Below are 144,179 nucleotides of genomic sequence, written 5' to 3' on the forward strand. Positions count from 1 at the left end.
TTTTGCATCTGGAAGACGACATTCCTGCCTGCTAGAGTCTATGACAAGAACCAGAAACTCCTGTACTTTAGATGGTTGTAAACGAGATTTTTTAGGATTAATGATCCACCCCACTTTCTGCAAAACTGATGTCACCTTCCCCAATTGGTCGGTGCAATGTGATTCAGAATGTCCCACAATTAATAAGTCATCTAAGTAGGGAATTATTAAAATGTCCTGTTCATGAAGGTGTGCCATGACCTCCACCATTATCTTAGTGAATACACGGGGTGCGACCGCGACTCCAAAGGGAAGAGCTCGGTATTGAAAATGCTCTACCGTATCATTAATTGAAACTGCCACTCTAAGAAATTGTTGGTGTTCTGCATGTATTGGGACATGATAATAGGCGTCTTTCAAATCTAAGACAACCATGAAGCAATTGTTAAACATAAGTTTTATTGCTGTCTTTACAGATTCCATTTTGAAGGAGGGAACCAGTAGAAACTTATTTAGGCTCTTTAAATTATTGATAGTACGGAAGGATCCATCAGGTTTTTTAATCAGAAAGAGGGGGGAATAAAACCCCTTACCTCTCTGCACTGTGGGCACTTTAGTCAGCACTCCTTTTTGTTGAAGTTCCTTAACGGCCAAGAAAGCTCCCAATTTGGGCGATATTCTGACCAGGAGTCACTTTTTACGTCCCTCTAGCAGTCTGAATCGCAGCATACGATTAAGGGGGTCGTTCCCTTGTGGGGAATGCAGTGTTTGTCAACACATTCTAGTTACTAGGGATTTTTTCATTAATCCGCTTGACTCAAAGTCATATCGGTTGACATCCTATATTAACTGCAAGACTGTTAATGTGATCTATGCCATCGTCTGCCCCTGCAATAAGGTGTATGTGGGCCAGACTTCTCAGGAGCTCAGAAAGAGGGCACAGAAACATCTGTCCATAATACACCTGGCAGCTTCAGACATTAAAAAGGTCAGGACGGTGTCCCCAATTGCCGCGCATTTTCTGACTGACCATGGTGGCTCCTCTGCTCACATTTCCTTTTTTGGCCTACAGAAAATTCAGCTCAACGCTAGAGGTGGAAACTACAGGAAGTGATTGCTCCAAATCGAATCTCGGTGGATTTTCGATCTAAGGAGTCTCTCACCTACTGGACTTAATGAAGAACTTCTATTTACAAGTTTTCTAGGATGATTCCATTTGATGCAAAAGACAAAAGAGGGGGGGGGGAATCTTCAGATAGAGGGGAGAAGAAAGAAGAAAGTAATGGAACGTTAATCCTCTTGGACATTTATAGTTTTGGTCTCTCGCCTTAATGGACAATTTTTGTTCTACATATTTGAATATGCATTTGTGGCCTGTCTTTATTGTGCCGGCATCTTTGTGAGCCTAAGTGTGGGCCATGGTCATGGTTTCCACAGTTTCTTACATCTGCTGGTATTTTCCTTGAATTAATTTCTCTTTATTATATGTCTGCAATACAAGTAAATCATTGAGCAATATTCTACACGGTTCCCCCTTTTTGCATACTATGCATACTTTGCATATTTTAATCTGTTCCCTTTGGATTAGCAAATATAGTTGGGGCTTTGGCATGTTGGCACCTATATTGAGCGTCTATTTTGTTGCTTTTCACGCTTGTGCCAAATTGTATTATAGGGTACTGCACTCTGTGTACGCACGATGCCAAAAGGTGGCGCTTGTGTTTCTTGTATCTGCGCCTTATTGTGGAGCCGAACACTCTGCTCTGCTTCTTTTTTTTTTTCCCCCACCTGTCATTAATCTGGACCAACCTGACCGCTACTTAAGACGTCCTGACCCCCTCCCCCATCACTTCCCCTGACGAAGCTGCATCCTGCAGCAATACGCGTGGGGCTTTCCCCACACTACTTGGGTCCTGGGACCATTCCCTTCTGACTGTATGATGGCTGACGCCACACTCTGGACTGCCTGATACGGTGATGTTCCTTCATATTTAGCCTTTTGGCTTATTTCTCTGACATTGGTCTGCCCTTTTTCCTTCCACTGTGATGGTTTGAGTTGGAGAGTTTATCTTATACGCTCCCTATATCACTTTAACAGGCTAGTCCCTCTGTGATACTGGTGGCCTTGCCTTTTTATAGGGACTATTTTTGGTATTTAAACTCCATTTTTTTTTTTTTAGGGGATTTATACTTATCTCCTTTTGCTGCAATTTAGTAGGCTTATTGAGGCTCCCTTGCTAGCATTAGCCTTTTCATTTATATAGGGGCACTCCTGCACTATATGGTACTCTGGGGACGCCCAGAGCTTACCTGCTACCTTGCTCTGTGCACATAAGCCATTGTGCACATAAGTCACCGGTTGTTCACATGTGTTGTGCTATTTATGCTACATCTTTGTATCTTAGATTTACCAAAGTACCAGCAGTGTGTTGGTGGCATGACTCACCATATATTATTGTATCTTTAGCTGTCTCCATATATTGACTCTGAATAGGACCATTGGTGTGTTGGTTGTATTTTAATATATGTTTTTATTGGTGTTTTATGTCTTCTTCATTAATAAATCAATTTTTGTATTTTTGCAACTTAATTGTATTCTGGGTGTGCGCCCTATATGCATAGTCTCTTTTCTTGTTTGTTTGGAAGTTCCTGGACTTCTGACTCTAATGCCAACTGTTCTGTAGAAGAAGAGCGGATGGGTGTTAGACAAAATCTGTTTTGAGGAATCTTTTGGAACGCGAACTTTAGACCAGTTGCAATAATACTGAGGAATTTTGGGAATTACAGTGCTTCAAGACTGCATGCGGACTGGACAAACCCACAAGCGTGCTTTACCGACGCCTGGTGCCAAGAGCCCAAGAAACCTCGACAGAGTGGAGTGGAGTTAGGCTGACGTCTAACCTGGAAGGACTCTTGTATGGTGTAACGAATCCACCAGGCTAACATGGCCAATGAAATGGCTAAACCCTTCCTGTAACCATCAGGAAGCCTTCCTCTGACCGTTAGGAAGCCCAAATAAGGTGTCCAACCTTCGGATGGACGCCATGCACGAAACGTACCTGCTCAGAGCACTCACTTCTTCCAGAATATGGAGACCCCATCCCTCCCGTTTTATGGACTGGTGCCGAAAGAGATGAGGGAAGAACGATGCCCTCGTAACATTGGGAATACAATACCACCATGGTAACAACCTTGCCTTGATGGCAATCAGGAAAAAAGTCTGAAAGAACAGAGCGTCTAGCTCAGAAGACTTGGCAGGATGACGAGATCGCAGAGAAAAAAGGGGCAACCTTCCCTGATAGTAAAGTCTGTCCGGATAAAAAAAAAGAGTCTACTGTAATACTCACAGGACCCTTTTTTTTTCTTCTTCTTTCTTTTTTGGGGCATGCGCAGTTTGCGCTGCCCTTCGAACTTACAGCGCAGGCGCCGGGGATGTTCATGAAGGAAATGGAGGCAGCGCCTGGAGGCCCTGAGTGATGGCTGGGAGGAGTTTGTGTCAGGGGGAGAAGACATGCCCCCTGACAAAATAGAGGTATGAGGGACAAAATATAAAAATGATTATTTCAGCGTTGGCAGGGACACCAACTAAAAGAGCCACCTTGACAGAATGCAGCACAAAATGGCTCCTTCAGTTAAAAACCCCTGGGGGGAGGGGTGAGAGGTTCCGTTTAAGGTCCCAAAGATCTTGTGGTATGTGAAAGGGAAGGACCACATGTGAAAACTCCCTGTGAGAAAGTCCCTACTTGCAGTTTTGTTGCAATTAGTCGGAAAAAGTACTAGCTCCGCAAACAAAAACCTAAGGTGGTCCGTGCGGATATCCCAGGACCACTGGGGGCCTTCTTGCTTCCAAACAACTCTCGGAAGTAGGGGAAGGGGGGGTTATGGAAAATGGTACCACGGAAGAACCAGAGCATTCACTGCAATGGCTTTTGGATCTTGAGGCCGAACCATGAACACGAGTACATTGGCGTTCAGTCTGGACGCCATCTGATCTACATCTGGAGTGCCCCAGTGAAGACAGATCTGATGGAAGACTTCTGGGAGAAGTTCCCACTCACTTGAGGCGGGACCCTGATGGCTGAGGAATTCTTCCGCCCAGAGATCTACTCCTCGGATGTGTACTGCCGAGATCACCGAATGATAGATCTTGGCCCATCAGAGAATGTGAGGTACCTCGTCCATGCTGCCTGACCGAGGGTACCTGCTAAATGATTGACGTATGGCACAGCTGTGGCATTATCCAATTGAATTTGGATGGGGTGACCCGCCAGAAGGCAGAGGACCTGCTGTAGGAATGTGCAGGTAAGTATCCTGAATGTTGGTGGATGCCAGAAAATCCACCCTTTTTCCGTTGAAGTAATGGCTGAGCGGAGGAACTCCATCCGAAGAAGGAGGACCATGTCCAGCTTGGTTAAAGTTTGAGGTCCAGGATCAGTCTTATTTTTCGGTCCCCCTTTTTGGAACCACAATCCCTTAGATCTAGACAGTCCTGGACAATTCTTCCACTGCTGGTTGGGTCTATAGGAAACATGCGATCCTAGGGAGTGATGTCAGAGGCTTTTTGCACGCAGAGTACGCTTCCATAATCAGAGCTATAATGCCCTTCTGGGTGTAATGGCATTTGCTGCTGACAGTACCGTGCAACTAGCTGCATTTGAGAGGCGTAAACAAGCTAGTCTCCCGCTTGGAAATTTTGATTGACCAGCTGTACTGTCTTCAGGAAAAGGTTACTGATGTGAATCAAAATAGTTAAGGTCTCCGACCAGGAGACTACTGCTCGAGCAACCCATGCGGTGGCTAAGGAAGGGTAGAGCACTCAACCCGAGGCTGCAAGAAGGACCGAACCAGATTTGCTATCTGACAGTCCGTTGTAATTTTAATTGATGACCCATCGGGCAGGAATACTGGTAGACAAACCACAGGAGGCTCTACCCGGATAATCTGCAAAGTGGCAGAATGCGCGACTGCATCCAGAAGGTCAGGAAAAGCTGTTTCTTGCTACCTCCGCTCTCTTTTGACAGTGCAGAGTTAAAATGATGAATCCTTGATTCACCACACTCTTAACAGGGAAGTGGAGAGGGATCGTCCGCTTTCTTGCATCATCTGCATCATCTACTAAATAGTGGAGATGCAGAGGGGGGTGCTTGGATTCCAAAAAAGCGTGCCACTGTACATCCACAGAGTTCAGGTCACCGGGTGGACAGGACTGGTTCCGGTGTTAGGCCTGGCTGCAGAAGAGTATACATGGAGGTGACACTCCATGTGCTTGTCTATTGATGGTGTGGGGAGATCGGTGCCCTTTAAAAGGACCCGTTGCCCCTAAGAATTAGACCAGGCATGGCATCCGACGTCGTAGGGGGTATACGTGGAGGGGACACCCCACGTGTTTGCATATTGGCTGAAAAAGGATATCGCGCTTGCAGAGGCTTCTGTCCAGTGGATCGCTTATCCGGACGCTCCCTGTCCGAGTGAATGACAAATGCTCTGCGAGGAAGTTTAGTCTCCTTATGAGGGACACTGCGTGATCTAGAGTAGAACCGTAGCCCTCATCAATCAACAGAGATTGGTTGATTATATAAATAGGCAAATCCATCCTTTTCTGAAGCTCTGGTGAATGAAGTTTCCATTTTCTAGATGCCTTTATGTTTCTCGAATACTTGCGGCCCCTGCTAGCCGACGGCTCCCATGTAGGAGAGGAACCATATATGTCGGTTCTGTGAGCACTCCGAGCCACAGAGTGTTCACGGAGGGCTTCAATCTTTTGATCAGAGAAGCCATGGGATGTGGCAGTGATGAAGCTCACTCAGGGGAACTATGGTACTGTGGTATAAGCTGGGATCGGCGGCGGAGGGTTCCTGAGTTCATTTAGGGTGACCAGCTTCGGACTGGTCATGTGCCTTTAAGACAAGGGAATGCTAGTCAAATACCTTTAAGACCAGGAAATGCTGGTCATGTGCATTTCGGACTGGTCATGTGCCTTTAAGACAAGGAAATTCTAGTCAAATACCTTTAAGACCAGGAAATGCTGGTCATGTGCCTTTTAGACCAGGGAATCTTTATCATGTGCCTTTAAAACCAGGGAATACTGGTCATGTGCCTCTAAGACCAGGGAATACTGGTTATGTGCCTTTAAGACCAGGGAATACTGGTCATGTGCCTCTATTAAGACCGGGAATAATACGGGTCATTCATGTAAGTACAGGAGGGAAGAGAGCAGTACTTCCTTACCCGGCTGCAGAGTCGTTGTGCTCCTTTAATGCAAAAAAACATTGCCCCTGCCGGCCAGGTGGACCAAGATGGCCACCGGTAGATGCAAAGGTGATAAAGTCTCGCAGAGAGCGAGAGGAGCCATTTCGGGAGCGGAGCCACATATGCAATGTGGGCGGAGCCACGTGACTTCTATGAATAGGCCCAAGCTGGGGTCTAAATTTCTGCAGCCGGCGGGAGCAATACCAGGGGTAGAATAGAGGGGCAGTGGGCCAAGAAAAGCGATCGCTCCCGTGCCAGACAGAAAACTCCAGAAAAGATGGGCAGAGCCACCTTAGCGTGCCATAGTGCGGGCGCGACTTCCGGGATGCGGCCTACACATCTGCCAAAGCCGGGGGCTAAATTTTTGCAGCCGGCCGGAGCATTTCTTTAGGGAGGTGGGTCACAGGGAAGCTGCGGCTGCCTGTCAGCATGTTAATATCCCACTGCAGGGGCCCATCGCTGACTGGATCCACTCACAATTGGTGCGTGTCCCGGCATGGAGCCGCCGCAGATGACTGTGCTGTTCTGCTGCAGGTCAGGTATCGCAGCGTGGACGGTGCAGGGATAAAGCGATAACCCTCAATCCATCATCCCTTTGTTAGGGAGGTGGAGAGGAACCGTCTGCCTCCGTGTGCCATCCGCTTTAACAGTGGTGGGACAGTGGGGGCTGCTCGGACGCCGAAGAGAAGGAGCCTCTGTACAGCCACGGAGTTCAGCCCCCGGGTGGACAGGGCCAGTTGTCCAGCATTAGGCCTGGCTCCAGGAGAGGATACATAGAGGCGACACTCCATGTGCTCGCTCGTTGCTGGTGTGGGGAGATCGGGACCCGAAGGAACCGTTGCCCCTGAAGTGAGCTCAGGCATGGCTTCCCACGTCGCAGGAGAGGGTACGGGGAGGTATACTCCGCATTCTCGCCTGTTGATGGTTCGGGGGAGATCGGAACCTTGAAAGGATCCGTCGCCCCCTTCACTCCGTTAATTAGAAAATAAAAATTTACAGAAAAGTAAAAAAATTAAATAAAAATGATGGGCTTTAAACCAGACCCATGTGCCTCCTACAGACACTAAGCAAGAACTGGTTAGCTGAGAGCCAGCAGGAGGGTGTATACTGCAGGGGAGGAGAGAACTTTCTTTGTATCACTTAGTGTCAGTGCCGGTCATCTCCTTTTCTTCTTTATGACTAAGTGATCACTTAGTGTCAGCCTCCTAGTGGCAGCAGCATACACCCAAGGTCTGTGTCCCCCAATGAGGCGAAGGAGAAAAATCTAAAGCTTGCTGAGACACTGGTATTGGCACCCTTTATATTAAATTAGTATGGAAACACATTTTACTCGCCTTCTTAAATCACAATTGAGAATCACCTGTGATTAATTGTTGGTGCCCATGTGACATGAATTAGCCAATGAATGATGTGTTTTAAAAAGCCACATGGTAGGCCAAGTTCCTTTGTCACAATAGTGAAGACTACCAGACTGACTCTCATGCCTAGGTATTTATTTAACAACCCATGTGATGATCACATAATCTTGACATCACACAGGTCCTGTCAGGACTCTGCAAGTGGAGATACGGTGGACCTCCTCCCACCCACTCTATGAAAGTCCACTAAAACCAGCCCATAGTATAACTGAACCCTCTCAGTACATAGCGTGCTGGAGGAAAAAGATTCTGGTTTCACATCACCGAAGCTAATATGCGCAGTGACACATATCTCCCTTCATACACTGTGCCAGTGACCCTGTCATAATAGCTACAGGAAACATTTGGAGGCTGTAATCATTGCCGAAGGGTGTGCAGCCAAGTATTAATTAGGGGTGCCTATTTTGCTGCACATGCTATTTATTCTGTTTCTTTTTGGAAATTGCAACATGTAAGTTGAAAAACAATGTTTTATTGTTGTATTACTTTGGACCACCCATTCAAAAATCCTGAGGATATAACTTTTCTACATTTCCAGATATTGTACAGTCTATGAAAAAAATGAAGTGGTACTGACTTACTGAGACCTATGAAGACTTTGTTTTCTGGGCAAATACTACACATGAATCTGTCAAGGACAAAGCTGTAACTGTGTAAACGAGATAAAAGGACTACTACTGTATATCTACTAAAGTACAACATAGGTTAAACCACTGATGCTATGTCAGCTTCCATTAATAAAGTAAAAGCCATTAAATGAAGCCCAGAAACCATATATAAATCACATTTTATACCTTGAAATGGATAGCTGGGTTTTGAGAAGCTGGTCTTTGTGCATTCCTCCATCCCAGGCAAACAGAAATGAATGACACAGTCTGTAACTGCAATGCAAAAAGAGACCATGAACATTAATTATTTCAGTAATATTATATATTACAAAGGCTTGTCACTGCTACCTTACAGTAAGGGTATGTGCAGACGATCCGGAAGTGGCAGCTCTTTGGACACAGCACATGTTCGCTTTCTGGGCTTTTCGCTGTAATTTTGATTAAACAAATTTTATTTGCTGCAGTTCTGCTAGTTCTCTCAATGATGAGTTCCTGCTTTATATTCATGTATATTTTATAAGCTTTGGGTAGATCCACCCCTCACTATTGAATGACAAACTGTCAATTAATGCTTGGGGTGGTGTAAGACGAAGCTCATCATTGAGAATACAAGCAGAGCTGCAGCAGATAAAAGGGGTTTAATCAAAACCACAACAAAAATCCCAGATGTCATCACACTGCTGGAATCTGGATATCTGATCCTGTATTTTGGGAAAGTTTTGGGGAAATAAAAATAAATTGGAAAGAACTGTATTTTTCGTATTGCTAACCATTTCTTGACTTATCTGGAAAAATGCAGTTACTTTGCAATAAAAATGTCACACATAAATCCAGTTTAAGGACTTTAATCAGAATCCAATACAGACGCACAAGTTTGCTACTGTACCTCTATGTGCCTATCGGTCAGAATATCTCTATTGAGAATATCTCTACTAATGCATATTTATCCATACAGTCTGTTGGGTGCATTCTTAGACTGTCTAGTCTAAGTTTACTCTACCTATTAGTTTAGACTAAATTTGTGCCAGAAATTTGCAACAAAGTTTGCACGTTATGTCACAACCCCTTTCTGCTAAACTATACCTTTCCAGTGAAGCCATGACCTTTTGTTGGACAAGATGCAGAAAAATTCAAGAGCACATAACAAATATGATGCATGTCATGAAAGATAATATTTTGGTGCAAACAGCACCAGAATTCTGGCACATTTAGCTTAATAAATCTCCCCCACCGAAACCAAGGTAGGCTGTACAGGTTGATAAAATTAAGGTTGAGAGAAACATCTAGCCAAGTGACATTCAAAACATTTATTGTTCATGGTATATTTAAAAAAAAAAGTCTGCAAAATTGTGAACAAAGACTTTGAAGAGGTCTATAAACACAGGCACATTGTTTAGAAGGGAAAGTTGTCAAAATTAGGGGAGTCCAATGAAGTGGCTCCTATAGAGATAACATTTCCTGTGTGAGCTGTTGGTAAGCTATCAAGGAATTCAGAGGGTCACCTCTAGAATATTTTCTGCACATTCCCCCATTCACTGAAACTTAATAACCCCAGATATCAGGATTTTATAGAGAATCTGTCAGCAGGTTTTTGCTACCTCATCTGAGAGCAGCCTGATAGGTAGAGAGAAGCTGAATCCAACGATGTATCATTTAGATTACTGGGTGCAGCCATTCTCACACAATCAGAGCTTTTAGATTTAGAATGAAGCAGAGCTGAGAAAGCTAACCCTGCCCTCACCAGGCTCTTTATGTACAAAAGCAACACAGCCCAAGATATGCAGTCCCAGGACAAGAAGGCACATATGTTAACGATTGAAACATTACTGATCTTTATTATGAAAATATATAGATAAAATAAAATTAAAAATACAAGCAAGGATATCTAAATGTAGCAAACTGATAACAGGCAAACCCTAGTATCCTGTTGATTGCACTTAAACCCTAGTATCAGTGTAAAAGCACTGATAATGTAGGTGGAAAAATGCACCACCCTATATATTCAACAGATATATACCAACTGTAGTAAGTACTAAGAGAAGAAAATCAATGCAGAAACATGGGTAAATCAAGAAAAAGTGGAGGGGCATGTCCGGGATCCTGTGCTGAGAGTACGTGTAGCAGGAGAGCTCCCTCCAGATTAGAAGGCTACGCAGCCTCATTTCCGGCCAAGTTACGTTCAGCGATGGGCCCCAGGAGAGCCAGGATCCCGGCACATGCAGGGACAGCATCAGCTGCTCATGCGACAGCACTGGATATACTCCTCTTCAGAGAGCCGCAAGGCTCTGTGGTTCCATCGCCATCTTGCCGCCATGCTGATGTGGCTGCTTCAAAGATGGAGGAAGGTGAAGCTGGAGGCTCAGACACAGGGGAGCTGCTGATCATAATAGGAGACGTTGAGTGTGCGAGGGGTGAGGTGGATGGACACATGGAGGTTTCCCAGCAGCAGGGATTACAGGAAGGTCTGAAAGAGCAGGGTCCTTTTACAGTGTCCACCTCACAAAATGGCCACTCGACTTCAAGAGACTCTGTTCTACAGCCTCCCCACCCCTCAGGAAGCATCAAACCCCTAAGCCCTCATTGCAAACAGGAAGGAAGTCTCCATACAAAGGGCCAGGGGAGACTGGAATATAAGAGGCACTTTACTAATACAGAAGGGGACTGGACTGGCACACAAGATGATTCCTCTGGGGATGATGATAAGGGACTGGCATTTGATCCCCCCTCTTCAGCTGCTTGGAAGAGGATCTTGTTACATTTTCCCTCAAAAGATGGCCGCTCCATCGGCCTCAAGGACACCGTTCTCTCTTGGTTCTCCTCCTATCTCTCTGACCGATCCTTCACTGTATGTTTTGCTGGTTCCTCCTCCTCTCACCTTCCCCTCACTGTTGGGGTTCCTCAAGGATCAGTCTTAGGCCCCCTCCTCTTCTCGTTGTATACTGCCCCTATTGGACAAACAATCAGTAGATTTGGTTTCCAGTACCATCTCTATGCTGACGAGACCCAATTATACACCTCTTCTCCTGTTATCATGCCGACCTTTTTAGAAAACACCAGTGATTGTCTTATCGCTGTCTCTAACATCATGTCCTCCCTCTATCTGAAACTAAACCTGTCAAAAACTGAACTCCTTGTGTTCTCTCCCTCTACTAACCTACCGTTGCCTGACATTGCTATCTCCGTGTGTGGTTCCACCATTACTCCAAAGCAACATGCCCGCTGCCTTGGGGTCATCCTTGATTTCGACCTTTCATTCACCCCCCACATCCGATCACTGGCTCACTCTTCTTATCTGCATCTCAAAAACATTTCTAGAATTCGCCCTTTTCTTACTTTCGACTCTGCAAAAACTCTCACTGTCTCACTTATTCATTCTCGTCTGGACTATTGTAACTCTCTACTAATCGGCCTCCCTCTTACCAAACTCTCCCCGCTCCAATCTGTCCTGAATGCTGCTGCCAGGATCATATTCCTCACCAACCGTTACACCGATGCCTCTACCTTGTGCCAGTCATTACACTGGTTACCCATCCACTCAAGAATCCAATACAAAACTACTACCCTCATCCACAAAGCACTCCATGGCTCAGCACCACCCTACATCTCCTCTCTGGTCTCAGTCTACCACCCTACCCGTGCCCTCCGCTCCGCTAATGATCTCAGGTTAGCATCCTCAATAATCAGAACCTCCCACTCCCGTCTCCAAGACTTTACACGTGCTGCGCCGATTCTTTGGAATGCACTACCTAGGTTAATACGATTAATCCCCACAGTTTTAAGTGTGCCCTAAAAACTCATTTGTTCAGACTGGCCTACCGCCTCAATGCCTTAACCTAACGATCCCTGTGTGGCCTATTTAAAAAAAAAACACAACATAATCAGGTTCCTCGCATTATGTTCTCATTCACTTTATGCAGTTAATAGCCCTCTGTGTCTGTACTGCTACATACTTAGGCAGTTAACTGGTTCATGCAGCTTTACATGAACACCCGAGCCTTAAACTATGGCTGGTCCGAATAACTATAGCAATTGTTACCATCCACCTCTCGTGTCTCCCCTTTTCCCCATAGTTTGTAAGCTTGCGAGCAGGGCCCTCACTCCTCCTGGTATCTGTTTTGAACTGTATTTCTGTTATGCTGTAATGTCTATTGTCTGTACAAGTCCCCTCCATAATTTGTAAAGCGCTGCGGAATATGTTGGCGCTATATAAATAAAAATTATTATTATTATTTAACTAACGAGGTTAAAGATACTTGCAGATCTGAGATAGCATGTATAAGACAAGATTTGCAGCAACTGACAGGTCACATAGACACTCTGGAAGGGGATCATGATGTTACTAGATCCCATGTGTCAGTAGTGCATCAACTAACGATCCTTCGACAAAAGACTGTAAAAGACAATCAAGTTAAGTTGAAGGATGTAGATAACAGGGGCACAAGATGTAATATTAGAGTATGGGGTGTTCCAGAGTCAAATGAACAGGAGAATCCTAAACTAATACTTCAAACTCTCTTTAACTCTATCCTTGAAGATCCACCCTCAACACAAATCAAAATGGACAGAGCACACCAAGCTACACAGGCAAAAATGTCTACTCCATTTCCTCGCGACGTCATATGCTGCCTCCATGACTATGAGATTAAAGAAAAAATTATGACAAAGGCCAGGTCTCAGAGGGAACTATTCTACATATACTCCATAATCCAGATTTTTCTGGATCTGTTTTGTATTACCATGCAAGAGAATAATTCTTAAACCTTTATTAATTATTCTGAAGGATTTCCATATCCCCTACAAGTGGGGTTTCCTTTTTGCACTAACAGCCCGTCGTAAAGGAATTTTGGCGACTCAGCATTCTTTGGTGGGCTTGCCTGCTTTTTGTGAAGCCTTTAATCTACAACCTCCTAAAATAGTGGACTAGAATGCTCCTCTGCCTAGGGGGCACCACAGCCGATTTGGAACCAAAAAGAAAAGATCATAGAAGACCTAACGTGAAAGGCAATTGGGGAAGAGGTTCCCCTTGATAGAACTCACTGAGCTGACTTTTACTGTAGTAATGCATTATTGTAGGGGCTTCTCTCCTGTTGCCTCTGGTAGAAACTATATGCCGTTTCCTTTTAAGGTCCTGCCAGTACTTGTTTGCTCTTATGCTGATTATTGCTATTTGTGGAGGTATATTTATGGCATGTGTAAATGAGAAGAAAAAGGAAGGCACTCACCGATCTGTTAAAAATTCCTTGCTATATTTGATCTTCATTAAAAATCCGTTACTCACTCTCCCGGCCATGGATTTTTAATGAAGATCAAATAAAGCAAGGAATTTTTAACAGATCGGTGAGTGCCTTCCTTTTTCTTCTCATTTACACAAGTGGACTACAATGTTATTTTCCTAAGAGCACTCGAGATCATGAAGCACAGCATGTAACCTTAAAAGACACTCCTGATAATTAATAGCTTAGCAGCCTAACGGTGTTGGCAGTGCCGTCTTCTATCTCCTTTTCTATATTGATGTTTGTGGCATGCGGAGTTTCCATGTGTTATAAACAATATAGTTCTGGGGGGGCTCCAGCCTGATGCACTGTAGAGGGGTTTGTTATTTGTTATCCTCTTTGCATCTCTCTTCTCCCTGCTCCGGTTAAATTTCAGGCCCTACCACCACAGTATTTTATATTGAGGTTAAATTAATTTGCATCAAATTCCTGATGGACTCATTTTGTTCCACAGAAATAACCCTGTTACAGAACCCCCAAGCACCAAGAATGTTATGCAGTACATGTATGTATAATAGTTTCCATGTGAAATGCATCAGTCCACAGGCTGCGCCCCTGGACAAGATATTCTCTTTCTGACCTCCCCCACCTTTGTAATTCCCACAGTAAATATCGGCAGGCTCCGGCCCCCTGCGGCTATTGTAATGTATGTCTGGCCTGCTGTTTTCCTATTGGCCTGCCCTGTGTATCTGTGTTATATATTCTGTGTGCTGTAAATAAAGGGTGTTCTCAGACTGGAAATACGTGGAGAAGCAGTCAGCTTTTATATGCTCTCATGTAATCAAGAAATTCCTGCCAGCGTCCTTCATTCAGAATCTAGCAAAAGCAGAGTGGACCTCCTGAAACACAGGGTGGTACTGAAAGGGGTACCCCAGCTTGGTAGACCCCGTTACAAACCCCTTGCCAGGAGCTTTTCCTGGGAAATATAATTTTCTGTTCACTGAAAGTTGCACTTTTTCTTAAAAATTGTTTGTGTCTTTGTGTATTCCCTAACCTCGTGTGTTTACCATCCCCATTCGTTACAGCTCAGATTTTTGAGATGGCGTGGAAGAAGTCCTGTGAAAGTAAGGTTACCTGGCATATTTTAGGAGGTCCTGGATGGGAGATAGGCCCAGGTTCTTCCCCAAATGTGAGTAGTGCATTCGACACTTGCAGACACTGGTCCTTAGACTTACATGTGTCCGCAGGTAGGAATTGGTTGGCTGTGTAAATTTAGAAACTAATCCGCAGCATTGCACGCTTGGCGGTTCCAAGCGCTGTGGATTAGACAGGGGTGGAAAGAGATGATTTGCATAGCTCCGCCTACTGCAAAGGATTCTGGGTAAACCTGCTATTCTTTGTATTATGCTGCTTGCAAGTACTTTCCGTTTCTGGAAAGCATCCACTATGTATTTCCTTTAAGTAGAGGGCTTTTCGGTCTCTTTCGTCCCGCTACATTTAGCCCAACTTGGGTCTCTCCCTAAGGTGGCTAGCATATATGTATAACTATGACTCATATTATTTCACTCAATGTAAGGGGTCTTAATTCCCGTAGAAACAGAAGGTTTGCCTTGCAGAAGATGAAGTCTCTTGGTCTAATCATGCCCCAAGTCTTCTCAGCCGTTAACTCGGTCCTGCCACTGGCGCCTGAATGAGTTTTTTGTCAAGGACCTCAACATTAGGAAACTCTACTTGAGCATGTGTCTGACTTTTTCCACCTAAATGAGGGCTCGGTTTCTTTACCTTCAATGCTCTGAGAGGCTCATAAGGCACTAATGAGGGGTCATTGTATTAAAGACGGTTTCAAATTGAAAAAATGCCAAACTTGAATATAATAATCTATTTTTCCAAATTGTGATTGTTTTGTCTTACTTCTGATTGTAAAATTGTATAAAAAATAGTTATTAAAAAAAAAAGATATAGTGAAGTGCAAGTGTTTCATTAGTGGAGGAATTCTGCTTTAGAATTAAGGTTGGATCACAGTACTACATGTAAAAAGTAGTCCAGACCAAGGGTATAAAGATACTAGTCACATAGTCACTTTAACATGCCTTTGGACAGTCTAGCCTTATTGAAAGTGCATAATCATTTTAAGGTGCTAGGAAATTTTTACTTACAAATAGTAGGATGTAGAGTCTGTGTGTCTCAGGGCTACCACTCCATGCATATCACAGGAGGGGGCATGTTGGACCAGAGTTCAAGGGACCAGCTAGTCACAGCAATGATAAACTACTGGTGATAAAACAATCATTATAAGCAACAAAACCTGGAAGCTTGATAAGAGAGGCATCACTGAAATCTGTGTTTTAACCCATACTTTCCTGCTGCTTTCAGATTACAGAGCAAAAACCTGCTGACAGATTCCAATTAAGGCCATACATTTCTTTTGGAGGGTTTCAAACACAGTATTTTTTAAAAATAAACACAACTGCAAATCTTTCCCTGTTCATTTTATATCAACTTCTAGATTTGGCTCAAAATACTATGCATGTGGAACTCCCAGTTAGACAGACAAATACTTACTATATTTAGTGCTTTCTTCATAAACTGGAAGAAATGATCTCTTGGAGAAGAATGCTAATAACAAAAAATGAAGAACCTTTCAATAACAATAATGCTGTTCATTTCACAAATAGGAATTATATGTAATTGTAGAAAACATTAAAAAGGAATTTAATCATTATAGAATTTGCCAGGGATAACACAGGAAAGATCACGTAGATCCCACCCCTGTCACTAGTTAGTCAGGGGGTGCAACTACACTGCCACCAATCATCAGAGCAATTATGCAATTGACTGATGAGTGATGGATGAGGCCGCAGGGTGCTTCCACTACTAGTCTGGTGCATTCGTGAGGGTCACATCCTCCCATTTGCTGCAGAATGAGTGGCCAGTGAGAGTCTGTTCCACTCTGGGAGCTGTGGCTCCTGCTGAGTTGGACAGTTCTGGAATCGGATGCACAACTGAGCATCATGGTGATCCACTGGTTTCGGGCCAGACCCATCGAGACCTCGCAACTCACACAAACAGATCAGCACAGCTTTCTAGTGCTTCATTTAAACAGTGCCATCTTAGCAGTCACTCACCAAATAAAAGAACAGAAGTACAAGAGAGGAGGAGGAATGTAATTGATACATGTACAGTATTATCTAAATAAACATATAAATAAACACTGAGTCCAATCCTCAAAACTCAGTTGCAAGTTTTAGTGACAGGGATTATTGCTCAATCCAAATTACTAGTATTCTGTGAAATCCCACCGACTGCCACCAATTTGTCATGGATAACACAGGAGAGATCACGCAGATCCCACCTGTTGAGACATGGGAGTCAGTGGGTGCTCTAGTTCACTAGCCGAAACCCCATGGACCAGGACAAATCCCACCGAACGCCTGCTCTCTTTTTACCATGGATGTAATACTACTCAGACAACACAGGGTGAGGGTAAAGCAATGTGGCAATACTTTTTTGAACCACAAAACAGGCAAATAACACATCGAACAGTCCCAGCAAAATGCCCAAAATTCTGCAAAATTACGGTCTTAACCTTTTGCATACTCGCCGGGATAAGAGCAGCTGTGACTTCTGAACTTCCAGAGTCAACTACCCCCACCTGTGACACGCATAGGAAGGAGGTAATGACTAGCTTAGGAAGCCGACAGCTCATTGAGGCACAAGGCCAGGTGACCAGAGAGTCACATCCTGGCTTATCAAAACATCTCCATGGAGCCAGGTGACCAATGGGTTCCATTCCTGACTTTCCCAAATGTATCCACAAGGCTTAGGTGACCGGTGGGTCCAAATCCTGACTAACCCAAATGTATCCATGGTTCAGGGATGGTCAATGGAGCAGATCAGTATTCTTTCAGCTGGGGCGTGGTCCCCTAAGCTGGCATCCTGTAGAATGTCAAATCTGTGTCCCTCGTGATGGAGCCATGATCTGGCAGTTGTACTGTAGATTGTTCCTGTCTGGGGTTTTGCAAAGAGTCTCTGGATCTCTTGGATGTCTGGTGGCATCATGTTACAGAGGCGTATATCCTCTTTTTATAGTTAACAACTGTCCTTCAAGCCAGAATCCAGAGGTCAAGAAAAAGATGTGATGAGGTTAATTTTCATTGTTTGATTATTTATAGTTTATCCTTCAATGTTTGCAAGTCAACAAGCCACAGGACACACACAATGGTCATTCAACATATTAAGCAAACAGCGATTGCTCAAGGACCCTGTCTCACTGTCTTGCAAAGATAGCATACAATAAGTTACAGGAGTTAATAGAGGCAAACATTGGCCATTTATCCATTTACAAATATCAATTTAACCTATAAGTCAACATTTCAGACTTTTGATCAACTGAAGAAAAAAAGCATAAATTCATAAGTCAACATATAGATAAACTAAGAAGAAAATAGCTGCACTCAAACACTGATATAGTTTGCAAAAAGTTATTTCTTGTTTATTACATGTGCAGAAAAAACCACCCCAGCAAGGTGAAACAGTGATGGAAAGGTAACGTTTCGAACCCTCCAGAGTCTCTGTCAAACCTCGCTGAATAATTAGAAAGACTTGTATGGGGACATTAAGGATAGAGTCCCCATAGGGGCATCTGTATCAGCGTAAAAGTGGCGGGAATTGCGTTTCTTGTGGTGCCATATATATGGCTCCAGAAAATTACAACGAACGATAGAAAACACATTTGGAAAAATTTGCGTTTTTGTGTGGAATTCATACATGGCTGAAATGAAGCTCCATGGGAAATAATTAGTACAGTACAATGTTACATGACAAATGTCAACAAGCAGCCCTAGTCAAATTCCTTGGCTTAAAATCTCCTTCAATCTGGAGATTTAAGTCAATCTGGAGTCAAGCCAATCAACTGTAAATTAAGCAGCTTGGGTAAAATGAGACTTTGTGAATCATGTAAAGCAAATAATCTAATAAACAATGTCATTATTACTATCATAGGGTAAAATATAGTATCTTAATATAGTATCCTAATAGATATTGTCACTTTAATGCATACCTCTTCGCGACTTGGACTTTTTGATGGAATTGAATCCTTCACTTGCATCTGAAGTAAGGCCATATAAAATAAAAAGAGAACACTTTTGATTATAAGTGTTATAAAGCAACAGAACAGAATTAAGGAATAAGGAATGCTTCTTGAACAGATGTATTTCAGATGTGTTTCTTCGCCATCAGGCTCCGTCTGAGTCTGACATCTCAGTGCACGGGCGCAATACTTCACTATTTTCAACCAGCTGTGTCGAGTAGTGAAGAGTTGCAGAGTGCTAGCTGCCGAGATAGGAGGAGCATGGGAATGAGGGGAGGTTTTTTTTTATGTGGGGCCAATTATACTGTATGGAGGACTATGTAGGGCCCATTATACTGGATGAAAGATGATGAGTGAGGAGCACATTATACTGTGCTTAGGGCTGTGTGCAGATCACAGTTGGGATATCATACTGTGTTGGGGGTCACCGAACTTTGGTGGGGGGGCTCAGTCGGGTTATTATACCATACATGTGGGGAATATAGTGGAGGAATTCACTGTGGGGTATCATGAGGTGTTTGGAGGGCACTTTTACTGGCATAATACTTTATTATCTGTAATATTTAAAGTAGGCGAGTGGTCCATATACATTTTACTGCTCTTACATAACACTATTTTATTATTCCAGTATCTATAAGATCGATTAATTCAAATGTGCTTTGTTCGTGGGGCAATCCCTTTAATTTGTTTCCATATAGAAAGGATCATCATTATATTTGATGGTAAGGAAAAACTTCCTAAGTTGTAGACATTTCTTTAATAAATATCAATGTTGGCCCGTGAATTTATCCAAGTTTTTAGTTTTGGCCCTTTTTGTATGAGTTTGACATCCCTGCAATACAGGAAGGAATTTATCTACAACCAAAACCGTCCCCGTGATTCATTTCTTTCCTTTTGCCTCTTCCCCTGGCACAATCTATCAGGCAAATATTTATATCAGACCTGGATGACTTTATTACACCCTGAGCAACAATGGTAACACATCTGTGTGTTGCAGGATGCCAGTAAGGTCACAGAAGGAGCCCCCCTTTCTCTGTTAAATGCTTTTAGAGTAATTTTACACTGACAGTTTTCTTTTCACTTTGGTGTAGTAAAAAAAAATATATATTTTTTGCAGCAAAATGCACGCAACAAAAAAACTGCTTTCAATAGAAAAACCACATTGCTGCAAAAACAAACAAAAAACATGGTAAAAAAAGAAGAAATCTGCATCTGAAAATCGCATTGAGAGGTTATCTCCTATCACTTTTAAAACATTTTCATATTACGAAAGTTTAGTTATGTTTCTATACAGTTTTGGAAATATAGAGGAACACTCTTAGTTGTGGTGCTGTTGGTGATCAAGTCAGGTATCCAACTCGTCAATATATAATAACAATCTTGGCACTCAGTATATGAAAAAATATAAGTTCCTTTTATTGTGCATCCAGACATAATATATTTTGTCTGGATGCACAATAAAAGGAAGTTCTATTTTTTCATATACTGAGTGCCAAGTTTGTTATTATATATCTATACAGTTTTGATCATAGACTCCCCCTAAATATTTGAGAAAATAAAAACTATTTAATGTACAGTTGAAACCAGAAGTTTACATACACTATATAAAAATACACATCTGCATGTTTTTCTCAATATCTGCCATGAAATCAGAATAAACCTTTCCCGCTTTAGGTTAATTAGGATTACCATAATTATTAATATTTGCCAACTGCCAGAATAATGAGAGAGATACAATGTTTTAAGGCATTTTTATTACTTACTGCAAAGTTAAGTTTACATACATTCAATTTGTATTTAGTACCATTTCCCTTAAACTGAATGACTTGGGTCAAACGTTTGGAATATCCTTCCACAAGCTTCTCACAATAGTTGGTAAGAATTTGGGCCCATTCCTCCTGACAAAACTGGTGTAAGTGATCCAGGTTTGTAGGTCGCTTTACTCGCACCTGCCTTTTCAGCTTTGCCCATAAATTTTTAATAGGATTGAGATCAGGGCTTTGTTATGGCCATGCCAAAACATTGACTTTGTTATCCTTAACCCCTTAATGACCACCGAAAAGGCTTTTTAATGGCGGCAGGTAAGGGTACATAATTCTCAGTGACGCTTTTTAACTGCGCTGAAAAATAAGTGCATACGCCCCTCAGGGTCGGAAAATCTCTGGGGTCTTGGCTATCAGGTGTAGCGCGATCCCATAGAACATGATTCAGGTTGGTTTTTACTGATCCCAGTGTTGCGATCACCGTTATTCACGGGATAACGGTGACCGCAAAAAAAGTCAGATTTCCTATTAATTTCTCTCTCCTCTGATATGATCTAGCACATGAGCGGAGAGAAAAATGGGGTCCCCCGAGCCTCCCCGGTACTTGCGATGTCCCATTGTCCCTCCAGCTCTGTACCCCTCGGCGTCTTCTTCAGCAGTGTGCTCGCCGAGATCTCCCACCGGCACCTGGTAAGAATAGGAGGTTTTTCCTATTGGTTCATTTTGATCACTGTGATAGACCCTATCACAGTGATCAAAATAAAAAAAAGTAAATAAAACCCCCTTTATCACTTCTTTAGTTAGGTAAAAATAATAATTAAAAAATTTATTTATTTCCATTTTGATTTAGGGTTAGGGTTGGGGCTAGTTAGAATTGGGGTTAGAGTTAGGGTTGGGCTCGGTTTATGCTAGGGTTGGGGTTAGAAATAGGGTTAGTGTTGGGCTAGGGTTAGATTTGGGGCTAGGGTTAGGGTTGGGCTAGGGTTAGGTTTGGTGCTAGGGTTAGGTTTGGGGCTAGGGATAGAGCTACTGTTAGGGTTGGGCTAGGGTTAGGGTTGTGTTGGGGTTAGGATTGTGGTGTTGGGGATAGGGTTGGGGTTAGGGCTGTGTTAGGGTTTGAGTTAAAATTGGGGGATTTCTACTGTTTAGGTAGATTAGATGGTCTCCAAATACGACACAGCACCTGCCATTGATTCCAGCCAATTTTGTGTTCAAAAAGTCAACAGGTGCTCCCTCTCTTCTGAGCCCTGTCATGCGTCCAAACAGTGGCTTTCCCCCATATACTTGGAATCCGCATACTCAGAAGAAATTGCACAACAAATTTTGTGGTCCATTTTCTCCTGATACACTTGAGAAAATAAAAATTTTGGTTCAAGTAATTTTTTTGTGAAAAAGTAAAATGTTCATTCTTCCTTTACACATTGCTTTAGTTCTCGTGAAGCACGTGAAGGGTTAAAAAACTTCATCAACGTGGTTTAGCACACTTTGAGGGGTGCAGTTTTTAGAATGGTGTCAATGTGGGGTATATTCTGTTAAATTGACCACCCCAAACTCTCTTCAAATGTGAAGTGGTCCCTAAAAAAATGGTTTTGAAAATTTTGTTGGAAAAATGAGAAATCGCTGGAAAACTTTTAACACTTATAACGTCCTAACAAAAAAAAAATATGTTTCCAAAATTGTGATGATGTAAAGTAGACATGTGGAAAATGTTAGCAATTATCTCTTTGTGCAATATGACTCTCTAATTTAATGGCACAAAAATTATTCAAACTTTTTGCCAAATTTCTGTTTTTTTTTCATAAACGCAAGTCATATCGAAGAAATTTTACCACTAACATGAAGTACAATATGTCACGAAAAAATAGTCTCAGAATTAGTGGGATCTGTTGAAGCGTTCCAGAGCTATAACCTCATAAACTGACAGTGGTCAGAATTGTAAAAATTGGCTCTGTCACTTTGTTCCCATTTTGGCAGTATGCTTTAGGGTCACTGTTGATTTGGAAGACCCATTTCCGCCCAAGCTTTAACTTTCTCGTTGATGTCTTGAGATGTTGTTTCAGTATTGCCACATAATCTTCTCATGATGCCATCTACAGTGGGTACGGAAAATATTTATTCCCTTTTAAATTTTTCACTCTGTTTCATTGCAGCCATTTCGTAAATTTAAATAAGTTAATTTTTTTTCTTATTAATGTACACTCTGCACCCCATCTTGACTGAAAAAAAAAACAGAAATATAGTAATTTTTGCAAATTTATTAAAAAAGAAAAACTGAAATATCACATGGTCATAAGTATTCAGACCCTTTGGTCACTATTGAGTAGAAGCACCCTTTTGAGCTAGTAACACCATGAGTCTTGTTGGGAATGACGTATTTCAGTTTTTATTTTTTATTACATTTGTTTTTTTTCAGTCAAGGTGGGGTGCAGGGTGTACATTAATGTGAAAAAAATGAACTTTTTTTTTTATTTACCAGTTGGCTGAAATGAAACAAAGAGTGAGAAATTTAAAAGGGTCTGAATACTTTCCATACCCACTGTATTTTGTGAGGCGCACCAGCCCTTCCTGCAGCAAAACAACCCCACAACATGATTCTGCCACCCCGTGTTTCACAGTTGGGATGGTGTTCTTAGGCTTCCAAGCTTCTCCTCTTTTGCTCCAAATGTAACAATGGTCATTATGCCCAAAAAGTTAAATTTTAGTTTTATCAGACAACAGGACATCACCAAAAATTGACGTATTTGTTCCTGTGTGCATTTGCAAACATTAATCTGGATTTTTTATGTTTCTTTTGGTGTAATGGCTTCTTCCTGGCAAAGTAGCCTTTCAGACCATGTTGATACAGCATTCAATTTCACTGTAGATATTGATACAATCTTACCAGCTTGGGCCATAATCTTCACAAGGTCTTTTGCTTTTGTCCTTGGGTTGATATGCACATGTCTGTCCAAAGGACGTTCATCTCTGGGACACAGAACCCATCTCCTTCCTGAGCGCTATGATGGCTGGATATTCCCATCTTCTTTGTACTTGCGTATAATTGTTTGTATAGATGAACGAGGCACCTTCAGGTATTTTTTAATTGTACTCAAGGATGAGCCAGACTTGTGCATGTCCTCAATTCTGCTCCTGATATCTTGGCTGATTTCTTTAGATTTTCCCATGATGCTACAGTGTGTTTCAGGTGTGCATTAAAATACATCCACAGGTGTGTCATAATTAACTCAGATGTTGCCAAAAAAGAAGCTTCCAAACAATGACATCATCATATGAGCAGTCCAGAATTGTTTAAAGGCATAGTAATCTTAGTGTATGTAAACTTTTGACTTTGTAGTAAATAATAAAAATAAAATGGTAAAGGTTTATTCTGATTTCAGGTCATGTAATGAAAAAACCATGCATATGTGTCTTTTTATATCGTGTGTGTAAACTTCTGGTTTCAACTGTGTATGGGACCATTGACATTCAACTCTAGCAGCTAATCATTTTGTTCTTGTTCCATGTTTATAGAGAACAGTATCATCATAGATTTATGATTTTACATAAAATTTGGGTACCTGTGATGGGCAGGTATTGTGCACTTGTCCTGTTTATTAGAATAGGACACGTGCAAGATACCTGCTGACCGTGCACTCATCTTAGCAGGTGTGTGGGGTCCTAACGTTATTTATCAGCATCGGAGAACACTTTTAATGCTCTCCCACACTTGCTAAGACAGTGCCTTTTCCTAATGAATTCATGATAAGCACCACATGTTCTATCAAACTCTATTCATAGACTTAGAAAATGGCAGTCTCCGTGCAGTCTCTAACCAGTGATGCCATCAATGAAAAACTTGTAAAAGATAGTATAACACAAACAGGATCTCTGCCCTCTTTGATGTGATAACTGATTATTCAGCATGATTTAAAACTCCAAGTACTTTTATGTGTCACAGGTATAATATTCCGTGAGAGCGGAGATTCTGAACAACCGCAGACAGTATACAGTTATATTTAGTACTTATAAAATGCTTCTGCATTGCTAGAACAGATCTGAGTAATTTGGCTTCTTATTGTGATATAACAATGGATTACATATTCTTTTCTTACAGCCCTATGTGAAAACATGAGATATGCTAATACTCAGATATATACCATATGGCCTTAACAGGATGTTCCAGACACTTGTGCACTTCATGTGAAATAACTTACCTAATTATAAAGCCAAGTCAATGCTGCAGATCAGTCAGAGGTCAACATTGCTTAGACGTTAAACAGTGTAACTTCTGAATATTTTCTGTTATGATTTTTTAATAATGTTATATTGTGAACTACTAAGTAATAGACCTGACTTTACACAAGCGGTACCTATCAGAGTGGTTTATATCAGGTCTACACTATATGGATGCACATTTATAGCTCAGGCTTTTACATACAATTAGATTATACTGATAAGCATGGGTCCAAATAATAGGCTCTGTTAAATTGTAAAGTGGAAATAGGCAAATTGGATGGACAAGACGGACGTCTAAATAATTATCATCACAATCTAAATTATGTATATATATATATATATATATATATATATATATATACACACACTGTATATGTATAGATATACTGTATATAAAAAAATTAGATTGTTATAATTATACATAATAGATTTAATTAAGATAATATATAAACACACATATATAGTACATATTCTAACTATACATAGCCTCATCAAATTGAAACAATCTAAAGAAAAAATATGATTTAAAATATATAAGCTTACCTGTAAGCCAAACTAAAATGAGAAAGACTGCCAAAATGATCAGTGTTTTCATCTTGGTATATACGATATCTTCTTTGTATCAGACTCGGGAGAGCTTTCTGGCTCTTAGAGGGATGATGCTATTTATAAGGTACGGGTCTCCTGCGTTATCGTTCCTGGCTTTAATGGTACTTAACCACTTAGAAATGTACAAGATAGCCACATTGGCAGAGGAATGATGCTAACGTGATGTGAAGAGTCTCAGAAGAGGGTGGCCTTTTAATTAAGGTATCTTGTGCATAAGACATTAGAGAGCAAATTCAGATCTGCTCGCTTCGGAGAAATGTATAAATAAGTAGCCCTGTGCATCATTGTACTTTGTGCTAATTATAATTTAATGTGTGATGTAAAACTGTTATGATATTTTTTATACCTGGCCTATTTATTACTTTGTGACAATACCCAGGGCAGTAAACCTGCCAATTTCATTGGGATAAGCCAATGATATTAAGCACTTGGAGTGTGCTCACTCTCCCTCAAAAGGTCAATTTCAACAGTTGATCATTTTATTCTTGGGTAAACAAATCGCTACCAGGGGTGTTTACAAAGAGACTTTAGGTACCGTCACACATAACGATATCGTTAACAATATCGTTGCTTTTTGTGACGTAGCAACGATATCGTTAACTAAATCGTTATGTGTGACAGCGACCAACGATCAGGCCCCTGCTGGGAGATCGTTGGTCGCTGAGGAAAGTCCAGAACTTTATTTCGTAGCTGGATCTCCCACTGACATCGCTGGATCGGCGTGTGTGACGCCGATTCAGCGATGTTATCACTGGTAACCAGGGTAAACATCGGGTTACTAAGCGCAGGGCCGCGCTTAGTAACCCGATGTTTACCCTGGTTACCGTTGTAAATGTAAAAAAACAAACACTGCATACTTCCATTCCCGGTGTCTGGTTAGGTTCCTCGCCTTCAGCTTCCCGCACTGACTGGTGAGCGCCGGCCAGCAGTAAAGCAGAGCACAGCGGTGACGTCACCGCTGTACTTTACGGCCGGCGCTCAGTCAGTGCTGGAAGCTGAAGGCGAGGGACCTGACCAGACATCGGGAATGTAAGTATGTAGTGTTTGTTTTTTTACATTTACAACGGTAACCAGGGTAAACATCGGGTTACTAAGCGCGGCCCTGCGCTTAGTAACCCGATGGTTACCCGGGGACTTCAGGATTGTTGGTCGCTGGAGAGCTGTCTGTGTGACATCTCTCCAGCGACCAAACAGCGATGCTGCAGCGATCGACATCATTGTCGGTATCGCTGCAGCGTCGCTTAGTGTGATGGTACCTTTAAGCCACCAATACACATTAGACTAGTCAGTCAAACATGTCGATTTTGGTGGGATCAGTCGACAGTCTAATGAATGGTGGACTCTCTCCTAACATAATCTTGGAATTTCTAAGGATGATCCTTTTGCTCAGCGGGAAGATAAGCTGCTGCCAGAGCAATCTGGTAATGACTTTCTCAGAGACCGCAGAAACATTTGGCTGGGCTGACAGCTATTTAATGTGTATGGGGGCTGTTTTTTCCCCCGATCCATACTGAAACACACACATTCTCAAGAAAAAGGAAAAGATTAGCAGTTGTCCAGTTGATTGACAAGGCCTTCCAAACCAAACCCGTGGAAGGTGGGAGACCAGTGACAAAGTCCATAGACAGATGAGTCTATGGCCTATCAGGAACCAGCAAAAGCACCAATTCCCCAGCCGGCCTGCCATGGGAGCTTTTGAAACGGGCACAAACACCATGCAGATATGAATTTTTTGACATCAGAACCGAGTGAGGGCCACAAATAATTAACTCCTGGCACGTCAGTCTGAAAACTACCATAGGATCATGACAATGATCAGCTCCAGAATGATCAAAGACAGTCTCAAGTTACTTGTGAGTACTGTGACAGTTAGAAGACGCCTGTGTGAAGCTAACCTCTTAATAAGAAATCCCGCAAAGTTCCACTGTTAAACCCCCCCCCCAAAAAAAAGTCATGTACTGAAGTGGATACAATTTGCCAAAGAACACATCAACTGACCTAAAGAGAAATGGAGAAACGTTTTGTGGACTGATAAAAGTAAGATAGTTCTTTTTGGGTCCAGTCAGTTTGTCGAGCGACCCTCAAACTCTGCATTCAAGCCACAGTACACGCTGAAGACAGCGAAGCATGGTGGTGCAAGCATCATGATTTGGGCATGTTTCTCTTACTATGGTGTCGGACCTATTTACCACATACCAGGTATCATGGACCAGTTTCCATATATTAAAATAATTGAAGAGGTCATGTTGCCTTACGCTGAAGAAGATATACCCTTGAAATGGGTGTTTCAAGACAACGACCCTAAACGCACCAGTAAACGAGCAAAATCTTAATTCCAGTCCAACAAAATTGAGGTTATGGAGTGGCCAGCCCAATCCCCAGACCTTAATCCTATAGATCACTTGTGAGGTGACATAAAAAATGCCGTTTCTGAGGCAAAGCCAAACATTTGTGGGATGTAGTCCAAGCATCCTTGGATGGAATACCAGTTGACAGGTGCCAGAAGTTGGTTGACTCTATGCAGCATAGATGTGAAGCAGTTCTAAAAAACTGTGGAAATACAACTAAATATTAAGTTAGTGATTCACAGGAATGCTAAATTGTCATAAAACAATAGTACATATTGTGAATTTGTAAAGACAAATACAGGCACTGCAATTTTTTAAGAACAACCCAATGTTAATTTTTTCTTATTTTCTGTAAAGTAGTTAAAAATTCTATACATTTCTTTTCATGTTTTGAATTAGAAAACAGTGTGCAATGTTCCCAATGCATGGAAATAAAAACTAATATAAAGATTTTGTGAATAACATGTTTTTGAACACACTGCTATTATTTTGAACACTAATGTAGATAGATAATATACAGTTGATATACAGTTAAGTCCATATATATTTAGACAGACATTTTTCTAATTTTGGTTATAGACATTAGCACAATGAATTTTAAACAAAACAATTCAGATGCAGTTGAAGTTCAGACTTTCAGCTTTCATTTGAGGGTATCCACATTAAAATTGGATGAAGGGTTTAGGAGTTTCAGCTCCTTAACATGTGCCACCCTGTTTTTAAAGGGACCAAAAGTAATTGGACAATTGACTCCAAGGCTATTTCATGTTCATGGACAGGTGTGGGCAATCCCTTCGTTCTGTCATTCTCAATTAAGCAGATAAAAGGCCTGGAGTTGATTAGAGGTGTGGTGCTTGCATTTGGAAGGTTTTGCTGTGAAATAAACGTGCGGTCAAAGGAGCTCTCCGTGCAGGTGAAACAAGCCATCCTTAAGCTGCGAAAACAGAAAAAACCCATCCGAGAAATTGCTACAATATTAGGTGTGGCAAAATCTACAGTTTGGTACATCTTGAGAAAGAAAGAAAGCACTGGTGAACTCATCAATGCAAAAAGACCTGGGCGTCCACGGAAAACAACAGTGCTGGATGATAGCATAATAATCTCCATGGTGAAGAGAAACCACTTCACAACAGCCAACCAAGTGAACAACACTCTCCAGGAGGTCGGCGTATCAATATCCAAATCTACCATAAAGAGAAGACTGCATGAAAGTAAATACAGAGGGTTCACTGCACATTGCAGATTGTAAGCTCTCACGAGCAGGGTCGTCTTATTTTGCTTTAATTATTGTATTGTTAACGTTGTTACTTATGACTTTTGTGTTTGAAACTGTTAAACTGTAAAGCGCTGCGGAATATGTTGGCGCTATATAAATAAAGATTATTATTATTAAGATTATTATTATTGCAAGTGCAGCACCCCAGAGATCTGGTCGTTGCAGTATGACACTCTGCCACTAAGGGGAGTGATGGTACGTCTGATGGCACTGAAGGAATTCTACTGACCAGGTATCACCAGCACACATTACACTTCACACTCCGGCCACTAGGGGGAGAAAAAGGCTTTATTTATTGGGCCACTCCTCACACTGGTAAAACTAGGGGTTGGATAGGAAGTTAGTCAGAAGCTGACTGGGTTGGATTCAGGCAACATCCCGTGGCAGGGGGTGTTGCAGGGAGAAGACACAGGGGGGTCCCTGTCAGGCGTGGGAACCTGGCAGGTGCCTAGCGAACAGAGCAGAACGTTACGGAACCGCGCCTGCACACCCCGCGGCGGTATCCTAAGAAAGTGACATGAAGGGAAGGATATTGTGGAACAGTGAGAAACGAGATCAAGCACAAAGGAGAACCAGTAGGAGTCGTGCCGTGAGACCAAGGCAACATCCTACTGAGGCGCGTAGCCGGTGGCCGGAACACCGCGGGAGTAACTGACTCTAGGCCTTACTTCGAACTCCGCAGGACAGTTAATTATAGGTTGGCTGTCTACCTTAAATTTCCTACGAAGACATAGGGGGCAACGCGTGGAGAGGGGCGTCTCTAGGGTCCCGGAAGAGCTCCGAGCCTTCCCGTCATACGGGTGCGTCCTAGCCATAACATACCTGGGGGACGAGAAACTAGTAACATCTGGAACAAGCGAGAGAGAATTAGAAAGAATGAACGAACGACAACAGCAGGGAACTCTGGATGTGCCATCGGACCGTCCGGTCGCAGAAAGCCCTGTTAAATGTGCTCTGGATTGAGGATCCTGAAGTCTTCAGTAAAGAGGTAAAGAGACTGCAACCTTGTATCCTTGTTATTGACTGCACCTCACACCATCACCATCCACCTTACTGGGAAGCCCTGGGGACATACTTCACCTGTGGGAAGGTATACCATCCAGCTGCCATTCCATCACCCCAGCGGATCCCACAGCAGCGTCGGTCACCCTGACCGAACACCACAGGTGGCGTCACGAAACCTTGACAGACTCCTATCACCTTTTATTGGACGCCCCTTAGCAGGGTCACAGACCGGGTCTAGCCACCGTGACAGCCTCAGAACCAAATCAGAGAGGCCCGGTACCGAGAACTCGTGGCCCTGTGTCTGGGGGCGCTCCAACTTGGCGTCACAAACAGGATCGTACTTAAGCCTGAGAAGCAGGTCATGTGTGCCTTGGAACTGTGATTGAAACGTGTTTGGACTGTGATTTATTGCAAGGACTGTGTATTGCTGATTGTCGCATGATTCCCGCCAAAACTGCCGCCATTGCTGTGCCACGAGGAGCGCAGGAGAAGGAGGGCGTGACATGGGAGGAGATCGCGAAAGCGGCGCGAAAAGTAGTGACCGCCCCCTCCGACTACGGCTGCTGGATGACTAGCTCAGGAATGGAGTAGCTCAAACCCCAGAAAATGGCGGAGCCTCGTGTGTGTGCCGCTGCAGACCAAGGAGCAGAGCTGACGACCAGCGGGTACCTGAACGACGACGAAGTGACCCGGGATCACCGCAGCTCAGCAGAGCCGAACCAGGGCTTGCTGCCACAGGGGAACCCGGATCCCCTGGAATTGCCGGAGGAGGCATCGGACCACCCGACTCCAGACGGGGGGTCGGCGACGGCGAGGAAATGGAAGTCGGAGCTGTGCTGGAAGATAGCCCAGGGGGAGCCGTGGTCAGGGCCACAGCGGACTCCAGCGTCCTCGTCAGCGGAGCCGACCGACATCGGTGGAACCACATCAGACACAGGTACCAAAAGCAACCCTGCCCCACCGACCGATCCGGCTCCGGTGACCGCTCCCCAGTCCATTGATGACTGGTCTCCCGCTACTGAGATTGTGGTGGCGGCCCTTTACGCCATGAAGTGGATACTGCCCCCGCTGCCGACACCTCTGGGTAAACCGATAGACGTGAGTCCCAAGGGGGTGGTCTTTGAATGGGAGGCTCCCCGGTTCCAACCAGACGGGTCCCGACAGGAGGGCTCCTACGTCATCAGGCTCACCTGGGATCAGTATAGACGAAGCTTGATTTCACAATGGGAAGACCGGGAACGAATGGAACAGACTGTCCGACCAGAGCAACGGGTGCCCCTTGTCAATTGCTGCCCTGAGAGTTTGGTGAAACAGGGGATTGTGCTGGCCTTCCACCGGGGGAGGGGTTGCGGCTTCATATTAGAACCAGGGCTGCTGACTGAAGTCTTTGTGACCAGATGTAATGTGGAACCCCAGTCCCACAGTGTACCTCCACTCCGAAACTTGTACAGAGGGGACCATGTGACCTACACCCGCCACTGGAGGTGGTATGCCAAGAGTCAAATGCTGCGCGCTCGTGGTCGCGCCATCTACGGTCACGACCGAAACTGGTGGCGGAACTCCATTGACCTCTGACCCCACAGGACCCAGCACTACCACCCCGGCGTGTGGTGTCCTGCTTGCGGAGTCTGCCACCGGCATCACCGCTCGCGCTCAGACCGCTGCTGATCCGATGAAGACGGTGCTGGACGGCGACACAGAGCCAGACCTTCCCCGGCTGGGACGTGGTCACCACCGGCTGATGTCGTGTCACTAGTGTTGAGCATTCCGATACCGCAAGTATCGGCCGATATTTGCGGTATCGGAATTCCGATACCGAGTTCCGATATTTTTGTGATATCGGGAATCGGTATCGGGAGTAAGATTTATGTGTAAAATAAAGAATAAAAATAAAAAATATTGAAATACTTACCCTCTGACCCACCCTGGTTGTCACCGCTGCAACCGCCATGCTTTTCTTGGTAGAATGAGCGCTTGAAGAACCTTTCGATGACGTCGCGGCTTGTGATTGGTCGCGGTAGCGTCATGTGACCGTTCACGCGACCAATCACCAGCCGCGACGTCATCGAAAGTCATTAACGCGTTCATTCCTAAGATGAGTAATGTAAAATTGATTGTCAAACGGTGTTGCTTTCTGTGGACTGTTTGATTTCACAGAAGTTTGATTTACTTGGAGTTATCTTCTGCTGTTTAAGTGTTCCCTTTATGTTTTTGAGCAGTGTATATTATATATATATATATATATATATATATATATATATATATATATATATATATACAGTGGGGCAAAAAAGTATTTAGTCAGTCAGCAATAGTGCAAGTTCCACCACTTAAAAAGATGAGAGGCGTCTGTAATTTACATCATAGGTAGACCTCAACTATGGGAGACAAACTGAGAAAAAAAAATCCAGAAAATCACATTGTCTGTTTTTTTTATCATTTTTTTTGCATATTATGGTGGAAAATAAGTATTTGGTCAGAAACAAACAATCAAGATTTCTGGCTCTCACATACCTGTAACTTCTTCTTTAAGAGTCTCCTCTTTCCTCCACTCATTACCTGTAGTAATGGCACCTGTTTAAACTTGTTATCAGTATAAAAAGACACCTGTGCACACCCTCAAACAGTCTGACTCCAAACTCCACTATGGTGAAGACCAAAGAGCTGTCAAAGGACACCAGAAACAAAATTGTAGCCCTGCACCAGGCTGGGAAGACTGAATCTGCAATAGCCAACCAGCTTGGAGTGAAGAAATCAACAGTGGGAGCAATAATTAGAAAATGGAAGACATACAAGACCACTGATAATCTCCCTCGATCTGGGGCTCCACGCAAAATCCCACCCCATGGGGTCAGAATGATCGCAAGAACGGTGAGCAAAAATCCCAGAACCACGCGGGGGGACCTAGTGAATGAACTGCAGAGAGCTGGGACCAATGTAACAAGGCCTACCATAAGTAACACACTACGCCACCATGGACTCAGATCCTGCAGTGCCAGACGTGTCCCACTGCTTAAGCCAGTACATGTCCGGGCCCGTCTGAAGTTTGCTAGAGAGCATTTGGATGATCCAGAGGAGTTTTGGGAGAATGTCCTATGGTCTGATGAAACCAAACTGCAACTGTTTGGTAGAAACACAACTTGTCGTGTTTGGAGGAAAAAGAATACTGAGTTGCATCCATCAAACACCATACCTACTGTAAAGCATGGTGGTGGAAACATCATGCTTTGGGGCTGTTTCTCTGCAAAGGGGCCAGGACGACTGATCCGGGTACATGAAAGAATGAATGGGGCCATGTATCGTGAGATTTTGAGTGCAAACCTCCTTCCATCAGCAAGGGCATTGAAGATGAAACGTGGCTGGGTCTTTCAACATGACAATGATCCAAAGCACACCGCCAGGGCAACGAAGGAGTGGCTTCGTAAGAAGCATTTCAAGGTCCTGGAGTGGCCTAGCCAGTCTCCAGATCTCAACCCTATAGAAAACCTTTGGAGGGAGTTAAAAGTCCGTGTTGCCAAGCGAAAAGCCAAAAACATCACTGCTCTAGAGGAGATCTGCATGGAGGAATGGGCCAACATACCAACAACAGTGTGTGGCAACCTTGTGAAGACTTACAGAAAACGTTTGACCTCTGTCATTGCCAACAAAGGATATATTACAAAGTATTGAGATGAAATTTTGTTTCTGACCAAATACTTATTTTCCACCATAATATGCAAATAAAATGTTAAAAAAACAGACAATGTGATTTTCTGGATTTTTTTTTCTCAGTTTGTCTCCCATAGTTGAGGTCTACCTATGATGTAAATTACAGACGCCTCTCATCTTTTAAAGTGGTGGAACTTGCACTATTGCTGACTGACTAAATACTTTTTTGCCCCACTGTATATACATACACACACTGTATATATATAGTACAGTTTTATGAGAAAAACAGTATGAAGCAGAAAACAGAACTCTACTGCACGGAATACTAAAGCAATTGTATGTTAAGCTAAAAAAAGGGATGAAAAGACAAAGCCTGTCTTGAAATAGAGAGCAGAAAATTAACAGTGAGGCAACGTAGTTGGTATTCTCATCCTTTGGTGGATATAGAAACAAACCCAAACACCAGTATTATGGATGCACCAGGGAGACCAAACTGGATTATAAAATAATATCTTTATTAACTAATAGTAGCAATACAGAAAAAAATAATTTTTAAAATAAAACAGACTGTTGTGGGAATCAGGACAATATGTATAATAAAAGTAAACCCATAAACACAATTCATATAAGTGCCACCAATGGGCATGTGCAAGGTAATGATTCCCCTTTAAGGAATATAGGCAATTCCCTGAAATTCTTGTGTCATTGTGCCAGAAAAAAGTTTAAAAAATATATAACAAATGTAAAAAATATACAAAAACAATATATAAACAATGTATATAGCAATGAGTGGAGGTCACACAAAAAAGCCCTGCAAAATTGCAGCAAGTAATATAAAGTGCTTAAAGGGAACCTGTCACTCCCAAAATCGATGGTGAGGTAAGCTCACCGTCATCAGGGGCTTATCTACAGCATTCTGTAATGCTGTAGATAAGCCGCCGATGTTACCTGAAAGAGGAGATAAAGAGGATAGATTATACTCACCCAGGGGCGGTCCTGCTCCGATGTGTGACTCAGGTCTGGAACAGCTCCTCCCATCTTCATTCCATGATGTCCTCTTCTGGTCTTCACGCCGCGGCTCCGGAGCAGGCGTTCTTTCTTTGCCCTGTTGAGGAAAGAGCAAAGTACTGCAGTGCGCAGGCGCCGGAAAGGTCAGAGAGGCCTGGCGCCTGCGCACTGCAGTACTTTGCTCTGCCCTCAACAGGGCAGACAAAGTACGCCTGTGCCGGAGCCGCGGTGTGAAGACAAGAAGAGGACGTCATGGAATGAAGATGGGAGGCGCCAGAGCGGACCTGAGACACCCATTTGACCAGACCGCAGCGGGACCGCCCCTGGGTGAGTATAATCTAACCTCTTTTTATCCTCTTTCAGGTTACACCGGGGGCTTATCTACAGCATTACAGAATGCTGTAGATAAGCCCCTGATGCTGGTGGGCTTACCTCACCATCGATTTTGGGGGGTGACAGGTTCCCTTTAAATGTGGAAATAGATTCAGGGAGGAATCCTCACATGTGCATAGGGAAATCCCTGAGAGCTGTGCAAAGCTGCAGAATCATAAAGTGCAATATGCTGAAAAAGTGACTCAGGAAAAAAAATATATCAGGGGAAGATACTATTAGAGCATTACCCTTAGGGTGCCTCACTGTCCTGTAAACGCACACACACACCCGACGCGCGTTTCGGAAATCACTTCCTTCATCAGGGTAATGCTCTAATAGTATTTTCCCCTGATATATTTTTTTCCTGAGTCACTTTTTTAGCACATTGCACTTTGTGATTCTGCAGCCTTGCACAGCTCTCAGGGATTTCCCTATGCACATGTGAGGATTCCTCCCTGAAACTATTTCCACATTTAAAGGGAACCTTTTAATGCAGGACAATGCCAGACCTCATGTCGCAGGAGTGCGTCAGAAGTTCCTGCAAGATGAAAGCATTGAAAGTATGGACTGGCCTGCCAGTTCCCCAGACCTGAATCCGATTCAGCACATCTGGGACATCAGGTCTCGCACCATCCAACATCACGTTGCACCAGACTGTCCAGGAGTTGGCGGATGCTTTAGTCCAGGTCTGGGAGGAGATCCCTTAGGAGACCATCCACCGCCTCATCAGGAGCATGCCCAGGCACAGTAGGGAGATTATACAGGCACGTGGAGGTCACACACGCTACTGAGCATCATTTCCTTGTCTTTAGGCATTTCCACTGAAGTTGGATCAGCCTGTAACTTCATTTTCCACTTTGATTTTGAGCATCATTCCAACTCCAGACCTCTTTGGGATATTAGTTGTGATTTACGTTGATCATTTTTAGGTTTTATTGTTCTCAACACATTCCACTATGTAATGAATAAAGATTTACAACTGGAATATGTCATTCAGTGATATCTAGGATGTGGGATTTTGGTGTTCTGTTTATTTTTTTGAGCAAAGTATCTATGTAAGTATCTATCTATCTTTCTATGTATCTATATACAGTGGGGCAAAAAAGTATTTAGTCAGTCAGCAATAGTGCAAGTTCCACCACTTAAAAAGATGAGAGGCGTCTGTAATTTACATCATAGGTAGACCTCAACTATGGGAGACAAACTGAGAAAAAAAAAATCCAGAAAATCACATTGTCTGTTTTTTAACATTTTATTTGCATATTATGGTGGAAAATAAGTATTTGGTCAGAAACAAAATTTCATCTCAATACTTTGTAATATATCCTTTGTTGGCAATGACAGAGGTCAAACATTTTCTGTAAGTCTTCACAAGGTTGCCACACACTGTTGTTGGTATGTTGGCCCATTCCTCCATGCAGATCTCCTCTAGAGCAGTGATGTTTTTGGATTTTCGCTTGGCAACACGGACTTTCAACTCCCTCCAAAGGTTTTCTATAGGGTTGAGATCTGGAGACTGGCTAGGCCACTCCAGGACCTTGAAATGCTTCTTACGAAGCCACTCCTTCGTTGCCCTGGCGGTGTGCTTTGGATCATTGTCATGTTGAAAGACCCAGCCACGTTTCATCTTCAATGACCTTGCTGATGGAAGGAGGTTTGCACTCAAAATCTCACGATACATGGCCCCATTCATTCTTTCATGTACCCGGATCAGTCGTCCTGGCCCCTTTGCAGAGAAACAGCCCCAAAGCATGATGTTTCCACCACCATGCTTTACAGTAGGTATGGTGTTTGATGGATGCAACTCAGTATTCTTTTTTCTCCAAACACGACAAGTTGTGTTTCTACCAAACAGTTCCAGTTTGGTTTCATCAGACCATAGGACATTCTCCCAAAACTCCTCTGGATCATCCAAATGCTCTCTAGCAAACTTCAGACGGGCCCGGACATGTACTGGATTAAGCAGTGGGACACGTCTGGCACTGCAGGATCTGAGTCCATGGTGGCGTAGTGTGTTACTTATGGTAGGCCTTGTTACATTGGTGCCAGCTCTCTGCAGTTCATTCACTAGGTCCCCCCGCGTGGTTCTGGGATTTTTGCTCACCGTTCTTGTGATCATTCTGACCCCACAGGGTGGGATTTTGCGTGGAGCCCCAGATCGAGGGAGATTATCAGTGGTCTTGTATGTCTTCCATTTTCTAATTATTGCTCCCACTGTTGATTTCTTACCTCCAAGCTGGTTGGCTATTGCAGATTCAGTCTTCCCAGCCTGGTGCAGGGTTACAATTTTGTTTCTGGTGTCCTTTGACAGCTCTTTGGTCTTCACCATAGTGGAGTTTGGAGTCAGACTGTTTGAGGGTGTGCACAGGTGTCTTTTTATACTGATAACAAGTTTAAACAGGTGCCATTACTACAGGTAATGAGTGGAGGAAAGAGGAGACTCTTAAAGAAGAAGTTACAGGTCTGTGAGAGCCAGAAATCTTGATTGTTTGTTTCTGACCAAATACTTATTTTCCACCATAATATGCAAATAAAATGTTAAAAAACAGACAATGTGATTTCCTGGATTTTGTTTTCTCAGTTTGTCTCCCATAGTTGAGGTCTACCTATGATGTAAATTACAGACGCCTCTCATCTTTTTAAGTGGTGGAACTTGCACTATTGCTGACTGACTAAATACTTTTTTGCCCCACTGTATATCTATTTATACCCCCAATACAGAGTTTATTCATGGTTTGGGTATTGGCTATATATTTACAAACTAGATGGTGGCCCGATTCTAACGCATCGGGTATTCTACAATATGCATGTCCACGTAATATATTGCCCAGCGACGTAGTATATTGCCCAGGCTATGTAATATATTGCCCAGCCACGTAGTATATTGCCCAGTGACGTAGTATATTGCCCAGCCCATGTAATATATTGCCCAGCCACGAAGTATATTGCCCAGCGACGTAGTATATAGCCCAGTCACGTAGTATATTGCCCAGCCACGTAGTATATTGCCCAGTGACGTAGTATACAGCACAGAGCCATGTAGTATATTGCACAGTGTAGTATACAGCAGAGCCACGTAGTATATTGCACAGCGACGTAGTATACAGCACAGAGCCACGTAGTATATTGCCCAGTGATGTAGTATATTGCCCAGCGACTTAGTATATTGCCCAGTGACGTAGTATATTGCCCAGCCACGTAGTATATTGCCCAGTTACGTAGTATACAGCACAGAGCCACGTAGTATATTGCCCAGCCACGTAGTATATTGCCCAGTTACGTAGTATACAGCACAGAGCCACGTAGATTGTCCAGTGACGTAGTATACAGCACAGAGCCATGTAGTATATTGCACAGTGAAGTAGTATACAGCAGAGCCACGTAGTATATTGCACAGCGACGTAGTATACAGCACAGAGCCACGTAGTATATTGCCCAGTGACGTAGTATATTGCCCAGCGACTTAGTATATTGCCCAGTGACGTAGTATATTGCCCAGCCACGTAGTATATTGCCCAGTTACGTAGTATACAGCACAGAGCCACGTAGTATATTGCCCAGCCACGTAGTATATTGCCCAGCCACGTAGTATATTGCCCAGTTACGTAGTATACAGCACAGAGCCACGTAGATTGTCCAGTGACGTAGTATACAGCACAGAGCCATGTAGTATATTGCACAGTGAAGTAGTATACAGCAGAGCCACGTAGTATATTGCACAGCGACGTAGTATACAGCACAGAGCCACGTAGTATATTGCCCAGTGACGTAGTATATTGCCCAGCGACTTAGTATATTGCCCAGTGATGTAGTATATTGCCCAGCCACGTAGTATATTGCCCAGTTACGTAGTATACAGCACAGAGCCACGTAGTATATTGCCCAGCCACGTAGTATATTGCCCAGCCACGTAGTATATTGCCCAGTTACGTAGTATACAGCACAGAGCCACGTAGATTGTCCAGTGACGTAGTATATTTCCCAGCCATGTAGTATATTGCCCAGTGACGTAGTATATTGCCCAGTGACGTAGTATACAGCACAGAGCCACGTAGTATATTGCCCAGTGACGTAGTATACAGCACAGAGCCACGTAGTATATTGCCCAGTGACGTAGTATATTGCCCAGTCACGTATGTCACAGGTTAAAAAATAAACATACTCGCCTAACGATCTGAGGGCCCCTTGTAGTTTAACATACTCACCATTCTTGTCGCTGCTCCTCAGCGTCCCGTCTCTCCGCCTCCTGGGATCCAACGGCGCTGTGTCGATGGGCGCGCGGCTGCCCTCATCTTCCGTTCCCAGGATGCATTGCGAAATTACCCAGATGAATTAGCGGTCTCTCGAGACCGCTAGGTATTCTGGGTAATTTCGCAATGCATCGCTGGGAAAGGAAGATGGCGGCAGGCGCGAGCGGACAACGGAGGGTGAGTATAGCAGGTTTTTTTTTTTACTATTGATGCCGCATAGGCAGCATCAATAGTAAAAGGTTTGGGACCCACAGGGTTAATAGCGGCGGTACCGGAGTGCATTACCCGTGGCATAACGCAGTCTGTTACCGCCGGCATTAACCCTGTGTTAGCGGTGACCGGAGGGGAGTATGGAGCGGGCGCCGGGGACAGTGACTGCGGGAAGCATGGAGCGGAGTGCCTGGGACACTGGAGGGAGTATGAACCGGAGCGCCGGGGGCACTGACTGCGGGGAGCATGGAACGGAGTGTCGGGGACACTGCGGGGAGTATGGAGCGGAGCGCCGGGGACACTGACTGCGGGGAGTATGGAGCGGAGCGCCGGGGACACTGACTGCAGGGAGCAGGGCGTATGGAGCGGCCATTTTCTTCCGGACTGTGCCCGTCGCTGATTGGTGGAGGCAGCCATGACAGGCAGCTGGCGAGACCAATCAGTGAATGAATAACCGTGACCGAAGGACAGACAGACGGAAGTGACCCTTAGACAATTATACAGTAGATATTGTTATCTATACCTGCGGAGGTGCAGGTGTCGGACCTGCCAGACGTTTTTTCATGAAAAACTTCTGAAACCTGCACCTCCGCATGTATTAATGCCTTCTATATAATGGATTAAACCCCATTTTGAAAGAAGGTACCGGTTGAGTGCTGCTTTTCTTTTTACCTTCGCTAATATATTATATGCACGGTTATGTTTGCACCACCCAGAAGAGATCTGACAAGGTCATTTCAGAGGATTTAGGCTGCAATTACACACATAATATTGTATCTTGGTGCCTGGAATATCCTTTCTCCTTTGAATCTTGTATTAAATTTATGGTCTGTATATATCCCCGCTTAACTGTAAAGTACTGCAGAATATGGTGGCTTTATATAAAAAAATTATTATTATTACAGAATTATTATGGGTGACATTATAGGTGAAAAAAGATCTGAAATGATTTTTCTTGACATGATTTTTTCTTTTATAGGACAATACCTGGTATTTATTTAGCAGAGTGTGGTCCCACTTACTTGTTCTCTGCTGCAGTGCGGGTGGTCCCTGGTCATCTGCGTGCCCCTGCAGCCTCTGAGTGTTCCGGTGACTGCTGACAGGGCCAGCGGTTGGCGTTAGCAAAGGGGCAAGTGCCGGGGTTCTGAGCAGGCGGGGAGACCGGCGCACTATGGGGGCCAGATACCTGTGCCACCGCTTGCTCAGGCCCCCAGTACCTGCGATATTCACCTTTCCCCGTTCCACCGCTGCTATGTCTTTGGGGTCCTCTAACTGATTTTCAGGTCAGAGGATGCGATGACGTGATTAGTGTGTGCCCTCTGCCTGAACAGTCAGTGCAGAGACGGCGATGCTAAGGAGCAGCGGTCAGCAACGAGAGGTATGCCATTTTTTTTTTCATGCAGCAGCAATATACGGTGTATGGGGATCGGTCATAAACTGTATGGAGCATCTTATGGGGCCCATCATCAACTTTATGGAGCATTATATAGGGCCTATTTTGTATGGAGTATCTTATGGGGCCCATCATCAACTTTATGGAGCATTATATAGGGCTTATTTTGTATGGAGTATCTTATGGGGCACATAATCAACTTTATGGAGCATTTACCAGTAGCTGCTGCATTTTCCACCCTAGGCTTATACTCGATTCAATACGTTTTCCCAGTTTTCTGTGGTAAAATCAGGGGCGTCGGCTTATACTCGGGTCGGCTTATACTCGAGTATATCCAGTAAGCTCCCTGATACAGACAGGCCATGACCAAGGTCTGGAGCTTTATTCTCACTGTAGGATAATGGCAAATTTGATATATTGCATTTCTTGGAGTGCCGTGGCTCTTTTTTTCTATTTTTAAGTGAATTTCTACTACCACTGTGGCACCTCACTGAACCAATAGTGTCCAACCATTATATTTAGTGAAGTTTACTAAAGCTTCGCCTGACAGTTGGTAAACTTCGTTGATCTTTAGATATAACACTTCTAAAATTGATATACAACTTTTAATGCCACTTCTTCCTCTACTAGAGTAAGTCTGCAGCTTTTTAAAAGGTCTCTGGCTTGAACCTTACTTGCATTGCTAACCATTCCCAGACTAAACCAACTTTTTGAAAATTGAAAGAGCAGCTTAAAAAGAGCAAAAAAAAGTCACTTTTTTTCAAAAACCGTGGGACTATTTTTTCAACTTTATGCATAAAAAATGTAATAAGATCCTTGATAATTGATCCAGCCATTTTGTTTTAATTCTTCACGCTTTTCCAGGATATTTGTTTGCAGTCACATTCATAGTGAGCAAATCATTGACAAGCTAGTCAGCTGACAAATGGAAACAATCGTCTTCATTACAAGTTGTTAAATCACAGGTTGGGGACAAACCAGAGAAATTACAGCAATTTAGATAAAATAAAGAAAAAAGTGGAATATGACAGCAACATGTGAATAAAACTCAAATTTCACTGATCATTTGCAACTGCTCCAGGATTTTTGAGGAAATCAGCATTGCCTTGACAGATCTGTATCCAAATATCAGTTGGCCAAGGAGTAGGTATGTACAAAACATATTACAAAGCTGTATAATTATTTACTTCTATAGTTATTATGTGATATTTTTTTCTAGAATATGAAAGCCCTCTTTAAAAAGTAAATGTCATTGTTATTTGACCCAATGAATCTAAAATAGATGCTCTTTATTAAAAATCTACTGATTTGACCTGTGCTGCACATTTGTGCTAATGTTGTATTATAATATTTTCAATAAAAACGAATTTAAAAAACAACAATAAAAATCTACTGATTTGAGTCTACAGCTTGGAAGCAAATCTTCTTTCTACAGGCTACAAACAAAACCTATTGTAGTCTGATCACAAAGTTGTGTTTTGTTAGCAGAACAAATAAGGCTACTTTCACACTAGCGTCGTACAACGCACGTCACAATGCGTCGTTTTGCAGAAAAAACGCATCCTGCAAAGTTGTCTGCAGGATGCGTTTTTCCTCCATAGGCTATTAGCGACACATTGCCACACGTCGCAACCGTCGTGCGATGGTTGCGTCGTGTTGTGGCGGACCGTCGGCACCAAAAAATGTTGCATGTAACGTTTTTTGGTGCATTGTGTCCGCCATTTCCGAACATGCATGCGCGGCCGGAACTCCGCCCCCTCCTCCCCGGAGCTCACAATGAGGCAGCGGAAGCGTTATAAAACTGCATCCCCTGCCCCCGTTTTGCTGCGCTTTCACAGCATGCGTCGGTACGTCGCCACGACGCATTGCATTGTGCGTCAGTGTGAAAGTAGCCTAAGGTGCACTTTGAGGCTCCATACACACATTTCCATTTCTGTAACCCTACTGCGTCGGGCAATGTATGGGATACACCTTACCTTACACATTTATATAACTCACTAACTAAATCTTTATGGTCACAATTACGTTTTTACCACTTTGAGACAGTCGGGGACGGCATGTATAGATGTCCATTAGGCTATGAAATAAATAAAATTCACATTACTAACTAAAAAGGTTTAGAAAGTTTATTTTATTGATATGAGCAGACAAATGTGTTACATTAGTCTTATGTCTACTGTTATGCTTATTCTATGTCAAATCCTTAAACTTTGACTTGCAAGTGAACACTTGTATGTATAAACATACCATGAAAGTAAAAAAAATATAAAAAATCATAATATATATACAAAAGTTATACAGAGCTTGTGGACAGTTCAAAGAAGAGCAGTTTCAGATAAAAGAAAAGATAATGTGCGATGTTACTCTGCCTCCAGACGTGGGATAACGGGAAGAATCAGGTTTCCAAAAGCAGAGTCTTGGGTAATGAAGTATCCCGTGGAGTGAGCATGTGCATGCTGTGGAGAGAACACACATTATTAGCTGCAACGATTGTTCAAAATTTCAATAATAAAGAACTGAGCATACATAAAGTCTACAGTATCTACAGATACAAATAATAAGCAATTGGTCAAAAAAGTTTTCAGACAATGAAAAAAAAACAAAACAATATACAGTGAAGGAAATAATTATTTGCATTGCACATGTGGCATAATTCCAGGCAAATAAATGGATATAATTTATACAATATGATTTTCTGGATATTTATTTTTGATATTCTCTCAATGTTAAAATGAACCTACCCTTAAAATTATAGACTGTTCATGTCTTTGTCAGTGGGCAAACTTACAAAATCAGTAAGGGATCAAATACTTATTTCCTTCACTGTTTCTCCTGAAGGCTTTTATTACAAACTTGTAGCATGTAAATAATAACGGGCAAAACAGGTAATGTAATTGTAAGGCTTGGGATGATTCCACATATGGAATGGTAATCAGCTGATAGCAGGCAAAACATCTATTGCAGTGTAAGGCTGAGCATGATTTTTTTTTTTTTACTTGCTTTATTGAAGGATTCCACAAAATAAGATAACAAACATATGATATCACGGCATATCATCAAAATAATCCACATCTTAGAATTAAACTGACATAGATATGACAGAATACCTTCAATAATAAAATATACAAACAGACAAAACATAACATTCAGTATGATACATTTTACCAAGCACTGCACTTCCTAATCAATGGGACTTCAATGAATGTTATATAACTTGTATCAAATCAGATTATAATAGCATTTGTTATTAATCCTACATACTGTAGATCATCACATTCTCAATCTCGAACAGATATACACATCAGGGGGGACTATATCGCGAGATTGAAGAGGCCATAGCGCCAGGAGCCAGGTGCGTCAGCGGCGAGTCACACCACTTTTCCCAAATCTTCTGAAATTTCTGGGGACATCCTCTGTTTCTGTATAGTATATTTTCATAAGGAATTACATCATTCACAAGCTTCTTCCATTGATTAATCAAAGGAGTTTCCCCTCCCATCCACCTCAGTACTATCGCTTTCCTAGCCATAAATAGAGCCTCCCTAAGAAATATTCTATCATGGTGGGCCCACATCTCCTCATCCACGGCCCCTAGAACACACTATTCTGGTCTACATTCAATCGGTATCCCCATTATCCGCTCCAGTGTATCTACGACCTCACACCAATATCTCCGTATAATTCTGCAGCTCCAAATAAGGTGCCAGAAGTCAGCCCCCCAATTCCCCACATCTGTGACAGTCATCAGTCGCCTCTCTACCAAATTTATGTAGTCTACTTGGGGTCAGATAGGATTGGAGGAGAATATACAACTGTATTAATTTATTATTTGCAGCAGGTGACACCATCACATGTGCTTCTAAGATATTGCTCCACTGATCATCGGTGACAAGTGGCGGCACCTAATCCCCTCTAAGTCCACAGCGAGCTGAAGGGATGCAATTTTAGAGTTTAGCAAAAAGGTATACAGGGAGGATATTACTCCTGTGGGTCCTTGGGTCGATAGTATTCCCATGAGTGGGATATTTAGATATTCTCATTCAAGGATACTGGAACTGGTAACTTATGGCATGTATTAGTTGCAAATATCTATAAAAATCTTTGCGGGGAATTCCGAACCTGACATTGATTTGTTCAAACGATAATAAAATTTCCTTTTTAAAAAACTGAGCAAGTGATGTCATTCCATTTTGTTTCCAGAAAACCGGATCCTGTAAATCTAGAAGATGCGGGAATTCGGGATTATCTCATATCTGAACTTCCCCAATTTGATCAATGAATTTCAAAATGCGTTTACTTTCTTGCCAAACCAGTATTGCTAAGTTATACGCAAATAACGAACCCTGGGGTGGTCTGTAAAAACCGTCCAATATTGCCCATGGAGTATTCCCACCCAAGAAATGTACGAGATGGGCTTCTGCATTGTTAAATTCACCTTGAGTTACCCAATATTGTAAGTAGAGAAGCTGACCAGACAGATAATACAAGTATAAGTCAGGGACTGCATATCCCCCTTGGTTTTTAGGTCTCTGTAGGGATCCAATACTTAATTTAGGTCTTAACGGGCCCCATATAAATGCTGCCATCATGCTATGTATTTTCCTGAAGAATCTTTTAGGAATCTTTAATGATGTGTGTTCCAGCATATATAAGCATTTAGGAAGAATTATCATTTTAATTAATCCAACTGCTGAGAATGATTTTTCATGTGAAAGATTATACTATGTAGAGAAATTTAACCACGGATACCTAAGGACCTGCAATGCCTGCACATAAGGAAAGACATAGCGAATCAGAAAAACGATACTACATTTTTAATTGGAGGTATTTGCTAATATTACTATTATTACACCTGCTACATATTGGGAGAGGATCTTGGAGATGAGAATACCCCTTTAAGCATATGTGCACACATTACTTGCAGCAGAAATTTAAGCACCATTTCTGAATCTTTTGGCAGGAAAAATGATGTGTAAAATAGGAGAGTGAGTGAAATCTGCAGCAAAAATACAGAAAGAATTGACAAGCTGCAGATTTAATCTGCACCAAAACTGCAAAAAAAACAAAAACGCAACGTGTCCATGAGACTTCAGAAATCTCATTCACTTTATTGGCACTAGGAAATTCTTCAGGTTTTGTGACAAATCTACAACGTGAGCCCTGACCCTAAAGGGAACCAGTCAAATCACGGACCTCAGGAATCATAGCCTGGATTGATGACTGCAGCCAGGTATGTTTCAGATAAAACGGTTTGAAAATCCAGCCACAGGACTCATCCTATGCGAGCTTTGGCTGGATTCTCCCAGCACTACTCTAGTTGATTGACAGGTCTCTCCCAATAAAACCACATGGAAGAGACCTGTCAATTACCTGGAGCGGGGTGAAGAGAAGTTGGCTGAGGAACACATCGAACATATATTGCCTCTTTTGTCCCCAACCAGTTTCCCAAACTATGTTTTCTCTAAAACAATCCGGCTGTTACAGTTGGAAGGGACCTCCATGGTCATCGTGTCCAACCACCTGCTCAATGCAGGATTCACTAAATCATCTGAGACAGATGTCTGTCCAGCCTCTATTTGAAGACTTCCATTGAGGGATAACTCACCACTTCTCGTGGCAGCCTGTTCCACTCATTGATCACCCTTCACTGTCAAAAAGTTTTTTCTAATATCTGATCTGTATCTTTTCCCTTTCAGTTTCACTCCATTGCATCTCGTGTTTCCATGTGCAAAAGAGAATAAAGATGATCCCTCTACAATGTGACATCCCTTCAGATATTTATAGACAGCTATTAAGTCTTAGCCTTCTGGTTTGCAAGCTATACATTCCCAGATCTTTTAATCGTTCTTTGCAGTCCGCTTAACCTCCTGGTAACTCTTCTCTGAACTTGCTCCAGTTTTTCAATGTCTTTTTTCAAAATGTGGAGTCCAGAACAGAACACAGTATTCCAGATGAGAACTGACCAAAGAGGAGTAGAGGGGGATAATTACCTCATGTGATCTAGACTCTATGCTTCTCTTAATACATCCTAGAACTGTGTTTGCCTTTTTTGCTGCTGCATCACACTGTTGACTCATGTGCAGCCTGTGATCTATTAGTATACCCCAGTCTGTGTCACACATGCTGTTGCTTAGTTCTATTCCACCCATTCTGTAGATGTAATGTTAGTTTTTCTTGCCTGGATGTAGAATCTTGCATTTCTCCCTGTTAAATACCGTTATATTAGTCGCTGCCCATTGTTCAAGCTTATCTAGATGCTTCTGGATCATTTCTCTGATACCTGTAGTGTTACCTATCCCTCTTAGCTTTTCATCGTCTGCAAATTTGATTAGTTTACCTTGAGTTCCCTTATCTAAATAATTTATAAAAATTTTCGGGGCCCGGACAGAGCCTTGTGGTACCCCGCTTGAAACATTCTTCCAACTGAAATGTGCAACTATTTATTACCACCCTTTGAGTACGATTACTAAGTCAGTTATGAATCCACCTAACCACAGCCTTGTCAGTCCCATACTTGGTCATTTTTTCAATAAGGATTGTATTAGATACTTTATAAAATGCTGATCCACCCAGTCAGTGATTCCATAGTAGAAATAATAGATTAGTCTGGCATGACTTGTTTGCTACAAACCCATGCTGGCTCTGGTTAATTACTGTATTCTTATCCAAGTACTTACATACATGCTGTTTAATAATTTGTTAAAAGATCTCTCCTGGAATAGAAGTGAGGCTCACTGGCCTGTAATTTCCTGGCTCCATCTTCATTCATTTTTTGAAGATAGGAACATTTATCCTTCTCCAATCTTCTGGAACGTCTCCTGTTCTCCAGGAATTTTCAATGAATCTGGCTAGTGGTTCTGCAACTTCCTCTGCTAACTCTTTCAGTACCATAAGATGCAATTCATCTGGACCAGGAGATTTAAATTACCGTATATACTCGAGTATAAGCCGACCCCACTAATTTTGCCACAAAAAAACTGGGAAAACTTATTGACTCAAGTATAAGCCTAGGGTAGAAAATGCAGCAGCTACCGGTAAATGTCAAAAATAAACATAGATACCAATAAAAGTAAAATTAATTGAGACATCAGTAGGTTAAGTGTTTTTGAATATCCATATTGAATCAGGAACCCCATATAATGCTCCATACAATTCATGATGGGCCCCATAAGATGCTCCATACAGAATACGCCCCATATAATGCTCCATATTAAAATATGCCCCATATAATGCTGCACAAAGGTTAATAATGGCCCCATAAGTGCTCCATAGAAACATTTGCCCCATACAATGCTGCATAAAGAGGGATTTTTGGTTCTTACCGTAAAATCTATTTCTTGGCGCCTTCAATGGGGGACACAGGTAACCATAGGGTGTATGCTGCTGTCGCTAGGAGGCTGACACTATGCAAATAAAGAAGAAATAACTCCTCCCCTCAGACAGGCACTAGGCAACTCAGATGGTGCAAAAGCAGTAGTAGGAACAAGTAACAATTAAACTCAACCTATGTACCAACCCACAACAACGGCACGTTGGCCAACATGGTACAATTTAAAGGGAGGGTGCTGTGTCCCCCAATGAAGGCTCCAAGAAAGAGATTTTACGGTAAGAACCAAAAATCCCTATTTCTTTCTCGCTTCATTGGGGGACACAGGTAACCATGGGACGTCCAAAAGCAGTCCCTAGGGCGGGATATTCTGCAGAAAAAGAGGAGCTAGGTCGGCCGGTGAGAAACTGACGCCTGCAGTATCTTCCTACCCAGGCTCGCGTCCGCAGAAACCGGAGTATGCACCTTGTAGAATTTTACAAAGGTGTGAATGGATGACCATGTTGCGGCCTTGCAAACCTGTGAGGCCGAAGCTTGGTGACGAACTGCCCAGGAAGCTCCCACAGCCTGGGTAGAGTGAGCCTTCACCCCCGAAGGAGGCTGTTTGTTTTGGACACGGTATGCCTCCAGAACCGCCGAACGGATCAAACGAGCAATTGTGGACTTAGAGGCGGGGAGCCCCTTTCGATGCCCTTCCGAGACGACAAACAGAGGATCGGCCTGACGAAAAGAAGCAGTTCTGGAAAGATAAATCTGGATAGTCCTGACCACATCCAACTTGTGAGGAGATTTCTCCAAAGGATAAACCGGGGAAGGGCACAAGGAAGGGAGGCAATGTCCTCATTGATGTGAAAAGCCGAAACTACCTTTGGTAGAAAGGAAGGAACCGGTCGAAGAACCACCTTGTCCTGGTGCAGGATTAGAAAGGGAGAACGACAGGACAATGTTGCCAGCTCAGACACTCTCCTAATCGAGGTGATGGCAACCAAGAAGGCCACCTTCCAAGATAGAAGCGAGAAGGAGATGTCCCGAATCGGTTCAAAAGGCGCACACTGGAGGGCGTCTAACACGAGGTTGAGGTCCCAAGGCTCGATAGGAGGATGATAAGGGGGAACTATATGAGCGACCCCTTGGATAAAGGTCCTCACCTGTGGAAGAGAGGCCAGGTCTCTTTGAAAAAGGATGGACAGAGCGGAAATCTGACCCTTCAAGGTGCTCAGGGAAAGTCCTGAATCAAGACCCGCTTGAAGGAAACCGAGAAGGGATGGAAGGAAACCGAGAAGGGATGGAAGGGAAAAAACCATAGGAAAAAGACTGTTGTCCTCATACCATCGGAAAAAGGCCTTCCAACATCTATGGTAGATACGCGAGGAAGCCAGTTTTCTCGCCTTTATCATAGTCTGGATGACGCTGTGAGAAAAACCCGCGTCCCTCAAGACTACGGCCTCAACGGCCATACCATTAAATTCAGAGACCGAGAATTCGGGTGGAAGAGGGGCCCCTGCGAAAGAAGATCCGGACGATCCGGAAGTCTTCATGGAACGTCCGATAGCATGTTCACTAGTTCCACATACCAGGCCCTGCGAGGCCAATCTGGAGCTACCAAGAGTACAGGGACCCCTTCTGTCTTGATCTTTTTTACGACCCTTGGGATCAAGGGGAGGGGTGGAAACAGATAAGGCATCTGGAACTGGGGCAACGAGATCACGAGAGCATCGCATCCGACGGCCATCGGATCCCGAGATCTGGAAACGTAACGGGGAACCTTGTGGTTTGCCCGGGAGGCCATTAAGTCGACGTTTGGAACGCCCCACCTCTGACAAATCTGGCTGAAGATTGAGGGGAGGAGAGACCACTCGCCCGCCATAAGGCCTTGGTGACTGAGGAAGTCAGCTTCCCAATTGTCTACCCCTGGGATGCGGACGGCTGATATAGAGGGAACGTGGCTCTCCGCCCAACGTAGAATTTTTGCCACTTCCGTCATGACCTGTCTGCTGCGAGTCCCTCCCTGATGGTTTATGTAAGCCACGGCGGTGGCGTTGTCTGACTGAATGCGGACCGGCTTTCCCGAGAGGAGGGACTGCCAGCGGATGAGGGCTAGGAAGATGACTCTGATTTCCAAGAGGTTGATAGGAAGACGCGCCTCTTGAGCAGTCCAGCGGCTCTGGGCCGTGAGGTGGAGAAAGACCACTCCCCAACTCTGGAGGCTGGCGTCGGTGGTGATGACCTGCCAGCGGGGGGGAAGAAATGACCTCCCGCGCAGAATGGAGGTGGATAGCGTCCACCAAGAGAGAGACTGCTTTACCTTGGAAGGGAGGCGAAGTGGGCGGTCCAGGGAAAGTGGGTTCCTGTCCCAGGCAGCCAGAAGGGCCAGCTGGAGGGGGCGAGAGTGGAACTGAGCATAGGGAACCACTTCCATGGAAGCGATCATTTTCCCCAGAACCCTCATGGCGATGCAGATAGGCAGAGGGTTCAGGCCCTTTAGTGAACTGACACCCCGACGAAGAGAAAAGAACTTCTCCTTGGGGAGGAAGACCTAAGCCTGAGAGGTGTCGAATTCCATGCCCTGGAACTCCAGCCATTGGGTTGGAATCAAGGAGGACTTCTGATACTTGATTATCCAGCCGAGGCGAATAAGCGTGTCCAGGCTCTGGCTGCAATCCCGACGAGACGAACCCTTGATCAGGAGATAGTCGAGGTATGGGATTACGAGAATCCCCTTTGAACGCAGAATGGCCATGACCGCTGCCATGACCTTCGTTAAGACCCTGGGAGCAGACGCCAGACCGAAAGGGAGAGCCGTGAACTGGTAATGATGTTCTTGGATCGCGAACTGAAGGAACCTCTGATGCTGTACGTAAATCAGGATCTGTAGGTACAACCCCGAATGTCCACGGAACACAGAAATTCTTTCGGTTCCATGGACGCGATCACTGAGTGTAGTGATTCCATTTTGAAGTGTCGAATTCGGAGATGGCGGTTTAACCGCTTGAGATCCAAAATTGGACGGAGAGAGCCGTCCTTTTTTTGAACCACGAACAGGTTTGAGAAAAAACCCGAAAACCGCTCGCGAACCGGAACTATAACTCCTGAGGCGAGGAGAGAATCGACGGCCTGGAGAAGCCCTGGGAGATGGGAGGACTGTTTGGGAGGACGAGAGAGAGAAACGTCTTCCTGGGGGCGAAGAAAATTCTATCTTGTAGCCTGAGGTGACGATCTCCCTGACCCAACTTGTATATAGTTAAATAAATAAGGCAGCACCCTGCAGCGCTAGAACATACAAACTTGAAATACGAAATTTGAAGTGCATTACTGCACTAGAAATATGAGAAAAATGAGAGCGTTTAGCGCATAAAAATGGCCAATTTTATGTGTACCTGGTAGCCACTTTACGGCATCTCTCTTATACCAGGTCCTACGCTTGCCTTACCTCGCTGAGAATAAACGTCTACATCTGAATGGGTACATGTGAAACCTCTTCCTAGACTAAAATTCTCTCTCTCTATGGAGGGGTATTGGACCTGCTGTAATTAAAACACCTGTGGCTAGAAGGCGGAGTGCATAATCAGAAGGCTAGAGAATACATTTCAAAAACCTGATCTGCACATCCAAACATAGACTAAGTGTGAACAGGTGCTGAACCTAGAGTCGCCAACTCGTATATAGTTAAATAAATAAGGCAGCACACTGCAGGTCCGCCTCCTACAGACACTAAGCAAAAACTGAGTTGCCTAGTGCCTGTGGGAGGGTGTATACTGCCGGGGAGGAGTTATTTCTTCTTTATTTGCATAGTGTCAGCCTCCTAGCGACAGCAGCATACACCCTATGGTTACCTGTGTCCCCCAATGAAGCGAGAAAGAAAGATTGATGGTCCCATAAGATGCTCCATACATTATGGCCCAATAAGATGCTCCACACATTATGCCCCATGAGATGCTCCACACATTATGCCCCATAAGATGCTCCATACATTATGCCCCATAAGATGCTCCACACCTTATGCCCCATAAGATGCTCCACACCTTATGCCCCATAAGATGCTCCACACCTTATGCCCCATAAGATGCTCCACACCTTATGCCCCATAAGATGCTCCACACATTATGCCCCATAAGATGCTCCTCACATTATGCCCCATAAGATGCTCCACACATTATGCCCCATAGGATGCTCCACACATTATGCCCCATAAGATGCTCCACACATTATGCCCCATAAGATGCTCCACACATTATGCCCCATAAGATGCTCCATACATTGTGGCCCCATACATTGTGGCCCCATACATTGTGGCCCCATAAGATGCTCTATACATTGTGGCCCCATACGATGCTCCATACATTGTGGTCCCATAAGATGCTCCATACATTGTGGCCCCATAAGATGCTCCACACATTATGGCCCTATACGATGCTCCATACATTGTGGTCCCATAAGATGCTCCATACATTGTGGCCCTATAAGATGCTCCATACATTGTGGCCCTATAAGATGCTCCATACATTGTGGCCCCATAAGATGCTCTATACATTGTGGCCCCATACGATGCTCCATATATTGTGGTCCCATAAGATGCTCCATACATTGTGGCCCCATAAGATGCTCCACACATTGTGGCCCCATACGATGCTCCATACATTGTGGCCCCATACGATGCTCCATACATTGTGGCCCCATAAGATGCTCCATACATTGTGGCCCCATACGATGCTCCATACATTGTGGCACTATAAGATGCTCCACACATTTGCACCATATGCTGTTGCTGTGATTAACCCCTTCGCGACATGCGCCGTACTAGTACTGCGCTGCCGGCACTGCGTTAGTGCCAGCAGCATTACTAGTACGGCGCACCGATCACCGCGGTCTCGCGCTGAGCGCCGCGGTGATCGGGTGCGGGTGTCAGCTGTATACGACAGCTGACACCCCGCAGCAATGCCCACGATCGGCGCTATCGCCGATCGCGGGCATTTAACCCCTCTGATGCCGCTGTCAGTAGTAACAGCGGCATAGAGGGGGATCGCGCAGGGACGGGGGCTCCCTGCGCTCTCCCACCGGAGCAACGCAATGAGATCGCGTTGCTCCGGTGACCCGGAAGGAGTCCCCGGATCCAAGATGGCCGCCGGACTCCTTCCGGGTCATGAAGTGACCTGGCTAGCCGGCGCCTGCTGAGAGCAGGCGCTGGAGAGCCAGCTAAGCTGCCTGTCAGATCGTTGATCTGACAGTGTGCTATGCAGTGTCAGATCAACGATCTGATCTAATACAGAGATGTCCCACCCTGGGACAATGTTAGAAAGTAAAAAAAAAAAAAATAGAATGTGTAAAAAAAAAAAAAAAAAAAATCCCCAAATAAAAAAAAAAAACATTTCCCAATAAATCCATTTATTTATGTAAAAAAAAAAAAACAATAAATGTACACATATTTGGTATCGCCGCGTCCGTAACGACCCGCTCTATAAAACTATCCCACTAGTTAACCCCTTCAGTGAACACCGCAAAAAAACAAAACAAGGCAATAAACAACGCTTTATTATCATACAGGCGAACAAAAAGTGGAATAACACGCGATCAAAACGACGGATATTAATAACCATGGTACCGCTGAAAACGTCATCTTGTCCCGCAAAAAAAAAGCCGCCATACAGCATCATCAGCAGAAAAATAAAAAAGTTATAGCTCTCAGAATAATGCGATGCAAAAACAATTATTTTTTTATATAAAAGTTTTTATTGTGTAAAAGCGCCAAAACATAAAAAAAATTACATAAATGAGGTATCGCTGTAATCGTACTGACCCGAAGAATAAAACTGCTTTATCCATTTTACCACACGTGGAACGGTATAAACGCCCCCCCTAAAAGAAATTCAGGAATTGCTGGGTTTTGCTCATTCCGCCTCCCAAAAATCGGAATAAAAAGCGATCAAAAAATGTCATCTGCCCGAAAATGTTACCAATAAAAACGTCAACTCGTCCCGCAAAAAACAAGACATCATATGACTCTGTGGGCCAAAATATGGATAAATTATAGCTCTCAAAATGTGGTGATGCAAGAACTATTTTTTGCAATAAAAAGCGTCTTTTAGTGTGTGACAGCTGCCAATCATAAAAATCCGCCAAAAAAACGCTATAAAAGTAAATCAAACCCCCCTTCATCACCCCCTTAGTTAGGGAAAAATAATAAAATGTAAAAAAATGTATTTATTTCCATTTTCCCATTAGTGCTAGGGTTAGGGCTAGGGTTAGGGCTAGGGTTAGGGCTAGGGTTAGGGATAGGGTTAGGGATAGGGTTAGGGTTGGGGTTAGGGTTTCAGTTATAATTGGGGGTTTCCACTGTTTAGGCACATCAGGGGGCGTCCGATCTCAATTCCAGCCAATTCTGCTTTGAAAAAGTAAAACAGTGCTCCTTCCCTTCCGAGTTCTCCTGTGTGCCCAAACAGTGGTTCCCCCCAACATATGGGGTATCAGCGTTCTCAGGACAAGTTGGACAACAACTTTTGGGGTCCAATTTGTCCTGTTACCCTTGGGAAAATAAAAACATAGGGGATAAAATATCATTTTCGTGGAAAAAAAAATATTTTTTATTTTCACGGCTCTGCGTTATAAACTGTAGTGAAACACTTGTTGGTTCAAAGCTCTCACAACACATCTAGATAAGTTCCTTGGGGGGTCTAGTTTCCAATATGGGGTCACTTGTGGGGGGTTTCTACTGTTTAGGTACATCAGGGGCTCTGCAAATGCAACATGACGCCTGCAGACCAATCCATCTAAGTCTGCATTTCAAATGGCGCTCCTTCCCTTCCGAGCTCTGCCGTGCACCGAAACAGTGGTTCCCCCCAACATATGGGGTATCAGCGTTCTTAGGACAAGTTGGACAACAACTTTTGGGGTCCAATTTGTCCTGTTACCCTTGGGAAAATAAAAACATAGGGGATAAAATATCATTTTCGTGGAAAAAAAAATATTTTTTATTTTCACGGCTCTGCGTTATAAACTGTAGTGAAACACTTGTTGGTTCAAAGCTCTCACAACACATCTAGATAAGTTCCTTGGGGGGTCTAGTTTCCAATATGGGGTCACTTGTGGTGGGTTTCTACTGTTTAGGTACATCAGGGGCTCTGCAAATGCAACATGACACCTGCAGTCCATTCCATCTAAGTCTGCATTTCAAACGGTGCTCCTTCCCTTCCGAGCTCTGCCATGCACTCAAACGGTGGTTCCCCCCCACATGTGGGGTATCAGCGTACTCAGGACAAATTGGACAATAACGTTTGTGGTTCAATTTCTCCTGTTACCCTTGCGGGCTAAAACATCATTTTGTGGAAAGAAAAAATGATTTTTTAATTTTCACAATGCTACATTCTAAACTTTAGTGAAACAATTGGGGGTTAAAAGTGCTCACCACACATCTAGATAAGTTCCTTAGGGGGTCTTCTTTCCAAAATGGGGTCACTTGTGGGGGGTTTCCACTGTTAAGGCACGTCAGGGGCTCTCCAAATGTGACATGGCGTCCGATCTCAATTCCAGCCAATTTTGCATTGAAAAGTCAAATGGCACTCCTTCCCTTCCGAGCTCTGCCATGCGCTCAAACAGTGGTTTATCCCCATATATGAAGTATCGACGTACTCAGGACAAATTGCACAACAACTTTTGGGGTCCAATTTATCCTTTTACCCTTGGGAAAATAAAAAATTTGGGGCAAAAAGATAATTTTTTGTGAAAATTAATTAAAAAATTTTTTTTACGGCTCTACATTATAAACTTCTGTGAAGCACTTGGAGGTTCAAAGTGCTCACCACACATCTAGATTAGTTCCTTAGGGGGTCTACTTTCCAAAATGGTGTCACTTGTGGGGGTTTCCACTGTTTAGGCACATCAGGGGCTCTCCAATCGTGACATGGGCTCCGATCTCAATTCCAGCAAATCTTGCATTGAAAAGTCAAATGGCGCTCCTTCCCTTCCGAGCTCTGCCATGTGCCCAAACAGTGGTTTACCCCCACATATGGGGTATCGACGTACTCAGGACAAATTGTACAACGACTTTTGTGGTCCAATTTCTCCTGTTACCCTTGGTAAAATGAAACAAATTGGACCTGAAGTAAAAATTTTGTGAAAAAAAAGTTAAATGTTCAATTTTTTTAAACATTCAAAAAATTCCTGTGAAGCACCTGAAGGGTTAATAAACTTTTTGAATGTGGTTTTGAGTACCTTGAGGGGTGCAGTTTTTAGAATGGTGTCACTTTTGGGCATTTTCTGTCATATAGACCCCAAAAAGTCACTTCAAGTGTGAGGTGGTCCGTAAAAAAACGGTTTTGCAAATTTTGTTGCAAAAATGAGAAATCGCTGGTCAACTTTTAACCCTTATAACGTCCTAACAAAAAAAAATTATGTTTCCAAAATTGTGCTGATGTAAAGCAGACATGTGGGAAATGTTGTTTATTAACTATATTATGTGATATAACTCTAATTTAAGGGCATAAAAACTAGTTTGAAAATTGCTAAATTTTCATAATTTCCGACAAATTTTTGTTTTTTTCACAAATAAATGCAAGTCATATCGAAGAAGTTTTACCACTATCATGAAGTACAATATGTCACGAGAAAACAGTGTCAGAATCACCAGGATCCGTTGAAGCGTTTTATGACCTCATAAAGTGACAGTGGTCAGAATTGTAAAAATTGGCCCTGTCACTTAGGTGAAAACAGGCTTTGGGGTGAAGGGGTTAAAATAAAAAAAAAAATCTCATACTCACCTCTCTTCGCTCAGGCCCCGGCACTTGCGATAGTAACATAGTAACATAGTTAGTAAGGCCGAAAAAAGACATTTGTCCATCCAGTTCAGCCTATATTCCATCATAATAAATCCCCAGATCTACGTCCTTCTACAGAACCTAATAATTGTATGATACAATATTGTTCTGCTCCAGGAAGACATCCAGGCCTCTCTTGAACCCCTCGACTGAGTTCGCCATCACCACCTCCTCAGGCAAGCAATTCCAGATTCTCACTGCCCTAACAGTAAAGAATCCTCTTCTATGTTGGTGGAAAAACCTTCTCTCCTCCAGACGCAAAGAATGCCCCCTTGTGCCCGTCACCTTCCTTGGTATAAACAGATCCTCAGCGAGATATTTGTATTGTCCCCTTATATACTTATACATGGTTATTAGATCGCCCCTCAGTCGTCTTTTTTCTAGACTAAATAATCCTAATTTCGCTAATCTATCTGGGTATTGTAGTTCTCCCATCCCCTTTATTAATTTTGTTGCCCTCCTTTGTACTCTCTCTAGTTCCATTATATCCTTCCTGATGGAATATATCCTAGTCACCTTTCTCGTTCCACGCGCCGCTCTGTCTTCCATCCTCTGCATTGACTGTTTAGGCAGAGGGTGGTGCGCACACTAATCGCGTCCTCTGACATGAACAGTAAGTGAAGGGGATGGAAGACAGAGCAGCGCGCAGCAGTGGAACGAGGAAGGTGACTATCGCGCAATGCTCTCCTCCCCCGATATACTCACCTGCTCCCGGCGCGGTCCCTGGCAGCGTCTCACTGTCAGATGGTCTCCGGGAGCTGGCGGCATCTTCCTGTGTTCAGCGGTCACGTACCGCTCATTACAGTAATGAATATGCGTCCATATTCAATACTTTAATGAGCGGTACCACGTGACCGCTGTACACAGGAAGATGCCGCCGGCTCCCAGAGACCATGGGACATGCAGGGACAGCGCCAGAGCAGGTGAGTATGTCACCGCGCCACTCTCCCTCCCATGCCGACCCCCCCGCTGACAATGACTTGAGTATAAGCCGAGAGGGTCACTTTCAGCACAAAAAAGAGGGCTGAAAATCTCAGCTTATACTCGAGTATATACGGTAATTTAAATTAGCTAAGTGTTCCCTCACCATCTCTCTGTTTATAGATAGTGTGGAGTCTTTTATTCCATCGATGGCACCGTGAAGATCAGTTGATGTTACAATTAAGTTTCTTTGAGAACACAAGTGCAAAGTAGGAATTCAAATCTCCCATCCAACTCGGACATTTCTGTCCTTTAGAACATCCAGCCATTGGACCTTTCCTACCCTTTTTCTGAGTCCACTAAAATCTGCCTTCCTGAAGTCCAACCTTAAAGATTAAGTCCTCGCTGGTTTTCATCCTCTTGTAATCCAAAATTTGAGGATAATAGACTCAAACTCACAGATGAAATATGGGTTTCATATAGTGCGTAATATCCTTGTGGTTTATTATATTTACCCATAAAGTGCTGGCAAGGTAAGTGTATACTCCCAATATACATGTATACCAAGAAAAATGGAGTTCCATACACCAAGTAAAAAATAATATAAACTTTATATTATTTTTTACTTGGTGTATGGAACTCCATTTTTCTTGGTATACAAAAATTTGAGGATAGCTTGATTGCTGCCTACTAAATTCCCAGCCACCTTTACTTCCTCTACCATTTTCTCCCTGTTGATAAAGTTATCAGCAAGAGAAGATAAGAATTTTCCCCAAGAAATAACTGAATAGTTAAACTTTCCCATAATCACTTACTTAAAGTTGTACTTTTTTGAGGAGACATCTTATGTATAAAAAAAAAAAAAGTTCATCTATATCTTCAGTCTGTCCTTCAGTCTGTAGTAACCACCTACAATAGAGTACTTTCTGTTCTTCTCTCCTTGCATTCTTACTCAGTTTCTACAGAGCTACCATTCTCTGAAGCTTAGATCTCTGTGGAGATATGTTTTCCTAAAAATACAATGCAACACTTCCTCCCCTCTTGCTAATCCTGTTTCTAATAAATAAGTTGTAGCCTTCAAGGCTTGTAATCCAATCGTGTGCATCATCCAACAAGTTTCAGTGATGCCTATGACAGATCTCTCTTACTGTGTAAGCAGCTCCGATTCTCCTTATTTGTTTTCCATTGTTTGAGTCCTGCTGCCTCTGGTTTTGGCAGCATGAATCGAGTGACAGGTTCCCTTTAAATTTTGTGGGCTGTAAGATAGTTTAGAACATTATTACAATGGAGTACTAAAAGTAACTGCATTCCCAATTTCTCCCTTTACAACTTGCAGGTAGTTCATAAAAAGATCTATAAGCAGACTACAATAAGACAATAAAATAACAATAAAACAGCTACAGTCAAGGCCATCTATACACATGTCTCACTTCATGTGATGTAGATATTTCCATCTAATTTCATTTTTTTAGTGCTGAACATACCTGAAGTGCAGCTTTTTGTTGGGCTGCTATATGTTGCTGCTCTGCATGGTCGCGGAAATCCTTGTTGACATTTGGTCGAGCAAGGGCTATACTGTAAGATATACAAATATCAAAATCTTAAATAATTTAATATTTTGTAATGAAGCACAGGCAGCACCATGCCCTCCCCTGCCCGTCACCACTCTCTGAATCCGATGCAGACGACGGTGAATAAATTGGTGGAGGTGGGGCCGTCGTTTTGAGACGGTGTGAGACAGCGGACATGATTATGTTATATTACTGCGTCAGCTGTGCACAGCAGAGAGTTAGTACATCGGAGACAGGAGCAGAGTGTCGGGGAAATGGGCGCAAGGTGAGTATGTAGTGCTTTTTTCATCTGTATGGAATGTTTGTGTGTACATAGGAAGCTACACGGTGGCTTAAGCTGTACAGAGGAGGCTATGGGGGGCTTATACTGCATATAGGAGGCTACGTGGGGCTAATACTGTATATAGGAAGATATGTGGGGCTCTCACTATATAAAGAAGCTATGTGGGGCTTATACTCTATATAGGGGGTTCAAGCTGTATATAGGAAGCTATGTAGGGCTCATACTGCATAAAGGAGGCTATGTGGGTACATAAGGTACATAGGGGGCTGGGTGCATGCTAACAGTGTGTATGGGGCGGTGTGGGGGCTCATACGGTATATAGGGCGATTATTCTGCTCAATATTAAGTGATACAATTATTAATATAAAATAATTATAATTAATATACTAATTGTAATGTTGAGCAGAATTAATTTCAGCCTACTGGTTCGACCCTCCACAACAGTGCCAGTCTCTCATGTGGCCCCTTGGGAAAATCAACTGAACACCCCTGGAGTAGAGTAGTCGCCAACAATTTGCCAAAAGATGGGCATAGGCACCTCCTTGGATACCAATGTTTATATTGAATGAAGAAGCTCAACAGTGCAAAAAGTGGAGTTGTTTGAGTTGTCTGACAGCTGCAGCAGCAACCAGCCCATCCTGCCTCTACAGTACTGTATGTACCTCAAATATCAAATCCAAATTGGAAGAGCTTGTGGCCTGTTAAGCCCTCATATAAGAAGCATCTAACAGGCCTCCTGTTCATGAAACCTTGACCAGGCTAATACCTTGCAATACACAGGTATTGCAGAGTATTAAAACACTGATCAGACTAGAGAAAATTAAAAGGTCCATTGTGGGACTAAATAAAAAGGGGAAAAAAAATCAAATAACATTTATAAAAAATATATATAAAACAAGTACAAAAAAGTTTTGCTACTAAAAACAGTGCTGCAGATTCTTCAAGACCGGCGTTGTTCACACCAGTCGTGATGAGGGGGCATGCTGAAGTCAGATGCTCCCGATTTCTTAAGAGGTACATGCCTCTGTGTGAGCCTTGCCACAAATCTTACTCTAGTCATAGATTTGACAAGCAGGGGTTGCATGCCCTCGTCACGCCCCAGCTCTGCCTGCTTTGTCAGAATGGAGTGAGATAGCCTTATGCCAGAATTCTTTTGGCTATGTGCACACGATGCGAATTTGCTGCGGATTCGCAGCGGATTTTTCCGTGCAGAAACACTGCAGATCCGCACTGTGACGTACAGTACAATGTTATTCAATGGGATAAAAAAGCTGTCCACATGGTGCGGAAAAATCAGTGCGGAATTGCTGCGGATTTCAAAGATGTGCATGTCATTTCTTTTGTGCGATTCTGCAGCGTTTCTGCACCCCTCCATGATAAAAATCCGCAGTGGCAAAAACCGCAGAAAATCCGCACAAAAACTGCACAAAATAAGCATAAAAACCACGGCAAATCCGCAGCTGCGGATTCTGCCAGGAGATGCGGATTTTGTGCAGAAAATTCTGCACCTCTTTTCCAACGTGTGCACATAGCCTGAAAGCTTCGATGAATCGGGCCCACTGTTTTAGCCATTTTTTTCATAAATAAATGCAAACCTTACCAAAGTACAAAGTGTCATGAAAAAATAAAAATCTCAAAATCACTGAGATTAGATAAAGAATTGGAAAGCTGTTATCACATCAAGTGAGGCATCAAACTTGAAAAATTGGTTGTTTCAGGCAGGTCAAAACTAGCATCAGCACTAATGGGTTAAATAAAATGCTGGATTTTAAAGAAAATGGATTCAGGGAGTTGGAAAGAAACCTACTATTTGAGTCTAGCCATAGCCTGGGCATCTAGACTATGCAAGTGCATTAAAAGATAGCACATCAGAATAAAGGCCTTCTTAGCAGCAGCAATTACAGGGAATCTGTCACCAGATGTTTCTCCTAAATCTAAGAGAAGCATGATACAGGGGCACAGACTCTGATTCCAGCTATGTCACTTACAGGACTACTTCTTGCAATTTTTTGACAATCAATGGAGGAGCATGGTTTGTATTACATGGCTGCAGATATGCAAGTCCTCGAACGATAAACTCCAGCTGAGAAAAAAAATATTCAATCAAAACTACAGAAGGCAGCCAAGTAAGTGACACATTGCTGGAATCAGGGTTGTCCCGCAAAGAACAAGCCCTCCTTTGGCTATATTGATGGGGAAAAAAATAAGTTATGACTCTTGGAAGAAGGGGAGGAAAAAACAAAAACAAAAAAGGAAAATGGCCATGACGTGAAGGGGATAAACTTAAGGGGTTCAACATTTCGTAACTGCTCTGTGCTTTACACTTGGATGACTTAGTCATGTTAACATCAGAAATTGCCTGTATATTTATGGCTATGGACAACAACAAATAATTTCCAACTATGTCTGGAACGATGTTCTAAATTCTGTCTGGAAACATGTTCACCTTGCCCCTGGATTGTTTGTTGAAGATTGGTTTTGCAAAATCAATTTTCTCTTCTCTTTGTCTAGTTCGGCCAAAATAGCAACTCTGTTCTTGCTTGCAAATCCTACGAAACACAAAAGAAGGGATGGACAATAATATAAAATATCTTAAATGTAAACGGACGAAATGCAATTTCATTACAATTCTTGATTAGATAAAGAAACAATGTAATACTTGCAGCTTTCTGGTACGAATGAATGTGACTAAACTCAGATTGAAAGGATAGAGGAACGCAGAATTACTGAGTGCTCCTAAATATTTGGGAGACAGAGCACCCAGTAACCGGTAGAGCTGGAGAGGCAGATTGGAAAGGACCCAGCGGGTGCAAGGAGTACGGTGTAACGCTGCTCTTGTTAGCGGCCACTTCCCATGACAAACTCGGCCCAGGATAATGGAGAGGGAAAAAATAAATTAAGCCATACTCACCTACTGGCCATCTGGATCCAGAGCAGGCCGCTCGGTGCTGTGCTCAGAGACTGGATATGGGGAGGTCAAGAAATGGTTTTTCAAGCAGCAAACATATTTGTTTGGTTATTTCCTCAGCACTTTATGGCCTTTTTTCTGCCAATGTTCTTTGTCGGAATATTTTAGCATCTTTTTATTGGAGTTTTCTATGTGAGTTTTGTGTTTTTAACAAAGTACAACAGATCAAAAAGACAAAAAAAAAATCAAATGATTTCCACTGCAATTTTTTGGGGCACAGCCCACATCAAAATGCTATGGTAATTGTAAATATATCCCAAGAGTGAGTGAACACAATTTTTTTTTTTTCGTGGCTTGGTGTGTCACCAGGGCAAAACTGGCCAGTTTTTTTATCTTATGTTATTCCCTCTAAAGGTACTGTCACACTAGACGATATCGCTAGCGATCCGTGACGTTGCAGCGTCCTCGCTAGCGATATCGTCCAGTGTGACAGGCAGCAGCGATCAGGCCCCTGCTGGGAGATCGCTGGTCGGGGAAGAAAGTCCAGAACTTTATTTCGTCGCTGGACTCCCCGTAGACATCGCTGAATCGGCGTGTGTGACACCGATTCAGCGATGTCTTCACTGGTAACCAGGGTAAACATCGGGTAACTAAGCGCAGGGCCGCGCTTAGTAACCCGATGTTTACCCTGGTTACCAGCGTAAAAAAACAAACAGTACATACTTACATTCAGCTGTCTGTCCCTTGCCGTCTGGTTCCTGCACTGACTGCTGGCCGTAAAGTGAAAGCAGAGCACAGCCACAGCGGTGAGTCACCGCTGTGTGACTCACCGCTGTGCTGTGCTTTCACTTTCACTTTCCGGCCAGCAGTCAGTGCAGGAACCAGACGGCAAGGGACAGACAGCTGAATGTAAGTATGTACTGTTTGTTTTTTTACGCTGGTAACCAGGGTAAACATCGGGTTACTAAGCGCGGCCCTGCGCTTAGTTACCCGATGTTTACCCTGGTTACCGAGGACCTCGGGATCGTTGGTCGCTGGAGAGCTGTCTGTGTGACAGCTCTCCAGCGACCAAACAGCGACGCTGCAGCGATCCGGATCGTTGTCGGTATCGCTGCAGCGTCGCTAAGTGTGACGGTACCTTAATGTCCTGAGTAATCTTTTTATTTAAATCTGCCATTTGGTTGCAGAATTATTAGCTTTTTTATTCATGCAAACATTTATGATCTTTTTACTAGAGATGAGCGAATATGTTCAGTTCTTACCGAATAGCTGCCTCGGGAACCCGGCTTCCTGGATCGCTCCTGCTGATCAGCTGCATGTGTCGCGGCTGTTTCACTGTTACAGCACATGCACGGAGAGCCTGTGTGTTGGGACAGTGAAACAGCCGCGACACATGCAGCTGATCAGCGGGAGCGATCCAGGAAGCCGGGTTCCCGAGGCAGCTATTCGGTAAAGCCGAATAAGGAGGGAACCGAACATTCGCTCATCTCTACTCTTTACCACTTATCAGGAGAAAAATAATAGAGCAGGCTCACGAGCCGAGTTGGCCTCATTCCCAGGAGATAACCGCTGTGTCCACCTGCAGCTGTTAATCTGTTAGATACCACTGTTATCTACCTGTTATCTAAACTGCCCATCAACGCCCCCATGACACAATCGTGGGGCACCAATGAGTTGCCATGACAGCCGGGGATTTGTGGAAGACCCCTGTGCCTGTCATAACATTGTTCTTAGGAGACCATGATTTGTCCTATATACGGCAATACTGCAGTATTCACACAATCTGAAGTTCAAGTACCCTAAGGACACTACAAAATACAACAAAAAGTTAAAAAAAAAAAAAAAGTTTAACCCCTTTACCCTCCAAGCTTGGTATTCACTCTTGTGACCAAATTTTACACTTTATGTGGTAAGTAGTGATGAGCGAGTGTACTCGTTGCTCGGGTGACCTCCGAGTATTTGTTTAGTTTTCATCGTCTCTGCCGAATGATTTACATGTGTTAGCCAGCTTGATTACATGTGGGGATTCCCTAGCAACCCCCATGTACTCAGCCTGGCTAGTAGCTGTAAATCATTCAGCTGAGGCGATGAAAACTAAATCTCTGAGCACTCACAAATACTCGGAGGTCACCCGAGCAACGAGTACACTTGCTCATCACTAGTGGTAAGGGTTCTGGAATGCTTCAATGGATCCGACCAATTCTGAGTGTTTCTTGTGACATATTGTAATTCACGATAGTGGCTTGCATTTATTTGTAAAAAAAAAAATTAAATAAAAAAAAAATTTAAAAAAAATCGGAAATTTGGCGACATTTTAAAAAATTTAGCAATTTTCAAACTTTTAATTTTTGTGCCCTTAAATCAGTCATATCGCACAAAATAGTTCCTAATTAACATTTCTCACATGTCTACTTTACATCAGCACAATTTTTGAAACAGTTTATTTTGGTTAGGAAGGGTTGACCAGCGATTTCTCATTTTTACATTTTTTTAGGGACCACCTCACATTTCAAGTGACTTTGAGGGGCCTATATGATAGAAAATACCCAAGTGTGACACCATTCTAAGAACTGCACCCCTCAAGGTTCTCAAAACCACATTCAAGAAGTTTATTAACCCTTCAGGTGCTTCACAGGAATTGACGGAACGTGGAAGGAAAAAATAAACATTTACCGTATATACTCGTGTATAAGCCGAGATTTTCAGCACTTTTTTGTGTGCTGAAAACGCCATGAGTCCATAGATAGATCTATCCATCTATAAATCTATCTATAGATGGTCTATCCATCTATCTATAGACAGATCTATCCATCTATCTATAGATAGATAATACCAAGCCTGATGTTTAGTAATAACATTCTAAACAAATTTTCTGTGCCTGTTCAGTGACTAGCGGCCAAAGTTTTTAGCCTGGGAAGGGGTTAAAACCCATGGATCTTCCCAGAATATGAATATCAGCCCACAGCTGTATGTTAAGCCTTTACTTAACAAATTAAAATAGGGACGACGTGGGGTCCCCCTATAATAGCCAGAAAAGGCTAGGCAGACAGTTGCGGGCTGATATTCATAGCCTAGAAAGGGAGCATGGATATTGCCCCCCCACCCCGGATACAAACACCAGCTCACAACCGCCCCAGAAATGGCACATCTGAGCCAATTTCGGCACTTATCCTCTCTCCTCCCACTGCCCTCTAGTGGCGGCATGTGGGGTAATAGAGGGTTAATGTCACCTTTGAATTGTAAGGTGACATCAAACCGGCTTAGTAATGAGGAGGCGTCAATAAGACACTTATCCATTACTAATCCTATAGTTGTGTAAGGGTTAAATAAAGACACAGCCAGAATAAAGCATTTTAATGAAATAAAACACAACACAGTTTTGCCACCTTTATTTTTCTACCAATCAATGTGACGCCCTCGATCTCCTGGAAAAAAAATATAAATAATAAACCAACACAAATACTCCCTGGTCCAATGCAGTCCATTAATAACGAGTGTCCCACGACGATCTCCCCTACAGAACTGTCACATCGGGTGATGTCACTGCTCTACAGGCCTCCAGTGACACACTGACAGGAGACAATGGCTCCTGCAGTGCATCACTGAAGAGGTTACCTGAGTTCAGGCTCTCACTTTACGGCAACGCTGCGTGAGAATTTTCCCACGCAGTGGTGCCGCAAGTGACAGTATGAACTATACTGTACTCACGGCGGAGGGATACAGTGCGGATGATTACTGTTATGATCTGGTGGCTTTGGAGCAGCATGTGACGTACTCTGGAGAAGGTGGTACCTGTACTGACCGCAAACCCTGAACTTAGCAGCGCAACTAGAAATAGCCGTGGGATGTACCTAACACTCCCTAGACACCTCGACACAGCCTAAGGACTAACTACCCCTAAAGATAGAAACGGGAAAACTATCTTGCCTCAGAGAAAATCCCCAAAGGATAGACAGCCCCCACAAATATTGACTGTGAGAGGAGAGGAAAATGACAAACGCAGACTGAAACCAGGATTAGCAAAGGAGGCCTTACTAGCTAAAAAGAAAGAATAGGACAGAGAACTATGCGGTCAGTATTAAAAAACTAGAAAATATCCACCACAGAAAATACAAAACTCCACATCTGACTAAAGACATGGAGGGTATATCTGCATCTCCATAGATACCGCTTGGCTGCAAAAAATCTTTACACAGACAAGCTGGATAAGACAAAACATGAAAATGCACTGAACTATAAGGCCCACAGCATGTGGACAGCAAAAACAAAGCCAGGACTTATCTTTGTTGAAAAGCACAGCAAACAGGAGAGACCAGAAAGGGATGTGAATCCTCCAAAAAAACAATGGACAACTGGCACTGACTAAAGGATCAAGCAGGACTAAATAGCTGAGTCCAAATTGCAAAAAGTGAACACAACTGACAAATGCTGCGATCCAGAGACAGCAGCACTACCACTCATAACCACCGGAGGGAGCCCAAGAGCAGAATTCACAACAGATTACCTGCCATCACTGTATCACCAGAGTCCCTGGAGAGCTATCGCATCTGCTGATGTGACAGCTCTCCACGGGAGACCGTCGTGGGACATTCATTATTACATGGATTACATCGGATCAGGGAGAATGCTGTTGTTGTTTTTTTTTTACAGGTGATCGAGGGCTTTGGGGAATAGGTGATTGGTGAGTATGTACTGTATGTCTATATGTATGTACTGTATGTGTTTTTTTTTTTTTACACTTGAACACAGTAGCCGGATGATGGGACTACTACTGTCACATCATCCGGCTACCTGTCACTGTAGCAGGCATGGTCGGATGGGACTAGTAGTCCCATAGGACGATGCCTGCCTACACACAGCAGCACACACACACACAGCCCCGCAGACCCCTCCCCACACAGACACACACACACACACACACACGGACACACAGATACACACAAACACCCACACACAGGCACGCACATCTTCTCCGTACACAGTCTCCACCCACACACTCTTCCCCCTCCCGATCAACAGCGTTTCTCGCAGGCACATCAGCAGCAAATACACAGATCTTTTTTAAACCTGCGGTTTTGCTGCTGATTGGCCTGACACAATGGAAGTCAATGGGTGCAGAAACGCTGCAGATCCGCAAAAAGAATTGACATGCTGCAGAAAAAAACATACTGACTCTTATGTAGTGGCAGCCTTGCACGTTACTTTCTCATCTATATACGCTTCTGACAGCCTGCACTGGTGGTTATCCGCATGTCCCATCCTTATGCACTTTATTAGATTGTATGCATGTTTTAAGACAACTTTGTTATTTAATAAAATTTGACACTTTATAGTTCCTATTGACTCCTTGTGTTATTATTATGATGAATTTCTAAGCAGAGCACCACATAAAGGCCGCCCCGGAGCACCAGCATCTCATTCATTGAAAACTACAAATAAGATTAAACAACCCCAAGATGGATTTCATCAACCCAAGTATCATTGTAATCAGTATAATGGTGCTGACCTGACACTGTCTGTAGGTTACTGTGCACAATCCTGCGTGACAGGCTCACTTTAAGCATATAATTAGACAGTTAAATAGAGTTCGAAGTGCCATTCTTCCACTATATAGAAAGCCTCAGTTCATATAATATAGAATGGCATTTAGGTTGTATTCATATTATAGTACTGGAATATCAGGCTGTATTATTTTACTTGCTATATATTCCATGTTTTCCCCTAATAAGGACCCTAGGGACCTGCACTGTAATCTGCTTGTTTTGCAATTTCTTAGTGTTCTATTTATTCCACCCTATACCTCTTAGATTAGACGCTGAGAGGTAGGCGCTACTATCTGACGTCTATACTTCTTCTTTTTTACTCATATGACACAATTCAAAACTTGCTCATTGAATGTCAGAGGACTTAATGTTCCAGGGAAAAGACCTCAAGTGTTTTATCTAATGCATAAACAACATGTACTGTACGGTTCCTTTCTTCAGGAAACCCATTTTAGAGGTGATCATATACCTCAGTTTACGAACAAATATTATTCATCTTGGTGCCACAATACTAATGCGGTTTGGAAGTGTAAGGGGGTGAGTATAGGCCTAGACAAATCACTGCCGCGTCCTACTATAGAAACACTTCGGACACACAGGGGAGGCATGTGTTTATTCACATCTCTATCTACTCCAAAATTTTGACTTTTGCAAACTTTTATCTCCCCAATTGTGACCAAATTAATACATGCAGTCAATACTTAAGGCATTTTACTAAATCTTTTAGTTTATCATTAGAGGTGACTTTAATTTGGTCTTGGATCCTTCTTTAGACCTGTCCCTTGGCAGGAGTCACCAATCCAACACACAAACAAAAACTTTGCTAACCGTGCTCCACTCTCCCAAACTGGTTGATGTATGGAGGATACTACATCCAGACCAGACAAAGGATTATACGTATTATTCTACTTTGCAAAATATGCATAGCAGCAAATACTTCTTCTTAATTAGCCATCACTTGCTTACATGACAACTTACATCTCAGATATATAATCAGATCATGCTGCTGTATATTGTAATCGGAATATACATGAATCCCAAGAAGGCTTCAGATGTTGGAACCTAAAGGATAATCTGCTTAAAGACTCACCCTGTGGCCCACACCTTCGTGAGACTATACACTCTTGCAAAAATGTCCATGAACATGATGAAACTGACTTACAATGTCAATGAGAAGATCTCAAATGTGTCCTCAGAGGCATACTAACAAAACATGGATCCAAGCTTAAAAATAAAAAAAAATAGAGAGCAGCTAAAGTCTCCCATTTGACGGAACGGATCGCTCTACTCGACAAACAACAAATGATCTGCTTCCCTCCAGGTAAACGCAGACCTACTTACTAGTCTAATATACTAGAAAGGAGCGAAGGTCTCTAATAGATCAAATGTATACAAAATACCAAGATCGCATGTGAAGGTACTCGTACGAGTAAATATGGTCACTCAATGGCAAGGAGGTTACAAACAGAGATGAGCGAATTTGATCGGGTCAGGGTTTATTCGGCTACTATAGCGCTTACCGAATAAGCTGCAGAGGGAACCCAGATACATGGAGCGCGCCAGCTGATTGCATTTTTGACATCACAATCTGCGAATGTGTCACCTGTCGGCCATTTTCCTTGATGCCACAGCATCGAAGCAATGGAAGTGCAGGGGCTCCGGGCTTTCCCAAAATGCCGGCGGAGCCCCCACACCCCTGAGCACTGCCGAACCAGACTGGGTCAAATCATCGCTGGACCACCAAACACCCCCTGTGCCTTCGCTCCACCAGCGCTGCTGATCCCCCCAGGGTAAGCTGAATTCAGGACTGTAAGACGGACATCTATCTGACGCATTCATTTTTTCCCATTTTCCTTATGAAAATTTGGGGTGTGTCTTACAGTCTGAAAAATATGGTAATTTTTTTGTGAGGAAGCTATGAGGGTTAAAAGTTGACCAGCAATTTCTCATTTTTCCAACAAAATTTACAAAACAATTTTTTTAGGGACCACCTCACATTTGAAGTGAAGTGACTTTGGGGGTCTATATGACAGAAACTACCCAAAAGTGACAACATTCTAAAAACTGCACCCTCAAGGTGTTCAAAACTTCATTCAAGAAGTTTATTAACCCTTCAGGTGCTTCACAAGAACTGAAGTAATGTGGAAGGAAAAATATGAACATTTAACTTTTTTTCACAATTTTTTTTACTTTGGACACAATTTTTTTTATTTTCTCAAGGGTATCAGGAGAAAATGAACCACAATATTTGCTGTGCAATTTCTGCTGAGTACGCAGATACCCCATGTGTGGAGGAAGACCACTGTTTAGGCACACGGCAGGGCTCAGAAAGAAAGGAGAACCATTTGAGGTTTTGAACATAAAATTGGCTGGAATCGAGAGCAGACGCCAGAGAGCCCCTGATGTGCCTAAACAGTGGAAACCCCCCACAAGTGACACCATTTTGGAAACTGGACACCTCACGGGACTTATCTGGATGTTTGGTAAGCGTTTTGAACCCTGGGTTTTTCACATAAGTTTATAATGTAGAGCCGTGAAAATTAAAAATCACATTTTTTCCACAAAGATCATCTTTTAGCACCAAATGTTTTATTTTCTCAAGGGTAACAGGAGAAAATGGACACCAAAATTTGTTGTGCAATTTCTCCTCAACGTGCTAATACCCCATGTGTGGGTGAAAACTACTTTTGAGGTACAGTGCAAAGCTCAAAAGTGAAGGAGAGCCATATTATAGTGCAGATTTTACTATTATAGTTTGAGAGTGCCATGACCCACTGGGAGAGCCCCTGAGGTGCCAGAACAGCAGGACTCCTCATAAGCGACCCCATTTTACAAAATACACCTCTTGATGAATTAATCTAGGAGAGCAGTGATCATTTTGACACCATCGTTGGGTCACAGAATGTTATACCATTTGCAGTGAAGAAAAAATAATTACATTTTTACAATAAAAATTTTGTTTTAGCCCCAGATTTTACATTTTCACACAAGAAGTGGGTAAACTTGGCGATGATTTCATTTAGGGCGTTAAAGAAAGATTTCGGTAGGGAGATTGGGACCATGTTCATTACAAAAAAAAGATTTTGGGGAGAATATATGATTTGACTATATTAACCCTACCTAACCAGGACAAAAAGGGGAGATCATAGGAATTAAGAAGATTCCTGGTTTTCTCCAAAAGGGGGACAAAATTATGTTGGAAGCGGGAGTGTGGGTCATCTGTGATAAAAATCACAGGTATTTAATTTTCCCACTAGGCCATTTAAATTGGGTAGAGTTTTTAAGTGTGCAAATGTCCTCCACGTCGGCTGAAATGTTAAAGGGACACTGTCTTGCCTTGCGCAGGCGTGTACTATGGAGGACAGAGAATGAACTTCAATCCAATATTGCAGCCAGCATGCAGCCAGTGGGTAAGGAAAGGGTGAATCAAAAACCCCGCCTCCATGGCTGAAGATTGTTCCCTCCAAATTCAGGTGACAGTGTTCCTTTAAGGACTTCGGACTTATCAAGATTTATTTTAACATTGGATAGCTCCCCGAATAAAGAAAAAGATCTCTAACAGCTTTGGGAAGGCGGTCCCCGGGTTGAAGAGCAACAGCAAGAGATCATCCACAAAAGCGGCAGCCTTCACCTCCAGCTGATTAATCTTGATTCCTTTAATGTCACTATTTTGCCTGATGGATTGTATTAAATTCTCCATAGCCAATACAAATAAGGATGGGGAGAGAGGGCAACCCTGCCTGGTACCGTTACAGATCTTAAAGGGCTCCGACAGGATTCCATTCACCTGGCCGTAGGGTAAGCATACAAAGACAATATGGCTTCGATAAAGGGTGCAGGGAAGGCAAATTTCTGCAAGACACATGTCTTATAGTGCCAACTGATACAGTCAAAATCCTTCTCTGCGTCAGTGGAGAGCACAGTGAGGGCCTGCCGTGTGTGCTTTGCGTATGCAATGGCCTGCAGAACTCTAATGGAGTTATCTTTGCCCTCTCTACCTCATATAAACCCAGCCTGGTCAGGGTGGACTAGATCCGCCAATACAAGATATTTATTCTAGTAGCTAAAATGTTGACCTATAATTTAATATCTACATTAAGCAGCAATATGGGATGGTAACTACTGAACAGAGAGCCATCCCTCCCCTCCTTAGGGATAATCTACTATATAATTGTCTAAGGGTCACTTCCGTCTTTCTGTCTGTCCTTCTGTCTCTCTGTCACGGAAATCCCAAGTCGCTGATTGGAAGCGGCCGGGCACAGTTGCGATGGGCACAGTCCGGCGGAAAAATGGCCGCTTTCCTCCCAGTCAGTGCCCGCTCCATACTCTCCTCCAGTCAGCGCTCACACAGGGTTAATGGCAGCGTTAACGGACCGCGTTGTAGCGCACTCCGTTAACGCTGCAATTAACCCTGTGTGACCAACATTTTACTATTGATGCTGCCTATGCAGCATCAATATTAAAAAGATCTAATGTTAAAAATAAAAAAAATACTTATATACTCACCCTCCGTCGGCCCCTCGGATCCAGAACAGGCCTTTCCCGCTCCTCGCGACGCCCCGGTGACCGCTCCATGCATTGATATCTCACGAGACCGCTAAGTCATCATCTCGCGAGACCGCAATGCATGGAGCTGTCACCGGGGCGTCGCGAGGAGCGGGAAAGGCCTGTTCTGGGTCCGACGGAAGGTGAGTATATCACTATTTTTTATTTTAATTCTTTTTTTTTACAGGGATATGATGCCCACATTGCTATATACTACGTGGGCTGTGCAATATACTACTTAGGCTGCGCTATATACTACGTGGGCTGTGCTATATACGATGTGGGCTGTGTTATATACTGCGTGCGTGGGCTGTTATATACTACGTGAGCAGTTATAACTACGTGGGCTGTTATGAACTATGTGGCTGTGTTATATGCTATGTGGGCTGTGCTATATACTCCGTGGGCTGTGCTATATACTCCGTGGGCTGTGCTATATACTACGTGGCTATGCAATATACTACGTAGCTGTGCTATGTACTACGTGGGCTGTTATATACTACGTGGCCGGCCGCGAACAATCAGTGACAGGCGCAGTCCGGCCGCGAATTGGCGCGGGATTTGAACCACACTTCGCTAATTAGTCGCGGTTGGCCGAATCCTGTGTATTCAATGTATTATTCTAAAATCTTCATAAATAAACTACATATATTCTAGAATACCCGATGCGTTAGAATCAGGCTACCATCTAGTTGTAATATATTGCTTCTAGAGTTTGTGGGGGGGTGTACCCAGCAAAAATTAATTGAACACCTCCACCAAACCAGGTACTAGAATATCTGCAATTTTTTTTTATAGTAAATTATTGGGAAGCCATCTGGGCCTGGGGTCTTTCTATCTAGGGTAGCACGGTGGCGCAGTGGTTAGCACAGCAGCCTTGCAGCACTGGAGTCCTGGGTTCAAACCCCATCAAGAGTTTGTATGTTCTCTCCGTGTTTGTGTGGGTTTCCTCCGGGTACTCAAGTTTCGTCCCACATTCCAAAGACATACTGATAGGGAATTTAGATTGTGAGCCCCATCAGGGACAGTAATGATAATGTCTGCAAAGCGCTGCGGAATATGTTAGCGCTATATAAAAATAAAGATTATTATTATTATTCGGAATTTCTGCCAACTTATCCTTTACTTCCTGAGCGGTGACCTCCTTCTAGAGTATGGCCTGACCCAAGGGGGAAATCTCAGGCAAAGACAGTGAGGCAAGGAAATTGTTAATATTCTGTGCAGATTTAGTAGGGTCTTTCATTGAGGCGGGTGGGTCCAGATTATATAAGGAGTGGTAATAACTCCGAAAAGCTCAAGCTATATCCTTTGACTCGCTCACCTTGGCGTCGCCATCCGTACGGATCTGTTTAATAAAGTATTTCTCTTTTTGTTTTTTGAGCGGTCGGGATGGAAATGTACTACTTTTATTGCCATGCATATAAATTTTTGTTTACAGCAGGCAAACATTTTGGCAGAATTAAGATTAAGTAAATCCTTGAGTTTATAGCGCAGGGTGGACAAGTCTGCAAGGACACAATCGGATTTCCCCTTCTTATGAATCCTTTCCATCGTACTGATTTGGTGTAAGGCTGGAGTCACACTCAGCGTAAGACAATAAGGTCCGTATATTACGGCCGTAATACGCTGAAAAGTCCCCAAAATAGTGGTCCGTAGCTCCTCCGTAGGCAGGGTGTATCAGCGTATTTTGCGCATGGCATCCACCGTATGTAATCCGTATGGCATCTGTACTGCGTGTTTTTCTCGCAGGCTTGCAAAACCAACATACGGCTAAAGAAGGGATCCATGTGTTAAAACTATATATATATATATATATCTCATTAGACACATATATGTATATATATTATTACTTCATACAGCGCTAGATAGCTTTAAAGCCGGTAATTCAATTACCGGCTTTTGCTCTCTCCTTCCTAAACCCGACATGATATGAGACCTGGTTTACATACAGTAAACCATGTCATATCATCTTTTTTTTTGCATATTCCACACTACTGTTAGTAGTGTGTATATGCAAAATTTGGCCGTTCTATCTACTAAATTAAAGGGTTAAATGGCGGAAAAAATTGGCATGGGCTCCCACGCAATTTTCTCCGCCAGAGTAGTAAAGCCAGTGACTGAGGGCAGATATTAATAGCCTGGAGAGGGTACATGGTTATTGGCCCCCCCCCCCCCCCCCGGCTAAAAAAATCTACCCCCAGCCACCCCAGAAAAGGCACATCTGGAAGATGCGCCTATTCTGGCACTTGGCTACTCTCTTCCCATTCCCGTGTAGCGGTGGGATATGGGGTAATGAAGGGTTAATGCCACCTTGCTATTGTAAGGTGACATTAAGCCAAATTAATAATGGAGAGGCGTCAATTATGACACCTATCCATTATTAATCCAATACTAGTAAAGGGTTAAAAAAACACAAACACATTATTAAAAATTATTTTAATGAAATAAACACAAAGGTTGTTGTAATATTTTATTCAACGCCCAATCCAGTCACTGAAGACCCTCGTTCTGTAAAAAAAATAAAAAAATAAACCAACAATATCCTTACCTTCCGAAGATCTGTAATGTCCAACGATGTAAATCCATCTGAAGAGGTTAAAATATTTTGCAGCCACGAGCTTTGCTAATGCAACGTTGTTCGTGGCTGCAAAACCCCGGGGAATGAAGGTAAAGTAGGTCAATAACCTATATTTACCTTAATTTGCGGTGAGGCGCCCTCTGCTGGTTGTTCCTAGATCGTGGGAACTTTCCTAGAAAGCTCCCAGGCTCGAGTTCATATGAGGACAACCAGCAGTGGGCGCCTCTTATGAACTCGAGCCTGGGAGCTTTCTAGGAAAGTTCCCACGATCTAGGGACAACCAGCAGAGGGCGCCTCACCGCAAATGAAGGTAAATATAGGTCATTGACCTACTTTACCTTCATTCCCCTTCAATCAAAATCAAAATTTGGGTGGTAAAAATGTAATTATACTTTTTCTTCACTACCCAATGAAATTCTGTGACACCCCTGTGGTGTCGATATGATCACTGCACTCCTAGATGAATTCATTGAAAGGTGTAGTCTGTAAAATGGGGTCTCATTGGGGGGGGGGGGGGGGGTCTGCTGTTCTGGAACCCCAGGGGCTCTACCAATGTGACATGGCACCCCTAAACCACTCCAGCAAAATCTGAACTCCAATATGGTGCTTCTTCCATTATGAGATTTGCACTGTGCCTCAAAAGCAGTTTTTGATTATATATGGGGTATCGATGTACTCAGGAAAAATTGCACAACAAATTTTGGGGTTCACCATCTCCCGCTATTCTTGTGAAAATGAAAATATTTGAGGCTCAAACATTGTTGGATAAATTTGATTTTTCATTTTCACAGATCAACGTTGTAAAATTCTGTGACGAACCAAGGTGCACTCCACATGACTAAATACATTTTTGAGGGGTATATTTTCCAAAATAGGGTTACTTGTTGGGGGGGGGGTCCACTGTTTAGGCTCATTAGAGGCTCTCCAAACTCGACATGGTGTGCACTAATTATCACAGACTTTTTGAATGCAAAATTTGCAAATGGCGCTCCTTTCCTTCTGATCACTGCTCTGCACCCAAACAGTAGTTTCTCTCGACATATTTAACACATTTTGTTGTAAAAATGGGAAATTGCTTGTGTCTCATATAAAGTAGACATGAGAGAAATGTTATTAAAGGGCATAAAAATAAAAAATGTGAAAATTGCAAAATTTTCACCAAATTTTCTCATAAATAAACGCATGTCATATTGAAAAATTATACCACCACCCAGAAATACAATATGTGACGAAAATAAAAAAGTCTCAGAATCAGTGGGATCCGTTGAAGCGTTCCAGAGATACCTTATAAAGTGACACTCGTCAGAAAGGTAAAATTTGAAGGTGGTCATGAAGGTGAAAACAGCTTTGGGGGTGAAGGGGTTAAGGTCTAGATGAAGTCTAGATCAGGGGTGTCAAGCTGCATTCCTCGAGGGCTGCAACCAGGTCATGTTTTCAGGATTTCCTTGTACTGCACAGATGATAATTTAATCACCTACACACATAATGATTGCAGCACCTTGTGCAATGCTAAGGAAATCTTGAAAACACGCATGGTTTGTGGCCCTCGAGGAATGCAGTTTGACACCCCTGGTGCAGAGGTGATGTCCTCTATCAGGAGCTGCAGAGAGGTAACAGAGGGGGATGGGAGAGGCTCTGTGCTTCTCCGACCCTGCTCTCACTGCAGCTCTTCACAGGACATCAGACTATATTGTGCTGAGCCATGTATCTAATCCTCTCCTGTGTAATACTGTCTGCTGGTCCGTGTATCTAATCCTCTCCTGTGTAATACTGTCTGCTGGCCCGTGTATCTAATCCTCTCATGTATGATACTGTCTGCTGAGCCGTGTATCTAATCCTCTCCTGTGTGATATTATGCTGAGCCGTGTATCTAATCCTCTCCTGTGTGATACTGTCTGCTGAGCCGTGTATCTAATCCTATCCTGTGTGATATTATGCTGAGCCGTGTATCTAATCCTATCATGTGTGATACTGTCTGCTGAGCCGTGTATCTAATCCTCTCCTGTGTGATACTGTCTGCTGAGCCGTGTATCTAATCCTATACTGTGTGATATACGTACGCTACTCACCTGGTAGCAGTGTTTTTTCAGGAGCCATGACAGCACAACGAGAGAGGGGATCCGCCCTTCAGGGACAGGAAACCTCAGACATAAAAAGGGCGGCACCTCACTCCCCCGCCAGTTGGTTTACAGAGTATGAAAGGACCTTCTAGGTTAGTAGCACATAGACAATATTAATATATGGTACAATTCACCCAGTGAATAAACTTAGGAATTAACTAAAGGAAGTGTTGAACCCATAAACAAAGAGGGTAGGGAATATAAGGGTGCTGTCATGGCTCCTGAAAAAACACTGCTACCAGGTGAGTAGCGTACGTATTTATTCAGTCGCCATGACAGCACAACGAGAGACTTTCAGAGAAGTGAAAAAAGTGACTAGGGAGGGATAACCGCCTCCAGCACCCTTCTCCCAAACGTGAGGTCGGAGGAGCCACCTAGATCTAACCTATAGTGTCTAAGAAAGGTGGATGGAGAAGACCATGTGGCCGCCTTACAGATGTCTTCAATCGACACTTCTGCCCTCTCAGCCCAAGATGTGGCTACCGCACGAGTGGAGTGTGCCTTTATGCCTTCTGGAATTTCCACGCCACCTGCGGTATAAGCAAGAAATATGGCCTCCCTAATCCATCTGGCTAGCGTATTCTTTGATACCCTAAGCCCCTTCCTAACTCCCTGGTAGGATAAAAATAAGGAATGATCTTTTTTCCAGGCGTCTGTTACTGCAATATATCTGAGAAGGCATCTACGCACGTCCAAACAATGAAATCTCTGTTCTTTATTGTTAGAGGGATTAGGACAAAATGAAGGCAAGATTACCTCCTGGGACCTATGAAATTTTGACGCGACCTTTGGAAGATAAAGAGGGTCAGGCCTCATCACCACTCTATCTTCCGTAATTTGCATATACGGACGCTGCCTGGACAATGCTTGCAGATCACTAACCCTTCTTGCCGATGTGAGGGCAACTAAAGGTACCTTCACACATAACGATATTGTTAACGATATCGTTGCCATTTGTGACGTAGCAACGATATCGTTAATGAAATCGTTATGTGTGACAGCGACCAACGATCAGGCCCCTGCTGGGAGATCGTTGGTCGCTGAATAAAGTCCAGAACTTTATTTCGTCGCTGGACTCCCTGGAGACATCGCTGGATCGGCGTGTGTGACACCGATCCAGCGATGTCTTCACTGGTAACCAGGGTAAACATCGGGTAACTAAGCGCAGGGCCGCGCTTAGTAACCCGATGTTTACCCTGGTTACCATCCTAAAAGTAAAAAAAAACAAACACTACATACTTACCTACAGCCGTCTGTCCTCCAGCGCTGCGCTCTGCACTCCTCCTGTACTGGCTGTGAGCCGGAAAGCAGAGCGGTGACGTCACCGCTCTGCTTTCCGGCTCCCAGACAGTACAGGAGGAGAGCAGAGAAGCAGAGCGCAGCGCTGGAGGACAGACGGCTGTAGGTAAGTATGTACTGTTTGTTTTTTTTTTACTTTTAGCATGGTAACTAGGGTAAACATCGGGTTACTAAGCGCGGTCCTGCGCTTAGTAACCCGATGTTTACCCTGGTTACCGGCATCGTTGGTCGCTGGAGAGCGGTCTGTGTGACAGCTCTCCAGCGACCAAACAGCGACGCTGCAGCGATTCGGATCGTTGTCGGTATCGCTGCAGCGTCGCTAAATGTGAAGGGGCCTTTAGAGGGCTGTTTTGACAGACAGAATCTTGATCGGGACAGAGTCAATGGGCTCGAACGGAGCTTGTGTTAGAGCCGAGAGCACAAGATTTAGGTCCCATGGAACTATTCTCTGTTTAATAACCGGCCTGGATCTGGTGACCGCTTTGAAAAACCTTGTTATCCAGTGATTACTAGCTATGTTGGAATTATATAGTGCCCCTAGAGCCGAAACCTGAACTCTAAGGGTGCTGGTGGCTAAGCCTAAATCTAGGCCCTTCTGTAGAAATTCTAGGATCTGAGCAATATTAGGTTTCTGATCGATCTGTGCTCCTGAGCTTGATAGGAACTTCCTCCATATCCTAACATAAATGCTAGTCGTGGAGGCTTTCCTACTCTTAAGCAGCGTATTTATAAGGTTCTGAGAGAATCCCTTTTTTTTCAGAAGTGACCTCTCAAGTTCCACGCTGTCAGATGTAAGTTGGCTACTCGTGGATGCAAAACTGGACCCTGGGAGAGGAGGTCTGGAATTTCTGGGAGAATCCATGGTTGGGAAATGGACATGCTTCTTAACCATGGGAACCAAGACCTTCTGGGCCAGAATGGAGCTATTAATATAACTCGGGCTTTGTCTTCCCGAATCTTCCTCAGAACTAAAGGAATTAGATTCAGAGGGGGAAACGCATAGGCGAGACTGAAGTTCCAGGAGATCAGAAGAGCGTCGATTGCGTACGGGTTGTCTCTTGGGTCTAGAGAACAGAATTGATGGAGCTTCTTGTTTCCTCGACTGGCAAACAGATCTATTTCTGGACATCCCCACAACCGTACGATCTGATTGAAGACAGCCGGTTTTAGAGACCAATCCCCTTGTTTGAGCTCGTTGCGGCTTAAGTAATCGGCCATGGTATTTAGTTTCCCCTTTATATGAAGGGCCGTAAGGGAGAGTAGGTGATTTTCGGCCATCTGAAAAATACGATTTGTAACGTTCATTAATGACGTAGACCGTGTGCCTCCTTGGCGGTTCACATAAGCAACTGTCACCTGGTTGTCCGAGAGTATTCTAACATGTCTACCCTGTAGAGGTACAAGAAACCTATCCAAGGCGCGTTCCACCGCCATCAATTCTTTCAGATTGGAAGACGAGTCCTGCTCAGATCGGGACCATAGACCCTGAACATAATTATTTTCCCAATGTGCTCCCCACCCCGTGGGACTAGCATCAGTTGTTATTACTCGTGATATATGATATGTCCAAGGTACCCCTTTACGCAGATTAGGGATGTGCGTCCACCACCTTAGTGAAACCGTGGCCTCTACGGATAGAGAGAATTTCTTATCTAGGTTGGCGCCTAGTCGCCGAAAATTACGTAGAACATCCCACTGAAGAGACCTAGAGTGAAACTGTGCCCACATCACCGCCGGAAAACAAGAAGTAAGTGACCCCAAAAGAGACATAGCACTTCTTAAGGAGACTACGGGATTTTTAATTGCTCTAGAGGCCAGCCGGTGGATAGCATCAACTTTTGAGTCTGGCAGGCGACATTCCTGCTGAGCTGAATCTACAATAAGACCCAAAAACTGCTGTGCTGTGGAGGGTTGAAGACGCGATTTTTTAAGATTGACAATCCAACCTAAGTTACGAAGTGCTACCATCACTTTCTCTAACTGCTCTTTACAGTGTAACTCTGAATGCCCCACGATCAGTAAGTCATCCAAGTAAGGAATTATCAGTATGTTTTGCTCATGAAGGTGTGCCATAACCTCTACCATAACCTTAGTAAAGACCCGGGGTGCGACTGCAACACCAAAGGGGAGTGCCTGATATTGGAAGTGCTCCACTGTGCCGGCAAGAGAAATCGCCACCCTGAGAAAACGCTGGTGATCTGCATGTATCGGAACATGGTAATAGGTGTCTTTTAGATCTAAGACCACCATGAAGCACTTGTGAAAAAGAAGCTTTATTGCCGTTTTCACAGATTCCATTTTGAAGGATGGGATTAGCAAGAATTCATTCAGGCCTCTCAGATTAATAATGGTACGGTATGACCCATCTGGCTTCTTTACCAAGAATAACGGGGAATAGAACCCCCTACCTCGCTCTTCCGTGGGTACCCGAATAAGAACCCCCTTTTGTCTGAGATCCCGAACTTCTGACTCCAACGCCAACTGTTCTGCTGGAGAAGAACGGATAGGAGTTAGTTTAAATTTGTCCTGAGGGATCTGATGAAACTGGAACTTTAATCCCTCTTTAATGATACTGAGTATCCATGGACTGTTGGTGATCCTCAACCAGGCTGGGTAGAAAGCTAAAAGCCTACCGCCCACCTGGACCGCTAGTCATTGAGTTTTCTTCGAGTCCCGAGGGGTGTTAAACATATACCCCCTACCTCTTCTTCTGCTGCTGCTGTAATATTTGGATGAATCTCTATTTGGTTCTCTATCAGATCTGCGGCGATAAGACCATCCCCTGCTGTAGTCACGCCTATAAAAAGGTTTTCTTAATAGAGGGAACCGCTTCTTAGAGTCGCCCGCCTTCTCAAGCAGCTCATCAAGTACCGGACCGAACAGATGAACTCCTTCACAGGGGATGCCGCATAGCCTTGACCTAGCTTGTAAATCACCTGGCCAACATTTAATCCAAAGTGCTCTGCGGGCTGCGTTGGATAAGGCTGAAGATCTTGCGGCCAGCCTGACCGAATCCGCTGATGCATCCGAAAGGAAGGCTGCAGCATCTTGGATCATGGGCATAGATGATAGGATTTCACTTCTAGGCACTTTATCCTTAAGTTGATCTTCCAGGTGGCCTAGCCACACCATCAAGGACCGAGCTGTGCAAGTAGCCGCCACTGCCGGTCTCAGGGATCCCGCAGAAGTCTCCCAAGCTCCTTTAAGGAACACATCAGCCTTTCTATCGAGCGGGTCCTTTAAGTTACCTAAATCTTCAAATGGAAGAGAAGAGTTTTTGCATGCTTTGGCCACTGCTGCGTCTAACTTCGGGACTTTGTCCCAAGAAGCTGAAGCTTCTTCCCCGAACGGGTATCTTCTCTTAAATGCTGGCGGAAGTGACTTCCACTCCTTCATAATCAGAGACTTGATTTTCTCCACCACAGGAAAAACCCTTCGGGATTTACGGTCTATGCCCCTGAACATAATGTCCTGAATGGAGCATTCTGGCTGAGTCTCTTCAATCCCCATGGTGTTGTTGATAGCTTTCACCAGATGATTAATCCTATCTAATGATAGACATGTTCGGCTAGACTCTACGTCCTCTGAAGATGAAGATGATGGATGAGAATCCGAGCTCACACTATCGGAATCCATCTCTGATACAGGGGATGAACCTAGTATTCTCTTCTTGGATTGTTTCTTATGAGAACTGGATTTTAAGGAGTCCCTGATCTCCTGTCTGACCATGTCCCTAAGGGTAGACGTCAGGTCAGGGGCCTCCTCTTCGATTAAGTGCTGTATGCAGGATCTGCACAGCTTCTTTTTATGCCCATCTGGGAGAGGCTCTGTACAAACGGCACACTCCCTATGTTTAGCTTTGGAAGCACATTTTTTCCCCTAAATAAGGAGAGAGGGAATACAAGGAGGGACACCAATCAGAAAGTGTACTTTCACGTAGCTCACTTACCCATCCTTGAAGTAAACGGTACCGTGATCGGGGGGTCCTCTTTGGCCGGAGAATTCCTACGGCCCGAGGATTTGGTGGGCCTCTGAGCAGCTTTAGCTCCACCAGCACGACTACTGCCACTGGAACGCCGCTGGGAGCTTCTCTGAGACTTTCCTGTTTGTGGCTGCTCCAAAGGCTGCTGCTGTTCACCGCACAGCTGCGGAGTTCCCTCCGGTGACTCCATTAGGAAATGGACAGGAACCAGGATGGGCATCTGTGCAGCTCTTAAATACATCCCCCTGGGTACCACCCCCGGATGGGGGTCAGCAGGGCTTCCTCCAGGTGTCAACGATCGGTATTAACTACCGATAGGCTCTGGCCACTGCACGCCGTGCCCCACGCTGAGCGCCGAACTCCCTGCGGCCAGTATCCTCCCCCTGCCCCTGGGCGCCGCCATTAGCCGGCGAAAGAACGCTACCGCGCATGCGCGGCCGCGCCACCGCCCGGCGCCGCTCGCTGCGTCATCCGGACACGCCCCTTCTGGTCACAGCTGCGGCGCCGAGGGCAGACGCGCCGAACAGAGGACGGCAGCGTCCTCCGGCCAAGACGGACCACCAAGGCAGGAGTGGACAGACCCCAGAGGCCACGTAGACACGGCGGCGTATACTCACAAGGTAATGTGACACCTAGAAGCTAACCCCTTGGGGTTGCTTCCTCCTGCTCTCACCGACACTAACAGTCCCCCTGCCGTGTGGTGCTACCGGCCTCCTGACTAGGCCGAGGCAGGGGACCCCCGCTACCTGATCCGGCCTGTCAGGAGTGGGAAGACTTCTTTCTTCAACCTTCTTCAAAAAAAGGTCTGCCTGAAGAGGTTCCACTGTCAGGGACAGGAAACCAACTGGCGGGGGAGTGAGGTGCCGCCCTTTTTATGTCTGAGGTTTCCTGTCCCTGAAGGGCGGATCCCCTCTCTCGTTGTGCTGTCATGGCGACTGAATAAATTATGCTGAGCCGTGTATCTAATCCTCTCCTGTGTGATGCTGACCCATGTATCTAATCCTCTCGTGTGATACTGTCTGGTGAACCGTGTATCTAATCCTCTCCCCCCTGCATATCTTTCCCCATTGCACACACAACTCAATGCATGCGATAACAGGAGCTGCGGGCGTCATGCTGTATTATGGCATTATGTGAGATCTATATGACGGTATTATGTGATCTGTATGGTGGTATTATGCTTGATCAGTATTGTGAGAATTATATGGTAGTACTGTGTGAACACTGGCAGCATATGGCGGTATTATGTGAGAACACTGGCAGCATTATGTGTGATCTATATGGCGGTATTATGTGAGAACACTGGCAGTATTATCCAGGAACACGCAATTGCATGTAGGTGTCAGCACACAGCGGGGTATGGGTAGGGCGCCTATAAAGGGGTTTGGAGACAGTGGGCCGTAACCCTGAAGAAGAAGTGCGTGACACTTCAAAACGCGTAGGTTAGGATTGGCCCTACTGAGTCTCCTTAGGCCAAGTGACGTCACTCACTGCTCGGCGGTGTCGGCCATCTTCCGCGTGTATCCAGGGACGCCTCCGGCCGGGACGTCTCTGGCTCTACACGCTATCCAAGCAGTCTTCGCCTGCTATACCCACAGCCACCACTAACGGCTGTTGCTGGCTTCGGCACACTCACCTACTACAAGGACGTGACTTGTCTCCGGTGCAGCGGACTTCTAGGAGCGCAGGTTCGGCATCTGGGTCCGAAGCAAACAGCTCACTAGTGCGACGACATCTACACGGCTGCACCAAGTAAGGAATAGACCTGTAGCAGTTACTATTATTGGGTGCAATCTAGTACATACTAGTATAGAGCCTAATCAGTCACCTGTATAGTTAATAGCGACTGCCGCGCAGGAACATATGCAGTTCCTATATGACATAGCAATATCCTGCACGTCCATCAGTTTAAGCCACTTGTAGCGCGGTATTCCCACTGTTGCATATAAACAAATGATAATATTTTTTAAGAAAATGTAATCATTAATTCATTACATTTTTACAATTTCTGAAAAATTTTTTTTTTGATGGCACCTTCCCTTTAAAAGGTATCAACCACTGAGGACTCTCAATTCTAAATATTGTGACAATTCAAGAAGTTTTACCCCAGAAATCTGGCATAAAGTACTTGATGAATCTGTCTGTGTCAATTACTAACACGCACTGCTATCTCGTGGTTTTCTTGTACTATATATAGCCAATACTTCGCAGTTGGTGCACTAATGGAACCTAGATATAATAAAGGCTGTGCGCTCTTAACAGCGCACTCACCACTCAAAGCTACACAACACCATGTTGTAAATGGACACAAACATTTCAAAGACATTAGATGACATGATGCTTACAGTGACTCATAACATTGAACTTTCATTTGGCCTTTTCTACAATATTCCTGCTTAAAATTAGTCTTTTACATGGCAGTAGAAAACTCCACACATACATGTCAAAAAGGACAGCGCTCCACTCATCCAAGGTAGTACACCCACAGAACAGACTATAAATGTCAGGTAAAGTAATTGGCTCACCAATTTCATCATTAAGGAGTTACCGGTATTCCCATTTTAGCTTTTCATGAGTGAGATGGAAATAATAATCCATCTTGAAGGCCAAACTATGGAAACCATAGAGACCGGCTAAGCCTCGCTGTTTCCGTAATGCTTTCAGCTCCTTCCATAGCTCCAACTCTACAGGAGATGGCAAACAGAGGATTCATATCTCATTCATGTCAGTCACGGAGGGCCGAGATGGGAATAATCATTTCACCTCGTCTTAAGACAATTTTTCGACCTTAAAGGATTGTCCACAATTTGGTCAACCTCTTCTCACTCTGAATGTTTGCCCCTATTAAAATAAAAACACCTATACTCAACTTCGGTGGCAGTGCTGTTCCAGCGGTATCAGCATTTGCAATCTTGGTGCTCAAGAGGTTGTTATGTCACGTGAGCCCTGCGCCCTATCAGCGCCCTACTACGTCGTCATCGTGAGGGCCCCATCGTTATCGTGGCTACCCGAGGTTGTCCTGATGGTCAAGGGGGCCTGCTAGTTCTATAACATTTTTATGGTCTAAACAGGCTCATGTGCCTGCAAATGGTACCAATAAAAACATCAGCTCACTGAAAACAATCCCTCCCATGACCCTGTTGTCAGAAATATAGAAAAATTATAGCTCTCAACATTTGGCAATGGAAAAACTTTTTATGCGCTAAAGCAACATTTGTGGGGGAAAATGTGACTTATTTTCACAGCTCAGTTATAAAATGTTGTGAAGCACCTGGGGGTTAAAAGGGCTCTCCACAGATCTAGATAAACTACCAATATAGGGTCACTTATGAGGAGTTTCCGCTGTTAAGGTACATCAGGGGCTCTGAAAAACGTGACATGGCGTCTGCTATCAATTTCATACAATTATGAGTTCCAGAACCCTGTTACACTTGTTGACATACGGCCATATTGGTGGAAGAAGAAAAGAGCTATGGCTCCTGGAAGAAGGGGAGGAAAAATCATGAGTACAATATGGAAAATAGCAAGGTAATGAAAGAATTAAAGGGGTTTCTCCTGGCTTCTTGGGTCCTACGTGTGCTGTGAACCCTACGAGTGCCAGTGTGAACCAGTAGCGTGGTTGTGCTGCTGGTGTGAACGGAGCGCTCTACCATGCTATTAGCAGAGGTGTATGTGACCAGTGTGGGTGTGTGACCAGTGTAGGTGTGTACGTGTGACCAGTGTGGGTGTGTGACCAGTGTAGGTGTGCGACATGTGTGTGACCAGCGTGTGTGTACGTGTGACCAGCGTGCGTGTGTGACCATTGTGTGACCAGCGTGCGTGTGTACGTGTGACCAGCGTGCGTGTGTACGTGTGACCAGCGTGCGTGTGTACGTATGACCAGCGTGCGTGTGTACGTGTGACCAGCGTGCGTGTGTACGTGTGACCAGCGTGCGTGTGTACGTGTGACCAGCGTGCGTGTGTACGTGTGACCAGCGTGCGTGTGTACGTATGACCAGCGTGCGTGTGTACGTGTGACCAGCGTGCGTGTGTACGTGTGACCAGCGTGCGTGCGTACGTGACCAGCGTGCGTGTGTTTGACCAGCATGCGTGTATGTGTGACCAGTGTGCGTGCGTGCATGCGTGACCAGCATGCATGTATGTGTGATGGGGTTAATTTGGTTCTGTCGTTTTGATAGGAAAACTGCTTGTTGCGGTGCGGCTGGCGCTGCTGACAGCAGTGCGAACAGGTTATTACACCTGCAGTAATGAATAATCCCCTCCCCGCTACTCAGCACATGGGGGGCTTTGAGGCTGAACTGCACCTGAACAATTGAGGATACCAGCAGCCATCGCCCCCTGCAGGGGTCACATACTATGACAGCCATTAGCGGGAGGCGCAGTGTGGCGTCCTGGCCTCAGATGGCGCCACACTGCAGACCACCACCTCGGTCAGGAAGCCTCGGACACACGTTACCACTTCCTGACCCACTCACTAGACGGTATCGCCGTGTGTATACCTGCTGCCGGTGTCGGTGCCGCCATCTTGCCAGCCGTTCGGAGGATGAGTAGACTTGTACGTCGTTACTAAGCAACCACAAGAAGCAGCGGCGGCCGCCATGTGTAGCTCTTGTCCTCCTTTTTGGAAATTGCAGCGGAGACAAAAACACACAAAAAAAGCCTAAAATGTATTGGTCTTGAAAAGACTCCTGTTGTACTACATTCTGTAGTACGTTTTTCTTCATGCGTTCCGCGTCTTAGAAGTATCTTTCCCAAAACAAAGATGGCGGCCTCTGTCTCCGTGCGTTACGTCACTGCTACCATAGAGCACTAGGACGTGGGAGGGTAGAGGACTATACGACGTGACTGGTGATTTGTGAACTCTGTGGCCGCTCCAATAAATAAATACACAGTGCCTGGAAAGAGGCTGCAGAGGCAAACGATGTGTGCTATGTGCAGGAGCCGGAAATGGAGAGCTGCGCTGCTGCAAAGCCACTGTGGCCATTTATTAACCTTTCATAGCCAGGGAGTTGCGTGCTTTCCCTCCACTTGTTCCAGGAGCTATCATTTTTTTAGCATAATAAAATGAGTTTGTTTTTTTTCGGGAACAGTTGTACATTTCAGTGACATAATCTATTTTATCAATAATATGTGCTGGAAAGCAGAAAAACAGCAACGTTACAAAATAAGCCAGAGTTCTAGCATTCTTAGGTTTTGGTTTTGCAGCGTTTGTTGCGATATAAAAATTGATTCTCCGCATTATTTGTTTTGTGGTAAGTGCAGCATAAAAAATGGGAATTTCAGTGTTCTGATTTTCTGTTTCTTTTTGGTTCTTAACATTAAAAAAATTATTTCGCTTATACTATACACTACAATACCGTATTACAGTATATAGCAAGCTCATGGTTCTATGAAGCTCAGCCTTTCACAGCGAATGCGTTGGGAGCTGATTCATGAGCGCACCAGCAATAATCGAACATAAAGAAGTTTTCTTCTACGTTTTCAGTGATCGGTCGGGGTCTAACTCCCACCACCCCTGCCAATCAGCGGGGGTCTACGACAGCGGCTGCAACTACCCAGTGGCGGAGCTGGCCGTCTTCTGGTAGTGCCCGCCACAGGGTATTACCACACATCCGCCTCCTATGGATTGAAATAGGTAGATTTCTAGTACCTTGTGATGGCTCTGTCAGAAGACAGAGCAGCTCCGCAAGTGAGTATTTCCATCCGGCAGCCGCCAACAAGATATTTGTCTAGAATCTGAAGTGAATTAATGTTGTGACCAGCAAGTTTTTCCGCAATAGCAACACAAAACTCGAGAAGTCCAGCAGATTTTAATTTCTTTTGTGCCACGGTCACGTCAATTTGCCACACAAACCACACAGCCAAAGATCGCCGTATTCTGCTGCTTCGTCACTGCACAGTGCAAGTAAGATTTATCGCGTTGTGATCCGCAAGATACGGCAAAAAGCAAGTCGCAAATGGTAGCAAATAGATGGACTTTTTCACACTTGCTTGTCAGTGTGCCTTTAAGGTTGGAATGCAACCCCATTCACTTGCATTATGCTGCGATGTAGTAATGGTATACAGTGATCTCAGACTGCACAACGCGTGTCGCTGTCCATGTTGCTGTGTAGCTCAAGACTTAGGTTAACACTGACGTCACCGTTCTGCTTTCCGGCTGCCCGCCGCTCACAGCCAGAGCAGAGAAGCCCAGCGCCGGGGACAGACAGCGGTAGGTAAGTATGTAGCGTTTGTTTTTTTTACTTTAACGATGGTAACCAGGGTAAACATCAGGTTACTAAGCGCGGCCCTGCGCTTAGTAACCCGATGTTTACCCTGGTTACCAGCGAAGACATCGCTGAATCGGCGTCACACACGCCGATTCAGCGATGTCAGCGGGACCTCAACGATCAAAAAATGGCCCAGGCCATTCCGACACGACCAGCGATCTCACAGCAGGGGCCTGATCGCTGGTACGTGTCACACATAGCGAGATCGCTACTGAGATCGCTGTTGCGTCACAAAACTTGTGACTCAGCAGCGATCTCGCTAGCGATCTCGCTATGTGTGACGGGGCCTTAAGTGGTAGCGCAGATCAGTGTATTTTCCCCCACAAGTTTTTTTTACTTACAGCAATAGATGAAAAAATGAGTGTTCTTAGTGCACAAATTGGCCAATCAGCCACGGCAAGGTGACCTCCATCTGATGGGTCCCTGCTTTACAATATAAGCCACTTCTGGGCCACCAGCCTACAGTTTTGGACAAACACGACACTACCGGGCTAAGCCTACAATTTATGGGCAGGATTTTTACTGTAAGTAAAAAAAAAGTTTTCAAAAAATTTTGGGGAAAAATTTTGAGAAGTTTAAATTGAATGTTTTTAATGTTTGGCCTAGATCCATGCACATGTGCTGCTGTGTTCTTTTTTGTATACAGGTCCTTCTCAAAAAATTAGCATATAGTGTTACATTTCATTATTTACCATAATGTAATGATTACAATTAAACTTTCATATATTATAGATTCATTATCCACCAACTGAAATTTGTCAGGTCTTCTATTGTTTTAATACTGATGATTTTGGCATACAACTCCTGATAACCCAAAAAACCTGTCTCAATAAATTAGCATATTTCACCCATCCAATCAAATAAAAGTCTTTTTTAATAACAAACAAAAAAACCATCAAATAATAATGTTCAGTTATGCACTCAATACTTGGTCGGGAATCCTTTGGCAGAAATGACTGCTTCAATGCGGCGTGGCATGGAGGCAATCAGCCTGTGACACTGCTGAGATGTTATGGAGGCCCAGGATGCTTCAATAGCGGCCTTAAGCTCATCCAGAGTGTTGGGTCTTGCGTCTCTCAACTTTCTCTTCACAATATCCCACAGATTCTCTATGGGGTTCAGGTCAGGAGAGTTGGCAGGCCAATTGAGCACAGTAATACCATGGTCAGTAAACCATTTACCAGTGGTTTTGGCACTGTGAGCAGGTGCCAGGTCGTGCTGAAAAATGAAATCTTCATCTCCATAAAGCATTTCAGCCGATGGAAGCATGAAGTGCTCCAAAATCTCCTGATAGCTAGCTGCATTGACCCTGCCCTTGATGAAACACAGTGGACCAACACCAGCAGCTGACTGTGGGTACTTGACACTGGACTTCAGGCATTTTGGCATTTCCTTCTCCCCAGTCTTCCTCCAGACTCTGGCACCTTGATTTCCGAATGACATGCAAAATTTGCTTTCATCAGAAAAAAGTACTTGGGACCACTTAGCAACAGTCCAGTGCTGCTTCTCTGTAGCTCAAAAGTGGCTTTACCTGGGGAATGCGGCACCTGTAGCCCATTTCCTGCACACGCCTGTGCACGGTGGCTCTGGATGTTTCCACACCAGACTCAGTCCACTGCTTCCTCAGGTTCCCCAAGGTCTGGAATCGGTCCTTCTCCACAATCTTCCTCAGGGTCCGGTCTCCTCTTCTCGTTGTACAGCGTTTTCTGCCACATTGTTTCCTTCCAACAGACTTACCATTGAGGTGCCTTGATACAGCACTCTGGGAACAGCCTATTTGTTGAGAAATTTCTTTCTGGGTCTTAAGGTACCGTCACACATAGCGACGCTGCAGCGATACCGACAACGATCCGGATCGCTGCAGCGTCGCTGTTTGGTCGCTGGAGAGCTGTCACACAGACCGCTCTCCAGCGACCAACGATGCCGGTAACCAGGGTAAACATCGGGTAACTAAGCGCAGGGCCGCGCTTAGTAACCCGATGTTTACCCTGGTTACCATCCTAAAAGTAAAAAAAAACAAACACTAGATACTTACCTACAGCTGTCTGTCCTCCAGCGCTGCGCTCTGCTTCTCTGCTCTCCTCCTGTACTGTCTGGGAGCCGGAAAGCAGAGCGGTGACGTCACCGCTCTGCTTTCCGGCTCACAGCCAGTACAGGAGGAGTGCAGAGCGCAGCGCTGGAGGACAGACAGCGTTAGGTAAGTATCTAGTGTTTGTTTTTTTTTACTTTTAGCATGGTAACCAGGGTAAACATCGGGTTACTAAGCGCGGCCCTGCGCTTAGTTACCCGATGTTTACCCTGGTTACCAGTGAAGACATCGCTGGATCGGTGTCACACACGCCGATCCAGCGATGTCTCCAGGGAGTCCAGCGACGAAATAAAGTTCTGGACTTTCTTCAGCGACCAACGATCTCCCAGCAGGGGCCTGATCGTTGGTCGCTGTCACACATAACGATTTCATTAACGATATCGTTGCTACGTCACAAATAGCAACGATATCGTTAACAATATCGTTATGTGTGAAGGTACCTTTACCCTCTTGCTTGAGGGTGTCAATGATGGCCTTCTTGACATCTGTCAGGTTGCTAGTCTTACCCATGATGGGGGTTTTGAGTAATGAACCAGGCAGGGAGTTTATAAAAGCCTCAGGTATCTTTTGCATGTGTTTAGAGTTAATTAGTTGATTCAGAAGATTAGGGTAATAGGTCGTTTAGAGAACCTTTTCTTGATATGCTAATTTATTGAGACAGGTTTTTTGGGTTATCAGGAGTTGTATGCCAAAATCATCAGTATTAAAACAATAAAAGACCTGACAAATTTCAGTTGGTGGATAATGAATCTATAATATATGAAAGTTTAATTGTAATCATTACATTATGGTAAATAATGAAATTTAACACTATATGCTAATTTTTTGAGAAGGACCTGTATATACTGTGTGTATATATATATATATATATATATATATATATATATATATATATACAGTTAGGTCCATATATATTTGGACAGAGACAACATTTTTCTAATTTTTTTTATAGACATTACCACAATGAATTTTAAACAAAACAATTCAGATGCAGTTGAAGTTCAGACTTTCAGCTTTCATTTGTGGGTATCCACATTAAAATTGGATGAAGGGTTTAGGAGTTGCAGCTCCTTAACATGTGCCACCCTGTTTTTAAAGGGACCAAAAGTAATTGGACAGATTCAATAATTTTAAATAAAACGTTCATTTTTAGTACTTGGTTGAAAACCCTTTGTGGGCAATGACTGCCTGAAGTCTTGAACTCATGGACATCACCAAAAGCTGTGTTTCCTCCTTTTTGATGCTCTGCCAGGCCTTCACTGCCGTGGTTTTCAGTTGCTGTTTGTTTGTGGGCATTTCTGTCTGAAGTTTAGTCTTTAACAAGTGAAATACATGCTCAATTGGGTTGAGATCAGGTGACTGACTTGGCCATTCAAGAATATTCCACTTCTTTGCTTTAATAAACTCCTGGGTTGCTTTGGCTTTATGTTTTGGGTCATGGTCCATCTGTAGTATGAAACGACGACCAATCAGTTTGGCTACATTTGGCTGGATCTGAGCCCTCAGTATGTCTCTGAATACCTCAGAATTCATTCGGCTGCTTCTGTCCTGTGTCACATCATCAATAAACACTAGTGACCCAGTGCCACCGGCAGCCATGCATGCCCAAGCCATCACACTGCCTCCGCCATGTTTTACAGATGATGTGGTATGCTTTGGATCATGAGCTGTACCACACCTTTGCCATAATTTTCACTTTCCATCATTCTGGTAGAGGTTGATCTTGGTTTCATCTGTCCAAAGAATGTTCTTCCAGAACTGTGCTGGCTTTTTTAGATGTTTTTTAGCAAAGTTTAGTCTAGCCTTTTTATTCTTGATGCTTATGAGTGGCTTGCACCATGCAGTGAACCCTCTGTATTTACTTTCATGCAGTCTTCTCTTTATGGTAGATTTGGATATTGATTCACCTACCTCCTGGAGAGTGTTGTTCACTTGGTTGGCTGTTGTGAAGGGGTTTCTCTTCACCATGGAGATTATTCTGCGATCATCCACCACTGTTGTCTTCCGTGGGCGCCCAGGTCTTTTTGCATTGATGAATTCACCAGTGCTTTCTTTCTTTCTCAGGATGTACCAAACTGTAGATTTTGCCACTCCTAATATTGTAGCAATTTCTCGGATGGGTTTTTTCTGTTTTCGCAGCTTTAGGATGGCTTGTTTCACCTGCATGGAGAGCTCCTTTGACCGCATGTTTACTTCACAGCAAAACCTTCCAAATACAAGCACCATACCTCAAATCAACTCCAGGCCTTTTATCTGCTTAATTGAGAATGACATAACGAAGGTATTGCCCACACCTGTCCATGAAATAGCCTTGGAGTCAATTGTCCAATTACTTTTGGTCCCTTTAAAAACAGGGTGGCACGTGTTAAGGAGCTGAAACTCCTAAACCCTTCATCGAATTTTAATGTGGATACCCACAAATGAAAGCTAAAAGTCTGAACTTCAACTGTATCTGAATTGTTTTGTTTAAAATTCATTGTGGTAATGTCTATGACCAAAATTAGAAAAATGTTGTCTCTGTCCAAATATATATGGACCTAACTGTATACAGTGCCTTACGAAAGTATTCGGCCCTCTGGAACTTTTCAACCTTTTCCCACATATCATGCTTCAAACATAAAGATACCAAATGTAAATTTTTGGTGAAGAATCAACAACAAGTGGAACACAATTGTGAAGTTGAACGAAATTTATTGGTTATTTAAAATTTTTGTGGAAATTAAAAAACTGAAAAGTGGGGCGTGCAATATTATTCGGCCCCTTTAACTTAATACTTTGTTGCACCACCTTTTGCTGCGATAACAGCTGCGAATACTTTCGCAAGGCACTGTGTGTATATATATATATATATATATATACACCGCTCAAAAAATAAAGGGAACTCTGAAATACCACATCCTAGATATCACTGAATGAAATACTTCAGTTGCAAATCTTTATTCATTACATAGTGGAATGTGTTGAGAACAATAAAACATACAAATGATCAATGTAAATCAAAATGAATATCCCACGGAGGTCTGGATTTGGAATGATACTCAAAATCAAAGTGGAAAATCTAATTACAGTCTGATCCAACTTCAGTGGAAATGCCTCAAGACAAGGAAATGATGTTCAGTTGTGTTTGTTGCCTCCATGTGCCTTTATGATCTCCCTACAATGCCTGGGCATGCTCCTGATGAGGTGGCGGATGGTCTTCTGAGGGATCTCCTCCCAGACCTGGACTAAAGCATCCGCCAACTCCTGGACAATCTGTGGTGCAACGTGATGTTGGTGGATGGTGCGAGACATGATGTCCCAGATGTGTTGAATCGGATTCAGGTCTGGGGAACGGGCGGGCCAGTCCATAGCTTCAATGCCTTCATCTTGCAGGAACTGCTGACATACTCCAGCCACACGAGGTCTGGCATTGTCCTGCATTAGGAGGAACCCAGGACCAACCGCACCAGCATATGGTCTCACAAGGGGTCTGAGGATCTCATCTCGGTACCTAATGGTAGTCAGGATACCTCTGGCAAGCACATGGAGGGCTGTGCGGCCCTCCAAAGAAATGCCACCCCACACCATTACTGACCCACTGCCCAATTGGTCATGCTGAAGGATGTTGCAGGCAGCAGATCGCTCTCCACGGTGTCTCCAGACTCTGTCACATCTGTCACATGTGCTCACTGTGAACCTGCTTTCATCTGTGAAGAGCACAGGTCATCAGTGGCGAATTTGCCAATCCTAGTGTTCTGTGGCAAATGCCAAGCATCCTGCACGGTGTTGGGCTGCGAGCACAACCCCCATCTGTGGACGTCGGTCAGTCAGACCACCATGGAGTCGGTTTCTAACCGTTTGTGCAAACATATGCACATTTGTGGCCTGCTGGAGGTCATTTTGCAGGGATCTGGCAGAGCTCCTCCTGTTCCTCCTTGCACAAAGGATGAGGTAGCGCTCCTACTGCTGGGTTGTTGCCCTCTTATGGCCCCCTCCATATCTCCTGGTGTACTGGCCTGTCTCCTGGTAGCGCCTCCAGCCTCGGTACACTACGCTGACAGACACAGCAAACCTTGCCACAGCTCGCATTGATGTGCCATCCTGGATGAGCTGCACTACCTGAGCCACTTGTGTGGGTTGTAGAGTTCATCTCATGCTATCACGAGTGCGAAAGCACAACCAACATTCAAAAGTGACCAAAACATCAGCCAGAAAGCATTGGTACTGAGATGTGGTCTGTGGTCCCCACCTGCAGAACCTGCACTCCTTTATTGAGTGTGTCTTGATAATTGCCAATAATTTCCATCTGTTTTCTATTCCATTTGCACAACAGCATGTGATTGTCAAACAGTGGAGCTTCCTAAGTGGACAGTTTGATTTCACAGAAGTGTTATTTACTTGGAGTTTTATTCTGTTGCTTAAGTGTTCCCTTTATTTTTTTTTGAGCAGTATATATATATTATTGTAATATATTTTTAATTATTTGTTTTTTCACAGCATTCCATTTCACATATAAATCTCGTTTTACACATCTTTTTCCTTATTTCACACTCACATTATTCTTTTTGCACTCATCTACTATATAATTGTCTAAGGGTCACTTCCGTCTGTCTGTCTGTCCTTCTGTCTGTCACGGTTATTCTTTCGCTGATTGGTCTCGGCAGCTGCCTGTCATGGCTGCCACGACCAATCAGCGACGGGCACAGTTCGGAAGAAAATAGCCGATCCTTACTCCCCGCAGTCAGTGCCTGTTGCCCACATACTCCCCTCCGGTCACCGCTAACACAGGGTTAATGCCGGCGGTAACGGACTGCGTTATGCCGCGGGTAATGCACTCCGTTACCACCGCTATTAACCCTGTGTGTCCCCAACTTTTTACTATTGATGCTGCGTATGCAGCATCAATAGTAAAACGATCTAATGTTAAAAATAATAATAAAAAAACCTTATTCTCACCTTCCGCCGTCACATCCTCTCCTCGGCACTGCAAGCGGCAGGTTCCGCTTCCAAAGATGCTATGGGAGAAGGACCTTCCATGACGTCACGGTCATGTGACCGCGACGTCACGGTCATGTGACCGCAACGTCATGGAAGGTCCTGCGCTCATACCAATCCTGGGACCAGACACCGCACACAAGCGCCGGAACTACAATGGGCTCTTCGGATGGTGAGTATGTTTCTTTTTTCTTTTTTAACCTGTTACATACGTGACTGGGCAATATACTACGTGTCTGTGCTGTATACTACGTGACTGGGCAATATACTACGTGACTCTGTCCTGTATACTACGTCGCTGTGCAATATACTACGTGGCTGGGCAATATACTACATGGCTCTGTGCTGTATATTACGTGGCTGTGCAATATACTACGTGACTGGGCAATATACTATGTGACTGGGCAATATACTACGTGGCTGGGCAATATACTACGTGGCTGGGCAATATACTACGTGGCTGGGCAATATGGTACGTGGCTGTGCAATATACTACGTGGCTGGGCAATATACTACGTGGCTGGGCAATATGGTACGTGGCTGTGCAATATACTACGTGGCTGGGCAATATACTACGTGGCTGGGCAATATAGTACGTGGCTAAGCAATATAGTATGTGGCTGGGCAATATTCTACGTGGCTGGGCAATATACTACGTGACTGGGCAATATACTACGTGGCTGGGCAATATAGTACGTGGCTAGGCAATATAGTACGTGGCTGGGCAATATTCTACGTGGCTGGCCAATATATTACGTGACTGGGCAATATAGTACGTAGCTGGGTAATATAGTACGTGGCTGGGCAATATAGTACATGGCTGGGCAATATAATACGTGGCTGGGCAATATAGTATGTGGCTGGGCAATATACTATGTGACTGGGCAATATACTACGAGGACATGCATATTCTAAAATACCCGATGCGTTAGAATCGGGTCACCATCTAGTTTTATTCACATAATGTATAGTTTCAGTGCTTCCCTATCTTTCTCATACTCACACTGTTATTGCAGCTAATTACTTTTTATACTTAATATTACATACTGGGTCCTATGTGTATTTCTAATAAATCATGTATAAATTACTTTTGTTTAATATCCATAATATGTATCCTCATTTATATGCAGCAGCAGCAGTGGTGTAAGTGGAAGAAGCAATTTCTGCGAGTCCTTTGACACCTTTTTTGGACCAGCTCATGCACCAACAAAACAGAGTCCAAGTCTTACACGTGGTGAACGAATGGAGAAGATGAAGCAGGAGTGTCTAGTACTGAATATCAATACCATCAGGGAGGGTTTGGACCCTTTCATATTTTGGTCTTCCAAAATGGATGAGTGGCCTGAGCTCACCTCACACACCTTGGAGGTTTTATCGTGCCCCGCAGCCAGTGTTCTTTCAGAACATGTCTTCATTGCTGCTAGTGATGTCCTGATGGATAAGCCCAGCTGGCTGTCCCCTGAAAGTGTAGACCCCCTAACTTTCATCAAGATGAACAAGTCATGGATCTCCAAGGAGTTTTGCACCCCAATCGCAGACTGTACAGACTAGATGATATTGCATTTTTCAGTTTGATGCATTAATGTCACGTAACTGCACACTGTGATATCTTTAGTGTGGCTTCTGTGTCTGCTGCTGATGTTAACACAAATTTGTGGAAATGTGAACAGTCATGGTTGGTCTACATCTGCTGGGTTAGCTGTAGTGGAAAACGTGCCAGTCCCAATTATACTATTTCTATTCTCGTACATTTATTCCACTTCGGTGGTGTCAGGTGTAGTGTAGCGGGGTTGGTGATGTGTGACAGACAGGCAGTGACCACAGGAAAGTTCAAAACAAATGTCTTTTAATGTTTAAAGAAAACTTACAACGGGAACTCAAAAGGTATCCTCCGGATCGCAGCCAGGAAACAAGACAATCCGTAACCGAGACCGGTTGCCGTGGGCGCCTGCACCGCTGTGTACACTGAGGGGTGCCAGGCCATTTGGCTCCATGTTGCTTCACATAGGCTGAGCCTCCTTTTCTTTCACCGACTCTGTTAATGGGATCTGCTAGTAACCTTTGGTGTGATCGAGCTTGGTGACGTACTTTGTCTCCCCTTGTCTCTCAATTAGCTCATCCACCTGTAGCATTTGATAGAGGTCAAATTTTGATACCTCATTTACTTTTCTGGCTTTAGTATTAACACATAGCCCACTCACTCCGGGACTCCTCGATGTCTTCCAACTGAAGCATTTGCTTCACTCCGGCCGCGATGGCTTGCCTTCGGGCATATGGCACCCGCTATGGTTTCATCCATACCCTTACCCGGGGCTCGATGACAGTGTCATGCTGGATCACCCAGGTCCACCCCGGCAGCTCTGAAAATACATTTGTATTCTGTTGCAGCAGAACCCGAGCTTCCAGTCGCTGCTGTTTTGTGAGAGCGTCATTTATTTTAACCTGACCCCCGGCCGCATCCCTGGCTGGTGCCAGAAGGTTCCCCAATGGTACGACCGGAGTCACCTCTGTGACCAAAGATTCTGGTCCTTCCAGTCTTTTAGCAGGTTTACATGGTAGAGTTGTTTAAGTTTCCTCTTTCCGGGATGTTACACTCTATAATTTACTTCTCCCACCTTCCCCGTATCTTATATGGCCCTTGCCACCTGACCATGAGTTTGCTCTCCGAGGTGGGCACTAGTACCAACACCCGGTCCCCTTCTTCAAAGGACCTGACCGTGGCTCTTTTATTATATGTGCGGCAATTCAGTCCTGCATGCTTGCCACATGCTCGATCACACTCCAATGCGCAGTTGGCTCCTGTTCCCACGTCTCCTTAGCTACATTGAGCAGTCCCCTCCGATGCCTGCCATACAATAGCTCAAACAATAAGAAACCTGTGGACGCCTGTGGAACCTTGGAGACCACCTTTTTGAGCATAGCTTTGAGGGTCTTGTTAAACCTCTCCACCAACATAGCTCCCTTGTCACCTTGGACAAAAAGGTGTCCCTGATCTGTGAGAATCTCCATTGGACAAAACATGGCAATCAGTTTGCGGGCTAATAGTTTCACCCCTGGGTACCGCGTGGCATAGTCCACTATGACCAAAATATTTTGATGGCCGCTCCCGGAATAACATTTACCATGGGAGGGTTAACCCTGGTTTCTCACAGGAACCAGAATAGAGGCAAGTGTCTTCCCAGCACAGTCCCATATGGCAGGTCTTCACTACTCCCAGCACATGTTTTATTTCCCCACATGGTGTGGAAAAGTAACCTCGGCGGTCGGTTACTCTCTGAATTCCCCATGTATACATACCACCCCCACTTTCCGTCAGTTGGGGTTGACCCCGGCAACAAGGAACCCAAGGACCAGAGTCACTAAGCTCCCCGAGTCCAAGAGAGCCTCCTTTTGGTACCCGTTGATGAGTACCTGGCACAGGTGGAGTTCGCTGTCGGCAGTGCCTGTAGTTGTGGTGCAAACTGGCTGGGCATATACATATGGAGAGTGTACCCACAGTCCATGAGTTCAGGGGGCAGTTGGCAGCCACATGTCCGGGTCCTTGGCACCACTAATACTTAATAGCTGCGGTGCCATTTTAGGGGAAGGGGTCTCTTGTCACTCTCACTTCTGGTTAACCTCTCGTTAGGGGCTCGGTCCTGGTTGGCCCCAACAGAGGGTCGAGCAACTTTCCCAGGCTCCTGGGCTGGCAGTGCCTGACTTGACAGCTAAGTGGAGCAGTGTCCCGTATAAAGTCCTGAGTGGCCGTATACCGCTCAACCAGTCGAACCACTTGGTCCAGAGTGCCCGGTTCCACCTAACGATGTATGGCCACTGGCAGGGCTCTTACCAGCCGATCGACCATCACCATCTCTACCACCTGGAGAGGGGTTTACATCTCAGGCTGGATCTATTATTTTACCATCTGCAGCAAGTCATATGCCTGAGACCTTGCGGGACGAGACTCCGCAAAGGATCACTGGTACACCCGCTGAGCCCACACATATGTATAAATCCCCTGTCAGGCAAGGATCTCACCTCTCAGCTTTACATAGACCAGTGCATCATCCCAACTCAGGTCCAGGTAGGCCTTCTGGGCATCTCCTGTCAGGAAGGGGCCACCACTTCTGCCCACTGGGTCATCGGCAAGCACTCAAACTCTGCTGTGCATTCAATCACTGTGAGGAAAGCCTCCAAATCGTCCTCAGGACTTATCTTCCTCAGCGCTGACCGGACTTTGTACCAGGCCTTTGAACGGAGCATGGTCGCTGCGGTGGGTGCCACTCGCATAGCCGCAACCTGCTGAAAAATCATATCATTAGTCTTTTGCTGCTGCTGATACAACAGCTGCTGATTATGATTGTGCTGCTTCTGCTGCCATTGTTGCTGCTCTAACTGCTGTTGCTGTAACTGCAGTAGCTCCTGCTGCTGCCGCTGAAACTGCAGCTGCTACTTCTGCTCTTGCTGCCGCTGCTCCTATTGCCTTTGCTGAGTGAGGACCAACTCCTTCAAAAGCTCCTCCATTTTGTCAGCAGGCTTAAGCTGTAACGTTGCAGGCGTAATTACTGACATACAGCATGCTTTGGGTTATGCCTCAGTTCACACTGCCCGCATTCTCCAACCATATGTAGTGCAGCGGAGTTGGTGCAGTGTGACAGACAGGCAGTGACTACAGGAAGTTTAAAACAAATGTATTTTTATATTCAAAGAAAACTTACAACTGAACATAAAAGGTATCCTCCGGTTCGCAGCCGGGAAACAAGACAAACCATATCCAAGACTGGTTGCCATGCGCGACTGCACCGCCGTGTACGCTGAGGGGTTCCAGGCCTTTTGGCTCTGCTTGGCTCCGTGTTGCTTCACACAGGTTGAAGCTTTGCAGAGCCTCCTGCTCTGCAAGGTTGCAAACCAAGACTGACACACCCAACCCTTTGCGGCAGGGTTTTTACAAGAAACCTGTGGCCACAGGCCACTTGGAAGGCAAGAAACAGAAAAAGTATTTCAGCTCACCAAAGATTCATCCAATTGTGGTCACTCCAGAGTTAATAGAATGTGGTGCATGGACATGGGGATCCTGAGCTGACTCCCAGGCGAATTAAACATATATACAAAAAGGAGGAAGTCCAGTCACCAATGCTATGACTGAGGACCCTATGTGGTCTGAAACGACGTAAGCAAGATGTTTATATGAAATAACAATAAAGTGCAAAGGGTTTTTTTTTCAAATCATAGCCTAATTTTCCTCTACCTAATACGGTGCTTCATTTTGCTGGTGACTGGACTTCCTGCTTTTTGTGTATATGTTTCATCCACTTGGAAGACCTGGCCGGGAGAAAGCGGACCGCCCCACTACCATCCTGTAGTCCACTCATGCCCATAGCAGGTTTACTTAAATCTGCCTTGGGTAAATAGCTTACCCAAGACCAACACTTACTTTTATTTTGCATTGCAATCACAGCTATGCCTGTGACTGCAATGTACTCCAGCGGCCTTAATACTCTTCTGTGCGCATCCTGGAGGACACATAGCGACACTCGCATATAACAGCGGTCACTGCCTCACAAACGCCCTCATTTTTTAAAATGTGAAAACTCCTGGTTGGGTGTCCATCCGCTTTATTGGGTGTAGTGTAGTGATGAGCGAATATACTTGTTACTTGAGATTTCCCAAGCACGCTCGGGTGCCCTCTGAGTATTTTTTTAGTGCTCAGAGATTTAGTGTTCTTCGCCGCAGCTGGATGATTTACAGCTACTAGCCTGCTTGATTACATGTGGGGAATACCTAGCAACCAGGCAACCCCCACATGTACTTAGCCTGGCTAATAGCTGTAAATCATTCAGCTGAGGCGATGAAAACTAAATCTCCGAGCGCTAAAAAATACTCGGAGGACACCCGAGCGTGCTCTGGAAATCTTAAGTAATGAGTATATTAGCTCATCACTAGTGTAGTGGAAGACCTGTCGGTCCCTATTATACTATTTCTGCTGTGGTGAAATTGATGCCACTTTGGTGGTGTCTGCCAATAATTTTTGGAAATGTGAACACTCCTGGTTGGGTGTCCATATGCTGCATTGGGTGTAGTGGAAGACCTGTTGGTCCCTATCAAACTATTTCTACTGTGGTGAAATTGATGCCACTTTGGTATTGTCTGCCAATAATTTTTGGAAATGTGAACACTCCAGGTTGGGTGTCCATATGCTGGATTGGGTGTAGTGGAAGACTTGTCAGTCCCTATTATGCTATTTCTACTGTGGTGAAATTGATGACACTTTGCTGGTGTCTGCCAATAATTTTTGGAAATGTGTATACTCCTGGTTGGGTCTCCTTCATGCGTGTCTTCATGCCTGGCTGATTGCTGCAGTGTCATGCTACAGTTTGTACTGTGGGTGAATTGAGGCCACTTTCCTGGTGTTTGTCTCTCATTTGAGGTGTTTTGGCAGAATTTGGGGCCCTTATAAGGTGTTGTGCCTACGCTTGTTTTTGCCTCCCTTTGACATGAATGGCGATTGGTTATGTTCGGCGAATATTCGTTGAATTAATTGGCGAATATTGCAAATTCGGGGATTGTAATCCGAACCAAACATTGAAATATTCGCTCATCTCTACTCTTCACGGTTTAGAACAATGGAGGCCAGCTGCATCTGCACAGAAGTGAATTACAAAATAATCCTAATTTTGGAAAATGAGGATACTTGTAAAGTTTGAGTAGATTAAATTCTCTCATCTCTTTTTAGAACTTACATTTTTTACTCTATTCAGAAATCTTTTTGAGAAATATTCAGCACCTTCCACAATTACATTAGGTCATCAGGATATTAATAAAAATACCAAAAAGCTGATCTGTATATCAGAAGAATATATCTAGAAGCACCATAGATGTTCAATATATTTACTTTTGCATGGAAGTTGTTACTAGTATGCAAAGATGAAATAAGAAAGTCTGTAGATACAGTCACTTTCTATAGAAAGGAGCAGATGATGGTGATTCCGCTCCTCAGGCCTTTGGTTGCACTTGTGCTGTTTTTGCACATTGAGGTCAGGATCACACATGATGGAAAGGGGAAGAGCAGGAATGTGTGACGTGTGTCTGTACTTCGAGTTTTCCTGGATTCTTACAGCAACGCAATCAACCATATGGCCTTCTGTCTGACCATGGCCAGGTAGATGAAGGAGCAGCTGCTTCTTCACTCTGTCCATGGCCAGGTAGGCGAAGGAGCAGTTGCTGCCTTCCGTCTGTATATGGCCAAGTATGAGAAGGAGCAGCCGCTGCCATCTGTCTGTATATGGACAAGTATGAGAAGCAGCAGCCGCTACCTTCTGTCTGCCGACAGCTGGGGGAGAAGGAGCAGCCGCTACCTTCTGTCTGTCGACATCCGGTGGAGAAGGAGCAGCCGCAACCTTCTGTCTGTCGACACCTGGGGGAGAAGGAGCAGCCACTACCTTCTGTCTGTCGACATCCAGTAGAGAAGGAGCAGCCGCTGCCTTCCTTTTGTCTATATCCGGTGGAGAAGGAGCTGCCCATAACCAGTGGAGAAGGAGCAGCCGCTGCCTTCTGTGTCCATATTTGGTAGTCTTCTCCTTACCACCACATTGTAGATGAGTCACCCAGATGGTGACATGGCAAGTTTGCCTGAAAGAAGTCCTTCAATTTCATCCTTTAATTACTTGCCATTTCGATCCAGAGGAAGGTGAAAAATAACCCCAAGGATTTGGTGTTAGAATATCCTTATATTAGGGGAAAAAAATTTTTCCTGACCCCAAATATGGCGATTGGAATAATGGATGTTTGGTGCTCGCATCTACGTGGCTGTTATGTGGTGGAAGCTCGATAGTATTTGTCACAGTCCGGTATATGAGAAAGTCCAGTTTAGTTGTCTCAGGCTGGTTTCACACTAGCGTTTTTGAACGCATGCGTTTTTCTAAAAAAAAACGCATGCGTTTTTTTCCCTATATTTAACATTAAAAACGCGTGCGTTTTTTGATGTCCGCGTTTGTCCGCGTTTTTGAACGCATGCGTTTTTTAACTGCATGCGTTCACTTTCTAAAATGCAACATGTAGTATTTTGCAAAGCGTTTTTTTTTTCCAAAAAAACGCATGCGTTTACATGCGTTTTTTTTTGGAAAAAAATTGCATTGGAGTCAATGGAGACGCATGCGTTTTTTTGGACATGCGTTTGCATGCGTTTTTTTTTTACGCATGCGTTTTTTTGAAGCATGCGTTTTTTTTGGCACCATAGTTAAGATAAGGTTGTCTAGACACTGATAAGGCTCCCCCATAGCTGAAGGGTTATAAAAGGAAGGCTGGGGGAAGTTTCTGGTCACTTCTCATCAGACTCCAAGGAAGACAGCACCCTGCCCGGACGCATTGTTGGACAAGACACAGAGCAATGTGAGTATATCCTTGCCAATGCATTATTCTTCAATTTTTTGGATCTACATGTCCTAATTTTTTCAATGTTTTTCTTTCAACACGCATCAGAATGTCTTCTCCGGTTTCTTCGTCTGATGATGAATTCCAGCCACGGCAATCAGAAGTGGATCACGTGAGCGAGGTAATTTTTTGTTCCGTCAGCTTGGTAAGTATTGACTGTCACATCGACACATGAGGCAATTATATTTTTTTTATTCTATAGAGCACTTCAACTGAGGGACAGAGAGGAACGGAGCAGCGGAGTCAAGGTCCAGGTGGAAGACGGCAGCGGGTATGTATACCAGGCAGACTGTCCTTATTTAAGTTGTCTTTCATATTTCTGCCCTTTCTCATTTTTTTTTTTTTTTTTTTTAAATGTGGTTGAGCAAACTTAATTTTTTTTAATTAAATTTTAGGTTTCACAACGGGACGATGACCACATCGATAATGACCTGCTAATCACTCTGGTACAGGAGCGAGTCCCGTTGTGGGACAGCCGGGATCAACAGCACTCCGTCAATAGTGTTATCCGTCGTTTGTGGAGTGAGGTGGCCCAAGCGTTGTGGGATGGCTGGGAGAATTCAACGCCACGGGTCCGTAATGCATTTGGTAAGTATTGCACGATAGTGTGAAGAAACAGACCTTGGCCATGCTCTCTTGACTGTGTGTGATGACAGAAACTTTTCGTAGTTTCTGTCATCACACACAGTCACGAGAGCATGGCCAAAAGTCCTGATTCTGACCATTATATTTTATTGTTATTTCACAGTGGACAAAGTAAGAACACGTTGGCGTTCCATGAAGGACCGCTTCAACAAGGACCTGCGTGCAGAGAAGAGTGCAGCTAGTGGTTCCGGAGCAAGGCACCGGCTGTACAAGTACCACCGTGTGCTGGCCTTCCTGAGACCGGTCCTTCTCTTGAGAACGTAAGTATTTGTCACATGCCTCCGGTTGTATTGCATTGACATAATCTGTCATTTTTAATTCCATAGGATGTACCGTCTTGTTATCGTTTGGTATTAATTTTCTGTTTTATTTTTTCACAGCACACACTGCACGACTGTCGCCACAGGTTCTGGAGCGGTCCTTCAGCCGACAGCCACGGACCCGTCCCAGCCATCCAGCAGCGCAGCACCAGGTGGGTCTTCCACAGTCACTGGAGACCAGGGAGCTGGCCCATCAGGTCTTCCCCTTTCGCAGTCCTCTTTCACTGCACCCATTTTTGCGGGCTCATCCCGGCAGCGACAGAGGGCTTCGGATAGGTCCCTCATGCCCGAGTTTTTGCACTTGAGCTCGGTTTTACACGAAGCTATCAAGGCTTTAAGTGACAAAATGGATGTGTCCCATAACCTGTTACAGTGCCGCATCCAGGATGTCGCTAAAAGCCTTGATCAAGTTAAAGCCGACCTCCAGAAGCCAGCTCATCATTTTTTTAATAAAATCCACCAGAGCATGTCGGAACACCTTAGCCCTGATCTCCAGCTGAGTGTGATGCAGGCCTGCAATGTTGCTTTGGGGCAGGCTATGCAGCAGAGTCAGAGTCGTAATGTGGCGGCATATCCAACTGTGCCGTCACTGTCCGAAGTAAACACCATTCCTACTTCTGCTGCATACCACTGCACGGCCACCTCTATTCCCTCAACAGGTGTTCTCCAGTACAGCGCCAACACGATGACGAGTGCTGTTGGACATCCCACCGCCACCACCGTGACGACCGCTGCTCCGGCTTGGACCTCCTCCGCTGACACCTCTATGACGCAGGACCCTGGCGTGGCTTATCGGCCCGGCAACCTCCCGATGCAGCAGGACCAATCCATGCAATATCGGACCGGCCCACCCCCGATGCAGCAGGACCCATCCATGCAATATCGGACCGGCCCACCCCCGATGCAGCAGGACAGAGGCCTGGCATATCTGACCGGACCCACCCCGATGCAGGAGGACCGAGGCCTGGCATATCGGACCGGACCAACCCCGATGCAGCAGGACCGAGGCGTTGCTTTCCGGGCAGGAAACCCCCCGATGCAGCAGGACACATCCATGGCGTATCGCACCGGGCACCCCATGATGCATGACCAAGCCATACGTTTCCGGGCAGGACCCACCCCGATGCACCAAGAACCATCCATGGCTTTATGTTCCCCCCCACCAGCAATGCAGCAGGACGCTGGTATGGGATTTGTTTCCCCCACCCCAACGATGCCCCAGGACCCTGGGAGGGTGTTAATTTCCCCCCCCCCCCCAAAGAGGCACCAGGATCCTGGGAGGGTTTTTGTTTCCCCCCCCCCAACGAGGCACCAGGACCCAGGCGGGACTTTATCTTTCCCCCCATTGGACTCAGAGATTGCCGAGCGCTCCACAATGGAGACTGACTGTGAAATTGTGGAGCCGGGTCCTGACGTGTCTCCCACCCAAAGTTTACACCCTAGCCCCAAAAGACTTCCCCCAACCCGGAAAACACAGAAAACTGGCAAAACCCATAAGAAACAGAAAACTTTGTTTATTCCTCCCCCATCACCTTCCGATGTGTCTCAACCGTGCAGTTTGTCTCAAGCCCCTCATGTTTTAAGCCCCATCCCCGAACTTCCAGACCCTTCAAGTTTTGTTGCCCATTCTCCTGCAACCTCTGCCTCCTCCACGGTGAGCCAGGCTTCAGTTCTAAATACCCCCCAGTTACGGCACTCAACCCCAAGCCGGCGTGGTTCAACCCGGCGCGGTAAAAAAAAATAAATTTGTGTTTTTCCCCAATAAAAAAAAGTTTATTTTCAACAATTATGTTTGGTTTATTGTGTCTTTCACCGCTCTAAATACACACCAATAAACTGCGTTTACACACTTTTATTCTTTTGGCCTACACATATCTCCAGTAGTATAAAATACCAGACAACATCTATATGTGTTTCTTTAGTATACAGATATGAGTTGGCCAAAAAAATAGTAGTTATTTCCATACTCTTATTTTTAATTTTTAACTGGTGTAGTGTCACTGTACAAAGAGAAAATGGTGTAAATCAAGTTCAGAACTCAACTGAACCGGTCAGATGTCAAAATAGACACCTGACCTGTTTAGTTGATTACTGACTTGTATATTCACCATATTCTATATAGCACATTATGTGACAATGTTTGTCAAACTGATGGGACAATGGTTGGCACACGCTAACTATCTATCCTCACCTTGGCAGGTGTAAGAAATTTTGAATTCATGATCATGTTTATGTTCATCATGAATTCATTATTTCTTACACTTGACTTGACGGGAATAGAGAGCGTGCCAGTCGTGACGCAATGACGTCAAGAAGATTACCAATAAAGAAATTTAAATCTGGTTACATTATAAGTATGCGTGTTTATATCATTGTTTGTAAACCAAAATAGGGAGTGCAACAGAGGTCAATTATGATTAAAAAAATCAAATTATTACCTCATCAACTATCACCCACTCCTTGTTTTGGATTACAAATTATGATATACTACTACTGCCCATCTTTGTTCAACCTTTAGAGAGGAAAAAGACAGGAGACCTGGTGAACACAAAAAAGTTTATTAATTTGAAAAATTGGTATCAGTATTTAATATTTGGTAAACATTAACATACAACAGGACATTTAAACAACATTGTCCTGCCATGAAACCCGTCCAATATCGGACACAAAATAGGCCGCAAATTGGTCACGCATAAGACCAACGGCTGCAGTTGACCTCATCGGGTGATGATGAAAATCGGGCAATGGGTGTGAAATTGGTTCATCAAGTTCAATGTGGGGTCGCTCCTTAGCCATTATATAATTGTGTAGAACCACACAGGCTTTGACCACCTCGTCCACTGTTTCCACTTTTAGATTGATGGCTGTTGCGAGAATGCGCCATTTTGCAACCAGAATGCCAAAGCTGCACTCTACGGTTCTTCTTGCCCTTGTCAGTCTGTAGTTGAATATTCTGCGAGTATGGTCCAAGTCCCTACTAGAATATGGCTTCAGGAGATTTTCACACATCTGGAAGGCCTCATCCTCAACCATAACAAATGGCAGCGGTGACCCTTGAGTGTTGGGGAGAGGCTGTGGAGGTGGGAAATTAAAATTGTTGCCATACACACGGCGGCCCATATCAGAGCTCTTGAAGGTCTGGGAATCATTGCCACGGCCAAAAGCTCCAACGTCCACGGCGATGAAGCGACACTCCGCATCCGCTATTGCCATGAGCACTATCGAAAAATATTTTTTATAATTAAAAAACTCAGATCCGGTTCTTGCAGGTTTAACAATGCGGATGTGCTTCCCATCCACCGCCCCTAAACAGTTTGGAAAATCACACACGTTCAAAAATGTTTTGGATATTTCCCGCCACATGTCCACGGTGGGTACGGGTATAAACTCCTCACGGAGTACATTCCATAACGCACGACAGGTGTCCACAACAATTCCGGACAGGGTTGAGATTCCAAGGCGGTATTGGAAGTGCAGGGAAGATAAACTCTCTCCTGTGGCCAGAAATCTAGAAGGAAAAGAAACAAAAAAAAACATTATAAAACGGCTCTTATTTTATGTTGTTTTTCAATAAGAAAAATTTTAAAAAAACAACCCAAAATACATGTCATAACCCCAAAATTTGACTATCATTGGTTTATTTTTGGAACGTACCGTAATGTCACCAACAGACGTTCCTCGGGTGGAATTGCTCTACGGAGCCGTGTGTCCTGTCGCCGTATGGAACCTTCGACACGAGACAGTAATTCACGGAAAGAATCTTGCGACATTCTGGTGTAATCCTGGAATTTCTCCGGGTTGGCATTCAGCTCCGCATACAGGGTGTGATATGCTCCGCGGGTCTCACGCACTTCAATGATGGGGTGCCTCCAAAAACGCCGACGCTGTCTCCTTCTCCATCTTTGGCGGTTTCGGTCTTGCTCCCAAGCAAAAACACAGGCAAGGAAAATCTTGAAGCTGAACTCCAGTTGGAAATTAAAGTTCGCTATTGAAAGATCCATCGTGACACCGGAAACAGTAGCAAGCTCTGAAACTTTATGTACCCCTAGGGTCTATATATTGAGTCCCAATCATGTACGCCCTCTCTAGCCCACTCTATTCTCATTGGTTGGTTATTGTAACCTTTTTTTTTTTTTTTTCCCAAAAATGCACAAAAAACGCAAACGCATGCAAAAACGCATGTAAACGCGTGTAAACGCTGCGTTTTTTTGACGCACGCGTTTAACGCGTGCGTCAAAAAAACGCAGCGTTTACATGCGTTTTTGTACCATGCGTTTTTTAAAAAAAACGCATGCGTTCAAAAACGCTAGTGTGAAACCAGCCTCATCTGAATGTTACTGGATGTTACTGGAATGGGGTTAATTTACATCAGCCTATTACTCCTGTAAGAAGAGAAATATAATCAAAATAAAGAAATTGAAGCGACTCGACACTATCATAACGTCTGTGTGGAGATCACAATATTGCAGGTTACACATTTAAAAAAGGGTCCGTGAACCACAGGAGAGCTCACTTTAATAAACATCAAACTTGGGAAACAATTGCAGGCCAAAAATGAAGAAAAGCAGCACTCGCCGTATAAAAATACTTCTTCATTAATGTCCTGTAAAACATATGGGCTGGTCTCTCTGAACAACTGCACCTGCTCCTTATGTCTCTCATGAAGATATGTTTAAAAGGACGTCAATAAAAAAGTGATTTTTAAAGGTGAGTGCTGCTTTTCTACTTTTTAAGACGAGAAATTTACACATCTTACAACTGGCTCCTCACATATATACTGTATACTGGGGATATAATGATGAGGTGTATGGTGGGTATGTGTACTACTAGGCAGTGGTAACACTATGGATGTCACCATGTGCTATACTTACTTTGTAATGGAATGGTGGTTTGGCTCTGCCGGACTCCACGTCGCTCCAGTTTATGGAGTGGAATAATGTGCGCTCTCAAATGAACAATGTTATGGCCCTCTGAAGCTCAGCGGAGGCTGCAAAGTGAGACTTCATGAGGTTCTCCATGATCCTTCTCTCTGTAAGGATCTCATATCTTTTGGACTTTCTCATTTTCTCTAGATTTTGTTGTTTGGATGCCATTTCTGAGGCGTCAGTGTCCATGTTCGTTACAATAATGTCTTTTCACCCTAAAGCGAACAACAATACCTGCTCTTCATTCAATCCTCTCCTCTCTCTCAGAACCTGATCTCGTTGGGCTTGTCTTCTCTCTTTATCCATTTTGGAATTAATTTTTGCATCGTTCGTCATGAAAAACAAAAGGAACTCCCTGACCCTTGGGGATCTGTGAGGCAGTGACTTCCTATGGGCTGTAACACTGGAATGTAGAATGTGATGATGCAAACCTGTCTTTGTTATTATTATCTTCATTTAATTTGTCTTAAATGAAAAAACACAAAAAGAATTGTCTGAAAGCCAAATTGGATATAATTCCACACCAAACATAAAAAAGGGGGTGGACAAAAGTATTGACACTGTTCGAAAAATCATATGATGCTTCTCTAATTTGTGTAATTAACAGCTCCTGTAACTTACCTGTGGCACCTAACAGGTGTTGGCAATACCTAAATCACACTTGCAGCCAGTTGACATGGATTAAAGGGCCACTGTCACCCCCCTCCAGCCGATATAAACTAAAAGAGCCACCTTGTGCAGCAGTAATGCTGCATTCTAACAAGGTGGCTCTTTTAGTTTTTGTTTCTGTTATTCCCACAATAAATGTATTTATAATTCTGCTGAAATACCTGTCTTTGTCCATGGAGGTGGGACTGAAGCCTCCTCTTAGAAGCGCCCAACTGCCGTCAGTCATCTCTTGTGTAGATTTTCGCCGCCCCCTCAGCGCTGTTATTGTGTGAATTCCGGCGCCTGCGCTCTGCTCTTCTGCCTTGCGCAGGCGCATAGAGCATTTGCCGTCCTAGCGCTGGTGCCGGGTTCCGTTCTGCGCCTGTGCGGGCAGTGTGGCCACCCTGTTACTGAATCCCCGCCCCGCACTGTGTTATGCATTATGCACAGTGCGGGGCTGGGATTCCTGGGCATGCGCACTGCGCTTCTCAGACGCTCCCCAGGTCCCCCGCCTTTCAGCGTTGCCGGAATATACAGGTATCCTTGCCGGCGTTTGGAACAGCAGCACAGAACAACGCTCCAAGACCATCAGGCATTCACTTCCTTGGACTCAACTACCCTTGTTACTATCCTTACATTTTTCTGACAATGGCAGTCTACAAAAATTGTATTTGTGCCTCCTGAGTGTGGTGTTATGACCTGGTGGTTAGGAGCACCCGGAATGACCTGATAGTTAAACCTCATACAGGACGAGCTCTGGGATGTGGGAGCTCTGCTGACCGCAAGCCCTAATCCTATCACACACACTATAAATAGCCGTGGAGCGCTCCTGACCAGACCTAGGCGCCTCGTCACAGCCTAAGAACTATCTAGCCCTAGAGATAGAAAATAAAGCCTACCTTGCCTCAGAGAAATTCCCCAAAGGTAAAGGAAGCCCCCCACATATATTGACTGTGAGTAAAGATGAAAGTCACAAACGCAGAAATGAAACAGGTTTCAGCAAAGGGAGGCCAGACTTACTAAATAGACAGAGGATAGGAAAGGTAACTTTGCGATCAGCACAAAAACCTACAAAAGACCACGCAGAGTGTGCAAAAAGGACCTCCGCACCGACTCACGGTGCGGAGGGGCCACTCTGCATCCCAGAGCTTCCAGCTAGCAAGACAAAATCATGATAACCAGCTGGACAAGAAAACAGTGAACAAATAATGACTATCAGGAACTTAGCTTCTGCAGGAGAAGGCAGGTCACCAGAGAGATCCAGGAGCGAACTGAACCAATGCAAAAACATTGACAGCTGGCATGGAGTAACGATCTGAGAGGAGTTAAATAGAGCAGCCAACCAAAGGATAAACCACGTCACCTGTGTAAGGAACCTCAGAAGCAGCAGCTTCACTCATAGCCACCAGAGGGAGCCCATAGACAGAACTCGCCGAAGTACCATTCACGACCACAGGAGGGAGTTCGACAACAGAATTCACAACACACAGCATAGAAGAAGAAAAGGACTTGGTGAATGCAAAAGAATACTTCAGAACAATCCTCTCAAAACAAGTAAGACAAATAAGTTAAAGATAAGCAGCAGTTCAGAGCTGAGACTCACAGTAGCTAAGCTGAACAATGAGAATTATCAGTTATGGAAGTTCAAAGTGGAGATGTTATTGTCTAAAGATGATTTATGAGATGTAATCACTACAGAGAGACCCAATGATAATAATCAGATATGGGATAAGAAAAACAGACAAGCAAGAGCTACTATCAGCTTATTAGTGGAGGATGATCAGTTAATCCACATAGGGTATGTACACACATTGCAAATCTGCAGCGTTTTTTTCTGGGCAGAAATGCTGCAAATCTGCAAGTGATTTACAACAAATTGAAAGGAACGGATGGCACTCACCGGTTAAAAAAACTTTTTTATTCCAATACTTTAAAACATCGGCATCGGCACGATGAGAGCAGGAGTGGAATGGATTACAGCCGTTTCGCGCTGCAGTGGCGCTTCTACTGGTCACACAGGTGAGTGAGACTGACATCACCTCTTAACAGAGGGAGGCAGCTAAACCCCACCCCCAGTGCTTGAACACACGTGCAGCAGCTATACAGTACATAATTAAAATGCATTTAGAAAACAAATGAAAACAATACAAAAACACAATAAAATCGGCTTATTACAGGAAAAGGGACATATCCAATCTTTCATTCAAACCAGCTGATTCCTGCGCTCAAGTGCACATAATCCATATGGCCTCTCTTTTTAGTAGAAGCTTATGCAGATCTCCTCCTTGCACTGGAAGAGACACCCTTGCTAAGCCAGAAAGCACCGCTGGGTTTCCTCCATGGAATTCCCTAACATGTATAATCAAACGTGGAACCCCTTTGCTTGAACCAATCGAGTTTTAATGCTCTCTGAATGAGACTGATCGTCGGAAGGTATGGATTGTTGTTTGTTTTGTTTACATTTGTTTCAGGTGACAAGGGTCTTCAGGTGGATTACCAGTATAATAAAATATTACAACAACCTGTGTATTTATTTCATTAAAATACTTTGTAATAATGTGTGTGTGTTTTTTTAACCATTCCATACTATTGGATCAATAATGGATAGGTGTCATAATTGATGCCTCTACATTATTAATCTGGCTTAATGTCACCTTACAATAGCAAGTTGACATTAACCCTTCATTACCCCATATCCCACTACTACACGGGAATGGGAAGAGAGTGGCCAAGTGCCAGAATAGGTGCATCTTCCAAATGTGCCTTTTCTGGGGTGGCTGGGGGCAGATGTTTTAGCCGGGGGGGGGGGGGCAATAACCATGGACCCTCTCCAGGCTATTAATATCTGGCCTCAGTCACTTGCTTTACCTCTCTGGCGGAGAAAATTGCGCGGGAGCTCACGCCAATTTTTTCCGTGATTTAACCCTTTAATTTAATAGCTAGAGCACCCAAATTTTGCACATACACACTACTAACATTAGTAGTGTGGAATATGCAAAAAAAAGGGATATGAGATGGTTTACTGAATGTAAATCATGTCTCATATCATGTTGGGTTTGTGAAGGAGATAGGAAAATTACCGGCTTTTCTCCTATCTAGCGCTGTATGAAATATCTATATATATGAGGCATCGTGATTACTCGCTAATCCCGCCCCCCTGCACAGTAGCTCCACCTCCCACCACATCACCACACACAATCCCACCCCCCACCTCATTACCACACACAATGCCGCCCCCACCACATCACCACCGCCATCCCACCCCCCAACACATCACCACACACAATCTCGCCCCCCAACCCATCACCCCACATAATCCCGCACCCCCCACCACATCACCACACACAATCTTGCTCCCCAACCCATCAACACACACAATCGCGCCCCCAGCCAATCACCACACACAAACCCGCCCCCAACACATCACCAAACACAATCTCGCCCGCCAACCCATCACCACACACAATCTCACCCCCCAACCCATCACCACACAAAATCTCGCCCCGCAACCCATCACCACACACAATCATGCCACCCAAACCCATCAGCACACACAATCACGCCCCCCCACCCCATCACCACACAATCCCGACCCCCAACACATCAACACACACAATCCTGCCCCCCCATCACATCACCACACACAATCTCGCCCCCCAACCCACCACCACACACAATCTCATCCCCCAACCCATCACCACACACAATAACGCCCCCAACCCATCACCACACACAATCCCACCCCCCAACCCATCACCACACACAATCTCACCCCCAACCCATCACCACCCATAATCCCGCCCCCCCACCCCATCACCACACATAATCCCGCCCCCCCACCACATCACAACACACAATCTCGCCCCCCAACCCATCACCACCCATAATCCCACCCCCCACCCCTTCACCACCCATAATAACACCCCCCACCCCTTCACCACCCATAAAAACCCGCCCCCCACCCCATCACCATCCATAATCCTGACCCCCTTCACCACACATAATACCACCCCCCCACCACATCACCACACACAATCTCGCCCCCCAACCCATCACCACCCATAATCCCGCCCCCCCACCCCTTCACCACCCATAATCCCACCCCCCGCCCCTTCACCACCCATTATCCCGCCCCCCACCCCTTCACCACCCATAATCCCACCCCCCACCCCTTCACCACACGTAATACCGCCCCCCACCCCATCACCACCCATAATCCTGCCCCCCCACCCCTTCACCACCCATAATCCCGCCACCCCACCCCTTCACCACCCATAATCCCACCCCCCCACCCCTTCACCACCCATAATCCCGCCCCCCACCCCTTCACCACCCATAATCCCGCCCCCCACCCTTTCACCACCCATAATCCCGCCCCCCACTCCATCACCACCCATAGTCCTGCCCCCCACACCATTACCACCCATAATCCCACCCCCCACACCTTCACCCATAATCCTGCCCCCTCAACCCATCAAAACCCATAATCCCACCCCCCACCCCTTTACCACCCATAATCCCGCCCCCCCACCCCTTCACCACCCATAATCCTGCCCCCCACCCCATCACCACCCATAAAACCACCCCCACCCATCACCACCCATAGCCCCGCCCCCCACCCCATCACCACGCATAATACCGCCCCCCACCCCATCACCACCCATAATGACGCCCTCCCACCCCATCACCACCCATAATCCCGCCCTCCCTCCCCATCACCACCCATAATCCCGCCCCCACCCCATTACCATTCATAATCCCGCCCCCCACCCCATCACCACCCATAATAACGCACCCCCACCCCATCACCACCCATAATCCCGCCCCCCACCCCATCACCACCCATAATCCCGCCCCCCCACCCCATCACCAACCATAATCCCACCCCCCACCCCATCACCACCCATAATGCCACCCCCATCCCTTCACCACCCATAATCCCTTCACCACCCATAATCCATCTCCCACATTACCACACGAGGCATCGTCCTCACACATTACCACACGAGGCTGCGTCCCCACACATTACCACACGAGGCTGCATCCCCACACATTACCACATGAGGCTCTGTCTCCACACATTACCACACGAGGCTGCGTGCCCACACATTACCACACGAGGCTCTGTCCCCACATATTACCACACGAGGCTCTGTCCCCACACATTACCATACGAGTCTCCGCCCCCACACATTACCTCACGAGGCTTCGTCCTCACACATTACCACACGAGGCTGCGTCCCCACACATTACCACACGAGGCATTGTCCTCACATATTACCACACGAGGCTGCGTCCCACACATTACCACATGAGGCTCTGTCCCCACACATTACCACACGAGGCTCTGTCCCTACACATTACCATACGAGTCTCCGCCCCCACACATTACCTCACGAGGCTTCGTCCTCACACATTACCACATGAGGCTGCGTCCCCACACATTACCACACGAGGCTCTGTCCCCACACATTACCATACGAGGCTCCGCCCCCACACATTACCACATGAGGCTCCGTCCCCACACATTACCACATGAGGCTCCGCCCCCCACATTACCACAAGCAGCACTTCCTTTCTATGTAATTCAACCACTTCAGCCAAGGTAAACGTACATTTAATTGCATCTGCATTCTCCCAAACAAAATGAGCCAAGAAAAGTCGCCAGGTCCATCTCACAGGCCACAGGAAAATCCGGACAACGATGCAGTAGCTGATCGACAACAACAATATCAACAAAATAGGATTGGTTATCAACAACGAACACCTGAGCAGATTGATAAGGACAGAGAGAGATATCACAAGGTTTATATTAGATAGCAATGAGCGTGCCGAGCGTTAGCTGGCTGGAAACAGCTAGTTAATATATATACATATATGTGTCTCACTGACATATATATAAATATATACATATACCCCTATACTATGTGTAGACATTTATCTTAGCTATTCTATTCTAACCTGTCAGTGTGATTTTACTGTACACCGCACTGAATTGCTGGCTTTTCTATAGAACACCGCTGCGTATTTCTCGCAAGTCACACTGCTGGTCCGTGTGTAATCCGTAATTTTCCCGCCCCCATAGAATTCCATTGGTGATTTTATTTGCGCAATACGATGACAAACGCAGCATGCTGCGATTTTCTACGGCCGTAGAAGACCGTATAATACGGATGCGTAAAATACGGCAGATAGGAGCTGGGCCATAGAGAATCATTGTACCGTATGCAATCCGTATTTTCTGCACCTCTCATACGTCCGTAAAACTCGCTAGTGTGACGCCGGCCTAACTTTGTTGCTTCACCATCCATTTTTGCACTATTATGTCACCTAGAGTGGTACTGCGTCTATTAGAAATAATGGGACACCTTGCTGCCACCTCCGCAATATCTGTATCACGTTCTAGAATGTGCCAATTCCTGCGAACAGCAGACCGTATAATACCGTCCATAGGGCCAAATTTAAAACAAAAAACAAATCTCTTATCGCGTTTGTGGGCAGAACCACAATTATTGTTTCTTGCTTGATTAACCCTATTGTTAGCCTCATTCAAAAGTTCATTGGGATAACCCCTACAACGGAACCTGTCACACAACTCTTCTGCCTGCTGAGTGCAGCTCTCCTGAGTATTATTAATTCTCTTCAATCTTAATAATTGGCTATAAGGGAGGGAGCATTTTACATGAACCAGATGCAAACTATCAAAATGTAGGACAGAATTTGTAGCAGACGGTTTTCGAAACACTCTGGTACAGATCGCACCATCCACAATGTTAATTTGTACGTCTAAAAATTCCAAATCAAGGCCTCCATATCTCGATGTGAACAACATATTCATTCGATTAGACTCATTGAGATACTGCACAAAATCATCAAATGGTCCGTCCCATATCATGAAAATGTCGTCCACATAGCGAACATAAAGTCTGATATGCCTCAAAAAATTATTTCCAATATTGTACATATAATCCTCCTCCAACAAAGCCAGAAAAAGGTTAGCAAAAGTGCCTGCCACCAGAGTTCCCATCGCGGTCCCTTTTCAGAATATTTTCCTACGCTCGAGTTCATATGTGTTCATCCAGCAGAGGGCGCATCACCGCGACTCGAGGTAACTACAGTACATTCCCCTGCATTCCATTCATTCACCAAGTTTTACAGACAGGGGCGGCTGCATTAGCAGAGCTCCTGGGTGTAAAATGGTTTAACCCCTTCAGATGGATTTACAGCGTGGGACAAGACTGTAACGACGGACGGTATGGAATATTGTTGTTTGTTTTTTTAACTTTGTTTCAGGTGACAAGGGTCTTCAGGTGGAATAAGAGTATAATAAAATATCAAAACATCATGTGTCTGTATTTCAATAAAATATTTTTTAATAATGTGTTTTTGTTTTATTAACCATTTCGTACTATTGGATTAATAATGGATAGGTATCATAATTGACACCTCTCCATTATTAACCTGGCTTAATGTCACCTTACAATAGCAAGGTGACATTAATCCCTTATTACCCCATATCCCACCGCTACACTGGAGTGGGAAGAGAGAAGCTAAGTGCCAGAATAGGCGCACCTTACAGATGTGCCTTTTCTGGTGTGGCTGGGGGCAGATATTTTTAGCCAGGGGGGCCAATAACCATGGACCCTCTCTAGGCTATTAATATCTGCCCTCAGTTACTGGCTTTCCCACTCTGACGGAGAAAATTGCGCGGGAGCCGCGTCTGCAACGACCTGATCTATAAAACTGTCCCACCAGTTAACCCTTTTAGTGAACACAATAACAAAAACAAGGCAAATAACAATGCTTTATCATCATACCGCCGAACAAAAAGTGGAACAACACGCAATCAAAAAGATGGATATAAATAATCATGGTACCATTGAAAACGTCATCCTGTCCCGCAAAAAATGAGCTGCCATACAGCTCCATCAGCGGAAAAATAAAAAAAGTTATAGCGCTCAGAATAAAGTGATGCAAAAATAATTATTTTTTCTATAAAATAGTTTTTATTATATAAAAGTGCCAAAACATAAAAAATATAAATGAGGTATCTCTGTAATCATAATGATCCAAAGAATAAAACTGCTTTATCAGTTTTACCACACACAGAACGGTATAAACGCCCCCCTCACAAAAAGAAATTCATGAATTGCTGGTTTTGCTCATTCTGTCTCCCAAAAATCTGAATAGAAAGCGATCAAAAAATGTCATGTGCCCAAAAATGATACCAATAAAAATGTCAGCTCGTCTCGCAAAAAACAAGATCTCACATGACTCTGTGGACCAAAATATGGAAAATTTATAGCTCTCAAAATGTGGTGATGCAAAAACTATTTTTTGCAATAAAAAGCATCTTTTAGCGTGTGACAGCAGCCAAACATAAAAACCCGCTGTAAGGCCTCTTTCACACGTCCTGATATTTCCGGTACCAAAATATCAGTGTATGTGTCTGTAATACTTGCGGTACACGTGTGGCATGCATGTGCTGCATCAGTACCACAAGGACGGGTGTTCTGTCTTCATACACGTTGATACGGTGTGTGATCCGACATACGGCATAAACCACTTCTGTCTCCCAAATAAGCAGACTGTTCTCTGTAGTCTAACTTGTTTATTGGTAAACATGAGCGTGGTAAAACTATAAGAATACAAATGATTTGTATAAGTATTGGGCAAATAATAACATGACTGCAACTAACAGGGAAAGCATACAGGATGATGCAACTTCTATAATAACTACATACAGCAGGTAACCAAAAATCATATTTCCTGTGTACTAGCTGCTATACAGTTAATCACACTCTGTACAACATTACATAGCAAGAACAGGGATAATGGTCTTACCGGATAATCTTAACCGGAATGGCAAGTAAGTGAGGTAGTTCAACAGCAGATTAACACGTGCGTCCAGGGAAATACACAGAGAGACAATGGAGTTTCCCCTTCCCATGATACCTTGGTGAATCCCAGAATGCAACACTCTAATAGTTACTGAAAAACACAGGTAATAAATTTAACCACCACTGGGTGGTGCTATAACACAGCAAAACCAAAACTATGGTATTAAACCTTTTTAAAGCTAGATACGAAACCTGACCTTCGCTAGAATGGGCAGAACACTCCCCGCTTGGCATCAACCGATGCCACCCACAGGTTCTTTTGGCGAAAACAGTAAGACAAGTTCCGCAACTGGTCTGAGGAATAGTTTACTCTCCCCGGACTTGCCTACTTTGACCTCGACCTTACGCACCTTCCCATCTTTGCTTGGGAGTATATTAGTGATGAGGCCTAGTGGCCACTCATTACGGTGAGACTGGCTGTCTTTCATGAGAACAACATCACCGGTTTTGATGTTTGGTTTGTCGGTCTGCCACTTCTTCCTGGGTTGTAAGGTAGAGAGGTACTGCTTCCTCCATCTGTCCCAGAAGGTATTGGAGAGACTTTGGACTTGTCTCCATTGTCGTCTGTAGAGGTCCTTGTTGCTAAATTCTCCAGGTGGAGCGCTGAGAACGCTGGCTTTCTGAGTAACTAACATGGCAGGAGTGAGAATGGTCGGATCCTCAGAGTCACTAGAAAGTGAAGTCAATGGTCTGGCATTAATAATGGCCGAAACTTCTGCCAGGAATCTGGTTAAACTTTCATGTGTGAGTCTTGCTTCAATGGATCTGGTTGCGTGGTCCGCAGGATTGTAGTTTGTGGACACATAATGCCACTGTTTAGGGTCGGTGGATCTCCTGATCCTTAGCACCCGATTGCTGACATAGACATAGAAACGACGAGTTTCATTGCAAATGTACCCCAACACTACCTTGCTGTCGGTGTAGAACTCGATTTCTTTGACCTCCAGGTCCATTTCTGTCGAGATAAACTCAGCTAACTCTACTGCTAACACAGCTGCACAGAGTTCCAGTCTGGGTACTGTGTGTTCACGGAGTGGGGCCAGTTTTGTCCGGCTCATAACAAGTCTCACGTGGCATTGTTCGTTGATGTCAGTAGTTTTCAAATACGCCACTGCTGCAATTGCTTTGGTTGAGGCATCGCAGAAGATACAAAGCCTTTGCATCTTGATTTCTGTTGATGGCACAGAAGCATATGGTCGTGCAACGTAGAGACTTGACAGGGCTTCTAACGAGTTCTTCCATCTTACCCACAAGTCTCTTTTCTCACTGGGAAGCGGATCATCCCAATCGGACGTCTCTTGGGTGAAGTCTCTCAACATCATTTTACCTTGGATAGTTACAGGAGTTACAAATCCCAGAGGATCGTACAAGCTGTTCACAACGGACAGGACGCCTCTACGCGTGAAAGGTTTCTCTTCTTCGCTGATCTGGAAGGTGAATGCATCCCTTTTCAAATCCCAAAGTAAACCCAGGCTCCGCTGCATAGGGAGGGAGTCCGTGCTTAAATCCAAGTCTTTTAAATTGGTTGAGTAATCTTGAGAGGGAAAGGCTGCCATTAGTTTTTGGCTGTTGGAAGCAATTTTGTGCAACCTCAAATTGGATGAAGCGAGCATTTCTTGCGCCCTTTTCAGGAGACTGACTGCCGACTCATCTGTGGGTGTGGATTTCAGGCAGTCATCTACGTAGAAATCCTTTTCCACAAAAGATCTTACATCCGATCCGTACTTTGCTTCACCCTCTCTGGCTGAATGTCTAAGCCCATAGATAGCGACAGCAGGGGAAGGGCTGTTCCCGAAGATGTGTACCTTCATACGATATTCCACGATGTCCTTGTAGGGGTCATTATCGCGGTACCAGAAAAACCTCAAGTAATTTCTGTGTTCTTCTTTAACAAGGAAGCAGTGAAACATCTGTTGTATGTCGGCCATAAATGCTACTGCATCTTTGCGGAAATGAAGAAGTACTCCCAGCAGTCTGTTGTTGAGGTCTGGACAAGATAGAAAGACGTCGTTTAAAGAAACACCTTCGTATCTGGCACTTGAGTCAAATACCACTCTTATCTGACCAGGTTTCTTCGGATGATACACGCCGAAAATAGGTAAGTACCAACATTCCTCGGAATCTTGAAGTACAGGTGCAATTTCCGCGTGGCCACTCTGGAATATTCTCTCCATGAAGGTAAAGAAGTGTTCTTTTGTCTCTGGTGACTTCTGCAGTTTGCGTGTAAGGGAGACAAATCGACTGTACACAAGTTCTCTGTTGTTGGGTAAGCGTTGCCTCTGTGGTTTGAATGGTAAAGGTGCGACCCAACTCTTTGATTCATCTCTTACTATCTCCCGCTCCATGATGTCCAAGAACAGTCTGTCCTCTATGGACGTTGCTACCTGGTTGTCTTCTCTTGTCCTGTGGAAAACTGTGCACCCTATATGATCTTCCTCACCATCGCATGCATGGTCTTCACAGGAAGGATCAGCTAACGGACAAGGTGGAAGGGCGTTGTGTGGCAATTCTTTAATCAGGAAACTGCTCTCGCATGGCTGGAAGAGAGACGGGCGTCCATTCTCGAGGGTATTGGTGAGCATGCTGTTGACTGATGTCTGCCTGTGTGCTCCACCCAAACAGACGTCTCCCACAATGACCCATCCTAGGTCAAGTCTCTGAGCATATGGGGCGTTTTGTGGGCCGTTGATCTGTCCTCTAGCCTTGTGGACCTGTAAAATGTCTCTTCCGAGGAGTAAGACGATAGGAGCTCCTTGGTCAAGCTCCGGTATCAGGTGAGCTATACATTTCAAGTGGGTATGATGAGCTGCTACCTCTGGTGTAGGTATCTCCGACCTGTTGTCGGGAATTTGATTGCACTCCAGTATCGATGGCAAGGATAAGCAGGTTTGACCGTCTATAGACTCTACTTTGAATCCGGTCGCCTTTCTCCCCGCCGTCTCGACAGTACCTGCACATGTCTTCAAGGAGTACGGAGAGCCGGGACCAGCAATGTTGAAGGTGTTGAAGAAAAAGGACTTAGCTAGAGACCTGTTGCTCTGATCGTCCAATATTGCATATACCTTGATTGCCTTATCCCGTTGGCTCACTGGGAATACTCTGACAAGACAGATCTTCGAGCAGGATCTCCCTGCTACAAATTCCTTGCAGATCTCTGTACACTGAGAAGTGACCACTGGGGTGTCAATGTCAGTGTCCGTCTGTTTATCGGCAGACTCTTCTACTCGTGACGATACCCCTGAGGGTGGTCCAGGGTGTAAAGCCGTGTTGTGCTCCACACTACTGCATTCTGCGCATTTCACACTGGTTTCACAGTTCTTGGCGAAGTGTGAGGTAGTCGCGCAGCATCTGAAGCATATCTTGTTTTCCCTTAGGAAGCCCTTACGGTCTTCTAGAGGCTTCTCCCTGAAGGCTCTACATTTTAGTAGAGGATGAGGTTTCTTGTGTAGGGGGCAGTGTTTGCTGAGATCCTGAGGTTTGTCCTCCTCTGGAGAGGACTTACTTGCCCTGTAAGCAAAACCTGTGGAGGTAACATTAGTTTTGTGTACTGCCACTGGTGTTTTACTGGGTTTTACACCGGAGGCAGTGGTACATGACATAGTGAAATCGAAACTGGGGTAATTTCTAACTTTAGCCTGCTGAGCAACAAAGTCTACAAACACCCTGAAAGGAGGAAATGGCACCTTATGAGCCTGTTTGTAACGGGACCCGTGACTGACCCACTTTTCTTGTAAATTGTAAGGGAGCTTTTGGACAATCGGGTTGACACCTCTGGCAGTGTCCAGGAATGCCAACCCTGGTAGGTCACCTTCTGCCTGAGCAGCATGTACCTCCATTAACAAGTCGCTCAGCTCCCTGAGCTTTTGATAACCCTTATTTGCTATCTTAGGGAAATCATCAATTCTTTTATACAAAGCATTTTCTATAGCTTCTATTGACCCATAACATTCTTCGAGTCTCTCCCACACCATGCGAAGTCCTGTGTGTGGGTACTTTATGTTAATGTTCCTGATTCTTTTGGCTTGTTCGGCTGACTCGTTCCCAAGCCACTTAACCAGCAGATCTAACTCTTCACTACTGGAAAGATGCAAGTCTCTGATGGCGTTCTGGAAGGAGGCTCGCCAAGCTCTGTAGCTTTCAGCTCGATCGGTGAACTTTACAAGTCCCTTGGTCACCAACTCCCGGCGGGTAAAGAACCTTGCAAAGTTCATAGTGGCTGAGTCAGTGTCAACATGAGCTGGTGTGCTGTTATCATGCAGTGTGTGTGGTGCATCCTCATACCTGGTTGGAGCTTCTGGCTTAGGAAAGTCTGTATAAAACTGTTCTGAAGCGAAGGGTGTCCCTGTCAGTCTGGGAGGAGGCCGTACCTTCTGTTCTGTAAGACGATAGTGGTGGTCGACGTCGTTTCGCAGTATACCTTCCTGCTTCCAGTACGGTGTTTGGGGGAAGGATCTCTGGTAATCTGTATAGGCTGGTTGGTGTAACGGATCAGAGTTGTCTTCAATTCCGGGATGTTGGTGGACATATTCTGAGACGCGTTGAGCAGGGTCCTGACGATCAAGGTCTGGTCCACGTACGTCGCTGTCACGCTCAGATTCGGGAAACTCCACGGCTTCTAAGAACTCAGCTTTGGCTATTGCGGCTGCTGCTTCTTTTTCGGCGGAAAGCCTTTCTAAGGTCGCTCGCAGGCGTGCTGTATCTGCGTCTCCATCGGCTTGCAGGCGGGCTCTTTCTGCTTCTCTATCTGCTTGCAGGCGGGCTCTTTCTGCTTCTTGCTCTGCTTGCAGGCGGGCTCTTTCTGCTTCTTGGCAGGCTCTTTCGCTTCTCTATCTGCTTGCAGGCGGGCTCTTTCTGCTTCTTGCTCTGCTTGTCTTAACTTTAACTGCATCTCTTGTGCAGCGAAGGAGGATCTTACCTTCGCCGCCTCAGCTTCTGCTCGGGCGAGGGTGACAGACCTTTTCGAGGAAGACTTGCTAGAGCGGCTTGTTTGAGACCTCGTCCTGACTGAGGATGCTCGACTTGCAGACATCGTGTGTCCGTTTGCAGGCTGTAGGACGTCTCAGAGCGGGTAGGAATGACTTCAGCGTAGACTGAGACGTGTAGCGCTTGGCGGGCAATATGGCGGCCGCTGCGGTATCTGCAGCCTGTGCGGTGTGGTACAAGCGGCTGTGTAAGTGGTCTTGTTATTGCTGGCGTCTAGCCTGGTTTTGCTAGCCTCCGCTGGTATTTAGCTTCTGTTTTACTGGCCTCCGCTGGCGTCAAGAATCCGTTTTACTGGCCAAGCTGGCGTCAAGAATCCGTTTTACTGGCCAAGCTGGCGTCAAGAATCCGTTTTACTGTTCTGTCTTCATACACGTTGATACGGTGTATGATCCGACATACAGCATAAACCACTTCTGTCTCCCAAATAAGCAGACTGTTCTCTGTAGTCTAACTTGTTTATTGGTAAACACGAGCGCGGTAAAACTATAAGAATACAAATGATTTGTATAAGTATTGGGCAAATAATAACATGACTGCAACTAACAGGGAAAGCATACAGGATGATGCAACTTCTATAATAACTACATACAGCAGGTAACCAAAAATCACATTTCCTGTGTACTAGCTGCTATACAGTTAATCACACTCTGTACAACATTACATAGCAAGAACAGGGATAATGGTCTTACCGGATAATCTTAACCGGAATGGCAAGTAAGTGAGGTAGTTCAACACAGCAGATTAACACGTGCGTCCAGGGAAATACACAGAGAGAAAATGGAGTTTCCCCTTCCCATGATACCTTGGTGAATCCCAGAATGCAACACTCTAATAGTTACTGAAAAACACAGGTAATAATTTAACCACCACTGGGTGGTGCTAAAACACAGCAAAACCAAAACTATGGTATTAAACCTTTTTAAAGCTAGATACGAAACCTGACCTTCGCTAGAATGGGCAGAACAACGGGCGCTAGAGAAAAAGTGTTACAGTAAGCACTGTTCCCCGGGGCGGGGTGCTGAACACGGCTCTCATTGTTCTCCCCTGCTCTGTCGGTGATCTGCCGGTAAAATCTTACTCTCCTTCCCTTCCGAGCCCTGCATGCACCCAAAGGCCAGTTTCACACGTCCAGATATTTACGGTACCGGAAGAAACGGTCCCGGAGCTATCCGTGTGTTCGTGTGTGCACATAGGACATCCGTGTGTCATCCGTGTGCTATCCGTGTGTCTGTGTTTATCGTCCTGTGCTGTCCGTGTGCTGTACGTGTGTCTGTGTCTGTGTACTGAAACAATTTGTTCAATTTTAACCCTATGACTTAAAAAAAAACACGGACGGCATCCGTGTGCGGTACGTGTTTACGCGTACCCATTGATTTTAATGGGTCCGTGTGATCCGTGCGCTCCCACAAACACTGACATGTCTCCGTGTTTTGCACACGGACACACGGTCCTTGAAAAGACGCTGACATCTGCAGACACATTTATTTTAATGTGTCTACGTGTGTCAGTGTCTCCGGTACGTGAGGAAACTGTCACCACAAGTACCGGAGCCACTGACGTGTGAAACCGGCCAAACAGTGGTTCCCCCCCACATATGGGGTATTAGCGTACTCAGGACAAATTGCACAACAACTTTTGGCATCCAATTTTTCCTGTTACCCCCTGGGAAAATAAAAAATTGGGGGCGAAAAGATCATTTTTGTGAAAAAAAATAAGATTTTTTATTTTCAGGGCTCAAAGTTATAAACTTCTGTGAAAACATCTGGGGGTTTAAAGTGCACACTACACATCTAGATAAGTTCCTTGGGGGTCTGGTTTCCAAAATGATGTCACTTGTGGGGGATTTCCACTGTTTAGGCACATCAGGGGCTCTCCAAAAACCCGACATGGTGTCCGATCTCAATTAAAGACAATTTTGCATTGAAAAGTCAAAGGGCGCTACTTCCCTTCCGAGCTCTGCCATTTACCAAACAGTGGTTTACCCCCACACATGGGGTATCAGCATACTCAGGGCAAATTGCACAACTTTTGCTGTTCAATTTCTCCTGTTACCCTTGGTAAAATTAAAAAAAATTGGATCTGAAGTAAATTTTTTGTGAAAAAAAGTTAAATGTTCATTTTTTTTAAAAACATTCAAAAAATTCCTGTGAAGCAGCTGAAGGGTTAATAAACTTCTTGAATGTGGTTTTGAGCACCTTCAGGTGTGTTGTTTTGAGAATGGTGTCACTTTTTGGTATTTTCTATCATATAGACCCCTCAAAGTGACTTCAAATGTGATGTGGTCCCTAAAAAAATGGTGTCCCAAGTTGTAAAAATCAGACATCGCTGTTTAACTTTTAACCCTTGTAACTTCCTAACAAAAAAATGTTGGTTCCAAAATTGTGCTGATGTAAAGTAAACATGTGGGAAATGTTACTTATTAAGTATTTTATGTGACATATCTCTGTGATTTAAGGGCATGAAATTTTAAAGTTGGAAAATGTCGAAATTTTCAAAAATGTCAAATTTCTATTTTGTTTTTTACAAATAAACGCAAGTTATATCAAACAAATTTTTACCACTATCATGAAGTACAATATGTCATGAGAAAACACTTTCAGAATCACCAGGATCCATTGAAGTGTTCCAGAGTTAATACCTCATAAAGGGACAGTGGTCAGAATTGTAAAAATTGGCCTGGTCATTAACATGCAAACCACTCTTGGGGCAAAAGGGGTTAAACCAGGTATTGGTACTTTTGGCAATGTGGACAGGTGCCAAGTCCTGCTAGAGAATAAAATTTCCTTCTGCAAAAAGCTTGTCGGCAGAGAGGGAAGCATGAAGTGCTCTAAAATGTGCTGGTAGATGGCTGCGCTGACTTTGGTCTTGACAAAATACAGTGGACATACACCAGCAGATGACATGGCTCCCCAAACCATCACTGATTGTGGTAACTTCACACTAGACCTCATGCAGCTTGGATTGTGGCCTCTCCACTCTTCCTCCAGACTCTGGGACCCTGATTTCCAAATGAAATGCAAAATTTACTTCCATCAGGAAACAACACCGTGGACCACTGAGCAACAGTCCAGTTCTTTTTTTCCTTGGCCCTGGTAAGACGCTTCTGGCATTGTCTACTGGTCATGAGTGGCTTGACACAAGGAATGCGACACTTGTAGCCCATGTTCTGGATACATCTGTGTGTTGTGGCTCTTGAAGCAATGACCAAACAGCAGTCCACTCCTTGTGAATCTCCCCCAAATTTTTGAATGGCCTTTTTTTAACAATCCTTTCAATGCAGCGGTTATCATGGTTGCTTGTGCACCCTTTTCTACCACACTTTTTCCTTCCACTCAACTTACCATTAATATGCACTCTGTGAACAGCCAGCTTCTTTAGCAATGTCCTTTTGTGGCTTACCCTCCGTGTGGAGTGTGTCAATGTCTGCCTTCTGGACATGTGTTAAGTCAGCAGTCTTCCCCATGATTGTGGAACCTACTGAAACAGACTAAGGGACCTTTTTAAACACTTATGAAGTGTTTGCAGGTGTTTTTTGCTCATTCTAATTTACTGAGTTAATGACTTTTGAGTTTTCATTGGCTGTAAGCCTAATCATCAACATTAACAGAAATAAATACTTAAAATAGATCACTCTGTTTGTACTGACTCTATATAATATATGAGTTTCACTTTTTTGTATTGAAGAACTGAAATAAATTAACTTTTTCATGATATTCCAATTTTGTGAGAAGCACCTGTATGTCAATAGTGGACCCAATTGCCTTAAAGGGAACCTGTCACCCCGTTTTTTCAGATTGAGCTATAAATACTGTTAAATAGGGCCTGCGCTGTGCGTTACTATAGTGTATGTAGTGTACCCTGATTCCCCATGTATGCTGAGAAATACATTACCAAAGTCGCCGTTTTCGCCTGTCAATCAGGCTGGTCTGGTCAGGTGGGCGTGTTCACAGCGCTCTTTTCTTCTCCAGCTTTCCGTTGGTGGCGTAGTGGTGTGCGCATGTCCAAGGTCCGAATTCCCTGCGCCCACGTGAAGACACAGCGCGCGATCTGCGCTGTAATCCCTTGCATCGGTGGGGGCGGCCATCTTCCTGGGGCCGCGCGTGCGCAGATGGAGTGCTCTGCTGCACGGGGCTTCAGGAAAATGGCCGCGGGATGCCGCGCGTGCGCATTAGAGATCGCGGCGGCCATTTTTCCAAAGCCGAGATGCAAACTCGGCTTTGGGAAAATGGCCGCCGCGATCTCTAATGCGCACGCGCGGCATCCCGCGGCCATTTTCCTGAAGCCCCGTGCAGCAGAGCACTCCATCTGCGCACGCGCGGCCCCAGGAAGATGGCCGCCCCCACCGATGCAAGGGATTACAGCGCAGATCGCGCGCTGTGTCTTCACGTGGGCGCAGGGAATTCGGACCTTGGACATGCGCACACCACTACGCCACCAACGGAAAGCTGGAGAAGAAAAGAGCGCTGTGAACACGCCCACCTGACCAGACCAGCCTGATTGACAGGCGAAAACGGCGACTTTGGTAATGTATTTCTCAGCATACATGGGGAATCAGGGTACACTACATACACTATAGTAACGCACAGCGCAGGCCCTATTTAACAGTACTTATAGCTCAATCTGAAAAAACGGGGTGACAGGTTCCCTTTAATTAGCTAGTATGTTCAATTGGAAAACATTGACTTCCACGACCCCCTTCATCAGAAGAGGATACATGTTCTCTTTCTGACATGACCTCTAACCTCTTTAGGGTGGATTAGAGATGGAAGGGAATTTTTAATTTCCGCCTTAGAGGTCTAATTAACGAATGCACACGTATTCCTCACAGATTGTCAGTCTTGTATAGAAAAAAAAAACACTTCTCGAGTGTACCTGGCACTTCCAGGACTCCACATGCACGCCTACAGCAGTACCAGACTGCTTCAAATGTCGCTTGGACCAGGGCAAATTACTTGCTGCCAATGACCCAAGTTGATCTTCCCTTTGGGCAGACTCTAGGGTGTAGACTCACCCTCCAAGGACAGGAAACTGATACGTTGGAGAGACGCCACCCCTTTAGTCTGTACATTTCCTGTCCTTAAAAGGATGACCTTATCTCTGTGGGTGCTGTCATAGTTAGGAAGTACCAAAAATACTTTTTCCTACCATAAAATCCCTTTCTTGTAACCTTCATTGGGGACCAGGAAACTATGCAAGTTAGCTGCTTAGCTGCTACAATGGTCCTTTTTTTTAAATCAATGAAGTAAAGGACCCCCGAGATCTTCTCTCATTGTTGATTTTTTTTCTTTTCTTATTGAGTCAAGATTGTGGATTAAAGGGGTTGTTCACATCTTTATTTGATCCCAATAAAATAATAAAGCCTATACTCATCTCCTGTGCATATTCCGTTCCAGCGGTGTCCGGCGCCCAATCAGCGCTCGCGTCACTGTCTCCGCCTTTGGACAAACTTAGCGTGAAGATGAAGTCCAGGCTGCAGCTGATCCCTGGCTTCCTCTTCAGGTTCAGTTTGTCTGAAGGCATTGACACTGCCACCAGCACTTATTGGGTGACAGCATCACGTGCCACCTTCCCGGAGCCTGCGCACAGCAGTACTTTGCTCTGCCCTCAACAGGGCAGACAAAGTACGCCTGCGCCGGAGCCGCAGCGTGAATACAAGAAGAGGACGTTGTCGTAAGAAGATGGGAGGTCCCGGACCGGACTGCGATGCCCATCGGACCAGAACCGGACTGGGCCCGCCCCTGGGTGAGTATAATCTAACCTCTTTTTCTCATCTTTCAGGATACATCGGGGGCTTATCTACAGCATTATAGAATGCTGTAGATAAGCCCCTGATGCTGGTGGGCTTAGCTCACCTTCGATTTTTGGGGTGACAGGTTCCCTTTAATGATCTCCAGTCCTTCCTCGAGGCCTTCCACAGGACCTTCGACGAACCAGGCTGTACTACTTCTACAGCTTTTTCTCTTCTCCGTCTTCATTAGGAGGATCTCACAGTGGCTCAGTACGCTGTTCGGTTCTGCACCCTTTCCTCTGAGCTGTTCTGGAATGATGAGGCATCAGTGGCCGCCTTCTGAGAGGATCTGTCCACTCAAGTCAAGGACAAACTGGCAGGCCGGCACGTTTCTACCTCCTTGGATGACCTGATATTCTTGGCGACTCGGATTGATCTCCGGTTTCAAGAACGCTCCAGGGAGACTAGCTGGGAGAAGAGACCTGGCTCCTAGGTTCCAAGAGGTCAGTTATTCCTTCGTGCTCTGCTTATTTCCCAGAGCCTATGCAGGTAGACAGAGTGAGCTTGGCCAAGCAGCGCCAGGAGGAATGCCGATCGGAGGGAAGATGTTTATACTGAGGCAGTCCTTAGCATTTGATCCACTCTTGTCCGAAGAGGCCGGCATTCTCCAGAGCCTAGGGTCTGTAGGAGAGGCTTCCCTAGGTGAGGATCATTCCTCTTCTTCTCTGCTGATGACCTTGTTGTTTTCCTTCAACACTGTCAAGTTTTCCGAGTCGGGTTACCTGGAATCCGAGTCCGCTGGGAATTTCATTCAACAAGCCGTTGTGTATCGTTACCGGATTACTGTCCGATGCCTCTAGAAACCTGTACGGGTGACCTCTGTGGATGGCAAAGTCCTGACTGAGCCCGTTCATTTCCAGACTGTACTAGTGTAACTTCGGGTAGGTTTGACACACTCAGAGAGAATCTGTTTTCATGTGTTGCCTGGTTTGTCTTACCCCTTGCTCCTAAGTTTACCCTGGCTTCAAGCACAAGAGCCTGTGTTGAATTGGAGGACCGGTGAAATTCTGCGCTGGGGAGATTCCTGTTTCAACAAATGTCTCACTTCCCTCCATCCAGTCCGCCGTCTTGTGGCACCATCTGCCCTGCGGGGTTTAGCATCTCCATACTGGTCCTTTTCCGACGTCTTCGATAAGAAAGAAGTGGAGATGTTGCCACCCCACAGGCTGTATGACTGCCCCATTGACCGGCTCCCTGGGACGTCTCCTTCTTGGGGTCGAATCTATCCTTTATCCTAGGTGGAGACCCAAGCCATGTCAGAGTAGATCAAGGAAAACCTGTATAGAGGATTCATCCATAAGTCCTCTTCTTCGGCGGGCGCGGGATTCTTTTTTGTCAAGAAGAAGGACGGATCTCTATGGCCCTGTATTGACTACAGAGGTTTAAACCTGATCACAATAAAGAACCGATAACCATTGCCACTTATTTCAGAGCTGTTTGACCGTCTCAGAGTGGCCAAGATCTTCACCAAATTGGATCGTAGAGGGGCCTACAACCTGTTTCGCATATGCCAAGGAGTTGAAGACGGCCTTCAACACTTGAGATGGGCACTATGAGTACCGGGTTATGCCGTTTGGGCTCAGCAATGCTTCTGCTGTGTTTCAGGAGTTTGTGAATGACATTTTTAGGGATATTCTGTATTCTTGTGTTGCTGTCTACCTGGATGACATCTTGATCTACTCTCCAGAGTTGGCCACACATCAGAGAGATGTCCGTCAGGTTCTGCAGAGACTCAAGGAGAACAGGCTGTATGCCAAGATTGAGAAGTGTGTCTTCAAGCAATCATCTCTGCCATTTCTTGGTTACATTGTCTCGTCCTGTGGTCTGAGGATGGATCCAGAAAAGTTAGCCTCTATCCTCAAATGGCCTCGCCTGACCAGGCATAAAGCGATACAATGCTTTCTGGGGTTTGCTTACTATTATCGTTAATTTATTCCACATTTCTCATCTTGGGTGGTTCCCATCTCTGCTCTGACCCAAAAAGGCACCAATTCTAAGGATTGGTCTTCTGAAGCAGAGGGGGTGTTTACTTCTCTAAAAAAGGCCTTTTCTTGCGCGCCCATGTTCCATCGGTCAATTGCAGATAAACAGTTTTTCCTCGAGGTGGATGCCTCCTCTGTTGTGAATTCTGTTCTCTGGCTCCCTCCTGTGGTCATGAATGGTACTTCGGCTGGTTCTGTCCATGGACTTCCTCTGGTGGGTGTTTCTGAGTTTCCTTCCACAGGTGACGAGGTTAATTCGTTAGCTGGCTGCTCTATTTAACTCCACTTAGATCTTTGCTCCATGCCACCTGTCAATGTTCCAGTATTGGTGTAGTTCACTCCTGGATCGTTCTTGTGACCTGTCTTCCCAGCAGAAGCTAAGTTCCAGCTTGTATTTCTTTGGTTTGCTATTTTTCTGTCCAGCTTGCTATTTTTATTGTTGTCTTGCTTCCTGGAAGCTCTGGGACGCAGAGGGAGCGCCTCCGCACCGTGAGTTGGTGCGGAGGGTCTTTTTGCGCCCTCTGCGTGGTCTTTTTGTAGGTTTTTGTGCTAACCGCAAAGTAACCTTTCCTATACTCGGTCTGTTCAGTAAGTCGGGCCTCACTTTGCAAAATCTATTTCATCTCTGTGTTTGTATTTTCATCTTTACTCACAGTCATTATATGTGGGGGGCTGCCTTTTCCTTTGGGGAATTTCTCTGAGGCAAGGTAGGCTTTATTTTTCTATCTTCAGGGCTAGCTAGTTCCTTAGGCTGTGCCGAGTTGCATAGGGAGCGTTAGGCGCAATCCACGGCTATTTCTAGTGTGTTTGATAGGATTAGGGATTGCGGTCAGCAGAGTTCCCACGTCCCAGAGCTCGTCCTTTATTATCAGTAACTATCAAGTCATTCCGTGTGCTCTTAACCACCAGGTCCATTATTGTACTGACCACCAGGTCATAACAGTACAGGTGGCCCAAAGTACTAATGCATCTCAATAGAGGGATAAGAAAAGTTCTGAGACCATTTTTTTTTCTTTGCAGTGTGTTTTGTCTCTCTTTTCCCCTTTACCTCTGGGTGGTTCAGGACACAGGTGTAAACATGGACATTCAAGGTCTGTCCTCTTGGATGGATAATCTCACTACAAGGGTACAAAGCATTCAAGATTTTGTGGTTCAGAATCCGATGTCAGAGCCTAGGATTCCAATTCCTGATTTGTTTTTTGGTGATAGATCTAAGTTCTTGAATTTCAAAAATAATTGTAAATTTTTTCTTGCCTTGAAACCTCGCTCCTCAGGTGACCTGTTCAACAAGTAAAGATCATTATTTCTTTATTACGTGGTGACCCTCAAGACTGGGCATTTTCCCTTGCGCCAGGAGATCCGGCATTGCGTGATGTTGATGCGTTTTTCCTGGCGCTTGGATTGCTTTATGACGAACCTAATTCTGTGGATCAGGCAGAGAAAATCTTGCTGGCTCTGTGTCAGGGTCAGGATGAAGCGGAGATATATTGTCAGAAGTTTAGAAAGTGGTCTGTGCTCACTCAGTGGAATGAATGTGCCCTGGCAGCAATCTTCAGAAAGGGTCTCTCTGAAGCCCTTAAGGATGTCATGGTAGGATTTCCCATGCCTGCTGGTCTGAATGAGTCTATGTCCTTGGCCATTCAGATCGATCGACGCTTGCGTGAGCGTAAAGCTGTGCACCATTTGGCGGTACTATCTGAGCATGGGCCTGAGCCTATGCAATGTGATAGGACTTTGACCAGAGCTGAACGGCAAGAACACAGACGTCGGAATGGGCTATGTTTTTACTGTGGTGATTCCACTCATGCTATCTCCGATTGTCCTAAGCGCACTAAGCGGTTCGCTAGGTCTGCCACCATTGGTACGGTACAGTCTAAATTTCTATTGTCCGTTACTCTGATTTGCTCTTTGTCATCCTATTCTGTTATGGCATTTGTGGATTCAGGCGCTGCCCTGAATTTGATGGACTTGGAGTATGCTAGGCGCTGTGGTTTTTTCTTGGAGCCCTTGCAGTATCCTATTCCATTGAGAGGAATTGATGCTACGCCTTTGGCCAAGAATAAGCCTCAGTACTGGACCCAATTGACCATGTGCATGGCTCCTGCACATCAGGAGGATATCCGCTTTCTGGTGTTGCATAATCTGCATGATGTGGTAGTTTTGGGGTTGCCATGGCTACAGGTTCATAATCCAGTATTGGACTGGAAATCTATGTCTGTGTCCAGCTGGGGTTGCCAGGGGGTACATGGTGATGTTCCATTTTTGTCTATTTCGTCTTCCACTCCTTCTGAAGTTCCAGAGTTTTTGTCGGATTATCGGGATGTATTTGATGAGCCCAAAGCCAGTGCCCTACCTCCTCATAGGGATTGCGATTGTGCAATTAATTTGATTCCTGGTAGTAAGTTTCCTAAGGGCCGATTGTTCAATTTATCTGTGCCAGAACACGCCGCTATGCGGAGTTATATAAAGGAATCCTTGGAGAAAGGCCATATTCGCCCGTCGTCATCACCGTTAGGAGCAGGGTTCTTTTTTGTGGCCAAGAAGGATGGTTCTTTGAGACCTTGTATTGATTACCGCCTTCTTAATAAAATTACAGTCAAATTTCAGTATCCTTTGCCGTTGCTGTCTGATTTGTTTGCTCATATTAAAGGGGCTAGTTGGTTCACCAAGATAGATCTTCGAGGGGGCGTATAATCTTGTGCGTATTAAACAAGGCGATGAATGGAAAACAGCATTTAATACGCCCGAGGGCCATTTTGAGTACCTGGTTATGCCATTCGGGCTTTCCAATGCTCTATCAGTATTTCAGTCCTTTATGCATGACATCTTCCGAGAGTACCTGGATAAATTCCTGATTGTGTATTTGGATGATATTTTGGTCTTTTCGGATGATTGGGAGTCTCATGTGAAGCAGTTCAGAATGGTGTTCCAGGTCCTTCATGCGAATTCCTTGTTTGTGAAGGGGTCAAAGTGTCTCTTTGGAGTTCAGAAGGTTTCATTTTTGGGGTTCATTTTTTCCCCTTCTACTATTGAGATGGACCCTGTTAAAGTCCAGGCCATTTACGATTGGACTCAGCCGACATCTGTGAAGAGCCTGCAAAAGTTCCTGGGCTTTGCTAATTTTTATCGGCGCTTCATCGCTAATTTTTCTACTGTTGCTAAACCGTTGACTGATTTGATCAAGAAGGGTGCTGACGTGGTCAATTGGTCTTCTGCAGCTGTAGAGGCTTTTCAGGAGTTGAAGCGTCGTTTTTCTCCTGCCCCTGTGTTGTGCCAGCCAGATGTTTCGCTCCCGTTTCCGGTTGAGGTTGATGCTTCTGAGATTGGAGCAGGGGCTGTTTCGTCGCAAAGAAGTTCTGATGGCTCGGTGATGAAGCCATGTGCTTTCTTTTCTAGAAAGTTTTCGCCTGCTGAGCATAATTATGATGTTGGTAATCGTGAGTTGTTGGCCATGAAGTGGGCATTCGAGGAGTGGCGTCATTGGCTTGAAGGAGCCAAGCATCGCGTGGTGGTCTTGACAGATCACAAGAATTTGACTTATCTTGAGTCTGCCAAACGGTTGAATCCGAGACAGGCTCGATGGTCATTATTTTTCTCCCGTTTTGATTTTGTGGTTTCGTACCTTCCGGGCTCTAAGAATGTGAAGGCTGATGCCCTGTCAAGGAGTTTTGTGCCTGACTCTCCGGGTGTTCCTGAGCCGGTGGGTATTCTCAAAGAGGGGGTAATTTTGTCTGCCATCTCCCCTGATTTGCGGCGGGTGCTGCAAAAATTTCAGGCTGATAGACCTGACCGTTGCCCAGCGGAGAAACTGTTTGTCCCTGATAGATGGACTAGTAGAGTTATCTCTGAGATTCATTGTTCAGTGTTGGCTGGGCATCCTGGAATCTATGGTACCAGAGATTTGGTGGCTAGATCCTTTTGGTGGCCATCTTTGTCACGGGATGTGCGTTCTTTTGTGCAGTCCTGTGGGACTTGTGCTCGGGCTAAGCCCTGCTGTTCTCGTGCTAGTGGGTTGCACCTTTGTCTAAATTGCCTTCCTCCTCTGATTTGGTGCCATTATTTTTCCAGCATGTGGTTCGTTTACATGGTATCCTGGAGAACATCGTTTCTGACAGAGGTTCCCAGTTTATTTCGAGGTTTTGGCGATCCTTTTGTGCAAGGATGGGCATTGATTTGTCTTTTTTCTCGGCTTTCCATCCTCAGACAAATGGCCAAACCGAACGAACTAATCAAACTTTGGAAACATATCTGAGATGCTTTGTTTCTGCTGATCAGGATGATTGGGTGTCCTTTTTGCCGTTGGCTGGTTTCGCCGTTTTTCTGCAATTCTGGTTTCCATCCTCGTTTCTCTTCAGGGCAGGTTGAGTCTTCAGACTGTCCTGGTGTAGATACTGTGGTGGATAGGTTGCAGCAGATTTGGACTCATGTGGTGGACAATTTGACATTGTCCCAGGAGAAGGCTCAACGTTTCGCTAACCGCCGGCGCTGTGTGGGTCCCCGACTTCGTGTTGGGGATTTGGTTTGGTTGTCGTCTCGTTATGTTCCTATGAAGGTTTCCTCTCCTAAGTTTAAGCCTCGTTTCATTGGTCCGTATAAGATTTCTGAGGTTATCAATCCTGTGTCATTTCGTTTGGCCCTTCCTGCTTCTTTTGCCATCCATAATGTGTTCCATAGGTCGTTATTGCGGAGATACGTGGCGCCTGTGGTTCCATCCGTTGATCCTCCTGCCCAGGTGTTGGTTGAGGGGGAGTTGGAGTATGTGGTGGAGAAGATTTTGGATTCTCGTATTTCGAGACGGAAACTCCAGTACCTGGTCAAGTGGAAGGGTTATGGTCAGGAAGATAATTCCTGGGTTTTTGCCTCTGATGTTCATGCTGCCGATCTGGTTCGTGCCTTTCATTTGGCTCATCCTGGTCGGCCTGGAGGCTCTGGTGAGGGTTCGGTGACCCCTCCTCAAGGGGGGGGTACTGTTGTGAATTCTGTTGTCGGGCTCCCTCCTGCGGTCATGAATGGTACTTCGGCTGGTTCTGTCCATGGACTTCCTCTGGTGGGTGTTTCTGAGTTTCCTTCCACAGGTGACGAGGTTAATTCGTTAGCTGGCTGCTCTATTTAACTCCACTTAGATCTTTGCTCCATGCCACCTGTCAATGTTCCAGTATTGGTCTAGTTCACTCCTGGATCGTTTTTGTGACCTGTCTTCCCAGCAGAAGCTAAGTTCCAGCTTGTATTTCTTTGGTTTGCTATTTTTCTGTCCAGCTTGCTATTTTTATTGTTGTCTTGCTTGCTGGAAGCTCTGGGACGCAGAGGGAGCGCCTCCGCACCGTGAGTCGGTGCGGAGGGTCTTTTTGCGCCCTCTGCGTGGTCTTTTTGTAGGTTTTTGTGCTGACCACAAAGTAACTTTTCCTATCCTCGGTCTGTTCAGTAAGTCGGGCCTCACTTTGCTTAATCTATTTCATCTCTGTGTTTGTATTTTCATCTTTACTCACAGTTATTATATGTGGGGGGCTGCCTTTTCCTTTGGGGAATTTCTCTGAGGCAAAGTAGGCTTTATTTTTCTATCTTCAGGGCTAGCTAGTTCCTTAGGCTGTGCCGAGTTGCATAGGGAGCGTTAGGCGCAATCCACGGCTATTTCTAGTGTGTTTGATAGGATTAGGGATTGCGGTCAGCAGAGTTCCCACGTCCCAGAGCTCGTCCTTTATTATCAGTAACTATCAGGTCATTCCGTGTGCTCTTAACCACCAGGTCCATTATTGTCCTGACCACCAGGTCATAACACTCCTCCATAGGTGCCAGAGCAGTTTTTACCCAGAAGTTTTCCTCCGGCGAATTGTCACTTGTGGCTTCTTTTTGAAGGTTTATTTCCACTTCCGAAAGAAATCATTCCATCGGAGATCGGGAGTTACTGGCCATCAAGCTGACTCTGCAAGAGTGGCGTCATCTTCTCTAGGGAGAAGTTCACCAGGTCATTATTTTCACTGACCATAAGAATCTCACCTACCTCCAGTCTGCACAGAGGCTGAAGACACGCCAGGCCAGGTGGTCTCTGTTCTTTGCTCGATTTAGCTTTGTTCTTCATTCTTGCCCTGCTAGCAAGAACATCAAAACCGATGCTTTCTCTAGGTCCTTTCTGCCTCCTGACTTGGAAGAGGAATCTCAACACATCATCGAACCCTCCCGAATGGTGAAAGTAGCCTCTGTTAATCTGTCTCGGATTCCTTCTGGTAAGACTTTGGTAGCTAGTTCAGAAAGGAGACAGGTTATTCGGTAGGGTCATTCTTCTAAACTATCTGGTCACGCTGGGCAGAGGAAGACTCTGCAGCTAATTTCCTGTTATTATTGTTGGCCTACCATGCATAAGGACATCTTGGAATATATCTTGGCTTGCCCCTCCTTCGTCCGAAACAAAACTGTGCAGTTCCTTCCTTCCAGACATCTTCTGCCACTTCACATTCCTTCAGTTCCCTAGCAGCTCATTGCTATGGACTTTGTTATGGATCTCCCCATTTCTTCTGGCTGCTCCGGTATATGGGTTGTGGTGGACCGTTTTTCAAAGATAGCTCACTTTACTCCTCTGTCAGGTCTTCCATCTGCTCCTGAGCTTGCTGATTACTTCATTCAGCAGATTTTTCGCCTCCACGGGTTTCCTCTCCACATTGTGTTTGATAGGGGTGTCCAGTTCACTTCAAAGTTTTGGAGGGCGATCTGTAAAATAATGAATGTGGAGCTGGATTTCTCTTCTGCTTATTATCCTCAGTCCAATGGTCAGGTGGAGAGGATCAATCAGATCATGTCTGGGTTCCTGCGTCACTTCATCAATGTGCATCATAGTGACAGGGTCAAGTTACTACCATGGGCGGAGTTCTCCTATAACAATCATGTAAGTGAGTCTTCTACTAATTCTCCTTTCCAGATTGTGTTTGGACTCCAACCTGGTATCCCTCTTCTTATCTCTGGATCTTCAAGCATTCCAACCGCTGACACCGTTACGGAGAATTTTTCTAAAGTGTGGAGAGACACCAAGACGGCTATAAAGTAAAGGTACCTTCACACTGAACGATATCGCTAGCGATCCGTGACGTTGCAGCGTCCTGGCTAGCGATATCATTGAGTGTGACAGGCAGCAGCGATCAGGATCCTGCTGTGCCATCGTTGGTCGCTGCAGAAAGTCCAGAACTTTGTTTAGTCACTAGACCTCCTGCAGACATCGCTGAATCGGCGTGTGTGACGCCGATTCAACGATGTCTTCACTGGCAACCAGGGTAAACATCGGGTTACTAAGCGCAGGGCCGCGCTTAGTAACCCGATGTTTACCCTGGTTACCAGCGTAAAAGTAAAAAAAAACAAACGCTACATACCTACCTTCCGCTGTCTGTCCTTCGGCGCTGTGCTTCTCAGGCAGAGCACAGTGGTGACGTCACCGCTGTGCTTTCCGGCCAGCGCTCACAGTCAGTGCAGAGAAGCACAGCGCCGGAGGAGAGACAGCAGAAGGTAAGTATGTAGTGTTTTTTTTTTTTACTTTTACGCTGGTAACCAGGGTAACCATCGGGTTACTAAGCGTGGCCCTGCGCTTAGTAACCCGATGTTTACCCTGGTTACCAGGGGACTGGCATCATTGGTCGCTGGAGAGCTGTCTGTGTGACAGCTCTCCAGCGACCAAACAGCGACGCTGCAGCAATCAGGATCGTTGTCTGGATCGCTGCAGCGTCGCTAAATGTGACGGTACCTTAAGTGCCACAGCGGATGATGAAGCATGCCGATAAGAGATGCCTAGATGCTCCGACCTTTCAGCCTGGGAATAAAGTCTGGCTCTCCTCCAAGTACACCCATCTGAAGATGCCTTCCTACAAATTGGCAGCTCACTTCATCGGTCCCTTTGAGGTCTTAAAACAAATTAATGCTGTCTCTTATACATTGAAATTGCCTGATTCTTTGCGTTTGCCTAACTCTTTTCATGTTTCCCTTCTCAAACTGGTAATCTTGAGCTCTTTTTTTTTAAGGACCCGGGTACCACTCCTGATCCCGTCAGTGAGGAGGATGTATTTGAGGTAGAAAATATTTTAGCTACCTAGAGAGTAAGGGGAAAGACACTTTTTTGGTGGATTGGAAGGGCTTTGGGCCTGAGAAGAGGTTGTGGGAGCCCTAAGAGAACATCTGGGCCCCTCTCCTACTAGAGAGATTTTTTTGCAGGCTTGAAAAAGAGAGGGCGTAAAGGGGGGGTACTGTAGAGCCTTGGTCCCATTCCCAGTCCGCTCCTCGGTCCTGTGGTGGCTGGCTGGGACGCTGGTCTCCTGGGGCTCACCTCCCATGTCCTGCTCTGCCTGCTCCTGCTGTTGCTTTCGGGACGCTGCGCGCATCCCGTAGGCTTCCTAGCATGCCACTATGCTCTGCTTGCACCTTGCTAATACTGGTTTGTTTCCACAGTGTTTCTACCGTGCTTTCCCACGCCTTCCGGAACTAGGCCAGCACCACCTGCTTCTCTCCGTGCCTGCTGTCATCCGCTACCCGCTTTAGCTGCTTATGTCCTGCCTGGTTCTAACTGGAGGTAGCACCTTGCGTCTCCCAAACTATCCATTCTGGCCCTGTTTGAGGGGTCTTACTACGGGAGTCCGGGGTTCGCTTAATCACACCCCCTTCAGAGCTCCCTGGGTAGTGGTCCCTTTTTTTCACAAAAATTTCAATAAATGAATGTGCACTTCACCATCTGTGCCTCCATATCCATTCGTTGCATTCTGATTGTGGTGTGTTTGATAACTGGAGCAAATGTCTCATCATAGTCTTCTCCATATTTCTGAGAATAGCGTTTAGCTATGAGTCTTGTTCGGTATTGATCAGCTGTGCCGTCTGCTTGGTATTTTACTTTAAAAACTCATTTACATCCTATAGCCTTTTTTTCCTTTGGTAGTTACATAGTAACATAGTAACATAGTTAGTAAGGCCGAAAAAAGACATTTGTCCATCCAGTTCAGCCTATATTCCATCATAATAAATACCCAGATCTACGTCCTTCTACAGAACCTAATAATTGTATGATACAATATTGTTCTGCTCCAGGAAGACATCCAGGCCTCTCTTGAACCCCTCGACTGAGTTCGCCATCACCACCTCCTCAGGCAAGCAATTCCAGATTCTCACTGCCCTAACAGTAAAGAATCCTCTTCTATGTTGGTGGAAAAACCTTCTCTCCTCCAGACGCAAAGAATGCCCCCTTGTGCCCGTCACCTTCCTTGGTATAAACAGATCCTCAGCGAGATATTTGTATTGTCCCCTTATATACTTATACATGGTTATTAGATCGCCCCTCAGTCATCTTTTTTCTAGACTAAATAATCCTAATTTCGCTAATCTATCTGGGTATTGTAGTTCTCCCATCCCCTTTATTAATTTTGTTGCCCTCCTTTGTACTCTCTCTAGTTCCATTATATCCTTCCTGAGCACCGGTGCCCAAAACTGGACACAGTACTCCATGTGCGGTCTAACTAGGGATTTGTACAGAGGCAGTATAATGCTCTCATCATGTGTATCCAGACCTCTTTTAATGCACCCCATGATCCTGTTTGCCTTGGCAGCTGCTGCCTGGCACTGGCTGCTCCAGGTAAGTTTATCATTAACTAGGATCCCCAAGTCCTTCTCCCTGTCAGATTTACCCAGTGGTTTCCCGTTCAGTGTGTAATGGTGATATTGATTCCCTCTTCCCATGTGTATAACCTTACATTTATCATTGTTAAACCTCATCTGCCACCTTTCAGCCCAAGTTTCCAACTTATCCAGATCCATCTGTAGCAGAATACTATCTTCTCTTGTATTAACTGCTTTACATAGTTTTGTATCATCTGCAAATATCGATATTTTACTGTGTAAACCTTCTACCAGATCATTAATGAATATGTTGAAGAGAACAGGTCCCAATACTGACCCCTGCGGTACCCCACTGGTCACAGCGACCCAGTTAGAGACTATACCATTTATAACCACCCTCTGCTTTCTATCACTAAGCCAGTTACTAACCCATTTACACACATTTTCCCCCAGACCAAGCATTCTCATTTTGTGTAGCAACCTCTTGTGCGGCACGGTATCAAACGCTTTGGAAAAATCGAGATATACCATGTCCAATGACTCACCGTGGTCCAGTCTATAGCTTACCTCTTCATAAAAACTGATTAGATTGGTTTGACAGGAGCGATTTCTCATAAACCCATGCTGATATGGAGTTAAACAGTTATTCTCATTGAGATAATCCAGAATAACATCCCTCAGAAACCCTTCAAATATTTTACCAACAATAGAGGTTAGACTTACTGGCCTATAATTTCCAGGTTCACTTTTAGAGCCCTTTTTGAATATTGGCACCACATTTGCTATGCGCCAGTCCTGCGGAACAGACCCTGTCGCTATAGAGTCACTAAAAATAAGAAATAATGGTTTATCTATTACATTACTTAGTTCTCTTAGTACTCGTGGGTGTATGCCATCCGGACCCGGAGATTTATCTATTTTAATCTTATTTAGCCGGTTTCGCACCTCTTCTTGGGTTAGATTGGTGACCCTTAATATAGGGTTTTCATTATTTCTTGGGATTTCACCTAGCATTTCATTTTCCACCGTGAATACCGTGGAGAAGAAGGTGTTTAATATGTTAGCTTTTTCCTCGTCATCTACAACCATTCTTTCCTCACTATTTTTTAAGGGGCCTACATTTTCAGTTTTTATTCTTTTACTATTGATATAGTTGAAGAACAGTTTGGGATTAGTTTTACTCTCCTTAGCAATGTGCTTCTCTGTTTCCTTTTTGGCAGCTTTAATTAGTTTTTTAGATAAAGTATTTTTCTCCCTATAGTTTTTTAGAGCTTCAATGGTGCCATCCTGCTTTAGTAGTGCAAATGCTTTCTTTTTACTGTTAATTGCCTGTCTTACTTCTTTGTTTAGCCACATTGGGTTTTTCCTATTTCTAGTCCTTTTATTCCCACAAGGTATAAACCGCTTACACTGCCTATTTAGGATGTTCTTAAACATTTCCCATTTATTATCTGTATTCTCATTTCTGAGGATATTGTCCCAGTCTACCAGATTAAGGGCATCTCTAAGCTGTTCAAACTTTGCCTTCCTAAAGTTCAATGTTTTTGTGACTCCCTGACAAGTCCCCCTAGTGAAAGACAGGTGAAACTGCACAATATTGTGGTCGCTATTTCCTAAATGCCCAACCACCTGCAGATTTGTTATTCTGTCAGGTCTATTAGTTCTGTCAGTGTCCATGTCTTTGAATCATGCATGGATTTTAATTCTGTTTCTGCAGCCTTTATCCATTTGTTGGCCTCTTCTTCTGAAAGTAGAGATATGTCCTCCCAAGATGTAGGTTCAAAAATTGGGTTTGTATTTGCCTTGTATGAAAGACGTTGAGGTTGTGTTCCCTTGTTTTCTCTTATTGAGCGTCTTGGTTCTGTGTCTGTATGGAGCTGTATCTCTTGACTTTCAGTTTTTTGTTTTTCATGGATTTCCACTTCTTTCTCATCAGATGTTTCTGCAGTTACATCACTGTCATTTCTTTCATTTTTCGTTTCCAGTGATGTCATTATGTTATCATTTAGATCTTCAATGAATGTTACACTGTTACTGTGATTCTGTCTGTCTTGGGATCTAGGATTTTGTATCCTTTGCAATTGTCACTATATCTGACAAATATTCCATCAATGGCTGTGTTTTTAAGTTTGGA

General features: G+C 44.6%; 1 protein-coding gene across 2 annotated transcripts; it reads right to left on the reverse strand.

Annotated features, from left to right (window-relative positions):
• Positions 1-42,765: 42,765 nt before the first annotated feature.
• Positions 42,766-87,255, reverse strand: LOC138677167 (SOSS complex subunit C). Of its 2 annotated transcripts, XM_069767084.1 has the most exons (5): positions 87,037-87,255; positions 62,009-62,111; positions 59,193-59,283; positions 58,857-58,964; positions 42,766-43,109 (listed from the first exon to the last, which is right to left on the reverse strand). In XM_069767084.1, exons 1-5 carry the CDS (start codon positions 87,059-87,061, stop codon positions 43,014-43,016), a joined length of 423 nt encoding a protein of 140 aa, XP_069623185.1. In that variant the 5' UTR covers positions 87,062-87,255; the 3' UTR covers positions 42,766-43,013. The 2 variants fall into 2 exon arrangements, with proteins under 2 accessions (XP_069623185.1, XP_069623192.1); XM_069767091.1 differs by lacking the exon at positions 58,857-58,964 and having other exon boundaries at positions 87,037-87,228.
• Positions 87,256-144,179: the final 56,924 nt, after the last annotated feature.

This window comes from Ranitomeya imitator, chromosome 1, assembly GCF_032444005.1.
Source record: "Ranitomeya imitator isolate aRanImi1 chromosome 1, aRanImi1.pri, whole genome shotgun sequence".
NCBI lineage: Eukaryota > Metazoa > Chordata > Amphibia > Anura > Dendrobatidae > Ranitomeya > Ranitomeya imitator.

Excerpts from the sequence above, each read along its gene's own strand:
- LOC138677167 (XM_069767084.1), bottom strand. The coding sequence starts at position 87,061 with ATGGCGGCACCGACACCGGCAGCAG. Across the intron at positions 59,284-62,008 it reads ACAAACAATCCAGGGGCAAG|TATAGCCCTTGCTCGACCAA; the intron begins GTGAACATGTTT and ends TATATCTTACAG. Across the intron at positions 58,965-59,192 it reads AACAAAAAGCTGCACTTCAG|CCCACAAAATTTAAAGGGAA; the intron begins GTATGTTCAGCA and ends ACTATCTTACAG.